Below are 144,179 nucleotides of genomic sequence, written 5' to 3'. Positions count from 1 at the left end.
TTGTAGAAACTTCAAGAGACCGCTCTGACTCATTCATTACATGTTCATTTGAAAAGTTCCACTTTTTATTTTACCAAGGATATCAGATGGGAAAGAATGCACCAAATTCAGTGAGGATAAATACAATAAACGTTGATTGATTTGATTTTTTTTTCGCCCAGCATTCTCGCTCCATTCTTTTGCTTACTAGATGGTTGCAATATGCTTAATATTGTGACGGATGCCTCAGCAACCCTAAATTTCACCCATACTTCTTCTAACGGGCCCCAATAAAAGTGTTCGGGCAGCTGTGGCCTAAAATGTACATGACGCGCTTGGTCGTGGAGTGTGTCATTGCCCCACAATTATCCCAATCGGGCTTTTGTTGCTCATCGCGACTGCAAGCGAGAAGGGCAGCCTTATTTTGAGAGCGAGAGAGAGGGCAGGAGAGTGAGCGAAAGAGAGAGGGAGATAGAGAGGGGTGCCATGTGTTCGCTGTCTACCCGCCATTCACCTCCCTGCTGGCCAACAGGATGGAGGCACCTTGCCTGCTGCAGCACGTGTGCGTATAAAGTCAAATAACGCACGCAGCATCTTTTATACCGTCTTAGCCCTAGCCGCTCTTTTGCTGTGCATTTTTATTTATTGATATATTTTTTTACCGCCGTTTTTTTTTTTTGGGGGGGGGGTCATCTTTTGGAACAAGAGGTAAGAATTATATGATTTATTCGTGTAATTATTATTTGTTTCTTGTTGCATGCCCAATCCCTATTTTTGGAGTATGATTTCTTATTTTTTTATCACACACTTTGAATGCCAATGCGTTGATTTCCAAGAACCCCGTAGGCCCGCGTAAAAGCGCGCAAAAGAATAAAAATGTGTGGGTGAAGGCGAGGTGCACCCGCTTCCTGCCCGTTTCAGGCTAATCCGTGCTGATGCTTTAATTATATATCGGGTTGGTCTTTTATTAACAATGCGAAGACGCACGGTTGGATCTGTGTAATTACCAACAAAGGAGCTTACGCTTGTTCTTTTCCTCATTGCTAAGCGCATTGGTGCAGCTCAGGCGGCATTTTCCTGCTGTCCTTATCTGCCTCTAAAGGTCTTATGTGGCTCTTTAAGTAGTTGGCTCCTAAGTGCTGAGCCGATTTGAAGATAAGATGAGCAGCGCGTCCACTCCTCAGCACACGAAGGACGTTTGCTGGGGGAGTGAAGCCAAATGTACAAGTTTTCTTTTCAGCCATTTAAGTAAATGCTTCCGTTGGCATAAATCGAGTTTTTTTTTCATTGACACCCCGGGGCGATTTTTTTTTTCGTTTTCGCGTTGTATTCATGACGTATATTGTTGTGTGTGCGCAGCGTCACTCCGGTTGAAGTCCACGTGAATGACAGGCTTCCAGGTATGGAGCCAATAGCCAGACCGCTCCGGGAGCCCGCAAGAGAAGCCAGCTCCACCCCGAGTCCCAAACGGGATGCGCCGGGCCTCTCCTCCGGCCCACTCAAACCGAACCAAGTGAGCGAGACCTCCTTGTACGGGGTGCCCATCGTCTCCCTCGTCATCGACGGGAGGGAACGACTATGCCTGGCCCAGATCTCCAACACCCTGCTGAAGAACTACAGCTACAATGAAATCCACAACCGCAGAGTGGCGCTGGGCATCACGTGCGTGCAGTGCACCCCCGTGCAGCTGGAGCTCCTGCGACGCGCCGGCGCCATGCCCATCTCGTCCAGACGTTGCGGCATGATCACCAAGCGGGAGGCCGAGCGGCTGTGCAAGTCCTTTCTGGGGGCGCACAGCCCCCCGAAGCTGCCCGAGAATTTCGCCTTCGACGTGTCCCACGAGTGCGCGTGGGGCTGCCGGGGCAGCTTCATCCCGGCCCGATACAACAGCTCCCGGGCCAAGTGCATCAAATGCACCTTTTGCAACATGTATTTCTCTCCGAATAAATTCATTTTCCACTCGCATCGCAGCCCGGAGTCCAAGTACCTGCAGCCGGACGCGGCCAACTTCAACTCGTGGAGGCGCCACCTGAAGCTGACGGAGAAGAAGCCCTCGGACGACATCAGCCACGCGTGGGAGGATGTCAAAGCCATGTTCAACGGGGGCAGCAGAAAGAGGACGCTTCCGATGGCGAGCTCGGGGGAGCGCTCGCCCGCGAAAGCGCAAACTTCCTCCGCGCTCGGCCGCACCGCGTCCCCGGAAGTCCCGCGCAAAAGTTTACGCCGCGACGACGAGCGGGGGAATGACCACGTCGCTTTGACGAGCGGCGCGAGGAGCTACCCGCTCATCCCGGTGCCCAGTAAAAACTTTGGCGTGCTCCAAAAAATCCCCCCGCCCCTCTTCCCAGCCCACCCGTACGGTTTTGCCAGCTACGGCTTGTGCCCGAAAAAAAGTGACGGCGCGCCAGATGTGACGAAGAGCAACGTCCCCGGCGTGTTTTGGCCCGCTACCAAGGACGCCCTTTACCCGGCTTTCCCCGTGTTTTGGCCCACGGCGAGCAGCCTCCACATGCCGCCCTACCCGGCCAAACCTCCAGAGCTGCCCGGGGTCCGCCAGGCCGACCTCGACTTATCAGACCAAAGCGAAAGGAGTGCGGCCACCCCCAAAGACGGCCGCCGATCTCCCACTTCGTCCGGCAACTGCAGGAACAACGACGACAGGTCCGAGGACGAGAGCACCTCACACCGGAAGATCAGCTACATCTCCGCCTTCAGACCCGTCGTCAAAGACGCGGAGACCATCGCCAAGTTGTACGGGACCCGAGAGGGCTTCGGCGCGAGGCCCGGCTACCTCTCCCCGGACTTTGTCAGCGAGACGTCCAGCTATAGGTCCATGTCCCCGGACAGAGATACCGTGGAAGACGACCGCGACGACGACGACGACGACGACGACGACCCCGACGTGGACGTGGACGTGGAATCCAACAGGGTTGGAGAGGATGAAGAGCCGATCCGGACATCGCCGAGAGGGAGCCGCCGTGAGTCTCCCGCGCCCGAGACCCTCGAAGAGAGCCGGGAGAAGATGACACCTCGCAGCCCCGCCGAGCAGGACTCGGCGCACACCGGATCGTCCGACGAGGGCAGGCTCACCCGGGACGCGTCGCCTATTCATCACGTAAGATGGCATTCAACTCGTACGTGATGCGAATTCCTATTATTTCTATATTTTAAAGAAATCCCCGTGGCAAAAAATGCGCTTTAAAAATCTTTCCAATGTATCCAGATAAACACACTTTCACCCTGTCGTTGAATTATAGTTGATTTGATCATTTGCGGACACAAGGCCTTCATTGCGTTAAACGTTGAAATCATATCATTCACCGCGCGTGTGCGCGTTTGCATCATTTTGCAGGTGCATGCGCACGAAAAGAACTGCCAAGTGCAAGTGGACGAGACGTTCGAGTCGCCGAGCAGCCCCGGCAGATCAAACGGTGATTATTTGGGTCGTTTACCTGACGTGCGTGCGCATGTGAAGCTTTTACGGCTTCCCTTTCAAAACCCGATTCGGTGTTTTAATAAATATTTTTTTTTTACATTTCCAGGAGTTCATCACTGTCAACCAAACCTAAGATCCAATCAGGGCCAAAAGGACAGACAAGGTATTATTCCATTTGTCAGAATGTTCATCTCTAGAACGTGTGCTCTGAAATGTTTACCTGCACAATTTACAATTTCTATATCGTCTGTTCTTTTTACATTTGACTCTTCCTCACTTTTTCCCCAGCTGAAGGAGCTCTACGCATTGACATTAGCGTGCATGAAAGAAATCTGGAGAACATGGCAAAAGGTAAAAGATTTTGAAAACACCTCATTTTGAAGTGAATAATGGTGGCAGCAAAAAAAAAAAACAACAACAACAACAACAGAGGCTCCGCTTGCCACTGTAGTTTCATATTTATATGCAGAAGGAATAATTGTTATTTGATATCCGTATTAAAATGCTCTATTCAATGCATTCGTTGTATTAATTCATACACAAAACGATCATTCCGTTGCTGACTCCTGATTTATGAATCCCTCCCCACACTTAAAATGCACGCATCTGCCCTGCTAAATATCATGTGGCACATTATGCGAATTTGCATCTTCTCAGGCTAAACCGTTCCCATAGGTGTTGCGCACTAAATCACAAGACACGGTCGTTTGGACTTATTATTGTAAGAGGAAATCGTTTAGAGGCTATTAATATTTTAACGAACAGAGCCATAACCCCGAGGCGTGGCAGCTAATTATTTTTGAACGCTTGGAAAACCCCCAAGACCCAAATATCATGGCCTCGTGTAGCCTGCGGCCGCTGTGCGACAATAATTGTCGCGCACACACACACACGCACACACATTCAAGAGACCGGGAGGCTTGTTGTAAATTCATCCCATGTCGCGGTTTGCTTTGCCTTCTATTCACGTGCATATATTCAGTACATATTGTTAATCAGTGATGGGAAAATTGAAACGATTACCTCATTATGCACGTATTCGTGCCTAGTCTGCCTTATCATTTCGATCGGCCTAGTCAGAAATATAAGAAACAATACTGTGTTTGTCGTAGCACCGCGTTACTTATCTTACTTTATTTCGCTACTCGGGACAGTTCGAAAATTTGACACGGATGCAGTGCATGAAATATGCCGCGAAATTAATTCCGCGTCAATGAAAATCAGGCGTTATGAATCCCGCGGTCGAGTGCGCGAGTGTCAAAAGCGCAGAGTGTATTTTTAGTTGAGATTGGTGTATTGTTTGGCTTGACAGAGGAGTTGCAGAAGCAGCTAGTGGAGCAGATGGAGTTGAGGAAAAAACTGGAGAGAGAATTTCAACATTTGAAAGGTAAAAAAAAACAACGCTGAGAGCAGAGGGAACACCTTGATATAGCTCGACATTTCCACACTCAATTAGATGTTCACTCATCGGCACTTCAAAGAGGAATTCGACTTAAAGTTCCACGATATCTGGTGTTCCTCAGATAATTTTCAGGATCAAATGAAGCGCGAGCTGTCCTACAGAGAGGAAATGGTCCAGCAGCTGCAGATTGTTCGAGGTTGGTGTCGCCCCGGCTTTTACGCGTCATACGACACAACCTTTGGCGCAGAAGTAGATGAGCGCTCTTTAATTCAATGGAAACGACTCGGAGCCATATTTTCAAACCGCTAGAACACAAATAAAAGGGGAAAATGGACACTTGCATCCCGGAGTATTTGGACATCTTGACGCCGTTTAAAAAAAAACATTTATCGACGACACGATGCAGTATTTTAATTGAAACAATGTGACACAAAGTGCAAACTGTAATTTAAGCGTTTTCACCGAAATATGCCATTTATTTAGGAATCCTACCGACCAGTAATCACCCCAAAAGAAATTTCACCCAAGTATTAAAAGTTCTGGTTATAGTTCCATATTGTACCAATTGTCTGCATACAATAATAGAAAAGCAAAATAAATCCTGTCTCCTCTGTCAGTGTCCCAATCTTTTTGGACCTAAGCGCACGCGCCCCTTATTTGTCTTTCCAACTGCAAGCATATCTTTCTGCTGGAGTTTGATTCGATGAATAGATAGATCCAAAACAAAAAGTGAAACCGAAACCAGATTGTTTTGTTTGCCGAGGTCATTCTCTCCTAAATCATCCCCTGGAAAATTGAATAGACAGCCCATTATGTGCTGCTGTATCGGTTACACGCACGAGACAGCAACTAAAGCCACCCGATAAAGGATTGGATTCGTGTTACACTTGCTTAAGTACACACAGGCGGGTCACTGTAAATATCACGAGGGCAAACAGCATGTTTGTACTCGATCCCTTATTTAGTTTTTCATTCGTTTTATGCTTAAGAGACGCTTTTGTGCGACGAGTTGGACCAATAGGGAAAGATAAAAAACTATTTAAATTGCTGTTTGTTTAATTTGATGTGCTACTTTTTTTGTCACTAGACTGAAAACAGCTTTCAAAAGGGGGCATGGTGGGGGCTGGAGGGGGGGGGGGGGCAATGTCAATATTTTGAGTGAAAATCGAGCGAGTAATTTGAATGAGAGCGGACATGTTTCTTACTGATGGACCCGTTCCTTCCTAGAAGCTCACGACGCCCTTCATCATTTCTCTTGCAAGATGTTGACCCCACGCCAGTGTACTGGAGCCTGCACCTTCAAACCCCCTCTGCTGCCACCCTAAATTCCAGCACCACCACTTTACCCTTACGCACAGTTACTCAGTTACACACACACACACGAACTAACACTAGAGACACACTGGTGATTCAAGCACACGAGTGAACACACTGACACTCAGAGAAAGCAGCATTTATTTCAACACTGTTTTTTTTTGTGGAAACTCCAGTGATTGGATAGGAACGCTCATATCAAGAATCCACCTGCTCTTATTTAGATCGTCTGAAAATGGAGGAGGTGGGGGAGGGGGAAGCACTAAATACACTATAAACCATGTGACAATGTGCAATTGCATGTCTAATTGAGGAAAAAAAAGTAAAACCTGGCATACTTTAGCTTTTTTGTTGCTTGTTTAAATAACTTCAGTTGTATATTCATCTTCTTTTCTTTTTCCAGATTATTTTTACCACTGTATGTGTCGTAAAGCACTTTAAATGGGCAACATCTCTGCTTTTGTCGTCCTTTATATACCAAATAGTCATATCATAAAAAACAAACAACAACAAAAAACCCGAAGGATGTTTATGTTGAAAAGGAAGCACTTACTTCAACAGTTGCTGAGATGATCATAATGTATGTTTGAGATCATGCAATAAAAGATTTTCTCTCGCAATGTGTCACGACGCTTTCGTACATTTTATACGCGCTGCCCGTTTTTGTCAAACGTCTTCGTCTGACACCTACTGGAGCCGGAGAGAATAAGATCCTCTTGCCTCTCAGTAAATTTGACTTCAACATGATCTCTTTCATTAGGCACCAACATCAGCAAGTCAATTTATAATGTTTGACACGGTGTCAAGGGAGCAGGGTGATCCAATAGTGAAATCTAATTCTTCTGAAGGGAGTCCTAATAGATATTGATTGTGCCGCTGCAAGTCCCTGGATGCTACATGCTGAGACATAATGTCACTAACGTGACACACAATGAATGTCAATGTTCTGTGATTGTGGATTGCGAATGCCTACCTTCGCAAAGCCTTTCCTTTATGCACGCTAAAATGTCCACAACTGATGAATTGATCATTTTATTGCATTATTTTTCATCACATAAGTTCCTCAAGGTCATTTGGAGGTCATTCAAAGAAAGCCCATGATAACCACTTAGGATCATTTATTGACTGATTATTTTATCGTAATAAACTTTGCACTGAAAGTTTTTTTTTTTATAACACCAGAGGAGGCTGTCCGTGATTACAAAGACGAAAAGTGTGATGACCATACAACATGACTGAGTGCAGACTTTTTTTTTTTTTTTAGTTTAAACATGCATGGTTGAGCCTATCCCCAGCCCACTGACTTCTGGTGAGAAGCAGGGTACACCCTGGACTGGTTTCAAACCCTTAAGATTACCGGTACACGTTTATACTCTATACACTTCCCGATTTCATGACTTTATATGTCAACCAATTTCAAATATAGTATATATCAGGGGTGGGCACTTCTTTTTGTAAAATGGCCACATGAGAAAGTGGAATGTATGCTGAGGGCTAAGCCAATATGCTCATCCCATCTTTGTTCTATTTTATTAATTTATGTGTTTAGGAAAAGCGCATTGTACACTGTTTCATGAAAATGCTATGCGTGTCGATATGGCATATATTGTTACAATATTATATTGTTACTCGAACATAGACTCTGTGCACCAACTACAACTCATATTCGCCGATCCTAATCAGGACTCCCAAATATACAGATAAGTAGGAAGTATTATAGTATTGACACTGATATACAGTATAGGTGATACCATGATGACATAATACATCCAATTCACACGTCAATAAAACTGTAGATTTGCGTACAATATGAGCAGGGCAAACCTTTTGGAAAGGTCACTCAATATAGAAAAAGACTTGCTAAGTTAGCAACACTGCAGACACAAGTCTTGTATACCAACATCCACACGGGTACATACGACAGAAGCAAAACTTTCAAAATAAAAGCATTGCATATTTTAGGTTTTATCTTACCTTCATGGTCACTGTGAGGGGGCAGGTCAGAGACAGCGAGTATAGACCTTGGATCCCCATCAACAATGTTTTATTTTACAATATTGTATTTTCAGTGCGGCCCGGTAGTCCAGTGGTTAGCACGTCGGCTTCACAGTGCAGAGGTACCGGGTTCGATTCCAGCTCCCGCCTCCCTGTGTGGAGTTTGCATGTTCTCCCCGGGCCTGCGTGGGTTTTCTCCGGGTGCTCCGGTTTCCTCCCACATTCCAAAAACATGCGTGGCAGGCTAATTGAACAGTCTAAATTGTCCCTAGGTGTGAGTGTGAATGATTGTTCGTTTCTGTGTGCCCTGCGATAGGCTGGCAACCGATTCAGGGTGTCCCCCGCCTACTGCCCGAACACAGCTGGGATAGTCTCCAGCACCCCCGCGACCCTAGTGAGGATCAAGCGGCTCAGAAGATGAATGAATGTATTTTCAGTTGTTTGGCCTTAATAACTTAAGGGCTTCATTTCCTGTGAGGGCTAAATGGTTTCTGGTCAATGTTATTGGGAAATGCTAATCAGTTTCATCATGCTTCCATGACACTTAGTTGCTGAGGTTGGTGATTACTTTTTCTAGCAAGATGGTGCACTGCCACACTGTCATCTCACTGTCAAGAAATTGCTCAATGAGCGCGTGCCAAACAGATTGATGGATGGGCCATGCCGGACCACGTGTTCTTCAAGTGGCATGCAATAACGCTTGATATAATTGTTTGTGACTTCTTTCCGTAGATCAAAGTACACGCATCCCCCCACTTCCTGCAAGCGCACCACATGAAACTGTATGAAATCACGCATCTCGAGCTAGTTTAAAATGAGCATCATTTTTGTGGCCTTGTTGTATGATACATTTTGAATGGGCAGCACAACATTAGTGGGTTGAATGTGTGCCTCACACTCCAGAGGTCCCGGATTTAAATCTTGACTCAGGCCTTCCCTGCTTGGAATTTGCATGTTCTCAAATTGTGTGGATTTTCTCGAGTTACTGTGGCTTCCTCCCAAAACATGCATGCTCGATTCATTGAAGACTAGAAATTGTCGGGATGAACCCGACCTTGACAAAGGTGAGTTTGGATAGACTCCAGCTCCCTCGTGACAACACTTAGGAAGGAATAGATGTTTAAAAAATTAACTATAACTTGTGTGACAATTAAACATTTTATAGTGTGTTGTGTGAACTTGGCATGGCTTCAGCAACGCTTCCTTTGTATGTTACATAAGATAGGGGTGGTCGCAGTACGTGATTGGCATACTTTTATACTTGTGTCACTTTTTCCGAACGCTTAATGCATTTGCACCGCCAATATTAAAACCTCATCAGTCTCAGCACTCATGTGTTAACCACTGGTGACATTGTTAGACCGTATGTGCCGGGGTTATTTATAAACCCGTATAAACATATGTGGTCACATAAACCTGTCCTAACAATGACTATTAACAATGTGACAGATGACAGAAATACTGTACATACTGTTAAAATAAAACCTCGTTCTATTGAATTGAAAGACTTGTTTCACTCAAGAGTCTTTTGTGGCTCAATCTTTATGTGAAAATAGATGAATGCTCCAAAGCAAATTATTTTTGATCTGCATGTGTGATGTAAAAGCATTACGTTGCAGGGCAGACGTGACAACTAATAATAATTACAATGGAAAGAGGTAATTGGAAAAAAAGAGCAAAGGCTGTTGTCCTAGCTACCATTTTTGGGGGGCTCTTCATTTGACGGACTTCGGCGCTCCCTACTGGCTCGTAAAGGAAACGCATTTATTGATCGCATTTACTGCTAAGTACGGCAATTATGTACAAAAATGTGCAGTCATTTATTCTGTTCTATGCATGGTTCTGGATGTGTATGTGCAAACTCGAATAACAATTATTGTGATAATAAAAACGACAAGACAATTGCATTCCCAAAGAAATTTGATGATGTTTTGATGTCCATGTCGTGTCTGAATGAATGAAATAATTTATTCTATGATCGCAGAAAGAATAATATAAAAACAGTGTTTAATTATTACCACTGGAATACACTCGCCTCTTTGATGGTTGAGATCTCACTGCATATAAATAAAGCAAAAAAAAAACAAACACAACAAAAAAACACAAAAACAATAGTCTCGTGGATTGAAATGAATTGAATTAAGATTAATAACACCAGCATCACAATGAACTGAATATATAATAACTTCGACGAAAAGGTATTTGGAAATAAAACTTTACACCTGCTCTTTTTGTCGATTATCGCCTTGTGTTGGTGAGCAAAACCTATGGGCTGGGTGCGCGTTCGCAAGCGCCGTGCGCGTCCCCATGGCCGGGCTTCCTAACCACGCCTGCGCAGAGAAATACAAGATGGCGGAGAGTGCGGAACTGAAGGTAAGGCGCAGCCTGAAATCGGGATCGTTTTCAGCGCTTGCCGAATGCTCACTTGTCAAGTCACTCGTGTCTCTGCCGGCTTAAGCGTCCGTGTGCTGAGATTGAATCCGATATGACGTTGACGGCCCAAATAGTCAGGCAACTTTTGGGTGCACGCGGAAGCGTGTTTATGTTGATATGGAGACTCGCGGGTTTGGTTGAACTGGACAGACCCTTTCGCCCCCCACGCCTTTCCCAAGTGAGCGGCTGCTGAATGGGCGGGCATCAATGTTTCACGTTTAAACAGCACGTTAGAAGCTCCCATCACTGCTGTTCGAATGTGCCTTTTGCAAGAAGCAGGCTTGCAGATGTCGGCGAGCGAGCGATTTGTCTCGCCGACTGACTGTCAAGACTGTCAGACGGGGCACGAACATGACAGCGGTTCATATGTGAGTGAGAGTGAGTGTCCGCGCTCTTCACGTTGAATAATCATCTCACACTCACTGTTTATTGCACACTTATTTACACAGCTCAAGCGACGAGTCCAAGCTCTTGAAGCCGAAGTTGATTACCTGTCCCGTTCATATGTGACGCTCACTTCACCTGTTGATGAAAAGAGAAATACTTTCGTGAACCGTTAAGCACGACATCGCACTTTTCGAGAACCATGTGCACGTATTTAACATTGGATACTTGACATCAGTATGTCATTTGCAGCAGTGAAAAGTGAATTGTGTGTCTATAATTATTTTGATAAATTCAATATTTTTCATGTAGGTTTCATAACTTTACAATTTAAAAAATAACATAGCTGGACACCATGTTCATTGAACTCATCACTTGGTAACGGTCACATGTGTATAAATACTGGACTTGACTGCACATTGATCTATTCACACAGCTAAGCCACATCTACCATATACTGCAGCATTAGTCCTGAAAGTATGAAGCCATATAATTATCAGCCCAAACTATGAAATAAGTCTACCAAGTGAGATTCCACTTTTTATGTGAAAGATGCAATGCCGGATGGTGTTTCATAGTGATGGGTCCATGAGGCCTCATGAAGCATGGTGACACAGTGACACACTGTGTTGATACGGTGTCGCTGACCACTGACACCTGCTGGACTTTCAAAATCCCTGCAGGCAACCCACTTGATAGACTGAACTGACTGATTTGATGATGAAGCATACATACAATATCGTTCACATCTATGCACTCATATTGTATTATTCACTGTGTTTGAATAAGGTGAAAATTATGTAACTGAGGATGCTTGTGGGCTTTGTCTTCACAAATTTTTATTCAGAAAAATAAGTTGCTCCAGTGTTTGAATTTCAGTCTGTTGCGTTTCTTGCATGCTATTACAAATAAAGGATATCTTATCTTATTTCCCCTGCTCGCATGGCACTGGTGATGCAGGCGTGCAGAGAAACTGCTTTGAAAGGTGGGAGAGGTCTGGAAAAGTAGTGTGTTGGTCCTTCGATTATAACAGCGGGTCTTGGCTGCGTGCAGTTTTCCCCTCTGCCAGGTATGGCTGGACCTCAGGTATAGCATCTGCTGTTGCACTTCTTCCCAGTCTCCCTACCTCATCATCCAAATGTTGCCACAGGTAATCTAAAAAAAAAAAAAAGAAGAAAACTAACAAATTTGGCATTTAGAACAGTTTTAAAAAAACTAACTTATAATGATGAGTAACATGCCAGATGTACCGTAGTTACAGAGGTGCTTTTGTTGGTATATGATATTTCTGTATGGCAAATTGGACATTTCACCTGCACTAAAATATGTGAATAGTAAACAAAGAGTTACCATGAAATGAAGTTGAATTAAAATGGAAAAAGACATGTCAAAGATCCGAGAGGCACTTGGTGAGACAAGGAGATTTAGAATTGAATAAATACCTTATTCTCCAAAAGGAGATTAAAATGGCTCTACACGGCGGACAATTTGCGTTTGCTCCATAATATGTACGTACTGTAGAACGCCACTCGAGTGAAGTATGCCTCAGCACTCGATAGTCCGCTACTCTGCTGTGCGCGCGCGAGCGCAAGCACGTACTCACGGTGCCGACACAACCCACGTCACATATTAAAGAATCTTTGAACTACAACAACAGCTAAGCTAGCCTAGCCGACACGACGCTCAAAGTCAGACGGGCACGTTTTTCTGATATTCTGTGTGTTTTCCTTTTTACCCAAATATATTTTTTAATTCGAGCAAGGGTGAGGTCTGGCTTGTTTCGGCAGGCGGCATCGCGTCGCTCGACGCACTTCCTGTTTGGCGGGCTTTTGCAGCATCGACGCAGTTCCTGTGTTGTCACGTGATAGTCACAAAGCAGCACACGCACAGACACGTGGATTGCTCTGTGAGCTCGGCGCATCACTAGTGTTTCAGCACAAAATACGCTTTGGGGAATGGGTTGGACCAGGAAGTGGAACAGACGTGGTGTTCATTTGACAGTTCCACACGCATGGACAATCCTGCAGTTAATACAGTATGTACTCCTTAATTTACAATGAAGAGAGTGCTGCTTTGGTCCGGTGTCTGAGGAGCTTAATTTACGAGCGCAGAATTTGTTGTCATGATGAACCTAATGCCCAAAACACCGCTGCCTGCGCCTGCTGGGAATTGCGATCCTCCCAGAGTCCGTTTAGATCACGTCACACTTCTTGCTCATTGAACTATACTCGGCACAGCATTTGTTTTTAATGCCACCTGCATGGCATGTCTCCTTTCTAACTGTCAATCACTCTCGGAAATGTTCACTGCACATGTACGCGTTCTTGCATTCATGATTCATGGGGGTTGGACACAACTTGCGTAGCTAAATTGTTCGGAAAAATGTGGAATAACAGGCCAGTGTGCATCTTGTTTGCTGTTTCTGGATGACCCCTTGCTGATATTTGCTGTGCATTATGCCATTGTTTATTATTTTTTTATCTTTCAATGCAAATACAGTTGTCGGGTACAAATTCATAATCTGCGTCCTCCAAAGGACCCTTCGCAGGCTGGGCCCTTCGAAGTGTCTTCCTCACAAAAATAGTGGTGAATTTGGACAGGCCTAGCGATTCTCACTCGTCTCACTTGTCTGTTCTGTACTGGCGCAAGATAGTGGCAATATGTTTGGCTGTTCAAACTGATGAAGTGTAGAAGAACCGCATCGAAGAAGGGAGTTAGCATGTACGCCACGAAAATGTGCTCCTAAGCAGCTTTCGCCGTCTCCAGGGAAACGAAGGCTAGATTTGAAGGCCGCTTGTATTTGGACACCAGCATGAGATTTGGGCGCACCGATGGTACGTAACTTTTAAATTCGTCCTTTGAAGGGCGCAGCCTAAAAACATAATCAGTTTTGAGTCTCATACAATTGTCTGTCTAATCTGTTAGAACAAATACTGATAACGTTTATTTAGTCATTTTTAGCACTTCTGGTTGGGCTTGTTGTCACAGCTGGGGGAATGCATTGTTTTGGGAGCATGAAAGTTGGGGCCAACACTTGCCAGCTGTTGAACAATGACATGCGTCTTGTTACATGATTTTTTTTCACCCTTGCACTCTCAGTTAATTAAAAAAAAGCAAGTGTCTTGTGCACAGAGACATTTTTTTTCTCCCCCATTGAGTGAAGTTATGAAAACGGGTGATCTATATAATTGGCAAATTATAGTTGGCAAAATGATTTTGTACACTTCAGAGTCTGCAGTTTTAAGTAGTAGTATATTTTCTATGGCAGAGATTGCACCTTTGTAGCAGGTATTGATCTGAGATTTTGTCTATAGACATTACCCTGATTGTATATTCAAATGTAAACGGTGCACATTCACCACATCGGCCACCAGCTTTGAAGCAACCTTCTTTGAAGTCGGTCGTGTTTTCCCAGTGCGTTGTGCTGTCATTTACCGTCCTCCTAAATACAAGACTTTTTAAGCGACTTTTCAACCTTTCTTGAGATATGATCATATCTTCCTAATGGGGGATTTTAACATCCATGTGTGCTGTCCGGAAAAAACACTAGGAAAAGACTTCTTAAGACTTATCGACTCTTTTAATTTCGTGCAGTATGTGACCAGCCCGACCATGAACAAGGACATATTTTAGACCTTGTCCTTGCTTATGGTCTACCGGTGTCAAATCTGGAAGTCCTTGAAAATGGGATTTCTGATCACATGGCAGTTTTATTTGACGTAGTCTTATCGCATGCTGCTGTGAAATCTGCCGCTCCTAGTTGTAAACGCCAAAATTTTAACCCTCGCACTGCTAGTCGTTTCTCTGATGCCTTTAATAACCTTTGCGTACGCTCGTCTAACACAGAGGAACTCACCTCTTGGTTCAACTCGTCATGCCGTGCCATCCTGGATTTGGTGGCTCCTTCAAAAACTGTGCTCCCAAAACCTAAACCCGAGCCATGGTTAAACGACATTACCCGCGCAGCCAGGCAGGGGTGTCGCAAAGCCGAACGCAAGTGGAAAAATGACAAATTGGATGTCTCTTATCAAATTTGGAAAGACTGCTGGCGTAACTACCAGCTCACAGTAAAAGAGGCCAAAAGAGAATATCTGTCGGACCTTATTCAAGCTAACCGTCACAACCCACGTGCACTATTTAAAACGATAGATTCTGTACTCAAGCCCCCTCTGCCTACTTGCTCGGATTCTTCAGCCGAGATGTGCAACAAATTCCTTCAGTATTTCATTGATAAGGTCTCTACAGCTAGGACTCCGGTCTCAAATACAGCATCTGACCCCTCTGTCCATGTTCCATGTTCAGCTGTGCTAAATTCTTTTGAAACTGTGTCCTTGGCGCTTTTGGAGGACGTAGTTCGCCAGACGAAGCCATCTGGCTCCCGTTGCGACTCTCTTCCCCCGCACTTCTTTCAGGAGGTTCTCCCGAGTGTTGGCGCATCGGTCTTGGATATCATTAACAGCAGCCTCTCCTCTGGTGTAGTTCCCCAACAGTTTAAACATGCTGTGGTCCAACCCTTGATCAAGAAACCTTGTCTTGATCCAGATGTGCTGTCAAGTTTCAGGCCCATTTCCAAACTGCCTTTCATTTCCAAAATTCTGGAAAAAGTGGTGCACACGCAGTTGAAACTTTTCTTGGATCAACATAATATCTTGGAGGTCTTCCAGTCAGGTTTCAAGACGATGCATAGCACGGAGTCAGCCCTGTTACGCGTTTCTAATGACATCCTCCTGGCAAATGACTGTGGAGACCCCATGTGTCTAGTTTTATTGGACTTTACTGCAGCATTTGATACAGTGGATCACTTCTGGGGGCCTCTGCTGTTCTCGCTGTATCTGCTCCCATTGGGTTCCATCTTAAGGAAACATGGTATTCCCTTCCACTGCTATGCACATGACTGCCAGATACATGTCCCACTGAGCAAGAAAGACGCCTTCTCATTAAGTCCACTCCTATCCTGTCTGGAAGAAATCAAAACGTGGATGGCACAAAATTTCTTGAAATTCAACGAAAAGAAGACAGAGGTGATATTGTTTGGTCCCAGTGGCCCTTGTACATTCCATCCTGTAGACTTGGGGCCCCCTGTCTCCTTATGTCTCCTGAGTCAACAGTCTCAAAAACTTGGTCCTTAAACTGGACACTGATTTCAAACTCAATCGGAAAATTGGTGCCGTTGTTAAATCCAGCTTCTTTCACCTTAGAGAGCTGGCCAAAATAAAACCTCTCCTCTCACATGAACACTTTGAGACAGTAATTCATGCCTTTGTCACATCCCTGCTCGATTACTGCAATGCCCTTTACTTTAGAGTCAGCCAGTCCTCCATTAAGCGCCTTGAGCTGGTCCAGAATGCCGCTGCGCGCCTCTTGACTGGTACTCGTAAGAGGGAGCACATAACTCCTACTCTGGCATCCCTTCACTGGCTCCCCATTCATTTTAGAGTTATTTACAAAACTAAATACCGTATTTTCACGACTATAAGGTGCCATTAAAAGTCTTAAATTTTCTCCAAAATGGACAGGACGCCTTATAATACAGAGCGTCTAGTGTATGAACTGAGTTCCAAAGCATGACTGAGAGCGCTTCTGGCCGACATGTTGTTTATATAGAGAAAAGGCGGAGTGAGTGACGACAGGCATGCGGAAGTCCGCCAATGAGTGAAGGGCGGGTGTGTAAGAGGACGCTAAAGGCACGTCCCGAGCAGGTACCAGTCGCCAATGAGTGAAGGGTGAGCGTGTAGGAGGTGAAGAGAGAAACGTGAGTACATTGTAAAATGGCTAAATAAAGTACAACCGAACTCAGTTTTGCTTCCGTTTCCTTTTTAAAAATGTGTTTTTAGCGTGTGTGCATGCATGCAGTATGTTTAAGCTGCCGTATGTTTTACCATGCCTGGCTGCGCCCAATAATACAGTGCGTTTTGTGTATGTGTCGAATACAGAAATAGCACCCCTTACTGAGACTGCGCCCAACAACACAGTGCGCCGAATGGTCGTGAAATTACGGTAATACTCATAGCCCTACATTTATCATTCTTTACCCCCCAAAAAAGCTCATATTACTGCAGCTTAATGAGTCACTTACAGTAGTGGTGCAACTCTTCTACGTTTGTATCTCAATGACACTACATTCTACTGCCCTGGTGTTCAAGATACGCACACCAGGGGGACCTGCAATGAATTCATCACAAGGCACAAACTGTTTTATGTTCTATTAATTTAATGAAGTTTGTACTTTGTGTTTTTATGAAGTACAATATTATAGAGTAACACTACTAAGGCTATCTTTCCAAAATCTTGAGACAATATAATCTTATGACTTACTCAGCCCGAAGAGCTGCTGTTTGACCTTGGAAGTTTCCTGTACTGAATGCGTTTCAATTTCCCCATGTTGGATGTTCAGCGACTGTATGAGGGCCAAATGTAGACAATACCGCAAAACGTTTGACAACTACTATCTCAGCTATAAATAAAGACTTTAAAAAAAAATATCCGATTAACACTGGAAGAAAGAAGAGTGACATCTTGATAGTCGCAGGACATTTCAATGCGCTTACGTCTGTGGTCTATCTGTTATTTTAATCCCAAAGAAGTTGCGACATATTCTAGGACTGGGCCAGAGATCATAATTATCAGCAGGCTACAAAACAAAATCTTCTTCTGACTTTCATAGATTAATTTAGATGCAAGAACCCCGTTATTTAGAGAGCCTCCGAATATAATACATAAAACGAGCATGGCCTCGAGCAGGGTGGAAACCAGTAACTAACTTATCAGGGCTTCAATCAAAACATTAAACTTTCAGTGAGATTCAAGTTCCGGCTCGTCACTCATCTTTGACTAGATTTACGCTGCTGGCTCAAGTTCTCATTTTATGAGATGTAGATATGTTTTTTATACAGCCAAGTCCATATTGTCCATATCTTTTCGGCCTTCCTCTTCAATGAAACCATAATGGGGGTAGAATACAAAAAAAGCAACAACCACATCATGGCTGGAGAACTTGTGACTTTTTTTCACCATGCAAAAATCAAACCTGAGGAACTGTGAAAACATTTCACCGCAAAGGCTCATAATATAAAATAACAGACGTTTGTTTGAGCCATCCATTTTCTGTCGAGCTGGTCCCCAAAGTAGCATGTGAGCTTCAGCCAATACCAGCTGACTTTGGGCGAGAGGCTGGGCACCCCCTGGACCGGCAACCGGCCAATCACAAAGCAGAGAAATAAAGGAAAACTAACAGTCACAACTTTGGGCGATTTAGGATATTCTGTTCAGCTAACATGCAAATCTTTGGAATGTGGGAGAAGTCAGAGTACCTGGAGAAATCGCCTACAGCCAAAGGGGAGAACATGCAAACTCCACACAGGAAGGCAGCTGAGATCGAAACCCAGAATCTCAGCTGCCTGTGAGGCAGATCCAGAGGCTGCCGCATTTGTTTGATTATTGAACAGTCATATACCTTTTTCACACCTATCTTAGTATTTCAATCAAAGTAAATGAAAAAGTTCTCTGCTTCTGTCCTGTACTGTAGATATAGTCAAGTCAAGTCAACAGTATTTATAGAGCACTTTCAAACAGCCATCGCTGCATACAAAGTGCTGTACATGGAGCAATTTAACATGCACAATAAACAGCTAGACAAATCGGTAATAAAGGCGGTAGAAAGCACCAAACAGTAAAACCAAGAACAAATCGAAGTCATGCTGAGTCGAATGCCAAAGAATACAAGTGAGTTTTGAGGAGTGCTTTGAAGATGGGCAGCGAGGAAGCTTGCCGAATGTTCAGTGGGAGGTCATTCCAGAGAGAGGGACCAGCAACAGAAAAGGCTTGATCCCCTCTGAGCCTCAGTTTAGTACTTGGTACTTCTAAAATTGTGTTTTAGAATATGTGAATATAAAGTATCTGGTTGTTGAAATCCACAAAGTGTAATTCTCTGTTTTATGTCAGGTTTGACAGCAAACTTCAACTGGTCAGTAGCATTAAACAAGCCTTCTTTGGGAAGAATCGCTCACGATTGATCTGTTCAATTGCTGCTGCTGGTGAAGTGAGCTGAGTTTACATTAACACGACAGCGCTCATATCAACTTTTTGCAAATGCAGTTTTTGACTCATAAATTGTGTTGCAAACCGGTTCTTTCGAGGCATGGTTTCCATTTATTATTGAAGATACTCCGAAACATTTGTGAACGGGAATCGTACTACACTTTTTGTGTCGTCTGGCTTCCTAAATGTTCAGATGCATTACAGATACATTTATGGGATTTAAGCGACACAGCCATACATTCACACTGATCATTCCCCATGTGAGGTCACACGGCGTCATCATTGAGGTGGATAATAGAAACAAAAAACCAAACATCAAATAATGTATACTTTCAGAGTCACTTATTCATTTGCGGTGATCAATTACCATCCCTCAGTGTTTCCGCCGTACGGTCGCGAGGTAATGCGGCGTCACAATGGAAGTGGAGGAAAAATTTCCTTTAGGAAGACCAGACTGTTGCCCTGCTGTGCCTCCTTCAGGGTGCTCTGTCACCAGGTACGATTCTGCCGACGGCCCGCTGTGTCACAGTCACTCATCCTGCGTCGTGTTTTTCGACACGGGATTGGGGGAATTCTTCATTGCGACTTGGGAGCAATGACGTTGGTTTTTTATCGGATTGGATTGAATTGGATAAACTTTATTGTCAAATGTACTGGATGTGTAATATATAGCACAGATAAAATTTCTTCCCTCTCAACATAAAACAAGAGTTGATACGAAGACCAACCATTCAAGGTTGCAAAAAAGAGCTAGCAAACTTGCTGACTCTTGCTACCATGCTATTCTTTTATTGAACAATGCATCCGTTTGATTTACAAGTGCTGTTTTTTTTTTAATCTTTAACCCTTTGAATTTGACAAGTAATGTTATGTTTATACTGTAAGCAATCGAATGCGTCATTGGCCGCATGGAGAATTGTGGGATTATTTGCATATGGATTTTGACGCGGGTTCCCCGGGGCGCTTTTGCCGGAAAAATGGAACCTTTGCAATGATGCGAAATGGTTATCATGCCACTCTTGATTCAACTTGTGATTGGTGATGTGGCGAAAGGGAAACGCGCACCCTGAAAGATAGTAAAGAAATTAAAAACATAAAAATAAAAGTAGACCTTTAAACTCAAAAACTAGTTTTTGAAAGTAGCAGTAGAGTGGTTGGAAAAGTTTCTAAATCAAGCAAATCACTAAGATTAAGCAGACACCCTCAGTAGGGACATGATTCGAACTACGAAAGCTGCTCAATTCATTGCTCAAACCTCATTTAAATATTACTGTAGTTTCTAACGTTGCATTATGATTTACATATTGTTTTCTGGTCGAAAAATAACATTGGGTCAACAAATGTTTACTTCCTTTTTTGAATCCTGTCAGTCAACTTTTCTTTTTCTGTATTTTGGGGGCTGATTCCGAATGTGGACTGGTTTTTTTTTGCACCCACATCAGGTTTTCATAAAAATTAGAATCCAATAATACAATACATCTTTATATAATAACAAGAACATAATATACATATAATATTGTAATGTATTTAGTAACATTTATAAATTAAGGATTAGATTCAGCAACAGGTGGAATTTTTTACTGAAATGTCCTAGCTATAAATCCCAACGTATGATAGAATCCATATTGCGCACGCCAATCTTAAAAGCCAAAAATTAAAATATAGTCAAACCTTGGTTTTCGAACGTCTCTGTTCGCGACTAAATCAGTTTTCGACCAAAAATGTAAAGTTTTTTTTATGCCTCGGATTACGACTAAAAATCGGTTCTCGACCAAACTGAGTGTAGTTGAATGCACCACTTGACTCCTCTCACCTTCTTTACACGAGGAAGTGACGCTTCCTAGTGTAGAGTTCCATTTTGAGCAGACGTGTTCAAGAAAGATTTTTTTTTTTTAAAAGAGCGTGGTTTTGGTTTTCTAACAAATCAGTTTTCGAACAGCCTTCTGAAACAGATTATGGTCGTAAACCGAGGTATGACTGTATGTCAAAAACCTGATGTGCTAGCGAAAAGAAAAAAAAAATTCCTCGAATCAGTGTCAATATTAGGTTTAGGGCACATAAAATGTGCTGTTGACCAGCGTCATCACATGGCTATGAAAAGTAAAACCACTCTTTACTCTCGTTTGCTAATAGTGAGTATAGTCACACCACAGTTCTTTGCATGTTGTGGTTAGTGGTTACCAAGCCAACAAGCCTGGTGTCATGATCACTTCAGAGGTTCTTGAAGCCACTTGGTGGTGGTTTAAATCAGAGTTGACGCTCGTACAGCCAGTTCGTGCCACAAGATGAACAGTCCGCTTAAAGGTTGAACGTTGTTCAAGCTGCTAAAGAGGTGCTTGTGTGTGTCCTCTGTTTACGTTCACTTGATGTATGGTTTGTACGTTACAATACAACACTTACCATTTTCCATGTTGGCTTTGAATTCACCTCCTCCAGTGGGCAGGGTCCCCGTCAAGCATTTGTTTGAAAGTTGGAAACTCCAATATCTTGACAACACGAGTCTGTGTGATCATGTCCTCCTTCCTCTTTCTCTTCTGTTATGACAGACAAAGAGATAAGTGTGATTTTTCCTTCTTAAAATCAAAAATGTTTTGACCTTTTCCCTTGAGAGAAACTGTAAATGCAGTGAAAATTGAACCAGTTTTTTTCACATGACATATAAACAAAAGAGCTGTTGTCAACCAGAGAAGAGCTTGATTTATTCTTTGGAGGCTACGGTGAGGATGGGGCACTCTCGTTCATGTTGCAAGTTCGGAGAATATCCTCTCAGAAAAGTGCTTTCTTTATCTGCCCATTTTTATGCATGAAATGAAATGTGCTTACTGTGTTTTACTATTGCCCAACTAACTATTTTGGATTGCTGGTGGGTATAGATACTGTTTATCAAGATAATGTACCTAAGATAGAAAATCAAGTCATACCAAGGAATATGAATCGGGACAATTGTCCCTTGTTGAAATTGAAACCTGCTCATTTTAGAATGCTTTGCTATAACATGATACAAAATAATTCAATTTCAAGTTAGGGAAAGAGGAAGTTACCTCCAATTTTGCATTAAGGGGTGGCTGATGTCCGGTATTTATCGCTGTTTGCTTTACAGAGACAAATCACATTTTTAGTTTAGTCTTTTTTATCTTCTTGGATTCGTTTTTATTTTTTTCCCTGATACCATCCAAGCTTTGAAACGTTGGTCGTGGTAATGTTTGGAGTGAATGATTCGTGATTCGGTGATTGCCTTTCACCAGGATCCTTTCTTGATACTTGGCAATCAACGGCAAAATGATTTCACGAACATTATGTTGTAGTTTTGTCATGAATCACAAATTTTGACTTTGATACTTGTCAGAGATTCTCACTTGGACAGTTGAACAGAGACTCGACCAGGAACAGATTGTCTTTCACTGCCAGTCAGAAGCTGCACTAACTCATGCTCGCTGTCACGTTGAGCCCGAGGCGATGAGAAATCGCCTCGTGCACAACAGAAAAAACGAGGTGGATCCCCGGAAAAAGCAGACAACGAAAAAATCTTGTAAGAAATAAAGGGTTTTAATAAAGAACAAAAGGAGCCCAAACAGGGAAAACGGTAACAGAAAACGCTGGTCAAATAAGGACCAGGAAAATAAGGAAGACAACCGAAAACGCTCGCGAAACGAATAAAGGGCGAGGAACTACCGAAAAAGGAGAACCGTAACGATGACAATTTGGTCACAACACGAAATACACGAAAGTAGTGGCCGTAAGGCAATAGGGCAGCGAGAAATAGTTAAGCGACGAGATTAGCGATAGAGAGCAATGGCACGGTAAGGAATTCTCCGGCAGTGGGAGGACTGCCGGAGTCTCATTAATATAGGAGGGCAATCAGTCCGAGATTGAGAACAGGTGCACCGAACAGGCGGAGGGAAAAATCCGCCACCTGTCGGCGAGCACGCGACGTGACAGTACCCCCCCCCCCCCCCCCAATGGACGCCTCCCGGCGGACTACCCGGTTTGGACGGATGAGCAGTGTGGAAGTCGCGCAGAAGGGACGGGTCAAGGATCCAGGAGCGAGGCACCCATTGCCGCTCCTCCGGCCCGTAGCCCTCCCAATCGACCAGGTACTGGAAGCCCTTGCCCCTGCGCCGAGAGTCCAGGATGGCACGAACCGTGTACACTGGGTCCCCGTCGACCACCCGCGGGGGCGGCGGCGGAGCGGGAGGGGGCGCCAAGGCGCTGGAAGACACAGGCTTGAGCAGGGAGACGTGGAACACGGGGTGGACCTTCATGGAGGCCGGCAGCCGGAGCCTGTCCGCGACGGGGCTGATGACGGCCTCGACCTCGAACGGGCCAGTGAATCGGGGCCCCAGTTTGGCAGACGAGCCGGCCAGGCGAAGATCCCTCGTTGCCAGCCACACCTTCTCTCCCACCACATATGAGGGCGCCGGGCGCCGACGACGATCAGCGATCTGCCGGTTCCGGGACGCAGTGCGGGACAACGCAGCCCGGGCCTCCCTCCACACGTGATGGGCCCGCTTAAGGTGGTGCTGCACGGAAGGGACCTCCACCTGCCCCTCCTGGGACGGGAACAGCGGTGGCTGGTATCCGTAGGCCGTCATGAACGGCGATCTGCCTGTAGCGGAGGAGACGAGAGTGTTGTGGGCATATTCCACCCAGGGCAAGTGGTCGGCCCAGGATGCCGGACGGTGGAGACAAACACAGCGGAGGGCCGCCCCCAGATCCTGGTTGGCGCGCTCAGCCTGTCCATTGGACTGGGGGTGGTATCCCGAGGTCAGGCTGGCCGTAGCTCCGAGGGACCGGCAGAACCACTTCCAGACGCGGGACACAAACTGGTGCCCCCGATCCGACACGATGTCCGCCGGAATGCCGTGGAGACGGAAGACGTGCCTGATGATGAGGTTGGCGGTCTCCAGCGCCGACGGCAACCTGGACAAGGGCACAAAGTGAGCGGCCTTGGAGAAGCGGTCCACGATCGTGAGCACGACCGTCCGGCCCCGGGAAGGCGGTAGCCCCGTGACGAAATCCACAGCGATGTGGGACCACGGGCGAGGAGGAATGGGCAGCGGCTGGAGCAGTCCCGCCGGAGGTTGATGTGACGACTTGCCGCAGGCGCAGGAGGTGCAGGCCTTGACGAACTCCGTCGCGTCGCGGCGGAGCTCCGGCCACCAGAAACGCTGGGCGACGAGCTGCACAGTCCGGTTCACCCCGGGATGACACGCCACCTTGGATCCGTGTCCCCACTGCAGGACCTCCGAACGAAGGGCAGGAGGCACGAACAGCCTCCCCGCTGGGCACCCTGCCGGCACCTGCACCCCCACCAGGGCGGACTGGATCCGCTGCTCAACCTCCCACTGGACGGCCCCCACTATGCACTGGGTCGGGAGGATGGTCTCCGGGGAACGGTCCCTCCCCGCAGGTTCGTGGAGCCGGGAAAGGGCGTCAGGCTTAGTGTTCTTAGACCCGGGGGAGTAGGTGAGGACGAAGTCGAACCTGGTGAGGAAGAGGGCCCACCGGGCCTGACGGGCGTTAAGTCTCTTTGCGGAGCGGAGATAGGCAAGGTTCTTATGATCTGTGTACACAGTAAAAGGTTCCTTAGCCCCCTCGAGCCAGTGCCGCCACTCCTGTAAGGCGGTCACCACAGCCAACAGTTCCCGGTTGCCCACGTCGTAGTTGGACTCGGCGGCACTGAGTCGACGGGAGAAGAAGGCGCAGGGGTGCAGCTTCTGGTCGACTGGGGAGCGTTGGGACAGCACCGCACCCACCCCTGAATCCGAGGCGTCCACCTCTACGACGAAAGGGTGGTCAGGGTCAGGATGTTGCAGTACCGGGGGACTAGTAAACGCCGCCTTAAGATGAGCAAACGCCGCATCCGCGGCAGGGTCCCACTTAAAAGGGATCTTGACCGAAGTAAGGCGGGTTAGGGGAAGCGCCATCTGGCTGTAACCACGGATAAAACGTCTATAGAAGTTGGCGAACCCCAAGAAGCGCTGCAGTTCCTTGCGGTTGGATGGGACCGGCCAGTTAGTGACCGCACGCGTCTTAATGGGGTCCGCCCGTAGCTTGCCCTGTTCTATAATGAACCCCAGGAAGGAGATGACGGGAACATGGAACTCACACTTTTCTGCCTTGACGAAGAGCCGGTTCTCGAGCAAACGTTGTAGCACCAGCCGAACATGTTGCCGGTGCTCATGCAGTGAACGAGAAAAAATTAAAATGTCGTCAAGATAAACGAAACAGAAGATGTTAATCATGTCCCGGAGCACGTCATTAATGAGGTTCTGGAAGACGGCAGGTGCGTTTGTGAGACCAAAAGGCATGACTAGATATTCGAAATGGCCCAGGGGGGTCTTAAACGCGGTTTTCCATTCGTCGCCCTCTCGGATGCGAACCAAATGGTAGGCGCTGCGCAAGTCAAGTTTTGAAAAGACCGTGGCAGATTACAGTGGGGCGAAGGCGGAGTCTATCAAGGGTAAGGGGTATTTGTTCTTTATAGTGATCTCGTTCAACCCCCGATAGTCCACGCAGGGTCGTAGGGACTTATCCTTCTTCCCCACGAAGACAAAACCCGCCCCTAACGGTGAGCGTGATGGTCTGATGAGACCTGCAGCGAGCGAGCTGTTTATGTATTCCGTTAACGCCTCACGCTCGGGATGGGATACCTGATACAGCCGCGAGGTCGGCAACGGGGCACCCGCCTGCAGGTCTATCGCGCAATCGTAGGGGCGGTGTGGGGGCAAGGAGCGCGCGCGATCCTCGCTAAAGACCTCCCTAAGATCCCGATAGCACTCCGGCACTCCGTCAAGGCAGATCTCCTCGGGGGGCGTGACGCGTTCGTGCCTCCCGACGGCTGACTGTAGGCAGTGCTGGTAGCAATAATGGCTCCAGCTATCGATAGCGGGGCGCGCCCATGAGATCACCGGGTTATGCGTCTGAAGCCAGGGTAATCCGAGGATGATCGGGGCGTTCCGGGACCGCATAACATAAAAACGGCGATGCTCAATATGATTACCGGATAACAAAAGCTTTAGCGGCTCCGTTCGATGCGTTACCACCGCCAGGAGACGCCCATCCAGATCACGCACCCGCTTAGCAACAACCAACTCCTCTAAGAAGCACCCCAGTTCGGACGCGAGATTAGTGTCCATCAAACAGTCATCTGCTCCTGAATCTACCAGGGCCCGAACCCGTCTTGACCGGGACCCGCCGAATACCTCCGCCTCGAGCTCGAGTCTATTGGGGTGTCCTGGTCGCTTGTCGACTCGCCTAGACTCGGAGGGTGACGCGCGAGGTCGTGACTCACAGTAATCGGGAGGAGCGTGGAAAGACGACCCCGGATAGCTGGTTGCGGCGCGGGAGGGTGGTTGGGCGCCGTCTGTTGTAGCATGGTCACGGCGACGGCGCCTTCCTTCCTCCGCACCACCGTCCTTGCCGCCCAACTGCATCGGCTCCTCCGTGGATGCTGTCTCCCGGCCCCGGGAGTGCTCGCCGTACCCCCGATATTCCTCACGGTACGGGAAACGTCGAGACGGGTACCGATCACCTCCTCGCTCCCGGCCTCGTTCCCTCAGGCGATTGTACATCAGGAGGGAGAGGTCGATCAGCTCCTCCAAGTCGGTGCTGTGGTCGCGAGTAGCCAGCTCGTCCTTGAGTTGAGTGTTGAGACCCCGGCGAAACAGTCCACACAGGGCCCGATCGTCGTACCCGCTCTGCGCGGCCAGGATCCGGAACTCGATGGAGTAGTCAGCGACCGAACGCCTTCCCTGCTGCAGGGCGAGCAGCCGACCCTCCGCCTCTCTGCCCCGCACGGGATGGTGGAACACCCGACGGAAGGCTGCCACGAAGTCAGGAAAGGAGGTGCGGAGATTCGGCTTAGCGTCACTGGTCGCGATAGCCCACGACGCCGCCGGACCTGTTAAGAGACTCATGATATAAGCCACCTTGGCGGCGTCAGTGGCGTAGGCGGACGGCTGTTGGTCAAATATGAGCGAGCAATTGTGTAGAAAGTGTCCACACTGCCCGTGCTCACCCCCGTAACGAGGGGGATGTGGAAGCGAGGGCTCCCTCAACATAGTGGGGTACGAGGAGGGCGCCTCCGGAGTGGTAGAACGAAGCCCGGAAGGTGGTCTTCGTTCCTCCACCCGATTTAAGCGAGGTTCGAAATCATCGAACCGGTGAGCCAGCATGGAGACCGCGCCGCGGAGTTCCGTAAAGGCTTGGCTGTGCTGGCTCATTTGCTGCTCTTGTCGAGCAAGAGCGGACAAGATTTTCTCGACGTCTGCGGGATCCATGGTGGCCGGAGAATTCTGTCACGTTGAGCCCGAGGCGATGAGAAATCGCCTCGTGCACAACAGAAAAAACGAGGTGGATCCCCGGAAAAAGCAGACAACGAAAAAATCTTGTAAGAAATAAAGGGTTTTAATAAAGAACAAAAGGAGCCCGAACAGGGAAAACGGTAACAGAAAACGCTGGTCAAATAAGGACCAGGAAAATAAGGAAGACAACCGAAAACGCTCGCGAAACGAATAAAGGGCGAGGAACTACCGAAAAAGGAGAACCGTAACGATGACAATTTGGTCACAACACGAAATACACGAAAGTAGTGGCCGTAAGGCAATAGGGCAGCGAGAAATAGTTAAGCGACGAGATTAGCGATAGAGAGCAATGGCACGGTAAGGAATTCTCCGGCAGTGGGAGGACTGCCGGAGTCTCATTAATATAGGAGGGCAATCAGTCCGAGATTGAGAACAGGTGCACCAAACAGGCGGAGGGAAAAATCCGCCACCTGTCGGCGAGCACGCGACGTGACACTCGCTTCTCAAACCGAAAAACCAGAGCTCTCGCAGCTCCTGCTTGCCTTTATTGACAGTTGATGCAAATTACAAGACACATATCTGAAAAACATTCTTCATTTACATACCACACCCCTCAGTGGACACCTGGAGGCCAAGACACTTCCCTGGTACAAGCACCAACATCTTTCCATGATCTGATACATCTGTAACTTTCAGCATTCTGTCCTCCCTATCCGCCCGAAGTTGAATCTTTATTCCTAATTTATCAGTTAACAAACGCCTTGGCTTCATTCACCTCAAACTGACCCCTGATTCTCTGTGCTCCATTGTGTACCAGCTGTATAAACACACGCGTTCTAGGCCAATCAAGCATGTAACAAAATGAAACTGTTAAACGTGATACCATTGTGTTTGTCTATTCACCATCAAAACTGTACTTGCATAAAATACCTCAATACTGCTAATGAAACGGTACCATGGCTAAACTGTTAAATATAACTTTAAAAGCAGTGCAAATATTAACTGACAGCTTAACCAACTGCAAATTTGTTTTATTTGTATTAATGATCAAAATTACTAATTAAAATACAGTACTTTTGATAAAATGAACACATTTATTTAGAACATTTGAAACGCTTTCAAACAATTAAATACGAAAAAAAACCATACGACTGATACAATATACAATGATCCCTCACTACTTTGCGGTTCGTTTATCGTGGGTTCAGTGCATGGTGGGTTTTTTTCAAACATTAAAAAAAAAATATATTTTTTTACATATACATGGAGTACAGTACTGTATATGTTGCTCTATGTGACTCGCTGTTGTTTTGCAGCTTCTCGCGGATCGTTTGCAGACTTAAAAAAAAAATTGTTATTGTTGAATGCAATGATAGTTTTTTCTGTATGGATTTAGAATGTCCCACTGCGTTTGAATGCATGTTGCGTCTGGTGCCGAACATGTTTACGAGAGTTATGATCTTCGTTTTATAGATGAACCATAAAGACGGATGATCAATAATCCAAATACCGTAAATTCCGGATTACAAGCCGCTACTTTTTTCCCACTTTCAACACTGCGGCGTGTAATATGAAGCGGCGTTTGAATTTTTTTTTTTCCATCGTCGGAAAAACATGGACCAATAAAATGAATGAGTCTTTCACTGAGGTCCAATGAGATTGTATGACTAATCACAACTTCCGCTCTTTTTGCTGTAGCGGGGGAAAAAATGTGTTACCCGGCAACAGTCGACCAATAAAAAGAATGAGTAGTACACAGGGGTCCAATGAAATTGTATGATTACCGGTAATCACAACTTCCTTATTTCAGTCTTTCTTCTAACCCTGATCATCATGGAGAATACCAGACAAAAAGCATATGATGCAGCTTTTAAACTAAAAGCGATCACTCTTGCAGTTAAAGAAGGAAATCAAGCTGCTGCCCGTAATCTTGGCATAGACGAGTCTATGGTGCGAAGGTGGAGGCTCCGGCAAGAAGAACTGAGCCAGTGTAAAAAGACAACCAAAGCTTTTAAAGGTTTTAAAGGTGGGCCGTCGTGGTGTTATAGATTCATGAAACGGAAAAGCCTGTCTATATAGGCACACACGACATTGTGGCAGCAGCTCCCTCCCAATTACGAGGACAAACTTGCTTCGTTCCATACCTTCACACAAACAAAGATATCGGGGAATTCCATCAGCCCAGATGAAATAATAAATATGGACAAAGACCCTCTGACATTTGATTTGCCTCTCACTCGGACTGTAATTAAAAAAGGTGACTCCCCGTCATACTGAAAACAAGCGGCCACGAGAAAACACATTTTATCTGTGTTTTGAGCCGCACAGCATCGGGCCTAAAGCTGCCAAAGATGATCATTTTTAAGCGTCTGTCTGTAGAAATAATTTCATATATCTTTTCCCATTTATATGATTTGCATTATTCCATTTAAAGTCTAGTGGGCTGCAGTATTTCTCCTCGTAATTACGCAAATGCACATCAAGATCTCTCTTTGTCTGGCCTCTTATTGTGTTTCAGCGTAATTTAATTGTGCAAATGCATTTATCATGCTCATAAACATATGGAGATTATTTTAACCTTAAGAAATCTTGCGGGTTTTTTTTCTGCGGGGTTTCAGCGGGGACCGCGTCGGCGGCCTCACCCGGAGGCGCCCCACGGCGGCAGGGATGCAGAAGCAAACCCCCACCTACTCATTGGCCAGCGGTTTATAGTACGGTGCGGCGCATGTAATGACAAAATTGATTTTTATTCATAAATCTGAGCATGCGGCTCTTAATCAGGTGTGGTCTATAGCCTGGAATTTACGGTATTTAAATACAAGTCAAATGGAACAAGGCATCCGAGTGATCCACTCGCTTTTATAAGCACAATAAATAAGTTTTTTCGTTTAACTCTAGCCATAGCTTGATGGAGACCCAACCAGCCGATTTCTGTTTTATAACAGCATACCATGGTATTTATAATCGAATCAATAGTTAAGCGCTCACTCTATATTACAAAAGGCACCGAGTGCGTACATAGCGCCAGGTGCTCCACTTCTTGTCGGCCCACAGACTCGCTGCTGTCTTTGATGAGGCAGATGACTGCCGTGTCGTCTGCGAACTGTATGAGTTTGATAGCTGGGTGCGTTGAGGTTCAGTCTCTCGTGTCGAGGGAGAAGAGCAGTGGAGAGAGGATGCATCCTTGGGGGGCCCCAGTGCTGATGGGGCATGTTGATGATGCCCTTCCGAACCTCGCAGGTTGTGTCCTGCCTGTTCGGAAGTTGAGGATCCACTGGCAGATCATAGGGGACACACTGAGCTGGAGAAGCTTGGACGTGAGGAGTTCCGGGACGATGGTGTTGACCGTAGAACTGAAGTCCACAAACAGGATCCTTGCGTAGGTCCCTGTGCTGTCGGGTGCTCGAGGATGTAGTGCAGACCTATGATGACTGCGTCTTCCACAGACCTGTTTGCCAGGTAGACAAACTGCAGGGGGTACAGCAACGGGCTGGTGATGTTCTTTAGGTTGTCCAGCACAAGGCGTTCGATGGACTTCATGACCACAGATGTCAGAGAGACAGGCCTATCTATAGTCGGTCAGTTCTGATGTTGCAGATTTCTTGGGTACTGGGAATATGGTGGACTGTTTGAAGCAGGATGGGACCTCACACAGCTCCAGGAATCTGTTGAAGATCTGTGTGAAAACCGGAGCAAGCTGGTCAGTGCAGGGCCCTGCAGCCTTCTTTGTCTTCTTCTGCTTGAAGAGCCATCTCGTGTCCTGTTCGTGGACCACCAGGGCAGGGAATGGGGTTTGCTGTGTGACGAAGGTAGTTTCTGATGGGGTGGACAGGTGTGGGAAGTGGAGATGTCCTTTTCGAATCTGCAGAAAAAACATGTTTAGAGTGTCTTATTGTTCATTACTTGAGGTTTATTGTGTCCTGTAGTTTTTAACTGCTTTCATTTGCGTTTTCCCCTGTAATTCCAGTGGCCTATTCGTCCGTTTAATATAATGTTTCACCCAATTAGCTGTAAGAGGACATCCGCCTCTCTCTAAAAATATTTTAATCAGGGAAACTGTCATGAATTTGGCCAATTATACCCAATTTGAGATGATCAGAGTGCTTACTGGACGAGTATTGTTATAACAGGTGAAGCGAACCCTTTGCCAGTGTTGAACCTTTTTAAATTATTGTATGAATTCATAATAACACAAAGTACATTTGTCTATCAGGCCCTCAAATCTGTCCTGTTGCGTTTAATTGAGTTTCAAAGGAGTCCCGGCCTGCCACAGCTTCCTTTGAACTGTCTTCTCTCTTCTCTGCAGCAGCAACATGGCAATACAAATAAGCATCTGTGCTTTGGCAGCTTATAGGAGGAGACAGTCTATTTGTAGAGCCTGTGGCTAGGTTAATCCCCAATGATACAGGCCCTCTGCTAGGCTCTCCTACCTGTTCTCTTGCCTCTGCCTTTGTGTGCATGCAAAGCATTCACACTCTTGGCACCTCACTATTAAATTTAATTATGATACGTTTACAGATTATGGAGGGATGTTCAATCAATATCTATCTATCTATCTATCTATCTATCTATCTATCTATCGATCTATCGATCTATCGATCTATCGATCTATCGATCGATCTATTTATCTAATCGAGCTACAGATATAGATAAATAAATAGATATATTTTTTCCTGTAATGGATAGATTTCCTTTTCCTTCCTTTTCAACCCATATTCGTGTTGACACATATTTTCATGATTAAAATAAATTAGACCCACTGATGTCCATTAGCTTTTATTCAAACAAAAGGAAGGCAGAGTCATTGGAATCTCATATTTGCCAACACACGTTTCGTCATCATTTAAAAAATCCACCAGTGATGTTTCAATTGTCTGCAGTCAAATTACTCATACCTGTCAACGTTTCGGAGCGCCAACCTGTATAAACTACCAAAATAAATCCTTATAAAGAGCAACAAAAAAAATCATTATAAAGAGCAAAAAATCCTTATAACATACCACAGCATTTTATATGTCAAAATAACGGCAGAAAAAAAACCCGCGAAATTTTCAATGATATTTATTGTAGATCTCCATAATACAATATCTGGTTAATGTCTAATCATCAATGCCATTCATATTTACTTTGGAAATGAAAGCATTCGAGTAGACTAGCACCATTCTGGGGAAAAACAAACGGAACTACCTGTTAGGGGGGGGGGGGGGGGGAATCGGAAATTTTCAGAATCCATATGATTTGTGCGAAACGGCCATATACGTAAGATTCACCACAGAATCCATATGAACTATGGCTAAACCGTATGAGTTGACAGGTATGATTACTGGCAAGAATCCTCACAATAGTGTTAGTGATGAAGGTTATGTTGTTGATATTTACGTTCAACTGGATAACTGTATTATTGCCCACAAAATACTTTACACATCTCCTACTTCAAAAACACACTCAGTCTACTGCGTCGCATTCACGTCACCTAAAGCTGACGCTCTTGCTCTGTGATGTCACTGATGTGTGATGTTGTCTCCTTCCTCAGTGACACAGACAAATCAAACTCGCAATAAATATTATTTTAAAAATGTTGCTTGTTCGGCCACATGTAAGGAAACATGCTTCTTCTGCCCAGTTTTTGGACGCAACTGTCGCTGTCGCTCGAGTATTGTGTATGGCATACCAAATACCGGCATAGACTGCAACATGCAGCGAAGTATTTGTTAGCGGCAAGTTACTGCGTGAACATTTAACAGATGTAGCAATGAATAATCAATCATGAAAGTTGCACCAATTTGGTGTAAGTGCTGTGTGCAAGTCGTCAGTTGATTATAAAAAATGCATTTCACATTGTTGGATGCATTTCTACGGAAGAGGGTTAGGTATATTTCTCAACAATCTCAGTACCGGTAATTGAATATATATAAAATATGTATATACCTGTATATATATATTTTTTTCTGCCATAAGTTATAAATAATGCTCACATTTTGCATAACAATGTTATGTTCCAGTCAGCCTAACTCAGGCTCAGGCACTGGCTTTCACTGTGCCTCAAATTTGTCAGCAGCCATTGATGTCTGGAACGATTTAGCAAGGGGGAGCTCTTGTTGACTTCTGTGGTGATTTTGTTAAGCCGTTCTGTTGCCATGGAAACCTGTCACATTTGAGACAGACATGGCTAGATAACAGTTTGGATGTAATTGTGTGCTTCCAACTGGAAGAGAAAGACATTTCACTGGCCACTCTCCTGTTGGGTTTGCTGACAGCTGAAAATGTGCTCTTCTCATTTAGGTCGCAATTGATCATGACAAACATTGTCCTAAAAAGTAACAATCAAAATAAAGATAATTTTGAGAACAATTATTGTGTAAATGTGAAAAGTCAAAATCAAAACCCGGGACTTTATTGTCAAATAACATTGCTGATACACATACTGTATGCTAAATTAATATCTTTTTAAGCTTTCTCGGCCACTATTCCTGGCTGACGTATGTCGTAACGCAGTTGAACTCATTTCCAGTTTCCAGTTCTGTTCAGCGAGTATGAATCCAGACACTTTTTAATTTGCCTGCTGTTCAAAGTTGGATGTTCTCCGCTTTAACGTAGTTGCAGCTATTTTAACAATTAGCATAGCTTCGCCATCCTTCCACGTCATCCCTTCATGAAAACTATACTTGTCAGGAATGTGGCTAATATGCTGCCACGGGGGCAATGATTTCTGTCTTCGTTATGACTTTACTGCGTGTTTGCCTGCACTATTAGCCAGCAGAAGCTTGTTGCTCGCTAGCTGGTGCGGATTAAGTAGCATCAAGCTTGCCATGACCTCCGACTGCCCGGAGGTGATGTGAGCAAGGCTTGTGTGTCAAGTGCGGTGAAGCATTCTGGGACGTTTCGACGCTTGATTCTAAATTTTAACATTAAGTGTGTTTTTTTGAGGTGCAAAATGCAAAGTTTGCCTTTTGAGACCGTTTATTTTGACTCTTGAAAAGTAAAAAAAAATTCTAAAGCTCTAATTGTATGTTTTGATGGCAAAATTAAGTATGTGAAATTTAGTAAATACTGTAACTGCGTTGTAAGTGCAAAATGCTTTCAACATGAGGGTAGGCTGATAAGTTACATTTTTTTCCATCTCTTGGTTATAAATGAATAAAGGTGTTGCACAACCAGGCTTAATAAGTTGCAACTTGAATAAACAAGAATCATGTGTTTGTGCTTTTCTTCTTCACTCCACCATCCAAAGTGGAAACATTACATTATGTAGTAAAAGTGACCATTTGACCTTTAAACATTAAGGGGAAAAAAATCCAGTCGACTCACTTGATTGGACGGGAACAACCCCATTTTGAAGAATCTCTCTTGTAAAATTAAATGTGGCGTAGCGAAAATCTGGCAATAATTTTCAAACCTTTTCAGGATGATGATGATGATGACGATGCTTTAAAAAAATGCCTGATTTATATTTATTTTCTTTGAATACAAATACATTTGCATCATAGCCAAAAACAACACAAGGTCCCGAAACAGTATTTAATGCACCCTTCCAGGCCAATTTTCAATCATGATTACACAAGCCACACTTTAAGATAATTCATCTTTCGGATAATATTTTTCTTGAGAGAAGGATTTTCAATACAAGATATGTAGTTGAGGTCAAATCAGTACAATACATTTTTAAGTGGCGTGTGTGATTTCAAATATGTAACCTGATGTTTCCATTGCAATGTTTATTGAGTTGGGCTCAAGAATTACAAGACAGCCTTACGTTAACTGTGTCAAACTGGGGTTAGCATGAAATCTTTGGTGGGTATGGTTGCTGAAGTCGATGACTTGACTCATCTGGGAGCACATTGTAACGTAGCAGTTTGTTACATCTGACTGATGCAGGGATGTCACAAATGAGTCTTTAGTATCGATTATCCTCTCGATTATTCCATAGAGTAATCGCTATCCGAGCATCCCCCTGTTCCATTTTTCCCTTCATTGTGAAAAAAAAATGCAGTGTGATTATATTGTCTCTTTGCCTCTTGGCCTGCTATTTCATTCCAAGTCGAACTGTGACATTGCACCTTAGTGTTACCATGTATTTTTGAGGACGGGTTTTATCTTGGCGACCTTCCTGTCACAATGTGAGACTTGCCTCAGGTTTGGTGGCGATATTCATTACATTTGTACTTTGTAGTTCAGTTGTGTTTGTTTTGGGTTGTGACTGTTTTGCGTTTCTATTCATTGAAACTTGAAAAGGGTGACAATTTAATGACCAATCACGGATTAGCTGTTTTCCGGGTTTGCTCAAGTGATGTTTGCACACTGATCCCTGAGGCGCTGTGATGTCATTTTCGTCGACAATGAGTGGAAATATGTCCACCCCGAGATGGATCAAAAAACACATTCCATTTTGCTGCCTAATTCATATTCCACAAACACAATATTAATCAGAATACCGTGTTTAGACTAGTGGGGCTGTATTGTATTTTATTGCCAAGAAAAATCTTGATTTGACTCCCCCTTTAAAGCACAAATACACACAGTGCCACATTAACCAATACAGTACAGACGGAGGAGTTGAAGTCAACCTGAATTATAGATGATAATATATACAGTTTAATATCAGAGGTTGAATGCCTGGCTGGCTGTGTGTAAGGAATAACAGGAAGCCGTGACCAAAATGTAAAGTTTAATGTTTGAGATTTCCTTCCCATGCCCTCAATGTGGAGTGAGTAATTGCCTCTCTTGTAGTTGTTGTTGCTGATGTGAAATGATCTGACCCTACGTGTGAATGCTCACTGCCGACACAGGATTGTCCCGTTTTCCTGAGTTCTGCCTGAGATGACAAATAAATGCTGGCTCTACTGTAATGCTTTGCCGCAAAGGGGCTAAAAATGCAGAGTTGGCTCATGGCACTATACTGTGTTGCATTCCTCTTTGTCACTTCTGGAATAATTTTCAGGTTTCACACAATCCAACGTACACACCCTGCGGTGTAAATCCAATCCAGATTGAGGTTTATCATTCCAAACTACTGTGGTGAACTCGAGTAAACCGTACAGCTTGGTGGAAGCATGTCTTCAATGTGTTTGCGTTATATCCTCTCAATTCCAGTCTCTGTTGAGCTGTGATATGAACTGTGATTTTGGATACTTCGGAGGCCGGAGGAAGATAAAACAACAGGCTGAGGCATTTCAGGGATACTGGAAGGCTACGAGGTGGGGGGATGGAAGCACAGAGGAGAGGAAGACAAGGAGGGATCTGAAACTCAGTGCAGAGGCCTTAAGATGAGAGTGGGAGCTTTATATAATGGCCAGATAGTGTGCGGTCATGCCTACGCCACCGTTAAACACCCGCAGACAGTCTGCACAAACACACACTCGACAAAACCTGCTTGACACTACATTATTAACCCCACCATCTTCCAGTCTGATGGGACCTGTAAGAACTGCATTATTGTGCAGCTTTTCTGAACCATGTGCAGCAAAGTTTCATGACTGTGCGAAAATATTGTGGAGCGCAGTCAGGGAAACGATGTTGAGAGCTTAACACTTAACTCACAGAAATTTCTGTCCCCACAATGTCTCGTTGTTTTCATTTGAAACGCATGTTTGTAGCTCCAGGATGTAAACGTATTAAAAAATCAGTTTAGCGCGTTTTTATTGGCATTCATTTAAATCAATTTTAACGGGATTCAATTTTTTCTCGCGAGATTAACGCGGCACACGTCACAAGCGGATGTTACTTGTTTGGAACTATTTTGTGTCGAAGGTTACAGTGTTCTGCGTCCATATAAATAGAGCGGGTGGAGCTTCTCTGTGTTTGTCTGACAGTGGTAGCGACCTAGCGAAAATAAAACGTCTCCAGTGTTGTCATTCGAAAAGAGGGGAGTTTCACTCCCCCTAACAAAGTCAGGCTATGTTTATTATGTTGGTCCTTCTTGCGCGGAAGTCTCTCTACGGTTTTTGTGTCTACCTCATTTCGGATGACTACACTTGGTTCAATGACAACACTGGAGACGTTTAATTTTCGCTAGGTCGCTACAACAGCAGCTCGCTGTCACTGACAGAACACAGAATAGCTCCACCTGCTCTATTTATATTGACACGGAACGGAACGCTGTAACCTTCCACACAAAATAGTTCCAAACAAGTAACAATCGCGTCAGTGGCATACATCGTATACCTGTATGATACAGAGAGCGAGAGAAGAACAGATAACTTTGGTCTTGTCAGTGGAGCAATATGGCAACTTTTAAACTTTCCATTTATAAACTCTTTAAGTATCCCTTTTCGGTGTCTCGCGCTGCCGTGGCTGGCAAAACAGACATGGGCGTGGACTTCTGCAGCGCGCTTGTTGTTTTGTTTCTGGTGTATTTATAGAGCAACGTAACATCCGCTTGTGACGTGTGCCGCGTTAATCTCGCGAGAAAAATTTTAATCCTGTTAAAATTTATTTAAATTAATGCCAATAAAAACGCGCTAAACTGACAGCTCTAATATATATATATATATATATATATATATATATATATATATATATATATATATATATATATATATACAGGTATATAATTAAAAAGATGGGAGGGAGAGCTGTCAAGTGCAAGTTTTTCAAAATGACACCTTTATTCTTTTTGTGGAAAACTGTTATCTGTGAAAATGAGACATCCGCATATGTGAGGACATGCACTAAAACCCAAATCGACAAAGAAGCACTGGGCTGTTTTCATCTTTTGCTGCTCAAGGTAATGAATTTGATAATGATTCTCCACACAGTGTATACATTTACTGCACAGGTGTTATTACCAGTGGAGACCTACAAAAGGTCAAATTCTAAACCCACATAAATATAATGACAAAGGCGACGGATACACTTTGATACCATTTTGGCTGCCATTATTTATATAATACTGCAGTCCATTAAAAAAAAAAATCAATGCAGATCATTAATTTCTCGCTCGCCAAAGGCAGAGGCTTTTGTCTTTGTCAGAGATTTGCGCTCATGCTGTGTAGCTCCTAAAAATAAAATAACATTTAAAAAAATAAAAGCACCATATGACTTTGTTTAAATGCCTGTCCAAGCACGTGTTTATTTAACAGCTTTTGTGATCCGCAACATGTTAATATCTTTTTTAGATCTTGTAAAACAGATAAAATAAAAAAAGTAAAACAAAATAGTTTTAAAATTCAAACAAAAAAAATGCAGGGATCTCCCAAGCTCAGCAGCATATCTTTTATAGATCAATGAAAACAAACAATATCTTTTTCAAGTTTACTCCAGTAAATAGTTTTGAAAAAAAATCAATACAACTGAAATGATCGTTTATACTTGTCTTTGTTTTAAAGTTCAAAAACCAATAAGCGCATCATCCACTCAGCTACTGGTCGGAGAAATAAATTAATCTCCATTGTTTTTTTGTGGGTGTTCCGTCATTCTTGTCTCCCACATGCAGCTGCTTTCTCCGCAATACTGCCTTTCTGTGACAGCAGAAAAAGTTAAATTTATAACTCAAAAAAAAAAAAAAGTTTTACCTGCCATGCCTGAACTTCAATTTTTGCACCAGCTTATCTATGATTTACACACAATAAATAGACAGTCCATACCACCCTCTCCCCACCATCCAGGAATGGTCCATACTTTCTTTTTTAAGCGATTTATTTACTGTATTTACTTTTGAGTAAATGTTTTTCGTGTTTATTTGTTTGTTTATTCATTTTATTTTCTGAACATAGGAACAATGCACATGCACATAATGCCCTCGTCGACAGCTGCTTGTCCCGCCTCCTCGACTGACCTGCTCCAACCCCACAGCGATTGGCCAGGGTCTAGTGTGAAATCTCCTCCAGTCCAAAACAACAATATTTATCTGGTAATCTGACAGCGCTACCGTCGTGGATGACAAAGAAGTCGTGTAGTTTGACAAGGCTATTCGCCTCAAGGAAAAGCAGCTTACTGCATTGAACAGAGTGGCCGCTTGTGTTTGGATGACATGAATGGCCTTATCGTAATGTTACAAGTAGTTGTGAGTTGGAGAAGGCAATTGCATTGAAGTCTCACGCCATACTTTTTTGTCTGCTCATTTCACCTCTCCTTGTGCGTGTGACACTCGAGAACAGAGCAAACATGCAGCTTTCACCTCTGATTGGTTGTTATAGCCACTACATGAGGAGCCCGTCAGATGCTGCTGCACAGATTCAGAGCAGAGAGAGAAGCATGCTTCTGCCTGAGAGCCAACATTAACCCGTTTTAATTCAGCAGCTGTCAAATGGAAAAAAAAATAACGATGCAGATTATCACCAAATATCAGCCCCGATAATTGTCTCTCAGTACCTTACAGTGTTAAAAAAAATAAACTCCAGCTACTGGTCTCAATGGTTGTCTCTGCTAGGCTAGGAGAGGGATTTGTTTTTTTAACAGCAATGAAAAGAAAGGCTAAGAGAGACGAAGATGATGAGACAAAAGAAAGTGACCCGAAAGCTCAAGTCAAGGAGATATGATGAGTCGCATGTAGCACTTGGCTTCACTGTGACTATAGTGGGAGACGGACGAGGATAGACCGGTGTGTTGACTGTGTCGAAAAATGCTGGCCGCGGACAGCAGGAAGCCAATCCATCAAGGCGGCACTTAGAAATTACACGTCAAACACGCTGGAAAAATTGTGCACTGCAAAACGTGCTCATCGTGGTCATCAATCCTGACTTCCCCATTTTGATATAAAATAAAAATAATCATAAATCAGGTTTTGGTTATGTTTTTTAGACTAATGTGCTTTATATATTCAGTTACTGAGTTAATGTTACTGAACTGAATTTGAATTTAGCATTTTATTTAATTTTAATTTTCAGAATGAAATGGTGCAGTAAGTTGGTCAAGTGTAAACCGTTTAAACAAGGCAAATTGATGCATTTAAAATCTTTTCTGTTTCAGACGAAAAACAATGTTAATAAAGTTTTTCTTAGCTGTAAATGAACCATTTTTCTATTCAATAATAATAATAATAATAATAATAGATTTTATTTGTGGGCGCCTTTCTAAGCACTCAAGGACACCTTACGACAAGCAGTTAAAAACACAAATACAATGTTAAAAACAACATCAAATAAAATAAGATAAAAGAAAACAAAATAGAGATCCTTAATATTGATAAGGATACAATGTGATATTTTTAGTGGCGGCAAAGAGTGGAGGGGTGGGGGGCGCAAACTGTTTTCTTCTTTTGGGGGTGGGGGGGCCTTAAAGAAAATTAATTGAGAAGCACGGCTTTAATAGAAGGGTACATTTTCCCTGTAAGTGTATATGGTTTATCCTATATTCTCTATTAAGAATTTAGGTGGTTTGCGTTTTTCAACAGAATTATTCATATCGAATATGCCTTAAGTGTGGTCACGAGACAGATGGATGCCTTGAGGCCGTGCGCACCAGCTGTGTGACAATCAGTGCGAGGCCGATAAGCTCTGGGTGGATTCGAATGCTTTGCGGGTGTCCCTCGCATGCCAACCTTTGATGTGCCAGATTTGCGGCACGCATGCACTCTGTCTTTGTGACTGCCCTCTGCGTGTGTACTTAGTTCAGCTGAAGCCTTGCATGATAACATTGCTTAATATTGTGTACATGTGCTTGTGCATGCTGGTGTGTGTGGTTTCTTGATTTTCCAGTTTGTGGTATCTTCTGTGTTCATGTGTCTTTACCATCATGAATTCTAATTGTAATGAGTCCATTTCACTGACAGCGCTTCGAGCAAACGCCAGTGGCTACTACTTTCATGAGATCTTTTTTCAACAATTAGTCGTTCGCTTTCCAGTTTTCGAGTACTTATCACTGTTGTCTCAGCGCAAATGAGGTCAGGGTTACAATTTCCAAAATAAAACACATAAGCTAGGGCTGGGCGATACGGCTGAAGAGTGTATCAAGATGTACGTTTTCCATACCGGTTGATCAAGTTACATTTGTTGTTCACACAATGTCTAATACGCTCTTGGAGTGCATAAATTACAGTTGACCAACCGCCTTCGTTCCACTTCAACTTTTGAACACGCTCATGATAGCCATAGTAACTGCTTGTGATTTTACCTGACTAACTTCATGGCAATGCTGAGTGTCTGGGCCAGCTGAAAAAACACGGGAGCCAGCACGTCGAAGACAGGGAACTCCTTCACTTCGATCTCCGTGTATCCTTCCAGAGGTGTGAGTTTGCACAGCATAATCTTATTGCAGGAGCTTGGTGCTCAAAATTTCCTCCGAGGGGCTTGTAATTGTGGCACAAATCTAACGGCACACTGTGGCCTCCGTCTTCAGGATGCAGAATGCAGGGGTTGGGGTTTTTGGCCAAATTTTTTTTTTTTTCATCGAACACATTTGCTATTGATCACATGTCCATCGCGATAGAAATTTACATTGAATTATCGCTCAACCCTAATATATGCTAATGTTAACTAGCGCTGAATGATTATGGAAAACAGAATTGCCTTTTTTTCCTCCTCAAAACTGTGATTGTGATTTGATTGGCATTTTTTTCCAAGGTCCTTTTCTCATGTGTTTTTCAACAATTAATCTTTATTACAACAAACAATATCAGATTATTCTGCATTATAGTCAAAGGAAGCATGAATTAATGTCAAAGTTGATTTACTACAATTACAGGTGTAAGCTTACTAAATAAGTCTTAAATTTACTTCAAAATGGAGGGGGCACCTAATAATTATTAATAATAATGTAGTGACCCTTGTGTATGCACCGAGTTCCAAAATCTGGGAATGCTGTTGAGTGACTTTGATGAGGGGTTCGCTTGACTTTCTGATGTTTTGCCAACATGCTGCAAATGTAGAGGAAAGGTGGATGTAACTGACGTTAAAGTGGGAAGAGGAAGCTCAAGTCAGGCCCCCATAGTATGTGCATTGCGCAAAACAACATCCCGAAAATGGCACCTATGAAGAGTCATGCTTACAAAGCACAGTTTAAACTACAAGATATCGGTTCCACAGGACCTTGAGAGCATTCAAGGTCAACTCATGCTTTGGTTTTGATGAAGCGGCGTCATATATCCATCCGGGCAAGGACGACCGTGGCGCAGCAACATCCGGTGGATTACAAAAACAAAAAGCTGGCCATCTTCCGCTGCTACTGCCGTAAAAAATGACATGTTCTGCGTTACATTAAATAAAGACTCTTTGTTGGATACTTAAATCCTTTATTCTACTGCTCTGCCGGCCTCACTTGGCTTCCATAGCTCACTGTTATCTCAACCAATCCCCACATTGGCTCTCCATGACGTCCCCAACATCATTGGGGGTTGTGGGGGATCATTTTTGCTCAATGCGAATTGACTTTCACCAGAGAACAGCACTGAGGTCCACTGCTCCCTCGTTCTGCGTAAATGCTCCCTGGCCCATGCAAAAGACGGTGATGCCTTTGCAGGCCACGCTGATGTAAACGTGCCCGGCAAGTTGAGTGACATTCACCGTCTGGGCTCTCAGGGCATTGTTCACAATCATTTAGATGATTTTGAACACTTTTATAGTGATTTGTTCAAATCATTTATTATTTATTCATTTTACATTAATGTTGTAGTTGCAAGAGAAGTAGCTCTGCAACTGGTCATTTGTTATGAAGTCTAATGTCTTATTTTCACTCTTAAGTTCATACCAGTGCTTCAACCAAGCAAAAATATATATTTTATCCGAATACTCGACTATTCAATTTGAATTTTCAGTCAGATACTTGAAGATACTTGAATATTTCTTAGCTGCAGCTTTACATTCAAATCCCCCATTGTCCCATTTTTATCGTTGCTTCAGGTGCCTAGGATTAAGTGGGAAAAAAATACTTCTCAAAATTTGAAAATAACAACTGCAAGTCATTGATCAGCAACACTGCTAGAAAAGTTATTTTGAGCGTTGGATTATGTTGTTTCTGTTTTATTTAAATGTCACCGTACAAAGTGAACATTGCCACGAAGCTTAATTGAGATAATTGATAATTGTGATTGTGAATTAAAAGAGCAACAATTTTTTTTCCAGAAACGACTCAATTGTGCTATTTTATCACGGTCTCAGACATTACAATGTTTTGTCTGCTCATATCTGATCTGATACTCTGATACTGCACGTCAGTACTTTGTGGCCCTATCGGTATAAATTCAGGCTTGCCAAGAAATAGCGCTCTGACAAGCCAGCGGAGCTATCGTTAAAACAAACATGAGAACAACTATTTTGTACCTTCTGACTTGTTTTGTGAGCTGTCGTGTCAAGGCTTAGACTGAAGTTCTTGAAAAATAATTTTGTGGTTATCCAATCAGATAGACACACTGATAATGTCACCGCAGTGTCCAGATTCCGGCGAAAAATTATGGAGCTTGGTAGCTTGCAGAAATGTTCCAGATAATGTGAAGCTGCAAGTGCATCTAGCAAACAGAGACACGTGGTAAACTTGCGGCCCGTTTTGGCTGTATTTTATCCATATCTTTCCCCTCCCTCTTGTTTTCCACTGAAAGTGTGGAGAATTCCATTTGGTCTGTAGGCTCAGCTGCTCTGTCGCACTCTCCCCATCCCCCTTTGCTTCATCCTCCCGTTCATTATTTTCACTCGCAATTATCATCCTACACACCGCTCTGTCTGCCCACCAGCAATCGGCTAATTTTGATTATTGGTTGGAGCTATGAATTAATGGTGCTCTGTCGGCGGAAATTTCTAAGCTACTCCTGATATGCTCTTCCCGTAAATCTGTACGACTCCCGACATGATGGACTTCTAATACATCATTTTCATTTCAATATAACGAGGAGAGATAGAGACCCTATCTCATTAATTAATATCACCCTCTGTGACGGCGCGGTCTTAATTCACAATTTCTAGTAGCACGGTAATGTACAGATATAATGGAAGGTACATTTTTATGTATTTATTTTAACCCGGAAGGCTCTATTAGGCATCCATTATGTCAGGAATTGAACAGATTTCTGCCTTGTGGATATTCTGAGAATTCGAGAGACTTGCCATCTCTGGACACTAACAGTTTTTTTGTCGACAAGTCAGCATCCACAGAGATTTTTCATGTGCAAAATGTTGGTTACGCTTTCCATATTTAGATCGTCAACGCTGTGTATTGATACTTGTGATATCAGTGTGAGGTAAAATAGTTTTCTTTCTTTGATTTGAATGTAGTTAGGACATTTTTGAAGATTTCAAAATGACCACTTGAGTTGTAAGCAACATGAGTATTTGGAGGATTTGTGTTGTGCAGCTTTGACTGTGTCAGTGCAATTAGCAAGGAAAAGTGCTCTTTCTTTTGTTTTAAATGTTGTGTTCCGTGAAAACACAATTTCACATCAATATTTGAAGTGCCATATGCTGAAATAGGAAGTAGAACACGTGATACTCTTGAAACCATTCCCAGTTTTTGTGGTCTGCACCAGTTCTGCAATGCTGCAATGTTTCTGGGGTGGTGCACTTCCTGCTTAAAATTGGCTTCGGTTGAAGCAAGTTATCAGCACTTTCTGGAAGTATAAAGATTAGAGTGTTGTTTTTTTTAACCACACATTTACAATCTGGAGCCAGGTTTTCCAACTTTGTCCCGTTTTTGATTTCAAAGAGCCTGCATGGATTGAATTTCAGACAGAAGATGAATTTGAATTTGGCAGCCACACAAACTCACAGCTGGAGATGAATGTAAATATCACTATTGTATAGGGATGTCCCGATCACACTTTTTTGTCATCCCGAGTCTTTGGTTTTAAGTGTCTACCGATTAAGATCATGATCGGTTACCTCGCCCATACATTAAGAAAAAAATTGCGCACATCCCAATCGTCTCAAATTCATGAATGCATAATCGACATATACTGTACCTATATTTTAGAGCTGTCAAACGATTAAAATATTTAATCTAATTAAAAATGCAATTGTCATAATTAACTCAAATGAACTAAAAAATTAATCGTGATTACTCACATATTTTTTATCGTTTCTGAATTTCCTTTTACATTTTTATTCCATATTCCTATACATATTCCTATTTTTCCCCATTTTAATGCTCTCATCAACGTGGAATCATGAATCAGTTTTCTATGTGCCAAATGCAAATATTTACTGAAATAATTTCCATTTTCAATTTTACATGAACATTTTTCACTTGGAGCAGTTGTTCACACATAATCTCTCACACAATATTACTGTCCATCAACAACAGTGAAAAAAAATATTTTGTCACACAACAGCTGCTTTAACAGCTTTTTTAATGAAATCAAAACAGAGCAAGTTTGCTTTGAACACAGCAGTCTGTTTCTGTATGTTTGTTGGAGAATAACGAGACCCCGGACACCAGTGTTCGTTATGTGCTGCTGTATTCAAAACTGCCGGCCGTACAAACAAGCGCAATCATTCCCCCGTGCTGCTGGGGCAAACCATTCTGAAAGAGGGGGGTTTCACTCCGACTAACGAAGTCAGGCTATGTTGATTATGTTGGTACTTCTTGCGCGGAAGTCTCTCTACGGTTTTTGTGTCTACCTCATTTCGGATGACTACACTTGGTTCGATGACAACACTGGAGACGTTTTATTTTCGCTCGGTCGCTACCAGTGCACCGCTGAACTTTCGTTGTCATGTCACCGCCTCTGCTCACCGTCACTGTCAGACGAACACAGAGAAGCTCCACCCGCTCTATTTAAAGGACACGGAACGCTGTAACCTTCCACACAAAATAGTTCCAAACAAGTAACAATCGCGTCAGTGGCATACATCGTATACCTGTATGATACACGGAGAGAGAAGAACAGGTAACTTTGATCTTGTCAGTAGAGCAATCTGGCAACTTTTTAAAAGTAAACTTTCCATTCATAAACTCTTTAAGTATCCGTTTTAGGTGTCTGGCTGCTTTTAGGTGTCTCGCGCAGCCATGGCTGGCAAAACAGACATGGGCGTGGACTTCTGCAGCGCGCTTGTTGCTTTGTTCTGGTGTATTTATAGAGCAACGTAACATCCGCTTGTGACGTGTGCCGCGTTAATCTCGCGAGAAAAAATTTAATCCCGTTAAAATTAATTTAAATTAATGCCAATAAAAACGCGCTAAACTGACAGCTCTACTATATTTACATAAATGTTTGTTTATATTTGTTCTTATTTGGCATGGGCGAGTAAGATATCTGGCCTTTTTTCAAGATATCACGACAGCAGCCCACCCTCTTGTGGCCTTTTGTGATCAGCAAGTATGTGTGTATTCATGTGATTTATATTTATGCTTTATATGAACTGTTTTACACATAACCTAAAGTCACGGTTTGTTTGAAAATAAAAGCGCACGAGCATTGCCTTTGAGGGAATGTTTCTGCCATTAATGTTACTATTACTGTGCCATATATAACGGCAGTGGACGGTATCATTCTTAGTTGTAGAAAAGAAGACATCTGCTTGTTTGCTTTAACCACATACTTGTGTAATGTTATATTCCAGTTGAAAAATATTATAGAAAAGGCTCATCCCGTAAAAACGTTCTCTGGCTGGAAAACATGCTAAGCACGGTTGAGAGGCAAGGGCTGACAAAGATCAAACAACCTGGAAAGCTGTGCTGATGTATTGTCGATTATGTTGTTCTTCTACCTCCATCCCTCCACGGTTTCTCCCCTGGATTGGTTCCCCCCCACCCCCTTTTTTTTTTTTTGGTCGCATGGTGGCTGGTGACAGTGTGTGCATTTTTGTGTCTGGTTTTCTGTGCATTTTATTATTTTTTTGTGTGTGTTTTCTTTGGAGTGAGAGTGGGTTGGCTTGCTTCGTATGTCTTTGTGTTGAGGTATAGAAACGTGTGTTTGAAATGGTGGCCAGCCTGTGACATCATTTGGGCAAACCGCCCTTGCCATCCTCATCTGTCCCATTCCACCACATACATATTTCATGGAACTGGTCATTTGTGTCACCAACAGGGCAGTTCCTTGGCAGTGCATGTGTATGTGGAAAGGAGATATGAAACAGACTAACACTCAATTTGCAAGTCATTCGAGTAAAATCCACAGATGGACAGTTGCTACTTGCGCGCTGCTGCTGTGATTGAAGCTCCTCGTCTTGCTCTCAGAGCCATCTGTGTTTGAATGATGTGTTTTTATAACTGCTCTGTTAGTCACATCCAGACCCTCAGAATTACATTTGCATAATGTGCGCTTCCAGTGAGGTCCATGTAGTGTGCATCTGTTGATACAAAGGAGAGAGCTAAGCCATAACTGCTGGTTGTGTTGAGATTTCATGCAGGTGCAGGTGTCTGTACATGGAAAATGCTAATCTAAGGATGCTCATACAGTGATAATTCTACAGTTTACCCCCAGCGAGTCCCAGGCACTCGCTGATCAGAAAAGAGTGAGAGTCCCAAATTTCAAATTCTGAAATGGTCTACTTATTCAATTGCATATGATAATAACACAAACAACAACATATACATACAATTATAAACAAATTCTGTAAAATTTTTAATAATACAGTAGTAGGCCCGAGGATTTCGGAAATTGACAGTAACCATTTTTCGGTTCCGTCGGATTACCCAATGGGAAACCATGGTAACCAATTTTGGGCTCTGTAAACATTCATCATGGGAACTCATTCTTCTATTTTGACTGATATTCATAATCAAGAATTAACACAATGAACATTACATCAGCAGCTGTGTACTCCAGGTTTATATAAAAAAAATGGATCAAAATATGGTGTAGTCATATGGCATCATGAATACAGCATACCACAAAATCAGAGTATTTTTTTTCCAATCTCACACGACAAAGATTAATTTACTGGTAAGTATTGATGTGGCTTGACATCTTCCCAAAACGATGCATGTGTAATACTATCAATTTGCCGAAAGAATCTAACACACGTCATCATTAGTTCTACCAACAGTTAACATGAACATTACTACACCTTGTGACGAATGTTTTATTCATAAAGTTACCATGCTACAACCAGTAAACTATAGAATAACCAAGACTGTTTCATAATATTTTTCATAGCGATTAGATCTAATGACCAATTTGCCTCGTAATCGGGCCTTTCGTCGTATCTCGCTCTCGTGTTCTGTGCATACGTCGCAGGTGAGTTTTGGGATACGCCCTTTGGACGATTCATATGAAAAATCAAACTGGCATTCCCATTTCTTAAATATCGTAATTAGACCTTTGTGAATTTTTTTCGCCGCCATCTCAAACTTTCATCCGTGCGGTTCCTCAGTTTTCAGACAACCCGCATGCGCACATAACGTTATCTGCTCCGTCCCCCCCTTCCACTGAAAACAAAACGAAAGTAAATTAGAAGAAACACACTCACACACCACACCACAAACACCCATACGGACACAGTGAAATCGCGTTGATCACAGGAGAGACTTGATCGCGTACAGTTAACTCGTGTGCGGTGACTTATGGTTAAACGATTTTTCGGTACCGTCAAAATGACTCCACGGAAACGACATGCTACCGGTAACGATCGTTATCGTGAAATCCTCAGGCCTGCCGTTGTTTTTGTTTTTGTTGTTGTTGTTGTTGTTTTGACTGAGAAATTTCCTTGCGTCCTGAAAAACGCACATTATTTGGAACTGTGCGTCCTGCGGGAAAATTGTGCATCTAGGACGCGGGACGCAGAGGTAATGAGACGGCTGTTCATATGGTTTATGCTTTTTTGTGATAGGCTCAAGCTTCCCATCCCTCTGAAGGAAAAACCGGTTGTAGAAAATGGGTGGCCGCATGGAGGATTGTGCTTCCCATAGTCTGCCATTGCGCTCTCTTGCTAGCCTTTTGAAGAGGTTACACGCTGCACAAACCATTATACTCAGCATAAGTTTAATGGTAACGATGAAATTACTTTTTTTTTCTCGATGTGACATTTTTAGGGCTAGTGTAAAATCGGCTCAACTGGTCGACAAACATCTTGGCCGTGTGTGGCACACGGACATTTGTTCACTGCCAACGGGCCTTATGAGCAATCATTAACGGTTGCGAGAGTCACTCGTGACAGAAAGAGAACGCAATGCCAGACCTTGGCTTATATGAAAATTAAGAGGAAAATGTTTCAGTTGAAGTGCATAGAGTGTTGATAATATGCATCAACTTAAGTGTTCTTTAAAAAAGTGTGCTTATAACAGTCGGAAATGTCCACCCCCCCCCCCCGAAAAAAAAACATTTGTCAACTTCAAGCAAGGCATGGCCTTGTCAAATACAGTGTATCAAAATCAAGCCCCACATTTTCATTCTGCTAACTACACATTTGTTGCCTTGCACATTGAAGCCTTGTGAATAAGCATTACCATTGTCTCATGATCATAATTCTTGTTTTGTATGATTTTCACAAGTCTTGGGACTTACTGGGCAACACTGTGACGTCGAGGAAGTGTCTTTCGTGCCAGGTCATGTGGAATTGTGTATTTGGATGACAGAAAAGTCCCGGGATCCTTGTATCTTTGAGTTTTGAGTAAAGTAAAATCTTTTGAAAAGTGTAAATATGACTTGAAAGGGCAACATGATAAATTAGTTTCAAGGTAAATGAAATTATACTACAATAATAACACTTGGAAAAAACAAGAATAAATACCAGATCTTCCTGCGCATCTTGGCCTCTCAAGGGCAGTGTAGTCCGGTGTGTGGATGGAGTTCACACTTAGGCCGTTATATATGGCACAGTAATGGTAACGTTAATGGCAGAAACATCCCCTCAAAGGCAATGCTCGTGCGCTTTTATTTTATTTTCAAACAAACCGTGACATTAGGTTGTGTGTAAAACAGTACCTAAAAAGCATAAATATAAATCACATGAATACACAGAAGGTTTCCAACTCGCAATAACAAATATATTTGTCTAAAAAACATTTTCTCAATAGGAGACGAGCCGTTGCGTTCCACTCCAGCGCCATGCACGAGAGGCACAGGAAGGAACACTTCCTGTACCAGTATAGTGCTGCATAATCGTATTACAATGTGATTCATAGTGTCATATAAATACGTCCATCGTGCGATATAACCTTATTGTTTTAATACGGTTATTTTGACATGTGGGTTCGGTGTTGTAACGGTGGTGACTCCTGTGCGGTCCGAGCCCCACCTACTTCGGCTTCGAAGCCGCACTTCCACTACGTCACTGGCTTAAGAGCTCGGACCGCCAGCGCCCTCTCTGAAGGCTCAGCGGAGTAAGGTTCTTACTTACTTCCCAGGGTGAAGGCTCCCCACTCGCCACCTTGACAATGATAACGTAGGATAGGGCATGGTGAGGTAAATATTTCCCACTCTGGATACACAAGCGACCGTCCAATTCTCTGAAAACAATTACCTAGGGGAACGATAAATATCCATATGCAAAAAATAATAATAATACTGTCATAAAAAGTCCATATGCAAATTGTATACAGTAGTCCCCAAGTCCTCCATACATCCAGTGACTCACATGATTGGTTACAGACTAATCATAACATAACTTCAAGCCAATGACATCTTGTTTACATTTGCCGTCACGTTTTTTATTTTTTATTTTTTTGGTCATTTGCGTGAAAAAGACGGATAATCAATAATAATAATAATAATACATTTTATTTGTGGGCGCCTTTCTAGAAACTCAAGGACACCTTACAACAAGCAGTTAAAATCACGAATACAATGCTAAAAACAACATCAAATGAAATAAAAAACAATACAAAAAAAATAAAAATTCAAAGGCATTTACGAGCAGGAATTCAAACAGGTTCGCGGAGGGCCTGCACCAAAATGCTTGAGACCACAGGTACATACGTTTTCAAACACATTTCACGTTTCTTATGTCGGCTGTATACATTTCCACCATATAAACTCATCCCTGATTTACGTTACCTAACCCCTCAATTCACATCGATTGTCGTCTTCGTGTGTGTATGTATGTGTGTGTGTGTGTGTGTGTGTGTGTGTGTGTGTGTGTGTGTGTGTGTGTGTGTGTGTGTGTGTGTGTGTGGTTGTGTGTGGCATACTGCAGTTGAACATAGTAATAGAATAATCATGCCATAGTGCCACTATTACAATACAATATATTGTAAAATGAGATGTATTGTAATTAATTGCATGTAGCCCATATAGGACCTGTGTACACCACATTACCAGTATGCTGTGCTATCACAATCTATAGTAATAGTATCATAAATATAATAAGTAACAATCATTCAACCTGGCAGTAGTTTTCCAACTTTTTACAGCATGTATCATGTAAAAAGGTCACGCTAACAAGTACCACCATCGGACCAACATTATAACACCAATGTTATAATACAATAACAAAGTTGGCCTCAGCGTTCTTAAGGTTTTATTCCTAAAATACACTTGTATCTATTATTGTAAGCTGCTGCAATGTTAAGCGCAGTTCAACCTTTAACACCGTTTGCTTAGTTTGCTGATCATATCTGTGTGTGTGGAGCTTCAAAGTTTAATGATCATTTCGAGGGCTCCATGAAACTTGTATCCCTGTAAAGTGAATAAATGTCTTGTAAATTTGAAAAAAGTGTGGTTAAAAGAAAAATCAACAAGTACACAGAGTCACAATTGTTTTCCTCTAGTGGAGTTGTAATTTAACATTTCGGAGTACAATTAATTGCCTCCCCTGGCTACCAGAGTGGGAGTAATTAATCACAGTGGATCTAAATCTCTTCACTCAATGAACATAAGGTTCATATCGGTCATTAACTTATGTTCTCATCAAATAAAAGTTGATTTTATTTGTTGGGAGTACAATTAATCCACTACTTTGAGTAATATGTACTCTAAATATTTTACTCTCTTCCAAGTGTAAATTTTACTCGGTTTAGAATGGGACAAAATATTGTCTTGTTAGAGTAAAGTGCACTCGATGAAATTTGCAGTGTAGGAAATTACTTTGCCAAGGGCCTGTTTGCTCTGAGAGGGAGGTTTGCACCTGGTCAACTTCTGATGTGCTACCCACAGGCCGGGTCTCTTCTAGGACTCTGCCTAGGCAGCTGCTTCCTTCCAAATATGGTGTATATGGTGCCTTGCTCACTGGCTCATCTGCCTCTACCTCTTCACTGGCAGTCCTGCTTTCCCCTCTCTTCACCACCTTCTTGATCAGAAATTTCCTAGCGAGCCACAGTTTGTCTGGAGTTGTGAAGTAGCTTTGAACAGATAAATGCAGTACAGGTATTTACACACTGTAAAAAAAAAAAGCTGTTGCCAGCACTTAATCTCAATGCTACAAATTGGCAACATGATTTATTGTGAACTAAAATATGTTATGACAGCATTCAGTGCATTTTACTTGCCTCTCTTTGTATCTTCGACACACCAAAGTGGCGATTCAGTGCAATGGCTCCTTTTTTACTCAATCAAAGCGGGTCTGCACGTCCTCGAGCAGCGTGCTTTTCATGGTTCTCACACCCTGGTTAATTATCTCCTCCCGAATCACTTTGGAGATCTGTTGAATGAAAGAAAGAATGGTTTTATATGAAAGGCAGGGCAAATTTATTTATGTAGCACATTTTATGTACCGGTACAAGACAATTCAAATTGCATTATATTAAAACAAACAAAACTAAGCATTAATCGACATACATTAAAAGCTAGCATGCAAAAAATTGATTCAAACACGAAAATAAAGGCTAGATTTACAAGAATGCTTAAGTAAATGATGTTTTCAGCATGGATTTAAATTTAAAGTATGTGGTAGTGCTTCACAATCGTAACATGGGACAGCATGTAGATATGAAATCAAAATGCTCCTAGAATGGACCCTTGTGGAACCCCACATATTATCTTTGTTCACTCAGGCTCACGGCCATCAACTGAGTACAAACGGAGACAAAGTAGTCCCAAACTTGCAAGTAAGATTTGAATCAAGTCAACTCAGTGCCAGCAAGTCCCACCCACTGTTTTAGTCAAATGTAGTATTGAGTTTGAGCAGTACCAAAATGGTAGATTTGAAGGCATCATTATTCAGGTGTGTATAATTTAAGACTTTGATAAGTGCATTCTCAGAACTGTGGTGTGGTCATTCATTAAAACAAACAAAACAAAACAAAGTCCCGGCCTGCCACAGCTTCCTTTGAACTGTCTTCTCTCTTCTCTGCAGCAGCAACATGGCAATACAAATAAGCATCTGTGCTTTGGCAGTTTATAGGAGGAGACAGTCTATTTGTAGAGCCTGTGGCTAGGTTAATCTCTACCTGTTCTCTTGCCTCTGCCTTTGTGTGCATGAAAAGCATTCACACTCTTGGCACCTCACTATTAAATTTAATTATGATGCGTTTACAGATTATGGAGGGATTATCTATCGATCTGTCTATCTAAAAATATCTCCTTGTTCTGATCCCATGTCACCTCTTCAAAGTAGCGGAGTAGCAGCACCTCAGCTGCTTTTTCCATCAGGGTCCAGTTATTTAGTGTCATTGTGGCTGGAAGGTTGTGGTCAGCTGCATAGAAGCTGAGAGTCTGTTTGTGCTCCAGGAGGCTTTGGAGCATGTAAATTAGGGTTGAACAATTTTTCTTTTTTATTTCTTTTTCTTCTCTAAGTGACTATTCCACGCCTTAGTGTCAGCAAACGAGCTACCAATAAGCAACGTTCTCATTAAAGGCAGACTAGGAGTAGATTAAGCATGGATAATGCTAATCGCATGATAAATTGGCGAAAACACCCAAAGAAGTGCTTTGGTGTACAGTACACTTTTCAGTTGTTTGTCTGGAACAGCATTAAATGGCAGAACAAACGGTTTTGTTTATGTCACCTGCTTATAGATTATATTTTCGATCTGTCTATCGAGCTATCTGTAATGTACCATATTTTTTCCCTTTTGACAGAGTCATGCACAAACACACCTGCAAATACACAAACGGATCACAAAAGAAATAATGCACACATTGATGTCAACAAAAACAGTGATTAACATTCAACATCAAAAAGTGGTCCGAGTCTATGAAGTATCTGAAAAAAATTCAAATCAATTTGATGTTTACTTGTTTTTTTTTTGTCTGTGGAGTGAAATTTCCCTCTTAGATCATAGCCATTTACTCTGATATGAGTGGGAATGCAAGTTATATATGTTTGCACAATTTTCATTCTTCCCCTTCTATCTATTTGTGTCTGCTGCAGCAAATGGTGATGAGCCTGCGGGTTTCGGAGCTTCAAGTGCTGCTGGGCTACGCTGGGCGTAACAAACACGGACGTAAGCACGAGCTTGTAACAAAAGCATTGCATCTGGTAAAGGCAGGCTCGAGCCCTGCCGTGCATATGAAGATCAAAGAGCTGTACCGCCGACGCTTCCCTGCAAAAATGGTGTCTCACTCCGAGCTCTCCTTGCCCGGACCACATCACCCAGCCACAGCAGGGCTGGTCGGAGGAGGTGGAGCTGCTTTGCCTGCTGGGCTGACACCGCTGGCATACGAGGGCCACGCGGGTCACAGTGGAACCCCGTCACCCGCTGCCTTACTACCCCTTTCGCTACTCGGCCCTGGGAAGCATGAGTTCACCGGGTTGACGCACCACCTGACCGCTGCGGTCCCACTACACCCCGTCCACCCAGATGTGACGCTTCAGAGGTTGCCATTTTATGACATGCTTGATGAGCTCATCAAGCCAACCAGTCTAGGTGAGAGCAGCATTTCATCGTTTTTCCTTTGTGAAATGGTTTAGTTCTGAGAGATGAAAGTCCTCCGGATTTTCCCGGAATTCCGGGTTTTTCAAATGTTTATGAAAATCTCTCCAGAGAATTGAGGAAAATGTGCCTAAAATTAATTCGGATATGAGTTGACAACATTGAACGAAGACGCGTTGGAGTACGTTGTTTTGCTTTGACGAGCGTAGCCATGTTGAGACACTAATACTAGTAACAATAAAGACATTTTCGACTCTTTATAAACACACTTGCTAAACCCCAGTGGAACGAATAAAAGACAACGTGAACAAGATAGTTGTCGAAAAAAAAATATTTGGACAAAAAGGGAAACACACAGATTGGCAGAAAAACGTGTCCGTCCTACTTCGAGTGTCGTCTCGGCTAGATTAGCTTAGCTGTTGTCGTGTGTGAGGTCGGGTGTGTGTCAAAAGACGCGCTTGCGTACATGTTCGCGCTAAAGCACGCACAACAGGGAGCAGCGGACTATCTACTGCCGAGGCTCGCCGAGCTTAAGTGGCGTCGCCACAAAAGAAATACCCTCGCCTCGCATTCTCATGGCCTCGCCATTTTTCGGAGATTTCGAAATTTCGTCGAGAACAGAAGCCACAAAGGGTGTACGTGTGCACACAAAAGGAAGATTAGTCATTGAATGTCGAGTATTTGAATAGCGTTTTGTGTAAACTGATTCATGCGTGATCGGCCAGGTATGCACGCGCGTGTGTGTGTGTGTGTGTGTGTGTTTATTTATTTATCTATTTTCCCGGGATTTTCAGAAAAGTCCACTTTCATCTGAGTTCTGTTTGTTATATATGTGGTTTTTGGGCAGTGATTGAGGTGACCAAACATCATGTAACCAAAAAATTAGCTCGAGATTTTCAGTTCATCCTTCAGTCACTCTTGCAAACATTTATTATGCCCGCCTGAACCTCAAAGAGGCTGGCGAACAGCACCAGATACCTGTTTTAAGTGCCTTTCATTTTACACCTAACACACCAGAAAACAGCGACACCGGCATATGCATAAAACACACCACCTATTCATCCGTTTTATGCATCAGAAATCTTGCATTGGAGAGCTTACAAATTGGTTGGAAATCGCTATGGTAATACAAAAATATCAGGGTGCATCATAAAAGTCGAATTTGACTTTTATTGAGGGGAGTAATGATTATACTGTATAACTTGTCCACTTTTATCATTGCATCAGCTGTTTTAGGCACATTAGCTGCTGTAAACATTCATGCAAATGTAAATTTTAAAAAACATGCATCCTTCAAAATATATTCATGCATGTATTTTCAGAGATTTATGTTATTTTTGTGTTCATTAAATCTTGATAGTTATAAATGTACATTTCTGTCTTGATCAGTGAAAAAATATTTTCTCCTCACTCCAATAGAGTATGTTGTGCTGATTAAGATTCATATAGACGTTGTAGTCACTTACACCCTGATACAGGACTGCACATATGGTTCCTTCCAAACAGACATACTTCCAAGTTAAGAATGTACGGTATACGTGTTCTCTCATTAGTGAGACAAAGGGCGAATAAGAAAAAAAAAAAAACGAGGAATATGGTGCAAATAATTTCACCAAGCTTGAATATTTGAGACTGCTCAGGCTCGTGTGATCACCATATTTAACCTAATTATGAGGAAGAGAGCTCTGTTACCTTGTAATCATGCACATATGCCTCCCTCAGATCCACTGATTGGTATTCATAGTACTCCCACAATTGTGTCTGCATCCCCTTTTGCCTCATCCACAGTATCATTTACAACAATCTCCCCCATGCCCCCGCACTCCTTCTGCTGCATTTATTCATGCCCTGACAGCCTATTGCCATGTATGTCAGAAAATGCTAAAATGATACTTTTCTGAATTCCAATTTATAATAGCTGAAAAGGTTGAAATTATGACAACAGTGCATTAATGTTAACAGTCTTGGATTATATGGCAAATACATTAGGTTCCAGGAGCACTCACCTCACCTCAAGAAGTATTACGACAGTGAGTCTGATTCATTTCCAACTCCAATGAAATTGAAACGTGTACGACAAAAATAAAAACAGATTTGCAAATTCCGTTCAACCTTTATTCAATCGTGTACACTTAAAAGGCAAGATGTTCAGTGATCAAAATGATATACCAATACCCAATCAACGTTTGGGAACAAAGGACAATATTTGTAGAAGCTTTGATGGTGGAATTCTTTCTCATTCTTGCTTGATGGTCAGCCTCAGCTGTTGAACAGTCACCGTCCATCCATTCATCTTCAACAGGGGTGCGCCTGAAGAGGGTTGCGGGGAGTTGTGGGCAATTATACCTGTTGACTTGGGGCAGGAGACAGACTATACCCTGAACTGGTCGCCCTCTAGTCACAGGGCACATATAGAGTGCATAAAAACTTGAAATAATTTAAGAGTTAATTTAAATTTGAATTAACTCTTAAATTTAAAATTGAATTAACCTTCCATATTGAAAGAAAAAAAATTAAAATGGCATACTGTATTTCCAAGTAGGGCTGGGTATCGATTCTGATTTACAAAATCAATTTGATTCGATTCACATGGGTCCAATTCGATTCCCTTTGATTGGTTTCGATTCGGTTAGCGAAGGATTTCAGGCAGTGCCAATTTTACTTTAATGTGGAAGACATTCTCCGAAGACGCAATACAGCAAATAGTACAAAGTTCTTGTTTTAATTTGGTGCATTCGTAAATATATGAATATTGACTTAAAAGAGTTACATGAATCATGTATGTTTGGGCGACCTGATCAAAATAAAAAAAGAGAATAATTATTTAAAGCTATTCTAACCACAGTGCAGGCTGTGTAAATAGAGTGGCAAAAGACACTACAAACTCATGACATTCACATTCCTGTGTTTGTCTCACAAAGTGTCAGCACAGTAATGTCTTTGTTTTAATTAAACACATTGTTCTGATAGGCTATTCTCGTGCAGTGACAAGATTTCACGTGATGCATGAAGCCATGTGAATTTATGGGAAAAGGATATTAAAAAGATGGATTGATAGTTTTATGAATCAACATCGGGCTATGAAAAGGAAAATCTACTTGCTTCGATGAATCTAAAATCAATTTTCAAACCCAGCCCTATTACCAAGTGATAGAGACTTCAATTTTTTAAATGCATTTATCCATTTGTTTTCTTTCTGCTAAACTAATAAAGCAAAGTAAAAACGACCCAGCCTTGATAAAACAAATGACCAGAACTCCAAGCTGTGCTGACCAAAACAGAGTGCCTCCTGACCACTAAAAATCTCCTTCAATGCGAGAGCGGCTGCCTTTACAGCAGCTCCTATAGTTTTTGTTCTTCTACTTTCTTCCTTTCATAACTTTACTGCTGTAAATTGGGAATGTTTCCATTGTGAGACGATTAAAGGTTTTCTTATTCTTATTCTTATTCTTATTATAATGTTCAGTGTTCCTATGCATTTTGTTTGCAGCTGCGTTGTCTCGGGCCTGGCCCGCCTAGCACAGACTCAGCCTGGAAAATGTGTACTATTTGTATTGAAGAGAATAGTGGGGCCAGCTGCCAGACTGCGAACACAGCCATCTAAGCATTTCTGTATGTGCACACTGGAATGCCTTAATGAGCTCGAGGACCATATAGCTGCAGTGCAACCCCATTCAGCGCTCAAACAATCCCTGTTCTCAGTCAGGAGGAAGTTACACAGGTTTGCCATTTAAATTCTAGATCTCACTTTTTATCACACACTGTTCGAACCATTTTGTCTTTTTTCATTTGTTTTTCTGAGAATGGAGCTGTCTTTTGTGTTTGTGTGCATATGGGTCTGCTTGCATGTGGCGCACTAAATAAATGAAAAAGTAGCAAAGGCCTGACCGAGCTAACGAACTCCAGCTGGGCTTTGTTGTGCTTATTAAGCAGATTGAGGAAAGTAAATTCTCTTGAGCTTAGCTCATACCTCAGACCAGACCTGAAGCAAAATGTTTTTGGGGGTTAGGGTTTTTTTCTTTTCTTTTTTCTTTTTTTGCCAAAATCAGCTCTATTAGCGTATTTCACCTTTTTAGAATCATCCCCGTATTTTATGCACGATCTGCCAGGTTATTTCAAAAGAAAGCAATACCTCATGTTATCTTTAAAAACAATCCAACGATTGGGATAACATTGAAATATATTACCTTAAATTGTGGTGAATAGCTCTCCACCATCTGAATAACCATACAGGTGTATTTGGTATTCACTTTAGGTGATTATAAATAGACACGTCAACACAATTGGTCTACCTACCTTTGTCCTTCAATCTGCTCCCCCAATCGTTACATTTTTTTATTTTAAAAAAAATGTATCATTTATTTTTGGGGGACACCCACGGTTTATGGTAGGTGACGGGAAAATGTCATCTGTACTGTATGTTGCATATTAAGCATATTTGACAATAAAGTTGACTTGACTTGAACAGTTGGACTATATATCGTATGGCATGTGGATCGATACAGGCTGGTTTTAATGACACAATGCAGAAGCTTTTTACTCGCAAGTCGAAAAGTCAGTTATGCATTGCCCAAGTTATAGACCAGAACAGATTTTCCCCTCACAATGAACGGTTTTCACTTTACCTTTACTGCATGCTGTCTGTGAATCGAATACATGGGGACACATGCTAAGCCAGCCAAAACACTTTCAAGAAACTGACGGTTTGCAAATACTGTACAACCTCTAGGCACCTATTGAGGTCCTAGCGTAGACTCACCATTAAGTGTCTCAATATGATACATTCAAGTATGATACATTCAAAGTGCGCAGACAGTTGGATAAAAACGATTGTAGACAATGGAGTAATGAATCCAGCCATAGGCAGAGATGATGTTATTAGATGTTATCAGTTTCATAATCCAAAACTACTGAATACTTTACTCAAAATAGCAAAAATAATTTGACAATCCATTTGTGGGCTAAAGAAGAATAATGTGTTCTGGTTTCGTTTGCTTTCAGATTCAGTGAATATATTGTGAGATTCTCTAAAACGTGTCAGCTTTTTGGGGCGCTGAAAATGAAACTATAACTTGGTTTGAACAGCTGAACCACAATAATAATAATTATAATCGTAATAAGCCATTTATCTCCACCACTGATTGGAGGTAGCAACCGAGTCCGTTCGCAAAGCAGGAGTATGCCTGGCATGCAGACAAACAGATGACAGTAACATGAAAAAAAAATACATTGAATGATAAAACTTTTTAAGTTGAGGTCTATGGTTAATGGACTTATTAGCTCGTGCGCGGTCTCTTTTTAACCATCAAATTTGAAGTCGGTTTCAATGAAAGTCATTCACTCAAACGTCATTGATGGTCGACTTTGACCTGATGGGTGATTGGATGATTGCCATAATTTCTGTCTTAGTTTGTCAATTTTATTCACGCACAGTTTTTCTTTCAGTTCCATGGTATCATAACCACCAATACGCAAGAATCTGATCAAAGTGAGTAACTGGAACGTTGTTTCTTCATGAGCTTTAGTCTTGTTTCTTCCAGGAAATTCATACAGTACACCTCTTGTACGTCAATAGAATACGATGTGTGATGCAGAATAACTTGGTGTTCTAGTCTCACTGCATTCATGCGTGTTGGTTTATCTTTGTCAATGACATATTTGCAGATGAAACATTTGCCCAAAGATAATCTGAGCATTTGATCAATAAACAAAGCCTAATCTGATATTACCACAAGAATTCCGATGTACGTCACAAGCCTTTTCTTTCGATTGTCTCATCAAAATACAATCATGTGAACCGCCTGTATTGGATGCTTTTGGAATGTATCACATAAGGGTTTAGGCTTTAATAAAACAACTCTGATTTAAAAAATTAATTGTTGAGGCGGTATCGGTATCGGTTGGTGCCTGTTATGGCGGCAACTCCAGAACCTGCTGGTGGACACCAGCAGTAAGGGATGCCATCGAGCTGAAGGAGTCCTATAAGGCCTTTATGGCTCGTGCGATTCTTGAGGCAGCTGATGGATACAAGAGGGCAAAGTGGAACGCAGCTTCAGTGGTCGCAAAGGCAAAAATGGAAAGAGTGAGGCCATAGAAGCTGACTTTGAATTGAGCTCCTCCTTCTCCATGTCGAGGGGAGCCAGATGAGGTAGCTTGGGCATCTGATTAGGATGCCTCCCTGACACTTCCCTGGTGAGATGTTCAGGGCATGTCACACCGGCATGAGGCCCCGGGGACGACCCAGGACACACTGTCTCTGGTTGGCCTGGCAATACCTTAGGATCCCCCGAGACGAGCTGGGAGAAGTGGCTGGGGAGAGGGAGGTCTGAGCTTCCTTTCTAAAGCTGTTGCCCCCGTGGCTTGACCCCGGATAAGCGGTAGAAGATGGATGGATAGATGGATGGGCGAAGATAAGTACGAGCGTCCCAAAAAATACTGTTGAAGCATATGGGAGGATTCCGACTTTGATCAGTGTTCTGTCTGTTTTTGTTATTTTTCGTCCCACTTATGGAGTGAACATGCACCTTTAAAAAAGAGGCAATTGCATGGCTGGAAATTGAAAGTGAACGCGGTTGTCACCTTTTTCATGTCTCTTTTAGCCACCACTCTGCAACATGAGAACAAATCCAGTTTTGTGGTGAGAGTGACTTCGAGTGCAATGGAAGAGTGGGGTGGGGGCGAGAGTGAGAAAAAGCAAGCAAGGACAGAGAGAGAGAGAGAGAGAAAGCGAGAGAGATTGCAAGAGAGACAGAGCGCGTGAGAGAGAGAGAGTGATTGCAAGAGAGACAGAGCGCGTGCAAGAGAGGCAGAGAGAGAGAGAGAGAGAGAGAGAGAGAGAGAGAGAGAGAGAGAGAGAGAGAGAGAGTGATCGAGATCTATTTTTAGCTTCAGTTGCCCCGAAGAAGAGAAGTCTGAAAGCACATCACATGTAATTTTGTTCTTTGGCACAGACAGGCACCAAAGTGCATCAAGAAAAGACACGTTCCATAGAATTTATTAAATGTCATTGAGGTAATCCATAGTGTGGCCGTTAATTACTAAGCAAAAGAAATATTCTGAATATTAATGGCCATGTAATTATCTTGAGTCGATATACAACGGTGAGTCACGTGCATAGTTTAATGTCTTTGCTTTTATTTTGAGACACAGCAAAGTTCCTTTGAATCATTTCTTGTATTCCTCTTCCTTCATGCCACATTCACAACCCACAGGATGAAAGACCGCTGTCGGAATAATTACCGGTACTCAATCTTATGATGATAGTGGATAGCCAATTTAAAATGGAACAATTGCGACATCTCTCTTCAGTAGGATTGTTTCACTGGCAAATCAAACCTTTTTTTTCCTTTTATAATTACCGACAGATTATCTGTATAGTGGAAGTGAACCAGCACAGTCCCACCAGTGTGGTGAAATGTTGATTAGGAAACCATTGCACATTCATTTTGAAGAGTCATCATACAAAATATTTTTTCAAAAGCTGATGTTTAGCTTTTTTTTATTACAGTCTATAGAATATATTTTTAGGCGAACAGAGCAAATGGTACTGAAGGAGATTTTGAACAACAGCATGATTAATGGAAGATGATCTGAAAAGTGTCCAACTGTTATCCAAAATACTGCAGCTCCAGGTGATCAAACCATTAGTGAAGAAGTTGGCTAGGCGGTTTTCGGTTTTAAACGTTGGCACGGTTGCCACAACAGGGGAGCAATCTGACCATCTGCTGCGTAAGTTGCACGGTGATTCTTGATTTGAAAGGCCCATCTTGCTCTTGAGAAGCGTTATTAGTTTTACAAAAAATCTGCTAGTAGTGTCAGTTGGTGGGAGTTGTGAATCCTGTCATGTTATGTTGTTTTCTGCAGCTTCGGACAACAGCCAGAGATTCCAAGAGACATGCTTTGCCTTTGCATTAACGCCACAGCAGGTCCAGCAGATCAGCAGTTCAATGTAAGATGAATGAAAATTTTGTCTGGCCAGACAGTGAATTATTCATCAACATCTGTCGGGTGAAAACAATTTTTTTGTGCTTTAAGGGACATCTCGGGGACCAAATGTGATTTCTCAGTTCAAGTCCAATTGCGGTTTTGCCTGTCAGAGACAAGCTGTCCTCAGGAAGATCATTTTCCACCCAGTTTGTGTGTGAAAGTCAACGGCAAGCCATGTAACCTGCCGGTGAGAAACACTGACATACGCATGCAGTAGCCAAATCCTGTGTTTTTCTTTGTATTTTAAAGCAGTACTTGTAATCTCACCATTTTTTTGCCATCCTATCTCACAGGGTTATCTTCCTCCAACCAAAAATGGTGTCGAGCCGAAGCGGCCCAGCCGACCCATCAATATTACCTCGTTGGTCAGATTGTCCACGACAGTCCCCAATACCATTGTGGTGTCCTGGACTGCTGAGATTGGGAGGGTGAGAGGCAAAGGGTCGGATTTACTAAGATCCCAAAGAGGGGGCATGAAAATGCATGCTGCCTCGAACAGACTTGTTTGCGCTGTTGGGGGCCAAGATTGCGATCTTTTCAAAAGAGGGCTGGAGACTGAAACTTTTGAAAAAGAGGGGTTTGAGCTTTAGGTAGCTCTGATGATTTTCATCCTGAGAAATTTTGGGAGCCACTACAAAGGGCAAAATCTAATTTGAACTTGAAATGACAAAATGGCCATCGTGGAAGACAAAGCAACATATGACTGAATTACATCAAAGATATTTACTGCTCCAGTCATTTAGGGGAGAGCAGCAACTGCGTTAGTCTTCTATTGTTTGTTTCACCTTGTTCCAGGTGTCACTCCAGCCTTACAGTGCCACCCTCCATTTTAAAAAAAAAACACTTTCAAATGGATAAATAACATTTAATAACATTTCATTATGAATAAGGTGTTTTTATGTAGTAAGTTAAGAGGTCAGAGCAAGGCTTTGAGGCTGTGCCCATGATGATTGTGCAAAAAAAGATTGACACCTTGTAAGGTCTGTCTGTTTTTTTTTTTTGGTCCGGAGAGTTTTTTTTTTTTTAACTCAAATTAGAGGCACAAGACGGCCGATTTTCACAGATCATACAGTGTTTACTATAGTAAGTCTTGATGACTGTTTTAACAAAATGAAAAATGTGCTGTTGTGGTTTTATTGCAAAGCCCCACTTCAAGTCAACTCTGTTGTTTTTGTTGTTGTTGTTTTTTTAATGTGCTTTATAAATACATTGAATTGGTTTGTAGTATTTAAGTGACCCAAAGACGTGGTTAATTTTGGTTGAGGTTTAAGAAAGCAATTTTACGTAAATTATTAATTGCAGCGGTCAACATAAAATGATATAGTGAGTCAAATGTGACCCCTAGGCCTGGAGTTTGACACCTGTTGCCCTACGTCATTCAGAAGCTCCAAAAAGAGCAATCCCAAAGAGACGATTTTAATTTTTGTTGATGCATTTTCAAATGTAAACGCGAGCAGAAAAGAGCTTTCCTCCCCATCGTCTCTCAGTTTGCCTTTGCCTGCCCATCATGGCTCCACACAGAGGTTCCTTTTTGCAGCTGCCTTTCAGATGTGCTCTTTCAAGATGCAAAATCAACCATTGGAATTCCTCTTCCGTTTGATCAATGTGCTAAATTCATGTAGTTGCATGTACTGGTACTACTCAGAATGGCCCAAATTACCAGTGCAGCAATTTAGCACGTTAGGCAGATGCGATCTCGGGTGCTCCGTGGATACAGGTTGGCGCGCACAATCAAGTTTGTGCCCGTTTTTGCACACGCAAACCTAAATTAGGCCCAAACTAAGGACCTGCCTTCATACACAACGGTCGGAGTTGGTTATTATTCCCCAGAAATACAATAGATGGCACTGTCATGCCTCTCATAAGCCTCAAAGTGTCTTTGACAAGCAGGTGTTTGTGTGATAGTCCTTTATATTTCCAGTTTTTGGTCCATTGAAGAGAAAAACTGAACATCATACCATGTTTTTTCACCTCCACAGAATTACTCTATGGCAGTGTACTTAGTGAAGCAGCAGTCATCCACAGTGCTTTTACAGAGGCTTCGGGCTAAAGGCATAAGGAATCCGGACCACTCCAGAGCACTCAGTAAGAACCCTCCGAACCTCTTTGTTGAGGAATGCACAGGGCCATTCATGTTGTAACAATTTGGAGATAGAAAGTTTGAACCTTGAGTTTACACATTAACAACAATAATTTAAAAAAATCCCTCAGCCACTGTGGAACATGGAGGAGGTTCCGTTTAGTGGATGCTTATCTTCAGCCAACACAAAGTGTCTTGAATCAATGTAATTGGCATTCTGCAGAGAAGTATGCTGCCCAGAGTGAGGAAGCTTGATTTCTATGAGGTCACGGGTCCCCCAAAAGGCTAAAGACACCAAACAGACGGCTAAAAATACCCAAGAATGGGTAAGAACGAAACATCGAGCTATTCAAAATCCTGTTTAATATTTGCGAAAGCATCTGAACCTGATACAGCTGGAGCGGTTTGCTCATGGGGAGTCCAAAATACCTGTGGACAGGTGCACAAGTCTCATCGAGGTTGTTGTGACCTCCTCAAAGGGTTGTGTAAAAAATATTATTTCATGCATTCTATCCTTCTCGTCCAGGTCAGCTTCTTTAGTTTGTTTTTCAAAGTAATATTGGCGGCCCACAAAGAAAAAGCTACATTTATTGTTATAGTACTTGTTTCTGAGTCAGGTTCAAATAATTTCTTGTGGGGTCTTCTTTCTATGACGGGATATGTATTTGTATTTATTTTGGCAATGTGGCAGGTAAGATAAGAAGAGGGTACGATAAGAGGACAGCCGTCTGCCAAATTCATGAAAGAAGAAAGTCTTTCCTACATTGACGCATTGAATTGACTTGTTTTAAATCATTTTTCCCATTTGCCTCCAGTCAAAGAGAAGCTAACAGCAGACCCAGACAGTGAAATAGCCACAACTAGCCTTCGTGTGTCTTTGCTCTGCCCGGTAAGCAAGTTTCTTTCATTTAAAGGCAGTTAACAGCATTAAGACGCATTATACCAAAACCAGAGTGCCGTATGCGTTCATTGCATGACCTTCCATCGTTATTCTACATTTCGCCCCCTAGTGTGCACCTTTTCCGGCTGCTTGATGTGATTTTTATTTATTTATTTTTTTACATTTATGGCACCCATACACACACTGTACAGTACCTCATGCCCCTGCTGTGTGAATGACCTCTTTTTTCCTGAAGACATATTCATGCACCCCTTGCAGCTCGGGAAGATGCGGCTGATGATTCCATGCCGGGCGCTGACATGCTCCCACCTGCAGTGCTTTGACGCCACACTGTATATTCAAATGAACGAGAAGAAGCCCACCTGGGTTTGTCCTGTTTGTGACAAGAAGGCGCCTTATGAACTCCTCATCATTGACGGGTAAATGACCCCACTTGGCTTTTCTCACCCGGTTAGAGGAGCAATGCAAAGTGTATTTAAACGGGATGATCTATTTCATTTGTATACGTGTTTGCAGATGTGAGTCTTAATGTCAAGCACGTTTTATTAATTTTTCAAAAAAATGGACTGTATTATATCTCAGCAGAGGTTGTCCGACGTGTCTTGTTTGTTTGTTAGATGGCTAATAAATATCAACACCTGTGCAGTGCTCTGTCCTTCTTTTTCATGCAAAGTGAACACTCGCACCGACTTGTGGATGTCTTGTCCATCTGAAATCCATCTATTGGTCTCCGTTTCAATCCAGCCGTGTTCTACAGTTTAGCTGTAATGTTCAGAATTTGGCGCTCTGTGGCACCGCTTCACTCTGACTACAGGATCTACTATTTTTCCATTGCCTGATGTGGTTCTCACTGTTAAATCACTCAGGCTTTTTGTGGAGATCCTGAACAGCTGTACGGATTGTGATGAGATCCAATTCAAGGAAGATGGAAACTGGGCCCCTATGAGGACAAAAAAGGAGTTGCAGGAAGTCTCCTGTGCTGCTTTAAATAGCAGCCTGAATGGTAAGAAATGTTTGGTGGTGGTGGGGAGTAAGTCAGCCAGTAAGACGAGCCTGTAATAAAGTACTGTAATCAATTACAGGAAGTGACAGGAAGAACATAATAGTCACTCTTTATGTCACTGTCATTATTAGGAAGGATCCAGCTAACCAAGGAAGCACATATGATAGCATATTAAATGTTTGCTTTTAGTGGACCATCGCATATTTGCAGCACAGCATTCACAAATACACAAATTCTCATTTTTTTGGGGGGGGGGGGCGGGGGCGTTCCTCTGGTATTCACAGGCAATTGGGATTCTCTGTAATGTGGTGGAGAAAGGTCTGAATTATTTTATTATGTTTTTCTTTTGATGACAAAATGCGGTCTGCTGTGTCATTTATTGTATTGGAGCGTGTAATTTTAATTGAGATGATCAGTTAGTGTCAGCCATCAACGTGCCAGAACTTCAAACGAGTTGTTTGCTCAACCAGACTTGTGTGTTGGCGGATGTTCTGCCTACAAGCACGTCCACTCGCTCCACTCACGCGCCCCGCCACGCTCACCTAATCACAATTCCAAAAGCAGAATTGTCATTGGGAGCGGAGAGATAAGATGGCAGCTGCTTTGGCTCATGAAAGTTGCATCAAACTATGACTTAACAGAGCGTCAAACGCAATGAACTCGGTGTTACAGCAGCTGACTGTACATCGTCGAGCCTATCTACCGACACCACCTTGTAAAGGTACAGAACTGTTTGTATGCATTTGAAATAACTGAAGTGTTATTGCACCTTCGTTTGTGGCGTATTGTTGGTTTAAACCGTTAATATTGACATTTATATTCACTTTTAGGGGCATCTGTCATTTGTGTAACTTTGTTATTCAGGGCCAGGTTTGGCCCCTACAGGACAGAGTTTTCGGTTGTGCCTTTGTGTTTGTGTGTCGTAGTTTTACAAGTGATCAAACAAAGACAAGCCGCAACACAACTCTGTCACTTTGGCCGATTGCTATCGACTATTTTTAGAATTGATTAGTCGATTCCATCAAATAATCTGATAAAGACCTTATTTTGCATGTTTGGTAAGTGTTGAATGCTTCAAAAAAACACAAGAGCTAAGCAAGCAATAATCACAAGAGAGGCCCGACTTTTTGAAACGGTGAGCTACTTCTTCAGTACTGATTAATACCAAGGCCTATGCTTCTGGGCTTCGGGTTCGACTATCGGTAAATGTCATTTCCAGGTTTTTACTACTATTACCTGAAAAAATGATTTTTGTACGATTAAAACCCCCTCCCCTACCTCCCATAAACTAATTATGACTCAGTTACTGCTCCGTAACTTGTCAGAAATTGGGAAAAGTATTGATGGATGTTCTCCAAAGTAAAAGGAGATGATTACAAATGTCTTTATTTGGATGAAATGCAAAAGATAATCGGTCTGCTTTCATGAAGAACTGCATAAATCTGAGAATGCTAACTTTTGAGGGGCTCATGCTAGAGGATTTGGACAATCTTAAAGATAAACAAATGAGTAGTAAACAAGTAAGTGATGGTGAAACGAGTTGTTGATTAATTTTATGATTGATTAACTGTCGATAAATTGAATCATTGTGACACCTCAACTCTCTCCAGGTCTTTGTGCGATGACTGCAGGCTCAGATCAGCAGAGCCCCTTGTCAGCCAATCACAATAACAGCGGCAACACCAATAAAATGGCGGTGATCGACTTGACATTAGACAGCTCCTCAGAGGACGAAGAGCAGGACACTCCGCCGCCGCTGCCACCGCCGCCACTGCCTCCGTTGCCTCCTCCCGCCAAACGATCCTGTCCCTCCATGTCCCCGACGTCTCCGCCTGTCCTCAACAAAGGGTCAGTAAGACGCGGAGCAGCGGTTGAGATTTTATCTGCTCTCATAGCTCAGAAAGCATCCGATGTGGGAAAAGGCTCAGATGGGAAATGAAGCATGTCGATAGTCGATGATTCATGAGGTGTTCACTTGAATGCATGAATAGGTTTTTACCATTTTGCTTGAACAGCCACGTAAAAGGTTGAGTGTGTAACATTTGTACTTCAAATCCCTTGTGACAGGTAGAATGCTGACTAGAGACTTTTCCTGAAGAAATAGACTCATTTAGTTGTTTGTTGTTTACTGTACTGCACAGTCACAATGACATTTGGATGAAACTAACTTGCTTTGGTAGTAGGAATGAGATTTTTTTTCCTTCATGTTGACCGCATCATCTGGATTCTCACAAAAATGCAATCGAAATATTCGTAATGATTTAAAGTACGCTATAGAACGGCATCAAAGCTAATCAATAATGGTATCGCATCCCAAAATGGGGTCATCTCCATGAGAGTATGCCATTTTTCACCGGTTGGTGTTTTTGACTGGTGAAAGTACAAGAACACTTTGACTTCACTGACAATGAAACATCAAGTATGTCCGACTACATACTTGTCCCCACATCTGCCTTCAGGGTGTTGAACCTGCACCACCAGGCTTCCCCGGTGAGTCGCACTCCCAGCATGCCAGCTGTGGACAGTAGCTACATGCCTCCTGTCCCGCCGCTGATCCAGGACTATAGACCCTACTACCACACCACCAACGACCTTCCAGGTAATGACAACAAGAGCAAGTCCGGTTCAAAGTGTTGAATGCAGCGGTAAGCCCCCCCCGCCCCCCCAAAAAAATAACTATTTTCTCACGACCAGTCGCCTGCATTCCCAATGTTTGTGCAAACTGGGCGACATGTATCACGGTTTTGAACATCTTTTTGAAATTGGGAACTCGGACATAACGAAGAAACAAATCACTGTTTCTGCTTACTGCTTTTGTACCGCAAGATGACCAACACGACACACGAAACACAAACGTGTGAGACGCAGCCTGCCGCGGGGCATTTGGACTGCCGGAAAGAAGAAGAAAGTATGTTAACTGATAGCTTGTCTGCTAACTAGATGACAGTGGCATACCAATTTCTGTAACGTAGACAATTTATAGAAAACACTCAACGCGACCAATTTCTCACTGGAGTGGACTGAGCACACGGGGCTCAGCCAAACTGCTCGAACGTATTCACAAATGTCACCCCTGACCATTTTCTGATGGGGGGGGGGGGGGAAAACACTCTTACTGAACCCACCTCAGATCACAGGATAATCAATCAGGGACATCAATATTTGGTCGGTGTGTCCCCTGCCTTACCAAGCTCTCTCATTTGACAGATTTGAACTTCTTCTCTTTCCTGCAAGGTGACAATCATCAGGTATGTGTCACAGTAAATCACACTGGCAGCAGTTTTGGAGGTTTTGTTTATGAATCAGTTCGTGAAACGCCACCCAATGTTCTAATTTGAAGACTCACTCCTTCGATTTACTCTTTAGGCGACCACGCACCGAGCGCTGGAGCTCAACAAACTATTTACAGTCTGCGACTGACCCTCGCACAATATCGCGACAATACGGTTCGCACCGCAACATAAAAATGCAACCCCTGAGGTTCAGAAAGCAACGGTTTGAAGCGCCACCTATATAATTAGAATTATGTTGAACCACAAACTGAATTTGATTGACAGATCGCCTTGGCAACTGGCGCGATTGCAAAGAGAGAATGCAAAGCGAGGGAAAGAGAGGCTGTGGACAAAGCCCCGTTATGACGATAGAGGGCTATTTTTATCTTGCCGCCAGCTTTCTAAGTGGTGATTATGCATTTTTTTTTGTCAATTTCACCAGGACGTGTGCAATATTTTTGATAGGCAACCGACAATCATAGGCTGCATGAATTTCAGCGGTAGAAAACTCTCCATAACGCTTGGCTTTTTACACGCAGGTACCGTGAATTCAGTATGAGGTTATAAATATAGTTTTTTTTAAAAATATGTGCTATCTTGTAACCTTTGACATTTGGAAGCACAGCCAAACTAGTCCCAGGCAGTCGGCAACAGAATCGCATACACTCCGCGACACGATCGGACAGTTCCGTCGCATTTGTTTGTATTGCTCCTCCTGCAGGGCACTCACTGTAATTGCTTTTTTGCGGAAGATGCTACGCCAAAGCAGTATCGTTGATCATTACATTAGACTTTATTCATTGTTCATACAATGGCAGTGTAGTGAAGCATTACCGATGACCAACTGTCGTAGGACTACCGGTACTTTATCTTTTTAGCCGGTTCATTCTTGCCATAGTCCATTGATTTTTAAACTTGCCTGATTGTGAGTGCGATGCCGAGGGTCTGACATGGCTAACACTGGCCCTAGAGTGTGTCGAAGACGTGGAACTCTTTTACTTTTACACTCCGTCTCCATCTGCAGCTGTTTAATCCGTTTAGGAAGCGCAATGTTATCTTATTTCGAGAGTTGTACTGAGTCGATTAGTTGCTTATTTGAACCAAGTTAAGCCACATGCTTACACGCACCTGCATGAACATCTTTTTCGTTGTTTTAGCTGGTTCTTCTTCGAGTCCGGTGTCGGCCAAGATCAAAACATGCTTTTGTTCTCAAAATCTTCTTAAAGCTTTTTGGAATGATTGGTGGCACAAATTTAACGCCACATTAGAGTCTCTGCCTTCAACAAACACGGTGCCGGGGTCAGGGTTTGCTTCCTGAGGTTGTTTTTTTTTTTTTTTTTTTTAATCAAACGCATTTATTGAATACATTTTGTGTCGGATATAATCATGTCGCGATCGGCAATAATTATCAGCCAGCCTCAACAACATATAATTCTTTTTGTTTGATGTTTATTTTGATATTAAACATCGATTGGGAGTGGCACTAAAGAGGTTAAAGCCACTGTACAGCGTTGGTTACTCAAGTGGGAGCTCACGTCAAAGAAAAAAAAAACACGTTGTCATGAAGGATTCACATTTCTTGAGATGCAAAACTTTCATTAGCTGACAGCTGTAATACATGATAAAAAGGGCTCCTTTAGCACTGTGTGTAATAGTCCAGTGGTACTTACCCTGGGTTCAATCAAATTTATATAAACACTTTGTTTTTCTTATTTCTTCTTTCTACCCACAATCTTGCTGCTGTAGACTGTAAATTTCCCCAGTGTGAGACAAATAAAGGTTATCTTATCTTAATCTTATTTATTTTTCACTCCTGAAGGGTTTGGTGAATGTGCATATTAACTGGTTGGGTTCGGTACCCCGAAAAAGGTTAAGAACCACTGAATCAGTCTGTAAATTGTATGCTTCTCTTTTTGAATTGAAAAACTGCAATCACTGAAGTTTTCCAGATGCGCCGTTAGCAAAGTATTGTTGACTGTGTGGTGGTAAATGTGCAAACTGACGGAGCATCACATCTTCTCTGTCAGCATTACAACATGGTGATGGCGGCGGCCGCCGCCGCCTCCGCCTCAGAGGACCACGAGCTTCTGCTCAACCGCTTCCTCCCATACAGCTCCTCCGGCTCCTCTGCATCTTTATTGACGCCGCCGACCAACGGGGCCGGCGGCTCCGGCAGCAGCAGTAGCAGTAGCAGCTTGGTGTCGTCTGGTAGCCTCCGGGACGCTCACTCCCTATCCTCACACTCTCATGGCGGGGTGCTGGCCGGCCGGGAGGCCGCGGAAGCGGCGGTGGCGGCTATTTACGGCGGAATTCCTGACGTTATATCATTGGACTGACTCACAAAAAGCCAGGCCGCTGAACTGAAATGCAGGGTAGAGAAGTGACTCACAAACTTGACAAGAATCAATCGACTTCATCGGTGGAGTCGGAGTGTAAGAGGAGCATCAGGAGGACTTGACGACAATGTTGGCTCAACCAGTCGTGAAGGTCAGCTGATCACATGGACTTTATCAGCTCCCAACCTGACACAGAGAGCGAAAAACACAAAGGAGGACAGTTTTCTTTTCTAAATATGACCACAAGTAGGGGCACCGTGTACAGAGAACAAAATCTATTTTCTCCTTTTACTTTTGTATGGTCAATGGGGACATCCAAGCTAATGAGCTGCTTCAACTGCTGTTTTTGACCACGTTATAGTTTGTAGTCCATACATCATGTGTGGTGGCCCCTGCCTTGTGTATCCTGGTTTAAAACTCCTCACTGCATCTATCCCCCTTAAATCTCCTACAGTCAGTTCTCCCTGAAGCTTATAAATACATACTGCTTTTTACGCAATATGCATTCCTTTACATGTTCAGGTCACCCTGTTTGTGTGATAGGGAGTGTGCAGGCGGTGCGGCCGTATGTGAATTATCATTTTCACTCCTGGTGAAGACTTCATCACAACACAGCATTTAGACTGTTTTTAAAGTTAGACACTATTTATATATGTAAATCTTGAGATGGAAGGAATCTTTTTTTTTTGCTAATGCCAAAAATAACAAAGGGCCTGGACAATGATTAGAGTGCAGTTCGAGCACTTAAAAGGTCGTCTAGTGTCTTTCTTTGGACACTTAAAGCACGTTCTTTGAGACTTTCTTGCCCCGCCATCCAGACAAAAAAAAAGAACAATGCAGTCAAACCGCAGCCTGTCTTGAGCAGTTGTTCCACGGCGGACTTGAGTTTCAGCTGCTGCTAGTTTGCTCGAATATGTCACTGCATGTTAGGGATGAAGGTGTCTCCTGATTCAGAAAAACAATGTCTTATTATGTCTCCTGGTTTTGAAAACAAGTGTCTCTCAATTGAAGCATTTTGGAGGAGTTGGACAAAAACACATACCGGTATTTGGAATTTTAGCTTAACTTTAGGAATGCAGTGGACCCATGGAGCTTGCAAGCTGTTCAGATTTTCAGTTAGGGATGGGCACTGGACTTTGAGGAAAATGACCATGCTCCAATAAATATTGCTGCATCAATTCTACTTGACCGTAAATACTTTCTGCAACTATTTTTAATAGGGATGGGCAAGTACCAATACCAGGTGTCGGTATTCGGCGGATATTGGGTTATTGTGAGAGTTGTCGATACCATCCACTGATACTTAAGGCAAAAAATAAAAATAAATCATGGGCATGGAATAAGTCTTCCTGACCAGTGGTTGGTGCTACACATCGGTGAATCATCATGTGTGTCAGAAAGAAAGAAAATTCTATGTTCAGAATTATCCGTCCTTGTTTCAATTAAATATAGTATGTATCATAAGTACTCGTGGTTTCAGGAATTGGTAAGGGTGAGTACTGGTTTCAGTCTAAAAAAAATTGACATTGAACGTGTGAGCACCAGTTGTTAGAGGCCCTGCAGAGGCTGCAAAATCAGGTGACAGTTTCTGAGCAATTTCCTCATTGAGGCTGATGACAGCCAGACCACTTCACCGCTCCTGGCAAATTGATGAGCGCAGGAATGTTTTAATGAGCTTCAGTTTTGAGAAACTGTGACAGGGATAGTCAGTGCAATCCACAGATGAGGATATACCTCTTGAAGCTGATTTTCATCAAGAAATTTCTGTAGTTCCAAGGCAGATAAGCTGTTGGTGGTGGTAGCTGAGGAGGGTTGATGATCTCCTGCATCCTCTCAGCTCCATTATCAGATGTTCTCTTATTATCAAGCGCCTTGTGTACTTCACGGCAGTGGTTTTTGAAGTCGACCTTGGACATTCTGTTCACTTTGCTGAAATCAAGCAGCACTCCATAGCTTTCTTTGACTTGATTCATGGCCTCAAACCTCTCCTGCAGTGAAAGTAAAGCAGAGTCCACAACACAGTTGATATATGTGACCTCAAGCTTTTAAGGTCGTCATCGAAGGGCTCATCAACAGCTTCGTATGCAAACTGCCTTTTTGAACTCCCGTGTCCCTTATCCTTAAGCGCTGGTTCGATATTCACGGTGTTTGCTATACCGGAGACAAATTCCCAGTGTGTTCTACATACTTGGCCAATAAAGATGATTGTGATTCTGATTCTGACAGAGTTTCTTTGCGATTGACACAGCCTCATCAAAACCAAATTGTGTCTGTCTTTGGGGAGGTTGATTTTGGTACTGTCAATAATAAACCCGAGTGGCAGCGATATGAAGTTGCATGGAACTGGAGTGAAGTAGCTTATTCACCTGGCTTGCAAATCAAAATCGGATTGAGGCTACTTCCTCAGCAAGAGCTTGAGGCTCCACTTTTGCCACTGGATCACTGACAGCTTCTCTGGCCACCAGGAGGGCATCTCTATATTCTTTTGTTTGATTCTGGGCAGCTGTTACTCTTTGGAGCCTTCTTTCCCATCTAACATCCCTCCCAGGATTTCAGTGTCAGTTTGACATGTTTTGTCAAAATGGCGCATCGCTGGGTTGCACCTGAGAAGAAATTAAATAGCTTCTTCAAATACCCAAAGTAGCCAGTGGCATCCTGAGAGGACTTGGCAGGATCAGCTATAACAAGATTCATCGTGTCAGCTTCACAGGGTACAAATGAAGCTCTTGGATTTACCTGTCGCTGTCTTGCCTGAACACCTTGCCTCTTTCCCTTGATGTTGGCCCCATTATCATAGGCGTGTCCTCAACATCTGTCAAATGGATATGCCAAGCTCCTTCAACTTGTCCGGTACAACAGTGGACAGGTTAAGGCCAGTAAATTCTTCCACATCCGTATATCCTAGAACATATTCTCTAACTTCTGGTTGTAGCAGTCAATGCGCACTACGACTGTGTTACAATGGTGCATAATGTTTCTGAACAGATTATCTGAATTTGTTTGTTTGGTGTGTTGGTGGTGGACTTTCATTTTTTATTTTGGCCATGTGCTTCTCCATAGCGGGGTCATATGTTGCCATAAATTGTACCTCCTTCAAGAAGTTCCCATCGTCTGGTTCTTACAAATGGTCAGAAGAGCCCCCCTATAAGACAAATTCATTGAAGCCCGTTAGAGAGTGATTGGGAGCAAGCGTTTGAGATGTCTTGCCACCTTTCCCTTGCCGGCTCAAATGATGCTAACTCCTGTTGATCTATTGCTTGCCCTTTTTTAAGACGTGTGTCCCGTTCTCTCCATTTCAGCAGGCTCTGTGTATGGTCTTGGCTACACTCATGAGCCCTCCAAATTGCTGCTGATGTCAGACCAAGCACTGTGGCCTTCTGGAGTCAGCTTTGTATCCTTTCTGCTAAAAAAAAACTGACATGCAACTCAGCATTGTTCTGTGGAGGTGGAGGGTACACTAGCCACAACTTCTGTTAACCTTCCTTCTCTCCATTTGAAAGAAATTTGAACTGATCTGAAATGCTCTTCCATCGGCCTCCTTTGGAAAATCAACATCGGGGCTGAATTTGAAGGAACTCCTGCGCACGATTTCCACATGCTCCGCATTTAAAATGTGTGCTGGCCATAGAGCTGGATCAGTTGGAGGGGGCACACATTTCTCTAAACTGTCACATGATGAGGCCTCTCAGTGACGGGACTCACTTTGTCCTCAGAAGCGGTGGTTTGCATGATGCGCTGAACTGGTAGATGGTTGTTGGTCAGGGCTGGGTGCTGCTGCAAAGTCTCTAGACCTGCTTCTGGATGACTCATCTTAACTACTTGTGGTGGATGGTTGATCATCTGAAACTTTCACTTGGCCTTGAGTTCCTCCTTGAACATAATGAGGGATCGATCCTCTATTCAGAAATACAAGACAAAATGTTCAGGGATTCTACAGTGAAATATAGTTTTGAACCATGGCACAAACATTTCTAAACTTAATTATGGTATTATGTCGGCCTATTTTCAAAGCACAGGTACCTGAAAATTTTAATATTCTACCTCTTTTCAGATAATCAGATTACTGAAGTGCATGTAAACACATCAAATTACGTTCTTGCTATTACCCAATTATTCCCAGTTATTGGATTATTGTGCTCATGTCAACATAGCTGTTACAAAGTAAACAAACACTTGCTATTTAAAACATGGTCTTACCTGTAAGTGACACGTGAGCATCATGTCGTGGGTTTTTGTCTTTTCCGCCCCGACTCTTGATGCCGTTTCGATGACATGTCCAGATATCTACGAATATACTTCTGCCAAACTTGCGATTGAAGCATAACGGAACAAAGGACTAGGGAAGGTAGACCGACGAGAGGGCCGCACAGGGGAGTCTTGTTATTTTTGTATTACATACTGTGTATTTATTAACATGCTTTACATATTTTAAACATGTACAGTTTTTTTTAATGCCCTCCGTGCAGTGCGTGATAAGTATAGGCAGAGCGCCGATTCTTCCATGAACTGGTTGCCAGCCGATCAAACGGCACACAGAGACGAAGAACCATTCGGGCTCAAAATCACACGAGGGACGATGTAGAGTGTAACCGTTAACCTGCCATGTGTATGTGTATATAAATAATATCACAAGGTCGCCAGTTGCCCATCCCTGTGCTGGGCTTTTCGTCTTCATGACACAAGCCCGTCGTAACTGAATCAACGGGTTCTCAGCTGTCTGCAGCTAAGTATAACACTGCATTTGCTCTCCTTTTTCCCCAAAACGTAGTTCATCAGAAATTAATCCGACACAACTATCAATTTCGTCAACCATCAGTAAATCCACTCATTTGTTTTAATGCCCATCCCTAAGTTAAAACTTGAAATGTGTGACCGTTTTCGATACGGCTTATCAGCATGAAGAGCCCAGGTGAGCTGGAGCCCCTCCTGGCTGTCTTTGGACGAGAGGCGGCCTACACCGAGCACAGGTTGCAAACCATTTGCAGAAATAGGAGACTTAAAGATCATATTTTCAGGACGTTTTTAGGCTGAAGTTGTTCAGAGGGTCCACTGCACAGAGAGAACTGGGAAACCTGCAAGCTTTGTCAATGTGTTAGGTTGCTGACCCTTGCACTTGAAATATCACTTTTCCTCATGAATGTAGAGCATGACATGACGTTACATTTCTGGGTGTTGGACACATTGCAGTCCTTTGCTCACATTCGCCTTTGTCGCCATCAAGCTCACCTCTTCCTTTCACCCGCATGTCTTGTAACTTCTATCTTGTAACAATCTTGGACTCCCAGACATCTGCATTCCAAGCGTCTTTCTCTCTCCAATCACTGCTGACAACAAAGGCCATCTTTTGGCGCGCGCGGTCCTGTAGACAGGTGACCCACTTTTATTTCACTCAGTTGGGAAGTCCGAATGAATTCAGCCAATTAGTCAGCATTTTTTCTACTTATGTCAGTGGTGTCCAAACTATGGGCCGGGGGCCATTTGGAGCCCGCCATCCTTTTTTTTTTTTTTTTGCGGCACGTGGCATGCACTAAAATTAACTTCTGACATGGAACTTGTCTTCATAGCACTGTGAAGAATAAAGATGGGCTTCGTAAAGATTGCGTTTGTTTTGTTTCTGAATGTGGAGATGGGATTCCGATGCTGCTCGGTGGAGGATTGGATGGATATATTCAAGAGGGATTAGAGGGCCCCAGGCCACGCCAAAAACAAAAACTAAACATCCTCAGCTATTTGCCTGACCACCTTTAGCAGAAAGCCTTCATGTAGCACTCTTTCAAAATAATTATATGAAGAATGTATATTTGATTGATTTTGTTGAACTGTGTTTATTAAGTTAAAGTCAAAAAACTTGAAAGTGTCTCTTGCATCTATTTCGGTGGAAAATGTTTGGACACCCCTGACTTATATAAATGTACCAAACAAGGGTGATCTCAAAGGATCTTCAAGTTTATAGAAGCGCTTTTGCAACAAAGTATTCAATTTACCTTCTCTCCATTGAACGGGACTTCCCAGGAAGTGAAGAGTATGTGGCATCCCAAAAGTCACTAACTGACATGCCATTAGATTTGAAGTGGGTCACAGGAACAACTGGGTCATTTATTATTATTATTTATTTTTTTATGAATGAACAACAATGAGACTCCCTTTTCTGTTGGTGAAGTTGGGTTGACAGAGACTATGTAAAAAAACATTGATCAAATTGATTTCCTCTTCTAACAAGAAGCTGCCCAGTGTATCAAACATACTCCTCGTTTTATGAAGTAAGCTCTTGTGTCTCTCCTGTGTTATGCGGTATTTTATTTATTTGCTCTGATTTCTAGTTTTTATTATTTACCAAGTGATTTCTGTGGGAGAATGTGTATGAATCACCGTCATTCCGGATCGGTTTTGTTTCATTTTGTATTTGACTTGCTTTGACAAAAGTGTTCTCTCTAACAAGCGACAAAGGTACAGTTAAGTTATGAACAAAACGTCCGTTCCTATTCTTGAGAGCTTTAATGCAGTAAGAATGCAAGCCCGCTCGTGCAAAAGTCATCAAGACTTAATGGATGTAGCATGCCTTCCCATCCTTAAGTCATTATCAGTTAACGTTATGGATCAATTCACAATTACGTCATGTGCAAAAAGAACATTGAATGGCAAATCATTGTAGCGTTAAATAACGATTTGACCTTCGCCCACCTTTTGAGCGTGACTAATAAAACGTTGAACCGTTTGGTAAGACGCTCGTAAATACTATAATGATTTCAAAGTATTGCAACATGTATCTGGGCTGTGTATCAGACGCCAATATGTGGGTGTCAAGGCTGCCACACCTCCCGTGTTGCGGGCTGTGTTGATTGTGCTTCTGCTCAAGTGCGCTACATTCGATGGATGGATGGACAAGAAGTCATTTTCAAAGGCTCCGGTTTGCCTACAGGGGGGGAGGCGCCCTTGTGGTTCACCGTTACAGATCTGAAACGACTGTATTTCTCTCTCCTTCCCAATGACTGACTTGTGTGAGAGGACAGCAGACAGCATGCAGGGATGGAGAGGCACGTGCCAGCTTGTCTGCACACGCGCACGCTGCGGTTTGTCTTGTTCATCTTCCTGTATGAGGTCAGTGTGAGCGTGCAGAGCCCAGCCCGTTCTCAAGCCGATGGATGAAATGAGGCCACTCCTCAAAAAACGGTCGCGGTGTGTCCCGGTGCTCAAAAGGGAAAATTGTGGATAGTCTGCCTGTATGGGAATCGTGACTCTCCCGACCCAAACGTGTTTGATGTCCGTTTGTATGCTTTTTGTGTCCATTCAGAGCTGCGCGAAGAAAGAAATTTATATATATTTTTCAAGAGAATGGACACCGTAGCTCACAATCGAAGACAGGACCGTGGCCAATAAACGGTGTCGTCCAGCTGTAATCATCAACACCCGCACTCACTGCCTTAAAACATGCACAGGTTTGGCTTCATGGCTCCAACTGCAATACCACACGAGGCTTTTAAAGAGGACTGTGTAAACTGCAGCAAACCCTTGTCAGTTTGTTCAAATGTACCAAGTGGAAGAAAATATTTATTACAAGCATTGAAATAAATTGTTTACTTCTTGAATGTTAACTGTTTATGTAGAAAAGTTTAGATGTATTAAAAGTGCAAAAAAAAAATGCATTTGTGTTTCCTCCTAACACTCCCCCACCCCCTTTTTTAGTTGCCATTCCATTTTCACGGCTCAGACGAATTTGGCCCTGACATACGTAAATACAACCACGATTTTGATGTATAAAAACTTGGATCTAAATGGCGCTTCCATGCTTGCCGCATGACGTTTCACGCTTTGGATCATCAACTATTCCTGACCTTTCCCATACATTTTTGTTTCCATAATTCTGATTCAAGTTGGTTTAGACAAAGTCCAAACGGATTTTTCGAATGTTACCAATGCAGTCATGACTGTTAACACATCCGCCTTACATTTTTGCGTTCAAAACTCAGCTCTGGCCTTTTATGTACGGTAGTCATCAAGTACAGTCATACACGTGAAAAAATGTTGCACTTTAACCCACAATAATCCGACATACAGTCGTCCGTTCTCCCCCGGGAAAAAAATTAATCTTTTTGGTCATGTCTGTGCTACTTGACTTCTATTTTGCAATTTGGATGCGGCAAAGAATCTGATTATGTTCTTCCAATAATCAGTATCAATATCGCCCTGACCTTTAGTTTCCACTTCATAATTACGTGTTGTTGGGACCCATATGTGGCACTCGAGACATATTTTGCCCACACGTGATCTTTAAAATATTACGAGTCAAGTGTCTAAATACTTTGGGTCAAGAAAAATTGTGTCAGTCTACATCAAACGTCTACATTTCCCAGTATGTTGGGGTAGCCTCGACGGGCAAAGTGTTTGATTGTGAGCTAATTGTCCAAAAACTACTTCTGGACCCAAAAGTTGCTTGGAATAAAGTTGACTTGAGTAAATTTCACAAAATTCATCCTCTTGCACTGAACTCTGGGTGACAACAGACAGTCGCTTGGCTCAATTGAAATCATGGTTGCCTGCTTAGCATGATTCCTTGAGACATTTTTAACTTACTGTCACAATCAATACAAAAATATGTGCAGCACAATTTGCTTGCTGAAAAAAACTGTGTGTGTGTGTGTGCGTGCGTGCATACCTGCGTGCGCGCGTGTGTATGTGTTTTCTTTGTCTTTGTAGATTCTCAATCGTCCAGTTCATAGTAATCCACAAAGGTCGACTGGGCTACCTGCTAAAAAATACGAAAACACAGACCAACATCGGGTGGCGGCCCGGTGGTTAGCGCGTCGACCTCAGAATGCAGAGGTACCGGGTTCAATTCCAGCTCCGGCTTCCATGTGTGGAGTTTGCATGGTCTGCCCGGGCCTGCGTGGGTTTTCTCCAGGTACTCCGGTTTCCTCCCACATTCCAAAAACATGCATGGCAGGCTGATTGAACACTCTAAATTGTCCCTAGGTGTGAGTGTGAGCGCGAGCGCAGATGTTGTTGTTTGTCTCTATGTGCCCTGCGATTGGCTGGCAACCGGTTCAGGGTGTCTCCGCCTCCTGCCCAAAGACAGCTGGGATAGGCTTCAACACCTCCCGCGACCCTTGTGAAGATAAGTGCATCGGTAAATGAATGAATGAAGGACCAGCATAGGTTTCCACCAGCATATTCTGGTTTTCTTATCTTTGAAAGACCAGCAGTGACAACACAACAAAACCAGCATTTTTGTATACTGGTAGGCACTTACACACACACACACACCAAAAAAGATTTTTTCATCTACCTAAGTGCTGTGTTATTTAATATTGTACCCATTTTGGGTTATTTTTGAGCTGGGCCAAAATCTCTCAGTCCATGATTCATTATATAAAGTCCACACACTCTGAGCTGGGAAGTAATTGACAAGATGCAGCTGCATAAGTGTGCACAACTCATACCCGAGATGTTGGGCTGTTTAGAATTGTCCAGTCACATTCAAACTCATGTTAATTAAATACGATTCAGCACACATTTGTCGCCATATTAAGCGTCCCTGTTTAACGCCAAATAAGACGTGGTGTTCTAACAGGCTTATCCTGACATTTTTGTAGTCACAAATGACAGCAAAATGCCCTTCCACAGCATCACTGCAATCTCCTTGTTCAAAGGTATCAGTCAGGAGCAGAGTACAAAAGTGTTTCCGAGCATGAAATACACCATGGAACACGGTGAAGACAATCATGAAATGGAGAAAATATGACTCTATAGTGAAATTATCAAGAACTGGACGTTCTGCTAAAATTGATCAAAAGACGAGAGGAAAAAGAGGTCAATGAGGCTGCCAAGAAGGTGACGGCAACATTGAAGAAGCTGTAGAAATTTCTGGCAAGTACTTACTGGCTGTTCATTACATGTAACAACAATCTCCTGTCTTCCTTGTGTCTGTATGTCTGGGCTGTTGGTTAGTATTGCAAAAAGCCTCATATTACGAAGGATTTTTTTCCCCCAAACATATGCGGGAAAAGTTGAACTACTTTTTTGAGTGCTGGACATTTTAGTTCATTTAGTTGGAAATGTGTTTAGGTGCCGCTCTCCAGTATCTCCATACTGTGAACTATGACGATGATGATGCTGATGATGTTTGGGGGTGGAAATAAAGGCTGCAGAGTGCGGACGGCTTAAAAGAACAGCCAGTGCGCGCGCTGGAGCCGCGATCGAGCCATGAGCGAGATCAACAACTACACCGTGTGGTCCAACAGCTCCAGTTTTATGAACCTGGACGACATCGACGTCTCCGCGGACGAAAGCCCCGTTCTCAGAGTCCTCATCTGTTCGGTTTATTCCCTGGTGTGCGCCGCGGGTCTCGCGGGCAACCTGCTGGTCTTCTTCCTCCTGGGGAGCAAGCACGAGCGCAAAACGTCCCGGATGAACGTTTTCGTGCTCAACTTGGCGCTGACGGACCTGCAGTTCGTGCTGACGCTGCCCTTCTGGGCCGTGGACACGGTGCTGGACTTCAGCTGGCCCTTCGGAGGCATCATGTGCAAAGTGGTGCTGTCCGTCACGGTGCTCAACATGTACGCCAGCGTCTTTTTCCTCACGGCCATGAGCATCACCAGATACCTGTCGCTCACGTCGGCCCTCAAGCGCACGGACGCGCAAAAACCCCGGACGGACAAATGGACCTGCGCCGCCATTTGGGTCCTCGCTACCGTGGCCACTTTACCCACGTCGATTTTCTCCACCGTGAGCAAGGTGAGCGGAGAAACCCTGTGTTTGCTCAAGTTCCCCGGCGGACAGGATTGGCTGGCGGCGTACCAAATCCACAAGATTCTCGTCGGATTCGTGGTGCCCATTTCGGTGGTGTCGGTCAGCTACGCGAAGCTTCTGCGCGTCATCCGCATCAGGAGCATGAAGACCAGCAACCCCGAAAGGAGATCGCGAGTCACCAAATCCGTCACCATAGTCGTGCTCTCCTTCTTCCTCTGCTGGATGCCCAACCACGCCGTCACTCTGTGGAGCGTTCTGGTCAAACTGAACGTGGCCAACTGGGATCGAAGCTATTACGTGGCGCACACGTACGTGTTCCCACTCACCGTGTGTTTGGCCCACGCCAACAGCTGCCTCAACCCCGTCCTATATTGCCTCATGAGACCCGATTTTAGGACCAAACTCAGGCTCCTTATCCGCAGGGGGCGCGCGTCAGACGTTTAGCATTTCTTTTTCAGCTTTGGGGCTGTGCGTATGTTACGCGCGGCTCTGGCGCGTTTATCACCCATCTATGAATGTTTTAGCAAGCTGTTGCGAGTGACTGGCTCCCGCTTTAATGGACTGACTCGGTGGTATAATTTTCCCTTGCCTCCGTTGCCAACTGCTTGCTCGTGTGAGGAACTTGAAATCACTTAATTTGCAGTAAATGTGTAATGAGCTGTGCCACAGGGTTTTTTGGGGGGGTATGAAATTCATGTTTTGTTGACTGTTCCTTCAATAAAACGAGTTAGAGTGCAACAGTGATATATTTTCATTTTAAGATGTTGTTTTCAATTTGAAAGGGTTTGGTGGATGCATGCACGAAAGTTACGGAGTTCAATTCTATGGGCTTACGAATAACTGAATTTGAATAATATGTATTTGAATTGGAATTGCTAAACTTCATTGAGTGCCTCGAAAAAGTGATTCAGAATGACTGAGATTTTTTTTCATTGTTTATTTCGAGTCTTTAAATTAAAAAAAAGAATCTGAATTGTACAATTTGAATTCCTCACTGAAAATTCTATTCTGTTTATTTTTTCGCATTGTGTTTTACAAATACAAATTCAAATCTTTTCCACACCGTTTCTGTTCGTACTTGGCTGAGCAATCAATTGCAGAACTAAGATCTCCTCTTTGTCCACTCAGCATCTTCGTTTTCAGCGCGTGATACAAGAAAGTGATCTTTGTGGTCCAAGCCATCGGATCAACGAGGGATCAAGAGGTGCCTCCTTTAAAATTTAGGAAAGGACAGTGTATATTTGGCAATGTATCAAAAGGAAGATCCGTAGTCTGTATGTCTCGATTTCAGTTTTTTTTCCTTCCCGAACCATAAGCGCCCAAGCAGCACTAAATTCCATTTCTAAGCGTTACTGACACCCAGCGGTAAAAACAACGCACAGCAGGTACCGACAGACAAATTGTTATTTAAACCGCGGTTTCACAACAGCTGCAGCTGTAACAACGCGCTTTATACAACAGTTAACATAATCATAAAATAACAAAATATAGTCATAGAACAAAACACATAAGACATGGACAGTCATGCAACCATAACCATATACCAGCATACAGCTTGTTGTTTGAAGCAGTTCTAGATGAAAGGGGAGAGAATCTAAGAGTCCTTTCACCAGTCAATCAGAGACGTCATTGTCACGTCGCGTGTCCGCCAGCAGGTGGCGGGTTTTCTCCCCCGCCATCCGCGCACCTGTCCGTAATTTCGGGCTGATTACCCTCTTTTATTAAGAGACTCCGACAGTCATCTCGCTGCCGGAGAATTCCACGCCGTGCCATTGCTCTCTCGTGCTAATTCCTCGATTATAGATTACTCGTTGCCTTCTTGCCTTGCGGCCTTTACTCTTGCCATTCGCGATTAGTCACTAAATTGTACTCTCTTATATTGCCTATTCAGTAGTTCCTCGCACTTTGTTTTTTCGGCGAGCGTTTTCGGTTGTTTCCTTATTTCTCCCCTGGTCCTTATTTGACCAGCGTGTTGTGTTACCGTTTTTTCCCTGTCGGGCTCTTTCTGTTTTTGTCATTAAAGACACTCTTTGTTTTGACAAGGTTCTTTCGTGTCTGTTTTCCGGGGATCCAACTCTTTATTTTCATTGTTCTGCACGAAGCGATAGTTATCGCTTCGGACAGAACGTGACAGTCATGTCTGTTACAAGCTAAGTTTGAAAGTAAACAAGAAGCTGTCGCGTTCATTGACGAAAAAAAAATCATACATTTGCTTTAAAATAAAACTGCAGGGAAAAAATGCATGGATGCAAGTGTATTGTTGATCATAAACAATACACTTGCATCCATGCAACAAGGCATAATTCAGCAAATTTGCCAAATTTTAGTGAAATAAAGTCCAGCTCTCTTAAGGCTTTATATTTAGATATTTCTTTATATTGCTTCAAAGTGAGAGTCAATGGAAGGATGTTTCCAAGTAGGTCAAAGAAGTAGTATTGTTTGGACAGGCAACAGGTGTTGGCAAATTATTTCCTTTTTTTTATGTCCTCAAATTGATACTTTTGGAAGCAGCAGGGAGTGAGCCATTTTCTTCCAAAGTGGCAGGGGAAAAATTGTTCCAGAGTAAGACAACATTTATAAGCAAGTAATCGTGCTTTCACATTCAGCTGCTCCTCTCTGCAGTAGGCAAAGAACTAAATAACTAAACTGTAAAACTCCAGTTGAGATAAAACACAATAATAGTGGAGCATAAATAGCATCCACCCATTTTCCGAACCGCTTAATCCTCACTAGAGTCGCAGGGTGCTGGAGCCTATCCCAGCAGTCTACGGGCAATAGGCGGGGGACACCCTGAACCGGTTGCCAGCCAATCGCAGGCATAAATAGCAATAATAGTAAATGCCCAAGAGGATCACAGAACACACAAAAAAATTAGTCTAACCTCGTTCTTGGTGGCAAGTTTATTGCACACAAATGTGGAAAGGTTTTGAGCCATTTTTGAAATAAAAAGATCCATCCATTTTCTGATCAGCTTATCCTCACACGGGGTGCGTTGGGTGCTTGACCCTATCCCAGCTGTCTTTGGGCAATAGGCGGGGTACACCCTGAGCTAATAATCCTATTAATCTAATTTTCACAAAAAGTATAAAAAAAATAAAATGAAATAAAGCAGGTAAATCTTTAACTTACGGTGGCGTGTAAACTGCATCACCGGAAGTTGTTAGCGCTCAGCAGTTTGCAATTGCAGCTTGTGATCAGAGCTGTTGCGCAATATCTTTTATCGTTATGATTATTCTCATTTTGAGTTTGTTTCGTGCACGATTCACTGAGGGCATGGGCAAAGAATAGGAATCTAGAGGGCCGAGGGAAGCACTTTAAAATGGTACGGGTGAGCTACGATAGCTAACAGGCTACAAAAGTGCGTCGCATGTCTCCATGTCAGGATGTTGCTCATCATGGCGTGCATGTGTATGTGCTTCTGCATGCATGTGCGTGGTAACGGGTTGATCGCGGAAGGTTGGTTGATCGAAAAGCCGATCTTCGGTTCAAAAAGTTTGGGCACCCCTGACATAGACAAACAACTATCCTTATAACATCACATTAACCTGCCATGCATGTTTTTGGAATGATGGGGGCATGGGGCGGGATAGGCGTACTCTGAGAAAACCCACTAATTGTTAATTCGGCTTTGCTTCTGAATCCTCACTGCTTCTCAGCGCTCTGCTTGATTTTTAATAACGACATGTCCAATTGTTACTTCTGACTCTGTCTTTGGCTGAAGGATACAGTTGACATGAGCCTGCGCCATGTGGTCTTTATTTACCTAATTTAGACAAAGGATGCAGCCAAACCTTTAAGTTAAACTGGGGGGAAAGTATGTAGTCAGCCATCAATTGTGCCAGTTTTCCCACTTACAAAGTGGATTTTTCATCATATGCGTACCTCAACTATGAGAGATAAAATGAGGGGGAAAATCTAGAAAATGACATTGTCTGATTTTTAAATAATTTATTTACAAATGATGGTGGGCAATAAGTATTCGGTCACCTACCTCCAAGCAAGATTTCAGGCTCTCCCAGTCTCGTAACTTCTTGAAGAGGCTCCTCTGTCCTCTTGTTACCTGTATTCGTGACACTTGTTTGAACTTGTTTATCAGTATAAAAGATGCCTGTCCACAACCTCAAACAGTCACACTCTAAACTTCACTATGGCCAAAACTAGCGAGCTATAAAAAATTATAGACCTGCGCCAGGCATATATATATAGACCAAACCTGCAAAAATAGGTTAGCAGCTTGGTGTGAAGAAATCAACTGTGGGAGCAATTATTCAAAAATGGAAGACATACCAGATTATCTGATCGTCTCCCTGAATATTTTTTGTGGATTTGGAATGATATGCAGGACAAACATAGTTTGCTAAATTGTCTGTGCTTATTCTGAGTGGTTATTCCTGGTTAAATGTGTGCCCTATGATTGGAGTTTAGGAAAATTTGACTTCAGTGTTCAGGTTGTCCAAAGCATTGTTCAAACCTAGAAGGATAGAGGTGAGCCATCATCAATGCAAAATAAACTCTAATCATCATCATAGACTTTTGTTTTAAATAGTTGCCAATGCGGCAAGAATTAGGACTGGGCTCTGGAGTAATGAAAAAGGGTCATGCGGTTCAGATTGAGGCCAGATTGACCCATAATCATACGTGCTCCAAAAATGAGGTCAACATAGCAACTGAATACAGCAAATTTGTTTTCTGCTCAATGGCACAGATGATGATCAGATGGGTTCAGATAGGGAAAGACTGATTGTGTGGGCATGCTACATCATTTTCACACATGGATTGGCCAACATAGAGCCTGCAGCGACTATCTCCATGGTGAATCTTCTTGGCTTTGTATATCTTCCCAGTCAAATGGTTTCCACACAGCTTCCATCACACTAACTCAAAACTGTCACTTTGGCAAGTCATTTACTCATAGATTCCAAACTACATATATTTGCATCTGCAGATCTCAAAATGTCATATAAAATGTTCGCTCTGTGTGTTCTTTCGTCCTTGCTAATTTGAAATGTGCGCCATGTTAGTTTATACACCACTAGATGAGAAAAGTCTGTCTTTGCTGCTTTGTCATGTCCACAATTTTCTCAAGTAAGGTTTGACACCCATTACATCAGCAGAAACTCTTTAATGGTGGGGGACTATCTGCTGTCGTGTTCTACTCTCCACACTAGTGCAAGTTTCTTTTGCAGGAGGACATTCATTTTCAGGATGAAAAAAACATAATTTGACTGTCGATTTCATAGAATACATGTATCTACTGAAGAATGCATCCTCTGTTTGATGCAAGCTACTATGAGGTGGTGCCTCCAGTTTGGCGCCGCAAGGCTGTGTGAGTGCACACTGGACACATTCCCCCGTCTCCCAGACCACCTGCATTATTATTACCATTACCACCTTCCTGAATGCACACTTGGATGACATTTTCACTTGGACTATGGCTTGAAGTGCGCAGTACTGTTAAGAGATAAATTTTCAGGGACCCTTTTAAAGCTAAAAGGTTCTCTTTTGTCCTGGGTTTCAGTTTTTTCCCCTTCTATTAAAACAGCACATGAAATAATATTTTACAAACTGCCTTTAACGTAATGAACTGCCACTCACTGTTTGTTGTCCAGTTTATGCTGTTCCATGTACTGTAATATTTATCTTGAGTTCGTAGTCTCATTACTACCACTTAAATGCAATTCACCCGCACTATTTTTTTTTCAAATTGCAAAAAAGAAAAAAAGTTAACATTTCCACAGGATGTTTGATGTAATAAACAAATAAATCAATCTTATATTGGCATCAAGGGCTGCACTGACCAAAAGTTTCAGATTTTTCTGCACATTGTGGTTATTCTGTGAACGTTTGAGACAAGGGACAACGCAATATAGGCAACGTGGGTGTTAAGGCTCTGGCCGGAATCACAGTCCATTACTCAGTCCAAAAACGAGGGCCAGGTCATTGTTACTCTGCATCACAAATCCTTCGCTTCTAGCTTTATTTCCATGGTAACACTGTTGCCATGGACTCACTGACACATTTCACAGCTGGCAGCATGTGGTGGCACAAAAAAAAAATCAAAATTCAGCTGGACACAACAACTGATTAAAGTCAGTATGCACGCATTGCCTGCACATTACATTGGATACGCTTGATTGTGTTAAGTACTGTGCTTGACAATACGACAATTGGTTACCAGCATAAACTAATCATGGATATTGATCACAAAGGCAGCAAGATAGAATATCCGCTATGTCTGCTAAATCGGATGATCTGTATTTGAATCAGCAGTGGTGTCATGATTCGGTTTAGGGACCAACAGGTGGCACTGTAGGGCTCCCCCGGCAGCTGCACACCTGTTGGTCATTTGGTAATTAGTTGTATAAAAGGACTCCTGCCCGAACACTCGCTGTCGGGTCATTGTTTGCTCTTGCTACTGTCATGCTTGTTTGTTTGCCGTAATAATCAGGTTTGTTTCAGTCATGTTTTGGTTGCTGTTATGTTTTATCTTCAGTCATGATTTTTGTTTGCTACTTTGTTTGCTTAGGTTTTAGTTTTCTGTGTTTTATCAATACACTTCTTCAAATACACCCTGCTCTGCTCCTTCCTCCTGCCTGCTTTTTGGGGTCCACTACCACCTCGCAACGTGACAAGTGGAGTTTATATGTGCTTCCAGTCCATGTGTGAATTTTCCTCCGACATCACTAAAATTATTTTAGTGTTATTTATTTTTATTTAATAATATTTCAATGAACCAAAGCAGCATATTTTTGTAAAATATGCTGCTTTGGTTCATTGATTTTGACAGTTTTACTTGACCATTATTATGAAGAAGACATGCTACATTTTCTCCTGCACATTGAACTAAATTCTCCATGTGACTTCTATTTTTATCTACAGGAATTTATTATTCCTTGCAAATGTTATTTTGGTTCATCACAGAGACGTTTGTCACAAGTCTGTTTCACCGATCCAATGCAACTACCAGGAATGTTTGACTGCATTTGACCAATCAGACGGAGCCAGGTAGTCACATGAGCACACACAAAGAAGCACAATGAAACATGGCGGGAAACTATTTCTACGTGACAGATAATCTGCTGATCAACCATGACCCAAGTGAGGAGAAGGCAGCAAATGGATAGAAAATGATAAAGAATGCCCAGCCTATATTTTCAAAATGTAATGCTCTGTGGACTAAAACTAGCAGATCAACTACAGCACGTGAATGCAAACTGGGATTTATGCACATTTAAAAGGAGCACAGTGAGAGAGCTAGCAGCAATATATGTATGCACAGCACTGAAGATCAAGTTTGCAGAACTCAATGTTTTTTGGTAATCAACCAGTTAACAGTATTGTTGACCGATGTGGGTGAATCCACTTGTCAATCTGAAATATAATAAAATGTATGTAACAATCTGTGGTTCCCCTATTTTGCTATTTTATGTGAGTAAACGAGTTAATTCAAGACTCTTTTATTATGGCTGAAATTGCTCTAGTTCGTGTTATTTAATAAAAAAGATTACATTTTTAGTTATGTTTTGTCTATTTGACATTCATGCAACAAGAAATAAGTAATTTTGTAGTTTTGTTGTCTTGCTAAAGTAATTATTTAGAGGACTCCTTGTTCTTTTCATCTGAGTCACTCGAAATGAACAAAACTCTTGAGGAAATTTTTGGGCTACTCTGCCCACCTCCTCTCAACCTGACATCATGTTGTCTGTTGTGACACCATACAAATCGTAAAATAACAAATTCATTCATTATATTCAATTCGTGCTGATATATTTAGAAATGTTTTATTGTGTTTTTTTTCAGGTGTTTCGGTTTCAGGTAAAATAAACGTCACCCCTCCTTGTCCCAGGATGTCTCCAACTTCTCCGTCGATACTACAAGGAAGTCCCGCCTTATAACGCCGTCGATTGGATAAAAGATAAACCATCGCGCTAATACTTGCTTCTGATTGGCTACAGCGGCTCCTTCTCCTTTGTGATCAGGCTTTGCGGTTAGGAGTCAGGTGGAACTCACCCCGTAGAACAACAGGACTAAAACTTCATATTAGTCCACGGGAAGTTGTTTTTCTTCTACTCATGAACTGTTTATGCTTTTATCAGAGAAAGAAGGAAATTGACAAACCAGCAATTCGAAATGAAGAGTCTGAAATACCGGCTGAAAAAGCACGAAGTTAACATCACTGTAAGTGGATTTATGTTGTTTCTGACGACTGCGACTGCGTTTGTGATAGCTGATTTAGCTTTAGCTGTGTGGTCGTGAACGACGTTCATCACAAGTGTAGTTTGACCTCTTCTCAGCCATCACGTCTTGTTCCTACTTTGTTCTCCGATTGGAAACTATAGTAAACCTGCGGAGCACCTGTGGATGTTTGGAGCCTCGCTGTGTGCGTTCCCAACTGCCAGCTCAAAATATACACCCAAACATGACTGACCGGTGCTTTCTATTTCTAAGTGCCTGTTTTGTTTTGTTTTGTTTTCACCGGGAACACGCTAGCCCGATTTATATGCGCGTTTTGAAGCTTTAATTCTCACAATGTCCTGCTGTGCGGGCCAGATCCAAGGTATTTTCCGACAGGAGCGTGCGTCTGTCCGATACTACAGTAATACAGTACATTAGAAATGACTTGCATTCTAAATCGTATGTTGAATAAATCATGACCTGACAACAATGTTGTTGAACAATGTAGCCAAGATGACATCATACAATTATTTGTTGGTCTTTGTAGTTCAAAACTCAAAGCAGCCTTTCATTAAATTTTCCATGCTCTACACATGATAGAAAACCATGTTGCATTTGTATTGTATGCGTTTTTTATTTATTAAAAAACAAACAAACGAGGGATCGACATTGAAACCTCCAACACAGAAGTCAAACTTGCCCCAGAAGTGGTTTGTAGAAAAATCAAAGAAAACAAAACATGGGTTGTGTTACATTTAAAAACAAATATTGTCAGACTTCACGTCAATGAGCAAGACTGTAGACCGGGATGTCAAATATTGGGTCAATATTTTAGGCCTCAGCGGACTGTTTATAACAATGAAACCGCACGTGTATAGTCGTTTTGGTATATATTTTTCTTTTCTTTTAGATTTTTCACTTCACCTTAATATAAGTAAAGTCAGAAAATGTAAAACCAGCTGCTATGTTTTGTGTAGACAAGAACACATTCATTAACATTTTAAATAAAACATCAGCAGACTAAATATATTCTTTTTCGGAAGGTGCGACATGAATACCTACATTTTATTAAATAAAGGATAAGATAAGATAAGACATCCTTTATTTGTCCCACACTGGGGAAATTTACAGCCTCCAGCAACAAGAATTTGGGTAGAAAGAAGAAAGAAGAAAAAAGACACACAGTAACCATCTGATCAGTGAGAAATATGCGTCAAAAACAATAACAGCAGTTAATAATGGAATTCATGATTGCTTTGCTGCCATATGAAAACCTGAAAGAGGCTGTTTGTATGTCACTACAAGTTGACGTTATGCCATTATGATATTGATAACCATAAAATATGCTAGCTAGGAGCTAAGCTGCATTGCGTTCATTTCCAAACTAGGTGAGTGGCTCGAGCAGGTTTGGACAAATGGCAGTAGCCCTTATATTATATGTTTACAAAATTTGCTTGGAGATGTTATCAGCTCACGACCCTTGTGAAGAAAAGCAGTTCAGATGATGGAGGGATGGACAGACGTTATCAGCCTTGAAAGAGTTCAACCGAAGTCGCCACAAGAGCTTTAATCTAAAATACACAAACAGGGATTTTCTTTTTTTCCACAACAACCCTTGACAGTTTGTAGTGAATGAGGAGTTACAAAATTTGTTGAGTGGATTTTACTAAATGGCGGCCAGGCCTTCCTGTGCCTTTACTGTTTGGTGCTTTCTACCACCTTTATTACCGATTTGTCTTACTGTTTATTGTGCATGTTAAATTGCTCCATGTACAGCACTGTGTATGCCGCGATGGCTGTTTGAAAGTGCTCTATAAATACAGTTGACTTGACTTGATTTGACTTGACTTGGAGTTTGCATGTTCTGTGTGGGTTTTCTCCGGGTAGTCTGGTTTCCTCTCACATTCCAAAAACATGCATGGCAGGCTGATTGAACACTCTAAATTGTCCCTCAGTGTGAGTGTGAGCGTGGATGTTTGTTTGTCTGTGTGCTCTGCGATTGGCTGGCAACCGGTTCAGGGTGTCCCCCGCCTACTGCCGAAGACAGCTGGTATAGGCTCCAGCACCCACCGCGACTCTTGTGAGGATAAGCGGATCAGTAAATGAATGGATTGATTTGACTAAATTTAATGGTGTTACAAACGCATATGAAGACTTAATTGGTTAATCAACTATGACAGATGCCAGCTATATGGTGTTGACTGAAATTTTTGGTCATAGTGCTCCGGGGTTGAGTTTGCAAATATCACCTTGGATCATTCTGCTTCATTCTTATTCCATACATCCAGTACTAATCAGAATACCATGTTTAGGCTAGTGGGGCTACATAGAATTTACTGAAAATATATATTTTTGTTTGACTTAACCTTTAAAACCGAACAACCTATTAGTTTCCTTTTTAATACAATCAACAGTTTTCATTTCTCGAATTCACATGATACATACTGCATAACAGCAAACTGTTTTATTGTCCACAGTAAGGGTGGACAATATACAGGTATATCGTCATCATTATTGTCGTCACTGTTGCTTTCACAATGTGCAAAATTATATCATCGAGTATTCATTCTGCATTGAAAAGGAAAGATGAATGAGTCCATTGATGGCTGCAAAGTTTGAGGAAGTATTGAAATCCTCAATCAGTGTGCATATACTGCAAAAGACGAGGTAGTGATAAACTTTTATTCTGTGAATCAGCGGGAAGGATCCAGTCACATGACTCTGATACGAGCAGAGCAAACGTGTTTCAAATGCGACAAAGGCTATGCAGCTCTTTTATTTTTATTTTTTTAATGCGATGTGAACAAGGCGGCCCGGTAGTCCAGTGGTTAGCACGTCGGCTTCACAGTGCAGAGGTACCGGGTTCGATTCCAGCTCCAGCCTCCCTGTGTGGAGTTTGCATGTTCTTCCCCGGCCTGCGTGGGTTTTCTCCGGGTGCTCCGGTTTCCTCCCACATTCCAAAAACATGCGTGGCAGGCTGATTGAACACTCTAAATTGTCCCTAGGTGTGAGTGTGAGTTCGAATGGTTGTTCGTTTCTGTGTGCCCTGCGATAGGCTGGCAACCGATTCAGGGTGTCCCCCGCCTACTGCCCGAAGACAGCTGGGATAGGCTCCAGCACCCCCCGCGACCCTAGTGAGCATCAAGCGGCTCGGAAGATGAATGAATGAATGAATGAATGAATGAATGAATGAATGAATAATACGATGTGAACAGTAACATTCAATTTTTTTCCAAATCCGACCTTTTGCCCTGGCCACTGAGGAATGATGGACTGGCAACATTTTGTAAATTGCCTACCTCTGCAAATAAAGCTGTCTTAGCGATGGGCCCCTTGGAAGTAATCTACCAGCCTTCCTTTTGGATCAGGGTTAAAAAATTCATCAATCTAAATTACAATAATGTTTTCAAACAATGTCTGAAACAGTGAATGTTTAGCTTTCAAAGTTTTTTGGAAAAGGTTAACATACAGGAATGCCTTGAAATAGCATTTCTAAAGCACTGCATGATATTGCATTGAAATTTGTTGAGACAAGAATTTATGTTCATAGTGCAGTGAATGGATGGATGAATGGATGTTAGAAGATCTTGGCCTTAATGTGAGGTGCAGGTTGTTTTCATGCCAGAGTGGAAAAACAAATCCCAAGTGTTCTAAAGCTGATAAAAGCCAGCCAAATTCAAGATGTATGACTTCATTAGGCTTTATTTAATTTGAAACAAGTGGTTTCATTTATTGATGATTGTTTTTTTCTTTGTCAGTCTTTTTTTTTTAACTAAATAGTGACTGTAACATAAGTGTTCACTCGTGATAATTCATTTGCAGCTTTGCTTAAATTTAAATTTGACACTATGATAAATTCTCGTGCAACATCCGAGGTGTAAAGAATGTTGTGTTGGCTATAAAATGTGTAGTTGGGTGACAGTCTGTGTTTTTAGGATTATTGTCTGGCTCCACGGGGGCCAACCATGAGGTCATCTCCGGGTTTACCCCTCTGTTTTCCCATGGTGTGTAGGCCGTGTTGGAGCTTTTTTTTTTTTTTTTTTTTTTTTTTTTTTTTACACCAGCCATTTAGACCTGCGTTTTAACATTCTACTCTTGAATCTTGTCATGTCCGGATTCTTGTACGCACTAAAGAAGACTTGAGCGTACACCACTGCTCATGGTTGTCGGAATGTGAGAGGGCCTAAGCTTATTGACCCACTGCAGATAATATCAGCGTTGCCAATATGAACGCACACACTGATGCCCATATACCGTATGTAGAGCATTAGGCATGCTCAGCAACAGCAGCAGGAACAGTGCACCCATTTTCTGCTGATGAGCAGCAAACTTATCTCAGACTAAGCCTTGTCAAGCTGTGCTCTGGGTGTTGTTTTTCTGTCTTGGTGGATTAAATATACAGGAAAAGGGTGTTTGCTTTATTTCCACCCGACATTTGTGACAGGTTTGGGCCCTGCCCATACTTGACACGGGCAAATCTTTGTTGCGCTGCGTGAAGGCATGAGAAAGAAAGTGGTGTTCAATTTTCGATACTTTCTCATCGATTGTGTTCTGCCATTGTAGTCTACAACATGTTATTTGGCATCGGGATCTAGTGTGTTGTGCAAACTTAACATGTATAAAACTGTGCATGTTAGGAGAAAACAAAGTAATGGCATCCTATCCTTGTGTGTACATAAGGCCTCTCTCTTTTCAGAAAAAAAACCCAAAACGTTTTTGCTCCCACTGTCTCAAAATGGAAATGTATAAATAGCAAATCAATTATTTACAGGCCCTATTGTGCATCTTTGCCCACTAATAAAATGAAACACTGATCTTTGTATTCCTTGTGGAGTTGAGTTTTATTGCCGGAATACTTACTGTACCAGATAGCTTCTCTAATAACTTGACAGTGTTCGTATCTTATTATGTTTCTTAAAAACTGGGTGGAGACTTCTCTTAAATGTTAGTTGTTCGTCACAGGTCCCTTGTTTTGAGTTAGACGGGTTTGTACATGCTTGTTCTCAACTGACTTTTTATCTGGTGTCACAGGAATGTTGTAACATAAGTTGTAACCTCCTCATCTCCAATGTCTTCCTATGCTGTTTATTTTTTATAAATGCTTATTCCTCCTGTATGAGCATCTTCATAAATTTGGTATCGATTTATGTTTGGGTCTCTTGGCATACTTAAATGTTCTTTTTTTTGTCCAATAAGAAAAGCTCAAATGCGAGTGCCTTTTCTTTACCTGAAATTTAAAGAGGAATCATTATTATGGTTTCCCTGAGAAGCCTGGCTGAGACTAGGTCATTACATGTTAATTTAACCATGCCCAGTATGCGACGAGTGGCTCTTGATTTAGCGCTTCATATATTTTCTGATGTATTATGTTGCCAGATTACCGGAGGACGTCACAGTTGTAGTTGCATCAAAAAATATTGTGCTATCCACAAAATACCCCAGGTTTTGTGTATCTTCCATGCACTTTATATTTATTGTGTGGTGTCTGTTGCATGTTGAAGCGCCACCATAGTGACCAAATGCTCCTCCTAAAGAGAGTAGATGAGCGTTGTTTTTCAGCATTTTATTAATCTACTAATTTCGATGAATCGTCTGGCCCTATTTTATAGTCTTATGAATGAATGGTGGTGGACTTGGGACGTAACCGTTGCACACACACACACACACACACACACACACACACACACACACATATATATATATATATATATATATATATATATATATTCTTCACATAGATAACTTACATGCCCTTTTTGACTGGTGCGACTTGTATACCCAGAGCAAGGTATAGTCAGAAAAATATGGGACTAATAATCAGTCGTGGTTTGGCCCTAAAAAAAGAAATCCTATTGGTCTATCACTATTGAAGATTTATGTGGATTTTAGGTCATTGCTATTTTTCCATAATCTTTTAAGGCCTAAAAGGTGTTAGTTGTATAATCCATTCGGGATAAAGGCAGCTAATAGCTATTCTTTTAGTATTACAGTAGCTTTTGTACAGGTTTAACAATAGTATTTTATTCTTCTCACAGCAGCTGTTCATGAGCAAGATTTATGGCCATCTTGACAGACTGAACAGTTCTCTCCACCTTTGCCCAACACCATTATTATGGTTTTATTGCATCTTTAGCGTCTCTTTTTGGACACTGGGCGAAGTTCACACGGCTCGGCCAAATGAAAACCTGATATTCCCCCGGCTGTGTGAACAATTATTCATTGATTTTGAAAACTCTGTCTTTATTCATCTGCTAAAGTCAACTACAGTACTCAAACACAGTGTGTGATGTGTGTGCAGATACAGTCAAACTTCTGGTTTTCGAACGTCTCTGTTCTCGACCAAATCGGTTTCCGACCAAAAATTTTGAGTTTTTTATGCCTCGAATGATGACCGAATTTCGGTTCTCGAACAAACTGAGCGCACTTGAATGCGTCACTTGACTCCTCTCGCCTTCCTTACACGAGGAAGTGACGCTTCCTCGGGTAGACGAGGGAGTGACACTTCCTTGTGTAGCGTTCCATTGTGCACAGACGTGTTCAATCAAGATTTTTTTTTTTTAAAAGAGCGTGGTTTCAGTTTTAGAACAGCCTTCTGGAACGGATTATGGTCGAAAACCGAGTGTATGTATACAGGGACTTTTTCAACTTGGGCTTTTGCGTAGGAACGTGTAAATACAAGCACAATTATCTCATGCCGATATACATTCCTGCTCATTAAACACTTTATTCTTAAACACTGTTCTTTTTGTCAAGTACCAAATGACCATGTAAATATGTGAAATTCAAGCTTCTTGCATTTTCTTCCCCACTTTGATGCCTTGCAGCTTTGCACACATTGAAGCTTTGAATACGCATTACTCGATACTAGAACTATATGATGGTATATATCACGATGACGACGTATCGTGTCACCTTTCGACCATCATATTGATCGTCATTTTTCACTTGCAGCAAACAATAACATCAGAGGCAGCTTGATTTGCTGGGCCAAAGCGGTCACTTCACACAATATTACACCACACAGCTGACACCAGGTGGCAGACTGAACAACAGTATAGGAGAGTGAATCATATACATGGTCTTCCTAAATTACAAACGTATGGTGCAAAATTAAATCAAACAGTCAATGACAATAAATAACAAGATGGATGAATGCACATATCGAATACTCCGACTTTCGGAAAAAAAAAACTAAAAACAACAAACCAGTAATTATTACGATACAGTACATTGTTATTTACTGTATATCGCACTTTCACAACAGCTGCAGGTCAAACAAAGCACTTTCCAGAGCATTAACATAAATAAAATGTGGTAATGTAAGACACAGACAGTCATGCAATCGTAACCACTTTTTATTACTATTTACAAAAAACAAACAAACAAACAAAAAAAAACCCTCATGGCACATCTGCCACTGAGTGGGAACCAATCCCAGCCTGCCCGCACTCAATTCAGGAAAGTGTACCACTGCAGCATTAATGATAGATTTGGAAGTTTTTCCCATAATTGAACGGCAGAGACCGTCCCAAAAAGCTTCACTGGGTTACTTATGTCACTCGGAGAGGTTAGTCGGCAGTTCGAGCTGAGACGCGGAAGAAGCCAGCTACAGCAAGTTTAGCAATGAACTTCGGCTGGCTGTGAGTGCCTGCTAAACTTAATGTTGTTGTTGTGTTCCGAAGTGAGTAATAACAGGCTCAATGTTGGCAAATAAACTTTACTTCTTTCTTCTGCATGCTGTGTGGCGATGCAATATTCCACAGCAAGCCTGGAAACTGACAGCTTGCCCCAGACACGGAGAGTGGATTGTGGCCTGTTTTGGGATGTTTATCGGACCTGTAATTATTGGCTCGATGTTGGAATAAATATGCAAAGTGCTATGCTTCATTCATTCATATATATACCTGTATATACACACACACAAACACACACAAGGCTCTTTGCAATTCTGAGTAGTGATTATCTTTGTGATTAATCCGTATAGGACCTTTGCAAACAGCTGCTTTTATTTGAGGAAAATAACATTAACCCCTACTCGCAACAGGGAGTCGCCGCTTAGAATTGAAGTGGATTTATATGGGACAGGAGATGTGAGCCATTCTTTCATTCATTCAGTTTCCCATCCGCTTATCATCACAAGGGTCGCTTGAGCCTATCCCAGCCGTCTTCGGGCAGTAGGTGGGGAACACCCTGAACCGGTTGCCAACCAATCGCAGGGCACACAGAGATGAACAACCATCCACGCTCACACTAGATGTGAGCTAATCCCTCTTTTTTGTCAATGGACGCTACAGCTTCTTGATTGCTTTCAAACTTAGCTTGTAGCAGGCGCGTGCACAGTTTGAGCATAATGTCTCTGATTCATGGTGAAAGGACACTTTGACATTCTCCTCTTTCATCTATAACTGCTTTATGTATGCAGGAAAAGTGGTTAAGAGTGCATGAATGTCTGTGTCTTATGTTATTTATGTGTTGTGTTATATTATTCCGTTATTCTATGTTAACTATTCTGTTAGCGCTATATAAAGAAATATATTTTGTATTGTATGTCACAGACCAACATAGTAACTGAATCATAATTTGTGCATTTTCTTCAATCTCGCTTTGAAGCAATGCCCTTTCTTTGAATGAATTTTTTAAAATTTAAAATCTGATGACTGTATTAAATGATAAAAACACTGATTAACTGATTATTTAAGTAAAATCGTTGTAGCTCTAAAATTGAACATTTTACACCGAATCTACTTGATCGTGCTATGCTTATGGATGATCGAATTGGCAGCATAAACCCCTGATTAGAACATTCCTTGTTATTGCGCTTGTTTTATTGTCCATTTAGCTCATACAATCATCCCTGTTGGGCCTCACATTCTCCAGCCCTGATGCATTTCATTTGCACTCTACATGCCCAGGCAGCTGCATGGTTCTAACTGCTTAGGTATATGTCACTGCTCATGGATTGAATAGTGTCTGCCTAAAATACTTTGCATGGCAACTCTGAAATGAAAATGTATTTCACATTAGCACTAAACCACTAAGGACTTAGGGAATTGGAGTTCAGCCAGCCAGCAGTCACCATTATTCTCAACAGTTTGATTGATTTGTTCTTGTAGGAACAAGTACATACATACTGATGCAGGACCAGCACAATACTTGAAGAAAAGTCGTCACCCCCCCCCCTCCCAATCAACTGCATGAAAAGAAACCAGCTCTCACTGTCTTACTGAAAATATTTCATGGAACCAAATCGTTTCAGTTTTTGAACGTTATTTTCAAGTCTCCGATATAGCCAGAGAATTGGGATCTCACCGCCAAAATATATTGCACCAATAAATTAGCATGTCACAGTGATTTTCAACAGCATGCAGCTATGTTAATGCAATACATCATTGGTTTCAGTGATGATAGAATGTACCAACTGGTGATTGCAGTCTAATTTGGGTCTCGTTACAAACCAAATATCATATGTGCTTAGAGCAGTGGTTCTCAATTATTTTCTGTCCTGCCCCTCCAAGGAAGAGGAAAACATCTCTTGCCCCCCGCACGGCTATAAATAGTATCATTTGTCTATAAAATTGTACACCTTTGCATAACGCTGTATCCTTATTAACGTATAAGAGAATTAAAAAGAAATATGGACCAAAGAATAGCTTTAGTAATGAACAGAAAAGATTTAAAGTGCATCTGAAATTCAAAAATAACATTGAATCCTTAATTTAACAATAAATATTTTTTGACTGACCATGTCAAACCATACGATACTGAAAAATAAAATGTCATAAACTCAATAACTAATAATGCATTCAATCTAATCACCAACATTATCCCAGGAGCACAATATAAAAAAAACTTTAACCAGCAAAACAAAATGTATAAAATAATTTGTGTTTAAAAAAAAAAAATCAAAGATGATGTCTGGATTAATGCTACAATGAGCACATTTTGCAATGCACAGCTTTTCGAAGCGAGGTTTGAAGCAGGACACAGCAACTCTCGGCTCCTGCTCAATGTGTAGCCAGGACCTGTATTACAGTATTGGTTTACTGTAGTAGTAGTCACAAAGCGGCATGATTGGTGGCAATATTCTGCACTTTTTCTCTGAAAAAAAACTCAAGCAGCTTATCAGCGTGATTGGGGTGTAATGTCTTTAAGTGACGCCTTAATGTATTTGGCTTCCTGCTGTCCGCTACCAGCATTTTTAGACAAAGTAAGCACCTCGATCTTCCCTCGTCTGCCACCGCAGGCATATTGAAGCGAAGCTCTACCTCTGTCACATTTCCTCCATGAGAATGCTCCCTGCGCAAACTCTGCCAATGAGAGCGCCACTGCCCCCCTAATTTAGTGCAGGTGCAACTGCAAGTTATTATAGGACAGATAAAAAATAAAAAATCATGTTCCCCCAGGTCAAACGCGCCACCCACTGATGGAGCCTCTCGTCCACCTGGGAGGGTGCATCCCACTATTTGAGAAACACTGTCTTACAGTAATTTGAAACCTTATTGTCATCCTGACTAATCCAAAAATTGGTAGGCATTTTTTTTTTCATTTCCCTAAATCGTCAATGCAATTTAGTGTTAACTGGATACTTTTTTTTCAATGAGCAAAAACTGCATACCCGCCTCTAAATGCCCATTATTTTATTGAGGAAATACATTTCTTCAATAAAATAGAATAGTGTTCTGAATTGTTGCAATAGTAATATAAACACCACTTTAATATCACGAGTAATAGCACTCCTCATTTATTATAAGACTAACTGAATCCCACATGAGCAAGTACTAGGCCAGGGGTGGCCAACCAGTCGGAGACGAAGAGACAATTTTTTTACTGTGTTACTGCAAAGAGCCACATCATACCCTTCCTCACACACACACACACACACACACACACACACACACACACACACACACACACACACACACTTTTTTGGCGAAAGATCGTCTTTTGTAGCGACCAACTTCTCACGAATGCTCCCGATCGCGCACGTGCAAGCATACGCACACACACGCGCACGTGCACACATGCACACACACTACGATGAGCAACAGTCAGAACAGGCCGAAAATGAATGAAAGCTAAAGATACAAACAGACAAATTTACCCCTCCCTCCATTTTCTCCTCCCACCCTTGTGGTCAACTTGGGACCAGTTCGCTGGCTCCCGGTCGATTCTGATCGATGTATTGTGCACCCCTGCCTTAAAAAAAAAATCTGAGGTTATTTGCTGACTAGCTTAGCACCGTTGTTTGCACATGAGCGGTGATGCAGTCATCTGATTGGTTGCCCTCTATGTCAATCAAGTAACGGTGCGATGATAGGCTGACGTCGTATGTTCTGTGTAGTTAGGACCTTTTTTTGCATGGCATCGCCACTGCCGAGGCGTTTTCGACGCTTGTTGTGTGAAAGCCCACGATCCGCATTGAAACTGCCAAAGAGCCGCGGGTTGGCCACCCCTGTACACGGCGATTGAGGCAAGCCAAAAATCCTGCTTCGGAAGAAACATCAAGCTGACCCCAAGGCTCAATGTGGGGCGTCTGATGTTAAATTATTATTTTTTTCTCAAAGATAATTTGCACAGCTTTAAACTGTAGAATTGTGGAGAATTCAGTTAACTGAGTTATGTTCTCGAAAATATGTAAGTGGTGGCGGGGCTCGCTGTAGCCATGGTCTCTTTGCTCCCCGAATCTTTTAGCAGCATAATCCAAAACTCAGAAGACACTGACAAATGTACGCAGGCTCTGCCTCACACAGAGTGGTGTTTCCAAGCCAAAACACACAAGACGACAACAAAAACAGGACCGAGTCTGTCGTCAAAAGTCACAAGCGGGCCATTGTTCCTGTTGGAGTGGTGAAGGGGATCAATACTGTTTGAGCTGAAACCACCCAAATTTTACACACGGATATGTTTCATACTTCAGTCATTTGAGTTGCTGTATTAACAGTATTGTATCACAAAGGAAGGCAGTACAGTAATAGTATCAGACTCACACAAGAACCACACAAGCAGCAGAGTGGCTTGTTTTTGTGGTGACCAAAGTTTTTTTGGTGGAGGCCTGCTACAGGTAAATGTCTATGTGGAGAAACACTACACCTATAAAGTATTATTTCACGGAAACGATCAATAACATCATTGATCAGTCAGCGAATATTTGTTTTGACTGCAAAGTTAATCTGAGTGAAACAGCAGCCTCTTGCTGGTTACAGATAAGAGTTTACTTATCCATGCATCCATTTTTCTGGGCTTGCGGGTTTCTGGAGCCTGTCCCACCTGACTCTGAGTGAGAGGCAGGGTACACACATGTACCCTGAACTGGTCACCCACCACCCTATCGTAGGGCATGTAGACACAAACAACCATTCACAATCACATTCTTCCCGATGGGCAATTTGGAGTATTTAATTAACCTACCATGAATGTTTTTGGAATGTACCCGCAGAAAACCCATGCAGGCATGGGGAAAGGATGTAAACACCATACAGGAAGGCCGTAGCCCGGATTTGAACCCACTCCCTCTGAACTGTGACGTGGATGTTAGTGCCCATATTTTGCATGATTTCCTTCATTTGACCTAGATACCGTAGCACAGGGGTGCCCAAACTTTTTGGATCGAAGATCTACTTTTCGATCAACTAACCTCCCGGGATCTACCCTTACCGGCACGCGCGCACACGCGCGCACACACACGCACACATGCACGCCATTATGAGAAACAGCCTGAAACTGAGGCACTCGATGCACTTTTGCAGCCTGTTAACTATCGTAGCTCACACATACAGTTTTAAAGTGCATCTCTGGGCCCTCCTAGATTCCTATTCTTTGCCCGTGCCCTCGGTGAATTGTACACGAAGCAAACTCTGAATGAGAATCATGACGATAAAAGATAGAGTGCAACAGCTCTGATCAATTGCAGACTGCTTAGCGCAAACATCTCCCGGTGACGTAATCACGCGCCACCGTAAAATCAAAATGTACCTGCTTTATTTTATTTTTTAATTTATTTATTTTTGTGAAAATGAGACTGATAGGATGATTAGGGTGCAGCGTACATTAACACAAAAAATATATATTACTAACATGTACAAAGACACACAAATGGCTGTTTTTTTTTTCTCCTCGACACTCCTCGGATCTACTTAGGACCTTTCTTAGATCTACCGTTAGATCAAGATCTACCTAATGGGCACCCCTGCCGTAGCACTACTATATTGAGTGGAGTTCAAATTGACTTTTAACGTTGCATTTTCTTCAGTGTAAGATAGATTTTTGGTCTTTTTCATGGAATCAACAAACAAAAAAACTGTTGCTTGCACTGTGCATCACCAAATCTTGTTCACTGACCCATTTTTGACTCTTAACTGTTTTGATATATTCCCAAATCTTACTACCAAAACAAATGTGATATAGTTGATATTGATTGATAAAATATAACCTATATCAGTTTGAAAAGGCATGATTACTAAAACTACTAATACATTCAAGAAGCTACCAAGCTCTTCCCCATCTAACTTTGACATTTCATAATGTATGTCATAGATCATAAATAGATAGATGCAGTGGACGTCTACTATGACCGTTTTCACCACCATCGTCATAACCTTGTGAAACCACATCTTTAACATCAGTAGTTTGGCAGTTTCAGTTGACATATTAGCCTCCAGCTTGATGCTTCTGTCCTGACAGTAGGTTGTAATTAGACGACTGACTTTCTATTTGCTGCCAGTGATTTCATCCATCAGGACATTAGAGACCCGTAAGTCCAACTGGGCGAGAGGCAGGAAACCGAGGTGTTGTGAAGAGTTACAGCCTGTGCTGAGGGGTTGATAGCAGCCACACGCTGTAATAATTCCAGGCAAAAGGAATGTGTGAATAGTTAAACACCTTGGACGTGTCAGGTGATGTTGCCAAGGTCACTGTGTTTAAATAGCAACTTGATATGATGGCATGCTACCTTTAGATGCATGCAAACAAGACAAGTTTAAAGCCGTCTTTTCAACGTAGTAAACATGTGCAACAGTATTACTCGTCCCCTCCCAACAAAGGTTTCCTTTTTTCAAATTATTTGGGAGCTCCCCCTAAAGGTCTGAATAGAGTGATTTTACAAGATCGTTCATACAACAAATTCTTCTTGATGGTCAAGGTACCGCAGTGTACTGTATATTGTTTTTAATGCACCAGTAAAAGTACATTGGCATTTTGTAATGTTCAACAAATTCATTTTTTATATGTTACATCTTATTTTTGGTCCATACTACAACCTCTTATGTTTTCTGATAATGCCTCATAACCCCTTGTCCACTTCGCTGGACCTTCTCCGCTTGCCATGACGGCACTTGGCTCTGCTCATCCTCTATTGCGGTGGTTGACTTTCCACTACAAAATAGGATGTGGTCGTGACAAACTGCTCTGACATCACTAGTTCGTGTGTCCGTGATGAATGGATATGATATGGAAGAAGATCTCTGAAAAAGTGTGTATTTTTTTTTTAGCTCTCCTCAAAAGTAGTTTGCTCAGTTGTGTTTTGCTTGCTAACAGCCCCATTCTTGACTGGTACATAAACAGACTGACAAACAAATACGCACACAATCAAGCCATGTGAGATATTTACGTAAAGTGTTCTACTGTATGCCGTTGTAAGCTAGGTGCCATTTTGGCACCTTTGTCTCCATGCTAGGGTGAGCAGCTTTCGTAAATTGACACCCAATCCTTCATATGACATGTCACGTGGAGGCGGATTGCGCATGTTTGTGGATCTCAGAGCTGCTCTGTTGACACCACGCCCTGAGCAGAGGCCAGGAACACGAGCCCACTCTGACCTGAAAATTGTGTCAGTTAAATACCCTCCTCATCCCTTTCACTCTTATTTTTTACGTGTGACTTTTCCCTCAATCAAGTGAACTTTGAACTCTTCTTCTGTGGCGGTATTAGTATGCCACTGGGCTGCAGTCTCAGACAGCTGGTTGTAAAAAGGCTGACTTTTAACCTTGCTACCGTGGAACTCGGATCACGGGGCTTTGTGAAAGCACCTCTCTCTCTCTCTCGAGATGGACGGGTCAACAGCAACACTTGCCCAACTAATGTGCTATGAGTGTCAATGCCAGGACCCTTTCAAATGTGCAAACCACAATCCCCCTCTGACATTAATATATTCCGATGGAAACAAGTAAGGGGCACAGTGGGGGGTGGTCATATAAGCAATGTCTTTTGGATGGCCTTCTTTCGTGCTGGGAGTGGAGACTCTATAGCCATTACTCATGGTGCAGTAATGCTCAGAATGTATTCTTGGCTCCTGTCTTCATATCAGTCACTATAGAGAGGTTTGCAAGTCAAAAAAAGAGGTAGCCAGTCTGCAGGCTGTCTGCACCGCTGCTATTTACCAGGGAGGGAGTGATATTTTAAACCGGGGAGCCCACATATTTACCCCATAAAGCTTGACTGACCTTGCCATTTGTTGGGGGTTAAGGCGTATGAGACCACTGCCGGTGAAAAGAAGCTGGGAAAGAGAGAGGCTCTCTTAATAAGCAGCCTGCTACCAGTGTCTGCAGGCAGACTGAAAGCAGTCCAGAGAGAGGGAGGAAGACTGTCCAAAAGAAAACGGAGCAAGGCAACTTGTGGAAGATTTTGACGAGTGTAGTGGAAGACATTCGGTGGAGTTGAGAAGTAGCCAAGCTGAGCTGACTTTCCCCCCTGAGGAGGAGTTGCAGTTGCCGGCCAGGGCAGGTCCCAAGGCTGGCAGGGGCTGGCCCTACTGCTTCTCCACCTCTGTTTCTTTCCTCCTTTTCCACTCTTCCTTATCCTCCCTTGAAGAATCGACTGCTGTGCAGTGGTGAACTTACAGGTAGAGCCTGTAAGAAGCGCAGGAATGCTTGAATATTCGTCAAACGAAGACCACTCCAGAGGATGAGCCTTTTCATAAGAGGACCTCTGCTGCCGTTTTGATCTTTGTTTTTTGCACTCACTGGTTGAGTGCATATTGGAGAATTTTATACTTTTTTTTCTTCTCCATTTTTGTTTTTCAAAACCGGAACGCTGGCAACCTTTTCGGTAGCACGGTGCAAGGACCAGTTCCACTCACCCAAGATGAGCCGCTGGCTGAAATGCACCTCCAATCACTTTGTAGGTATTCCTTTCTAAAAACAAGTCGTAATTGCTGTTCTAGGTTTCATTTCGTCCCTGTTCAAAAGTAAAAAAATGTTTACTTTTGGTGGTTTGTTGGTGGCCAAATCCAGCAAACATTCTCAGTTTCTATAATTCAGCGAATGTACAAAGAGCATGCCAGTATTTTCAGATTTAAACTGGTTTTGTATGTGTTGGTGCTTCATGTAGCACTGTTCCCTTACATAGTAACGATGTCGTAAAAGAAAAAAAAAAGAACTGTAGCTCTTAATCGCTAATTATATTTGCACTGTTAATTAAACTACTCTGCCATTAATTTCTGTCCAATACTAGATCACTGATGGTCTTATGCTGTTATTCTCAGAACACAGACTGGAACAAGTACGATGATCGGTTGATGAAGGCAGTCGAGCGAGGGGAAGTGGATAAGGCGGCTGCTGTTCTGAGCAAGAAGGGTATCATCCCAACCAAGCTTGATGTGGAGGGACGCTCTGCGTAAGTAAACAGACACCCACATTTCCATACTCAGACAAGCTCACGCCCAGTCACAGTCTGTTGACAAACGAAAATAGACCCTTGACAAAACACTTCAAGTTCAATGCCAACACACTAAGAGCAACTTTTTCTTGTTCCTTCGCTTACAAAGATAGGATCTTTTACAATGGTGAGCTCAGCTCTTAACAGCTTACTCAGAAATAGTTTGACACCTTTCTTTATGACCACAAGGCTTCATCTCCCTATCTAACCCTCTAAAAATTGATATAATATCCTCACAGCTATGGATAAGGTTTTACATTTCATCTTTAAACCTTCTTCTCGCGGCCTAAAATATTTCTATCACAGTTGAACACGAGTACAGCGCTTTATATATAAAAAATATAATCTATACATCTCCCCAACACGCCCCTTTAAATGGTCATCTGCCTCTGGAGGTCAGTGGAGGAGTCGGTCTTAAGAATTTTTGTGGCCTCTCGAGGCTTGACCACACTGGCCATGAGGCTGTTTGGATAGTTCTCACAGGAAATGACAGCCCAAAAATTCAGCTTAGAAAAGTTGTGGCGTTCACAACATCAAGTCAGACAGATGTTTTGCCTCAGAAGGAATCTATTATTGGAATCAGTTGACATTGTTTAAGCCCATATTTTACATGGTTGCATTTTTTTGTCAAGGAGCCTCCCAGTTTTCTGCAAAGAAAGCTAGGAACACTGAACTCCCTGTTTCATGAAATGGATTCAGTTTAATCCCCAATATATTGCGATCTCTGGTCTCTTCCAGGGTCAGTGTGAAAAAGATTTTAATAGCTTATCGCCGTTGAATCTCTCCTCCTTCAAACGTTTCCAGCCATCTGTGTAAGTTGTTTTTTCAGCACTGTTGCACAAAACAACAAATCATCCAGCATTCTGTTCTCAAATCTGTCGTAATAATGCACTAAAATTCATCAGAACTAAATGCAGTAACCTTAATGCAGAGTTCTGGATTTAAATTTAATACGAAAACCTTTATTAGTCTCGCAATGGAGAAAGTCCCAATTCACAGCAGCAAAGTTATGAAAGGAAGAAGTAGAACATCAAAAATATAGGAGCTGCTGGAAAGGCAGCCACTTTCGCAGCGCTATTTTGAAGTGAAAATAACAAAAATAACACAACAGAAGACATAGGACACAGACAGTCGTGCAATTAATTAAGAGAATAGATCACCCCTTTGCTTGGTCTGCCCAAAACAAAATTAACCACAACTGCTATTCAGCAGGTCTACACTTAGTTCAGTGTGCCACCCACAGACCAACACGTCTATGGCATTCTGGCTACTGCCAAAGCCGGGAAAGAATGTAAAATGGTGACCGGTGGTTATTAAAGACTTCTCTGTGGGGGAAGCCAATTACAAACTGCTAAACCATTAATTAAATTTGTTGTATTTGTTTGTCCATCTGTACTAGTTAATAATAGGGCTGTCTGCAAGATGGATTAGCATTTTGTTGAAGTAATTAATTTAGGCGTCCAGCTGAGTAAACACAGCTAATGCCTGCCGTGGCATTAGTTGCCTGATTCGCCACACCTGCTTCAAAAGAACAGATGTGATCGAACGCTCACAATGAGTCAGCTGCTAAAATCACTTTGGTAGCACTTCAGACGTTCACTGGTTCAACTTTATACATACGTCACTGTGATCCCCTTTGTTATTCAGGATTAATAGTTATTTCTTATTTTGACAACAATAAATGTCTGTGTAGTCATCAAGGTCAAGATTGAATTTGAAGACTTGCGGTCATGCTGTATTCTGTTGTGTTGCTAAAACAGAAAAGATGCACGCCTTTCCTGACTGAGCGCATTCCCCCGTCCACTCAAATCTATTATTTTTGCACTCTCATGCCAGACTTGAACTGTGGGTGGAGCAACCCCAAAATGTGAGCATTCCCTACCAAATCTGGCCCCGCGCACATGCTGCGCGCATTTTGATTCAGATTCAGACACTTAGCTGATCCCTAAAAGGGCAAATCCTTTGCAGTCTACCGGAACACATTCAATCACACAAGAACATGCAACATGTTATCTGACATAACACATACCTGTATTAAAAAAAAAAAAAACAAAGTCAAAGAGGTCTTGATGGTCAATAAGCAATGATAAGAACAATTTTTACAATATATAATTGAAAATGATTCGATAGCCTGACAGCAAAAGGAATAAAAAAATTGGGAGCATCTTTTAGTTCTCTTTAGAGGTGCATAATAACTGTGCGGACAGCACATGGTCATGTTGGCTGAGGATGCGCTTTACCTTATTTTTCACCTGGTTCTCCCAGAGGGAACACAGATCTCTTGACTGCTTGACCCCAGTGCTTTTAGAGCAAACGTGGACAATGCTTTTCAGGTTCTTCTTGTCCTTGATAGACAATCCACTGAATCAACAGACAGCAGAAAATGTTAACAGACTTTCATTATATGAACAGTAAAAATTTGGATTCAGTTGCCTGCCCACATATGGCCCGACACCGCCCTGTGTAACTACTTGCTTCACGGCCGACTAGGAATTAGCATTCATGCTTTTATTCGTTTGTTGCTTTTAGCACTCAGAAGCCACTCCGCCAGCACATCTCCTATTGGATGTCACAGTGCGGCCGCTCCTGAATTGAGCATATTTCAATTCGAGGCACGGCACTTCGACAACATGGCTACTCGGTTGTCGTAGAATAAAGAAGTCTTTAAATAATAAATAAATAATTAACATTGTATTTTACAGCTAAGCCACTGATTTTTTTCCAGTTCAAGTTACTGAAGTTGTTCCAGTGGAAGTATCCGGTACATTACTGGAGTAAATCGTCTGGGCCAACCCGTGGACTCAACATGTAATAAACGGATTATTTTGGACAGTGTAGGTCTCAAGTAAACGGTATTGTGTTGCATTCACATTCTTACTGTTTATTGGGAACAAATGTTTTTGAAAGTGATGTATTTTAAGTGTGTAGAGGTCTCTTAACTATGTGGGTGTGTTGGCATGTCACAAAGAAGAAGAGGCTGCAACAGCTATTTTTCACCACTCAAAAAATACATTCCCACACAAACGACAAATCTCAGTCACGTTGTTTATTATCTGGTTCTCTTATTAGTTTTGCTTTGGTCTCTGAGAGGGGAAAAATGTCAGCTTTGCGAGGGTCATGTGAAAGTAATATGGGAGTTACCAAATCTAATTTAATACACGCATTTTCGAGTCTGTGACGTGGTGTACGACTCTGTTATTGAAGGAACCACCTCATCCTCAAGAGGTTCAGGCACAGTATTTAACTCCGATTAACTGGTCTCCGTCAATCTAAAAATAGCCACCTGTGCACTGCCTACCTTGAAGCTGCCCAAATAACTCGTGGGATGACAACATGACATCACTGAATGTGCAGTCTTGAAGCCCAGAATTATGTTTAGCCGTTTTATGAAGCAGACATGTTGGGCAGCTGCATGTATCTCTTTTCAGCTTTTATGGATATCTTTATGTTCAGTTATTAACATTCCTGGCAACACTGTGGTGTCTTAACATTCTTTGTGTGGAGTCAAATGACTTATAGCTCCCCCAAACTAGTTTCTGCTTTTGAGGTGTTAGTGAGGTGGGGACCCTCCAGTGCTACCCCAAAAATCAACGTCTCTGGGCCATTATCACTGCTTTTAATACTCATATGGGTGTTGAGGCGACAGCTTGGCTGTCGCCTTGGCAGAATCCTTGGGGTTAGTGTATAAACAGATTCATGTGACTTGATGTGATATGGACTAAGGTCAGTTTACACAGTACATAATGCTTTGCAGAGTCACAAATCTTTCCTGTACAAAAGTGGTGATGAAAGACATTTAAGACTGTTATTTATTTGATTTAATCTTTTTAGCATGCTGATCCCTGTTTTCCTCCAAAGCAATTTCGTACCACAAAAAAAGGACGAATGAAGGGTTCAAAGGCCTGACAAAGTACAGGAGACTATACAAAGTGTACACATATTGAAAGTGACAGCTGAACAAGGAGGACTATCTGACAGTTTTCCTTGTAGCCACGGCTTCATGGCGGATTGTATCTTTCTGTATCTTGTATCAAGGTTTCATCTGGCTGCAACACGAGGACACTTGGACTGTCTCATTCTCATCCTTTCACACGGTGCTGATGTCACTGCGACTGATGCCACTGGTGAGTCCCTGCTGAGTGGCGCCAGTATACTACCGTACTTCTGTACAGTGTTTCGACCCTGATGAACAGCTAGAGAATCTTATTTGACTGCAACTTTGAGATGTGCAGCAATGCACTATTAAGTTCAAAGGTCGATCTGATTATACTATATACAGTGGTACCTTGTTACTGCGTCGCAATTTTTGCGAGCTCAGTATTGTTGTCCCCCCCAACATTAACAAAAATATCCATTTAAAACATACAACCAAATCGGCACCCATTTTACGGAAAGACTTGTTTCTTGTTGATGCGGGGAGAGAAGTTTCCCTACATGCCGAAGAAAGAGCTGACGTGACGCAGAGGATTTTTTTACATGCTCACTCAAACAAGGCACATGATTGGTTCCCGGCACGACATCAACCAATGAGAGCACGAGTGGCTCATTGTCAGTCTGTTGACCGTCTCGCATACTGTATCTTAGAGTAGCGTTCGATAACTTTTTTTTTTTTCAAGCGCTAACTTTTTTTAAATTAGTGAACCTCTGCTCCAACCTCTTGCTGCCCTCTGGATGCAGGCATCCTAGCCGTTTGAGAATGTGTTAGTCTGCTTGTCAGAGATAGCACCATCAATTAGGGACACACTGCTTTGACGTTGGCAGCAGTAGGAGGGAGGGGGTAGTTTGCAGCCTTTACACTGACAGCTCAGGCGATAACAGCCAAAACTGTCAACTTGGCAAGAGTTTTTTCCCCCCTTCTTCACTAAACAAAGACCGCTGTCTGATTAAAAAAAAGAAACCGTAAACCAATTTCATCAAATCATAAGACAAGATGAACATCATAGTGCTACCCATCACTATGATTTTCTCCAAATTACAAATCTCACCGACACTGCCAGTACTTCCAGCCTACCAGTCAAGAGTTGCCTTTTACGCCACTAACGCAAGAAGGCATTATCGTTTAATTTTATTGTCAAAGATTTAAGTAAATACATGTACTCTTGTAATCTTGGTCTCAAATATGTAAAGTACAAATACACATTTTAAACACGCTGGTACCTGTGATGTTTCCTTCTTGCAATAAGATCATTGATCAGGCGGACAACGACATAACTGGTCTGTTGTCACCTGCCTGTAGTCTCACACCTCCACCAACAGAGGGTGCAAACATACTTTGGAACAGCCGTGAAATTGCGGTTTACATTTAACTGTATGAATGAATGAATGTATGCAAACAGTACATACACAAACACGAAAACACAGAGAGGGGGATGGGGCAAATCCTACGTCGTAATTTTTCACCTTTCGCGGAGGCGATGGTTGGCGGTGCCGGAGGGTTTGGAACCCAATTATTCACGAAAAATGAGGTATTACTGTCTACTGTAATTAACGAGGGCAATTATACCTGGGTGTATCCAGAAGGGTCTGTGCATCTTTGGCTAAGTATGTCAGCATTCCAGAGGAAATATTATTTGCCTCTTGATTTTGTGCTGCCTCCTTATAGGCCTTTATGACTCCAGTGCATACTAAAATTATTTTCTACTCGCAACCTAGTCCATAGTTACCTGCTATGACAGTCAACAATATAATAAACATATGTAAATATACCCTCACACAGGTTCCTCCATATAACACATCATGCAACCTCGAACTAATGAGGGGATCGTTTGCTCTTATTTTCAATCTTAGTTTGCCTTTAAACATATCATTGCAAATCAAAGCGTTGACTGCTGCCCCGGAGTGAAAATATTTTTATAATAAGGGTATTTTTATTTCTAAACAATTCCTAATGTTGGTTCTTTCCTATTTGTAATTTGACACTTAAGGTAAAAATGCTCTTCATCTCGCTTCAAGAAATGGCCATTCGCTGTGTGTGCAAAAACTCCTTCAGGTATGGTGAATTTGCTGTTATTTTAAGGTTATCATTTGTATGATGGGTTGCCAAATGTTTTTTGTCAGTCCATTCCTTTCCCTTTTGATGTATACTCCCTGGACACTTAACCGGGTACAGATGCACGATCCAATACAATCTAACACAAGAGTCTTAAAGAGGAAGTTAACCCAAAAATGTATTTCTAAGAACAATATTCCTTGAAAATATGATCTTTTATGCAGCCCGACGAGTCCGTCCAGCCATCCATCCATCCATTATCAACACGTAGCCTAAACAGGGTCAAGGGGTTGAGGGCGGGGGGGCTGTAGCCTATCCCAGCTGACTTTGGAAGGCACACTACACCCTGAACTGGTCGCCAGTCAGTTACAGTGCTCATATAGAGACAAACAACCACTCACAAGGGGAACCGATCCCATGCTGCCCGCTCACAAGTGTGTACCACTTCACCATCAGCGACTCGAGTCTATGCACGGCATTGTGATTAGTATCGTGCTTCTCTGGAATCTGAGTTAAGCAGTAAAAGTCCAGCCATTTTTGTTCATCACAGGGGTTGGCCAATTTGCCATTTTCTGTCGTCTGAAAATGACATCACAGTTGCAAACAATCATGGTTTGGCATCAGAAAACAGTTGAGCCATGATTGGTCGTTACCTGAGCCCTGAGCAACTGTGATGTCATTTTCGGCCCACAGAAACTGGCATTATAGCTGCCCCGGAGATGGTGAAACATATTTCATGAATACAATATTAATCATAATGCCCTCTTGTGACTAGTGAAGGCGCATATAACATATTATTGAAAAGAAAATTGGGGGTTGACTTCCCCTTGAATATTTTGAATGGCAGTTTATGAACCTAAGGGTATTGCAAATACTGGTAATTAAATACATTGTGTCCATCATTGTGTGCAATGCAGTGCAAATATATAGCATTCTTAACTCACAATAATAAATTAATACCTTTCAAAAAGTGTCCAAATAATGGTTTTTAGTTTGTGATACAACTTTTTCACTGGATTGATCACTTTGTGTAAATATATAGTAGGACGCCCCATTTTAATGTGGCTGCTAACATCATTGTGCATATTATAATGTTTATTATTGACAGTGAGGCCTTTCAACTCCTTTGAATAATTCTTGAAAAAATAACTGTTGCTGTGGCCACTGCTTGCTGAATGCATTTACTTTGTGTTTACAAAGAGCTGCAGTATTTTTCCCTCATAGAAATGTCCCCCTGCCCCCTCCTAAACCCACCTTTCCCACGTGGCAGTGATTTGCCTGTTGATTTCGAAAGTGTTGACAAGCCTTACAGCTCTGCTGTCCATTCTGGGTGCCGTCATTGCCCCAGACATACCAGCGCGATGCCAGTGTGCTCAGTCTCAACTACCACAGTCTAACTTCATCATTGTCATGTAGGATATCCCCCCGAGATGCTCGAACATCATCTCCCCCTGCTAAACCCATTCCCACCTCCCCCATGGTCATTTGATCATGATGCTCAATTTTGGCCCTTGTTGCCAGTGCGAAGAAGATTTTTATAGTGCGTATGGGATAGGAGGGTGTCTGTGCTCACGAGCAAACTACCCAGCAACATTAGGGCTTCTTCTGACCTGATGGCTGTCATAAGCAGGTCCTCTTCATGACAGTGGAATAGTATGTCTTGTGGTGACTAAATTTGCTGGCTGAAATGCGCATGCATAGTATTATAGCCCCACTTGACCTAACTTGACATGCAAGGTGCCTCACATTTCACTGCCAACCAGCAAAAATAGATGCTTTTGGCAAGTTTTCTGTAAGAGCTACAAAATTGGAATACACTTTACAATGTCAGCAGTTTAGGAGCGCTTGCATGTTTGTGAATGTGTTTTTTTTTTTTGCATGGTACATTTGGTCAAGAGACAGTCACGAGTGCTAATGGCATGACGAGCTTATTATCTTGATACTATTTTGCCAACAACACATTGTGAAAGAAAGAACAATTAAATGCACTTCCATTATAATGCAAAAGGGACAGTATACCTGTCTGTCTATCCATTGCCATTCATGCAACAGAATAAGTCCTGGCTTCCTGTGAGTGTGTGAGCTCGTCGACATTGTAATTTCCTGTGAATATTTGTCAATTTTAGGGATGCAATGATTAATCAATAATTGTTTTTAGAATTCATCCACCCATCCATTTTCAACACCGCTTATCCTGAACAGGGTCATGGGGAGTTAGTTGCTGGCCAGCTGACTTTGGGTGGAAGGCACACTACACCCTGAACTGTTCATCGCAGGGCACATATAGAGATAAATAACCATTCACACCCACATCCACACCGTCACTGAGTGACTTATTTTTAAAATTGATTCATCATTTAGGGACCGTGTATAAGTTACAGTTGTCCAAAATGCTTAGAATTTAAAGCCTCTCAACAGTAAATTTAAGCTCAGATATTTGTACACCTCTCTGAAAACAGAACCCAAATAAAGTGTTGGCTAACATCACCTTATACATTGGAAGGCAGTAATGGGCATTTTTTTCTTGACTATTTTCTGAAATGTTACCGACCCACCTGGTAACTGATTCATAATTTGTGTGATTTCTGCACTTCACTTTGAAATATGTCCTGTTTTCCAACAAAGGCAGGTACCCAGTTCAGGGTGTACACCACCTACTGCCCCAAGACAGCTGAGGTAGACTCCAGCATGCCCACGGCCCTCTTGAGGATACGCGGATCAGATAATGAATGGATGGATGAATATATTTGTTTCCTAACCCATTAAGTCATTGCTGATCATTATGGTCAAAAACACTAACATGATCGGCGTCTTCACATAGATGACTACAATTATTATTAATAACAACCGCATGGTGGATGATTAATTGCACATCTGCCTTACAGGTCTGAGGTTGTAGATTCCAATCTGTCCTCAGGCTTTGAGTGCAGAGTTTGCATGTTCTCTCTGCGCCTATGTGGGTTTTCTCTGCACATTCTTCTTTCCTCCCTCAAAAACACCAACGGCAGTTTAATTGAAGACTCTTTAATTGTCCCAAGGTGTGACTGTGAGTGTCAATGGTTGCTTGTCTTTACGACCCTTTGATTGGCTGACGACCAGTGTAGGGTGTACCTCATCTCTCTACCACAGTTGGCTGGGGTAGGCTCCAGCACACCTGTGCCCCTAGTGAGGATAAGATGTATAGAAAATGGATCGATCAATGGATCAATTAATTTTAATAACATAATTGCAGGTATTTTGAGCCATTCCTTTCTAAAGTGTATGTCAAACTTGTTGTACCACTCTGTGACAGATTTCGTTGCTTATGCAATTTATGTTTCACATACATGTATAATAATATGAAACAGGACTCTACACCAACCTTTGCATTAGAGGGACTTTTTCTCTTTGAGTTTGAAATTTTGGACTCGATTTGAATGCACCCCACCTCGCCGAACGCAATAGGTGTCGATGTTTAATGCCATGTTCCCATTATGATGCTTTCCTTTTGAACCACAAAGGTTGAGTGTATTATAAACGATAATACAAATATTCAATCACAAGCATCTGCCTGTTTTATGAAAAGACTGATCCAAGTGATTAGCCTGCAACAAATACATCCGTTTCCGCGTTTTAAACGAGTGGTCACTTGATATTTGGAGACCCAGCTGACCATATGCGTAATGTGTTTTACAACAGTAATAGTACCTAACAGCATTAACAATTCCACATGTACCACTGAAAATAGATAAGCGTGCAATCCCCGTTGCCAAAATGCGCAGCAGGCCGTAAACACCTCAGTGATTGGGAGCAAGTTGAATCGAAAGCCGTTCTTGATAAACAAAATAGAGCTGTTTCAGTTAGACGGCAGTTAAGATGGCAAAGTACTCATCCAGACTTCGATATTTATTTAATTTCTACAGGAAGCCAGGAAGTATTTAACCTGACGCTTATGTGTGCAGACTGACAGGGTACACAGTTGAAGCGCCTTCACTTTTTGTTCTGGTAGGAGCATTTAAACACACTTTCGTGCTATGTGACTGGATGAAATTTTAACAGGCATACATTGAAAAAAATTGGGAGCATTTGTGAGCATATTGGGCGCGTTGTCGAGCCCTGATAAATAGGTTAGAGTTCATGTAATATTTCAATTATAATTACTGGAATGTGAATATACGGTATTTTGAAAGTCAAAAGTCACATGACCCTGGTTTGATTTGAGATTGAGCTGTGGAATTGTGGGTCAAAAGTGGGACGGCAGACATAAATGTAGAAAGACATGGTTTTAGTCACGTTCACTTTATTTGGGAGGCGCACTCTGTAATTTTGCTCTTGTTTTGTCTGTTTTATTCGACCACTGTAGCTTTATTGCTAACCCATCCATCCATCCATCTTTTCGGAGTCGGGTCGCGGGGGCAACAGCTTTAGCAGGGTAGCCCAGATGTCCCTCTCCCCAGCTCTTCCCGGGGATCCTAAGGCGTTCCCAGGCCAGCTGGGAGACACAGTCTCTCCAGCGTCCTGGGTCATCCCCGGGGCCTTCCAACAGTGGCACATGCCCGGAACACCTCACCAGGGTGGCATCTAGGAGACATCCTAATCAGATTCCCGAGCCACCTCATCTGGCTCCTCTCGATGTGGAGGAGAAGCAGCTCAATTTTGAGCCCCTCCAGAGTGGAAGAGAGTCCATCCCATCTCGAGGGAGCTCGTACCAGAGGCCAGGCTGTGTGTGGGGCAAGTCTGACTATATCCAGTCGGAACTTCTCTGCTTCACACACCAGCTCGGGTTCCTTCCCTGCAAGAGAGGTGACGTCCACATCCCTAGACCTAGCTTTTGTAGCCGAGGATCGGACCACCAAGTTCCTTGCCTTTGGCATCCGCCCAGCTCGTATTGCACCCGACCTCTTTGGCCCCTCCCATAGGAGGTGAGTCCATGGGAAGGGGCACCTGCTTTTTCGGGCTGAGCCTGGCCGGGCGCCATGGGTGTAGGGCCGGCCACCAGGTGCTCGCCAACTAGCCCCACCTCCAGGCCTAGCTCCAGAAGGGGACTCGGGTGAGCCGCATCCGGGCAATGGAAACTCAGGTCCTTATATTTTTTTTTTATCATAAGGGGTCTTTGGAGCCGTGCTTTGTCTGGTCCCTCACCTAGGATCTGTTTTCCATGGGTTACCCTGCCAGGGGCATGAAGCCCCAGACAACTTAACTCCTAGGATCATTGGGACACACAAACCCCTCCACCACAGTAAGGTGACGGTTCACGGAGGGGTTTGCATTAATCATATGTAGCTCACAGTCACAAGGTTACTTGCCTGTTCTGTCAAGACCGATGCTGTTGTGATGGCAGTTTTAATCTGTGAGGACCCAGACTTTAGTCGAGGCCCGCAGGCCACACCCGGCCCGCCACTTCATTTTATGTGGCTCATGGGAGCAAATCACGTGTGTCAACTTTCATGGTCATTGCTGAAATCTGAACCGAAATGTCAAATTATCATGGGCAAGAAACCATGTTGATATTTTACATTGGCCCTGCGAAGCCCTAACTCCAAAGTGGCCCGTGACAAAAAAATGAGTTTGACACCCCTGCTGTCCAAGATGGTAATTAATGCCAGTTCACCACTGTTTTTAAGTGCAAGATGAAGTTGAGATCAATTGTTGTTGTAGTGTTTTATTGGCTCTAGTAAGCTTGCGTTCTCCTTTTTTAGCATAACTGTCCAGTTGGAAATGTGGACCTTCAAGGAAGAACAGCTCTACATGATGCTGGTAAGGTTCTGCGTCATTGTCTGTTCATACCCTGCAAACTGCATTAACTCACTTCTAGCAGACAATGCTAATTGTTCAGAACAAAGCACATCTCATTAAAGGACTAACTTAACAATGATAAGCATAAAGATAGTATTTTTGTTGAGCATTTTAGCTATTACTCAAGGATGTGCGTTTCTTCGTAGTTAATATAGTTGACTGACTGGATGACTTTTGTTTTCTCCACAGTCATGGCAGGCTGCTCATCCAGTGTGAAACTTCTCTGCGACAGTGGCGCTTCTGTTAATGCCAGTGATTTTGTAAGAATTTTGTTTGTTTGTTTGTTTATTGAACATAAAACATATACAGTAATAATTTGACTTTCCACTTCACTTGACACTATAAACTGTGGGCTCAATCACAATTCTTCCCCATACAGTGCTGTGAAATAAGATTTGCCCCCTTCCTGATTTCTGTGTTCTGCGTTATGATATACAAAGGTTTCAGTTCATCAAACCAATTTTAATATCACACAGACACTAGCCAAGGAAATACAAAATTCGGTTTCTAAATGTGAATTTAATTTATGGCACAAACAAAAATCCAACTCCCTAAGTGAGAAAGTAATTGACCCCCCCCCCTTTTTTTTAAATCACAAACAAACTGTTTGTGACTGACGACAGAATGTGGGAAAGATGAGTTCACTTTCACAGGTATAGCCCCCACATTTGTTGAATCAGGTAATCACATGTATATAATCTGTCAGACAAAGTGAAGTAGCCTACAAGTCCTCAAGAAACAAACCCATCATACCACGATCTGAAGAATTTTAAATTAGAAAAAGTTATTGAAATTTATAAGCCTGGAAAATGTTACAAAGCCATTTGCAAGACTCTGAGGTTTCAGCAAACCACTGTCACAGCCATTATCCACAAAAGGAGAAAACTGGGAACAGTGGTAACCGGAGTGACCGACCAGCTAAAATTACTCCAAGAGTGCGATGACGACTCATCCAGGAGGTTGCAAAAGAACCTAGAACACCACCCAAAGAACTCCAGAACTTGCTGGCATTAGTTCAGGCCAGCGTTCACGACTCTAACATAAGAAAGACACTCACCAAATATGGCATCCATGAGCGTTTCCAGGAGAAAACCACTGCTGTCCAAAAAGAGCACATTTGCCTCAAGACATCTGAATGAGCCTCAAGACTTGGAAAAACATTCTGTGGACTGATGTGTCAAAACATTTTGGAAGATGTGCAGACCGTTACGTCTGGGATAAAAATGGCACAGCATTTGATAAAAAGAACATTATGCCAACATTTGAAGGGCGGCAATGGCAGTGTGATGGTCTGTGGCTGCTTTGCTACCTCAGGACAGGGACAACATGCTGTGATTGATGGGCCAATTAATTCTGCTGTCTCCCAGGAGAACGTCCGACAATCAGGTTACGCCATTAACCTCAAGCTCTCTTGGATCATGCAGCAGGGCACCGATTCGAAACACACCAGCAAGTCCACTTCTGGGTGGCAACCCTCCGCCCCCCAAATTAAGGTTTTGAAGTGGCCAAGTCAAAGTTCGGATTGAATCCAAGTGAGATGCCGTGGTGTGACCTTAAGTGGGCAGTTCATGCTTGAAAACCCTCCAATTCGAAGAAGAGTCGGCCAAAAACCCTCCACAGCATTGTGAATGACTCACCAGAAATGATCACAAATGCTTGATTTTAGTTATTGCTGCCAAGGGCGGCACGACCCATTATTAGGTTCAGGGAGCAATTATTTTTTCACATAAGGACGGGTAGGTTTGGGTTTTTCTTTGTGTCCAAATAGATTAAATGTCATTTTCTGTTTCCCTGCGGTGTCCCTTTATGATGTAAAAATTGGGTTTATGAACTGAAGTCTTTGTGTGATAAATATCTACACACAGAAATCAGGAAGGGGGCAAATTCTTTTTCACGGCACTGTAGCCCTTCCCTGGTTTTACCCCTCTCCATGAGTCCTCTGTTTCAAGGACTGCTAAGATTAGAGAGGGTTAGAAAAATGCCATGACGTCATGATCATCTTTTTTATTATATAATATATTTATTATTTCAAGTTTATTTTCAAGAACACATTTTTACAAACGGAATGCATTTTGACAAATTGCCATATATTGCCTGACCGAGACCACTGAATACCCCCAAGAACCAGCACAAAACACATACAACTTGAGCATTTGTAAAAACAAAAATTAAAATATATAAATAATATATTCAATATAATCAAATATACAAAGAAAAGCTAACTTATTCAAAAATAGGAATTGCACCAAACACATAAAATATAAATAACAGCATAACATTAAGAACACACAAATCATTGTCTTCAAATGTACGTTGCATGTTTATCACTGACACCAGCACAAAGCACTGGAAAAAATGTACTCTTGAAAAAGCATACTCAAATTGATGGGCTATTGTGTTTTGAAGTGAAAGCCTGTTTTGTCGCTGTGCATTTACGTAACGCTTGTTGGATGTGTGTGTGTGTGTGTGAATGTGTGTCATGTCTGTATTCTTTAGGATGGCAGGACACCTCTGGTACTTGCAACACAAATGTGTCATCCACGCATCTGCCAGCTACTTGTTGAGCGAGGGGCTGATATCTCTGTGCGGGACAAACAAAAAAAGTAGGAGTCAGAGTTGCCTGCATGAAATGTCCTTCCATACATATTTGTCATTTCCTTGTTTACGATGATACTAATGCAGCGTGTTATACCAGAGACAAATTCCTTGTGTGTTCTACATACTTGGCCAATAAAGATGATTCTGATGAATAGACATTTTGTGAAATCCTGAGCTCATACTGAAATGTGAAATGCTTGTCAAGAATAATGACACCAGGCAAAATGTCTTGATTCGTGGTTTCAGGCAAAAATTTATCAAGACAAGTATTCAGGTTACTGTTACTGTTGATAGTCTGGAGTACAACAAGGCAAATATCATTTAGGAGTTTGGTTGGGAGGGGGCGGATAACATGTCATACTTCTCACTAAAATGTTATTGCTGAAGCTCTTTTTTTTCCTCCCCCCCATCACCTTTAGAACAGCACTCATTCTCGGTTGCGAGTACAGCTGCAAAGATGCAGTGGAGGTGTTGTTAAAGAGCGGTGCTGATGTGAAGGACGTGGACAGCTCGGGTCATGATGCGTTCCACTATGCTCGTCTCAGCAAGAATCCAGAGCTTGTTAATTTGGTCAAAGGCTACCTCGAGAAAGCCAGCAAAGGTGAGATTTCTTGAAGGTATGTAGTTTGTAGAAGCAGAGCATTGGATTCCAACAAGACTTATAATGAATATAAGAAGTTAATACACCCATGTTTGGTTTGGTTGTTTTTTTTTTTACTGTGATAAAAGAAAAGAAAAAAAAGAGAACGACATACATCATTTAAAAACTTTCCATTGTGACTAGAAAACTGTAAAATTTAATTATTATCTATGTACTGTGCAAATACATGGGATTGCATCTCTCCAATAAAAGATTATTCATTACGTTTCTAAATAAATTGGAAAATGCAACGATTCGGTTTGATTCTGTGCACTCACATCTTTTAAATCAAAATCAATTTTCTGATTTAAACAATTTTTTTGTTACACGGCCTTAGCTTTAGCCATTGTTAAATGAACAGAAATAGACAAGCAAACCAAAACAGAATTATGCTTGTGTATGAAAATAAACTGTAAAAAGGTAGAAGTTTATGAATGAATGTTGAAATCATTTCTATTAATGCAGCATAAAATTTGTTATGGTAAGTAAGATTTTCATCTTTTGTGTCTTTCTTGGACACAGCTGTGCCATTGTTTAATAATGATGAGATATTGTGTTCAAACTGATATTTTTTCATGTTTAGCAGTTAGTTTATTTTTCTTCTTGGCTTTGCAAAAAATAATTCTGAAATTTGTTTTACTCCTTACAGAAAAAGAGGCAACAAAAATAGAACAGTGGAGGAGACAGGTAATGTGGTCTTCAAAAATCGAACTCATTACTCTCACAATTGTTTTATGCTACTGATAGTTCAAGGCTTTTTTTCAGATATTTCAGGCTATTGGCATTTTATGGTCGCACCCAATATTCGCACATTTTTCCCACAAAATTATTCTGCGTGAAACCATTTTACTATATTAAGCCCCCTTCATTTTAGGAGCCTCTAGTTCTGCATTAAAAACAGGAAATTTAGTTTTTTATGTGTTTTTGCACATTTGCAATCGTGTCACATTTCAAATCATTTCAGAAATTTACATTTTTTCAAATGTCCTTTCCTCAGCAGTCGGTGGAGCGCTCGGACACCAAGGAGGTTAACAGAAGGGATCATATGATACATGTAAATACAGTCTTTTCTCATTCATGTTACATTACCAGATCGGGCAGCTAATGAATATATCTCATGTTAGTCTTTTCGATAATATGAGTAATTCGACTTTACTTTCTGAATGACCGATATTTAAGATAAGATAAGAAAACTTTTATTAGTCTCGCAATGGAGAAATTCCCAAAGCAGCAAAGTTATGAAAGGAAGAAGTAGAACAACAAAATATAAGAGCTGCTGGAAAGGTAGCCACTCTCGCGGCGCCATTTTGAAGTCAAAATAACAAAAATAACACAACACAACACATAGGACAAAAAAATAAATAAATTGATTTGGTTGAAGTTGTAGTGAGTGCTTTTTATTTCTGGCTTTGTGTTTCAGGACCTAGAGAGGCAGAACGAGTCCTTGCAGGAAAGTCTCAGGAAGTACCAATTGGAACAGAGGGCCCTGTTAGATAAAGTCATCCTGTTGCAACAACAGCTCACACAGGTAAATGCTTGTCAGAACATGTACATGTTGGGCTTGTAGGACTGGTAAAAACCAAACTATGTGAATGAATGAATGTACAAATCTCAGTTCAAGTGAAGTTGGGATGTTGAGTAAAACATAAAAATGGAATACAATTATTCGAAATCCTTTTTAACCCTCAAGTGAATACACTACAAAGACAAGATATTTAAAAGTTCAAACTGGCAAACTTAATTGGATTTGTTTTGAATTTAATGCCTGTAACACGTTCCAAAGAGCTGGGACAGGTGCATGGTTACCACTGTTTTGCATCACCTTTTCTTACAATCATTAAGTGCGTGGGAACTGGGGACTCATCATATCTTACTCTGGGAGTAAGAAAATTCTAGGTTAGCATACTAGCTATCAGTTTTAGACATTTTGGGAGAGCAATCATCTTTCATTGGCTCTGGCATTTTTGTTTTTTATTTACAGGAAAAGAAGACAGTAGACGACGCTCACAAAGAGGTACGGTGTGAACAAAAATAACCATTTTGAAATAAAGATTCTGTTCAACATGGTGAAACATGTCATGCCACAATGACATTTAAAAAAGATAAGATTCATAAAAGGATGGAGTACTTTTTTCATGATTATTTCCTCGCTGCAAGAGTTGATATTTTTGTAATGATCTTGAAAATGTTGAATACTCATGCACATTTCATCATAAATGTCACGTGCCGCTCCTATATTAATCAAAACATGTGACAGGATAACCCAGATAGAGACGTCACATGTGTGACACACGCACATCCAAATAGGCCTTCAGAGAGATATCTTCCTTCCGATGATAAAAAATGCGATGCCACTTGAGCTGTTTCCAGACATGAAACAAATCGAAGACGAGCCACAGCGATTTTCATTCTATGGATTACGGAAACTAGTTGCCAACATGATATGGGGCAATGTAAAAATAATAGCTTCACCATTAATGACATGGACATTGACGCTTTGTAAGGCTTTTACTTTGAAGTGGGCCCTGCAGTGCATTTGAGGCATGTTAACGTAATTAATAGAATGACCAATTGCTGTATCAGCTGGCTTGACTTTCATCTTTTGGACTGGAATTGTCAAGTTGAATAAATCAACAAATACAGTCGGTGGGTGTTGGGTACCCAATATGCAATAAAACATTTTGCTCTAAAAATGCAATAAATCAATATAGAGGTGTATTTTTCCATATTTTTGTGCTTTTCCAATCTAAAATAATTACCAATCAAGTTGTTATTTGGCCAGTGTCCCCTTAAAGTCAATGCAGAACATTTTATTGGTAACCATAAAAGCAGCTACTGTACTTGCATATGTACTTGCATGTACATAATAAAGATTGATGTAGATCTAATTTTGATGCCCCTCCGTGCGTCCATTTTATTAACAGCCTAAAAGAAGTATTTTAAATGGACGGGTGCCGAAACAAAGATGAAGAATTGGAGCAGTACAAACATCCTGCCTATTTCATCCATCACAGGCCAATCAAATCAACCATCCATTCATTTTCCGATCCGCTTTTATCTTCACAAGCGTCGCGAGCGTGCTGGAGCCTATCACAGCTGTCCTTGGGCAGTAGGCGGGGTACACCCCAAACTGGTTGCCAGCCAATCACAGGGCACACAGAAACGAACGACCATTCACTCTCACAATCGCATCTAGGGCCAATCTGGAGTACTCAATCAACCTGCCATGCATGTTTTTGGAATGTGGGAGGAAACCGGAGTCCCTGGAAAAAACCCACACAAGCACGGGAGAACATGCAAACTCCACACAGGAAGCCGGAATCGAACCCTCCACCTCTGCACTGTGAGGCCGACGTGCTAACAAGTTGCCCGACGTGTTAACCAGTCGTCCACCGTGCCGCAAATCAACCACCAGGCATAAAACATACGCCTAGCATGACAGTTTCATGGTCCAAGCCAGAAGGGAAAGAATACGAATATTCTTGCTATCAAGTGCCGTGTTTTGCTCTTCCTTTAATTATGACCTGTGCACTTCTGATAAAACTGCAGCAAGTACTATTTGGGTTATTCGAGTTTCTGATTCAGCATTTTTAAATGATGCTGATGATGGTAACCTTAATTTGCATGTACTCATGCAAAAATCAGTGGTAATCTGAATATGGTTGCTTGTTAAACTTGTTTGTTCTTTTTTTTGTTGTTCTTTTCATTGTATCAGAAGGAGCAATTAAAGGTGTTACTTAGTGCCAACGAACGGGAAGGGTCACGAGGCTTGGAGACTGTCAAGGTCCAGCTCAAAAGCACGATGGTCTGTGGATGTATACAGATCATTTTGATCCTTGTCGGAAATTGTTGAAGAGTATTTATCTCAGATAGATGTTATATATTTGTGTCATTTTTTTTTACATATTGGTCACATATTCAAAATGTGTTGTTCTTTGTATTTGCAGGGGGACTACTCCGGACAGTCAGTGATCAAAGGTTGTATGATCTTTCATGAAAATAAGCTATGATGACAATCGAAAAATGATCACCAAATTGATTTTCATTTGCTTTGTGTTGTATTAATTACATTTTCACTGTTTCACAGGAAAAGAGAACATATTAGTCAAGCAAGCATATAGCCTGGATTCGGATCAGGTAAGCTAAGCTGATTTAAACAACTGCCAATGTGGTCACCATTAGCATGTAGTGATGAGACTTTATTGTCAGAAGATCATTTTGAAAAATGAATCGGCCTGAAAACAAATCTAAATCTGTTACTTGCAATTGATATGTTATTTCTGTGACATGCCCTAAAACCAGCAAGTGCCTTGTTACTTTGTCTTGTGATTCTCACTTTTCCCGTCAGAAACTCCAGAATCCAGCAACGTCTCGCTCACTGTCCAGACCATTAGAGAAGGGTCTCTCTGGTGATCTTGAAATTCTTCGGCATGAGCTTGAGATGCTCAGAAGAAAACAACAAGTAACCGAGGAGGAGAGGGTGCGGCTTCACTCAGCTCTGAGCAGAAAAAATCGAGAGTGCCAAGAACTGGTTCAGAACAGAGATCTCATCCAGAAACAGGCTGACCAGCAAGTTCAAGAACTCGAGGATGCCTTGGGGGACGTCCAGAAGAGGATGCTTGAGTCAGAATGCAAAGTTAAACAGCTGCAGGCCCATGTGGTTGCGGTGAAGGAACACTTGGGAGGCCAGGCCACGGAAGAGCTTCGTGCTCAGCTTCAGGATATCAAAGCCAAGTATGAAGGGGCTTCAGCTGAAGTGGGTCGGGTTCGCAATCGTCTTAAACAGAGTGAGAAGGCATTGGAGGAGTACAAGAACAGTGAGAGCCAGTTGGCAACTGAAGCGGAACGGTTAAATCAAGAGCTCGGTGCTGTGACTGCAGAGAGAGATGAACTTTCGGAAACTGTCCTCGCAATGGAGACACAGCTGAAGGGAGCTCAATCTAAGCAGGGCAGCATGGTACCGGCCGAGAAATTTGACAACATGAAAAACTTACTGACGAATGCAGTAGATGAAAAGGAACGTCAGCTTACTGAGCTCCGAGACGACTACGATCGTGTCCTGGAAGAGGTGGCGGAACTCCATCGGAAGCTAGATAATCCGACTCAGGGAGGAGCAGGAACAGGGACCGTGCCCACTGAGGAACAACAAAAGATTCAGGATGCCCTTGAAGAGCAAAACATCTCGTTGAAGAAAAAACTACATGATGTCACTGCAAAAAGCCAGGCACTTATTCATGAGATGGAGGAGAGTGAGGAGGAGCGGGAGATACTGCAGGAGAAGCTGGAGGAGCTGAATAGCAGGCTTGAGGTCGACTTCATCCCAATCCAGGAACATGAGGAAGCTCGAATGAGAATGCTATCGGCTGTGGAGGAGCTGGAGGACAAACTCGTGGAAGCCAGCGAACGTTGTGGCAAAGCAGAGGCACAAGTCCAACTGCTTAACACCGAGAAAGTGACGCTTCAGGAGAATATTAACAATCTGCAAGGTGCCGCAGAGAAACAGCAGAGTGAAATGAAAGCCTTGAAAACTCAGAATGCTGACGTGATGAAGACATTTGAACTTTTACAGAGTAAGTGTGACGACAGAGAAAAGTGGTGTGCCCAGCTGACAGCGCAGAGTCAGACCTTGAAACTGAACCTGGAGGGAGACTATGTACCGAGACAAGAGCATGAGCAACTGAAGATAGACTTAACCTCCACGTTAGAGAGTGTCAAGTCTGAGAATTTGAATTTGGAGTCCACGGAGAAGGAAGTTCGAGAGGAATTAAAGAACGTGAAGGAAGGAAACGCCGAGTTACGTGAAAAGTTGGAAAAGGTTATGTTAGAGATGAAAAATGACTATATGAGCGTGAAGGATCACAAATGTATGACAGAAAAGATGGGCGCCGCCGTGGTGCAGGCAGAGAATAGAGCAAACCAACTGTCGGCGATGCATGCGTTGGCCCAGGAGGAAAATGTGAAGCTGACACAAGAACTGCAAGCTCAAAAGAAAGAGCTCGATACCATCATGGAGGCTATTCAGTCCAAATTTGTCCCACTCACAGCCGTTGAGGAAAAAGAAAACTCCTACAATACCCAAGTCAAGGAGTTGAAGGTTAAACTGTTGGAAATGGAAGAGAAGTATAACAGGGAGAAGTCTGAAAGAGAGAATAACAAACTGGAGAAAGAGAAACTGAAAGTTGAGATCAATTCTGTTCAACAAAGACTTGACACTGCTCTTGTCACGGGTGAGAAGCGCAAGGGATATGAGGAAGAGTTCAAGGGCCGATATGAAGCGATGGCTCTCAAGTTAACCGATCTGGAGCAGAAGCACAAGGAGGTCAATCTTCGGAAAGCTGAGCTTGAAGACCAGAATGCCCTGTGCAACACTCAAATCCAGAATCTCCAGGACCGTCTAAAATCAGAGCTGACACGCATTGCAACCTATGACACAGAGCTCAAGGCCCTTCACGACGCCATGCAGCAAGCCCAGACGGATTGCAAGAAAGCACGAGAGACTGAGCAGGTGGAGGCCCAGAAGGTTTGTGCTCTGCAAAATGAAGTTCAGGAACTCCACAGAGAACAGGCATCTCTGTTGCAGAAGCACACCAAGGCCAGTGAAGCCCTTGAGAAGGAAGTCGCTGAGCTTCGAATGGGGCTCAGAGAAGAGCAGGAGAATAGCGGTCAGAGGGCCGAGGACGTTGCAGCCCTCCAATCTGAACTTGTTCAAGCCACTCAAGCGCTCGAAGAGCTTCGCTTCAAGGAAGGTCATATGGCCCAAATGAAGAAGGAGAAGCAGCATCTGGAGGAGGAAGCTACCAACTTGACCAACAAGCTGTTGAGTTTAACAGAGGAATGCAAAGCGGTACACCGTGAGGCGACTCAGGCGAGGGAGGGGGAGAGAAAGGCCAGGACGGAGATGGAAGCTGTTCATGAGAAGGGACAGGCCATCGAACAAGAAATTCGGGAGCTGAAAGAACGCTATGATGAGTCACTCAGCACCATTGGTGATCTTCAGAGAAGGATTCAGACATCATCTCAGCTGACTGAAGCCAAAGACAAGAAGGTAACGATGAAATCAGTCATCAGTGATCGCGGAGCCTTCCTCGACTTCCCCATTTGCACGCCGTCATTTTAAAACAATCATTGCACTGACTCGCATACGCGTTGTCCTTTTTTTTTGTGTGTGTGCTGTGAGGTCATGTGGTCAATACATTTTCCTCATGCTTCTGCTTGGGTCAGATCACGGAGTTGCTGACGGACGTGGAGCGGCTGAAGCAAGCACTGAATGGTTTGTCCCAGCTGGCGTACACCAGCAACTCCCCGAACAAAAGGCAGATGCAGCACATCGACACCCTCCAAGCCCAGATCAAAAACCTACAGCAGCAGCTGGCTGTGAGTGGATTCATGTCGCACACAAGACCACATACCGGATTTTCCCCACTAAAAGGCGCACCTGAAAGTCTTCCATTTTCTTAAAAGCTCACAGCGTGCCTTAAAATCCTTCAATTGGTTTGGTCATTACGGTAAAACCGTATTGGCCTGAATATAAGACAGTGTTTTTTGAATTGGAATAAGACTGAAAACGTGGAGGTCGTCTTATATTCGTCGCCTGGACATTATACCAATTCACGACACTAGATGGCGCCAGATATTAAAGCGAATGCTGAACATGACTCGCCAGGCCAAAGTGAACCCCTGTCACGAAGAATAAAAATAGCGGTAGCACGAAGAAGAAAAATAAAAACATAGCGATAAGAAAGAAAAGAGAATAAAATAATAGAAGAGATAACAGAAAATGGAGAAACGTAGCGACAATCTGGAGAAAAGTGGGTCGAAGATCGGCCGGGTTAACCGGCAGCTGAGGAGAAGTTATGATGTCATTTACATTTGAAAAACCAGAAGCCATTCATTTATGAATGTGATTGCACTTTAAGTTGAGGCAAAATCACATGCTTTTTCTCTCAAATATATTGTTATAATCATTTGTTTCAGATGTACTGTAATTATTTTCTGTATAAAAATTAATTTGGTTTTCAAAACGTCTTTTTTCAAACTTGAGTCTTGAAAAAGAGTCTTATTGATAGATAATATATTTATAAATAAGATTGATCATAAAAAGGAATGTGGACTTCTCATAACTGATATAAGTGACCATCTACCGGTCTTTGTAGTCCTACACAATTACTTTGGTAGAAAAACTAAACCAATAACCCACACATCAGAAATAAGACTCAGAACCCAACATTCCATTGGAGCTTTCAAGCTCGACCTAGACAAGCAAAATTGGTCTGAGGTCTACACAAATGATGATCCAAATCAGTCAACCATAACCTCCTAATACGATAAACATTTCCCAGTAATTAAAGTCACCAGAAAGTTCAATGAAAAAGTAAGCCATGGATTACAAAAGGCATAAAAAATGCATGTAAAAAGAAAAACAATCTAAAAACGTCTTTTGTTTGCGTTCATGACTGCCTCTGAAAAACGTAAATTAACGATTACTTCAATGAAATTATGAAAATTGAAAATAATGCATCAAAACAGAAAATCAAGTGAGGAAATAACAAAATTAATTCTGTAGCCCCCCTACAGGATTAATTTTGTGATTTCTTCATTTGTGAATACACAACAAAGGAATAAATAAACATTTCTGAGACAGTCCAGTCTCTTACATTTTACTGACGTCTGATCCTTCTGTTTGCATTTCTTTGAGCGTAGCTCCATCTAGTGCAGGGGTGTCCAAACTTTTTGCCAAGGGGGCCAGATTTTATGTGGTAAAATGTCGGGGGGGCCGACCGTGGCTGACATTCTTTACATTGAACAACAATATTGTTCAACAAATTTTAGTAAGCCAGTCTGTTTCACATTTCCATTTTTATTTTAATTTCAACAATCTTAAGAATTTCTTTTGGTTCATTTGAAACAGGAATTTGAAATATGACATATCAGTCAATATAAACACGGAGTGATGTCTTGTTAACTCGTGAGTGATGCCCTCTAGTGTCTAAATGCTATTACCTGTACTCATTTAGTGAATGCTATTACTCATTTAGCCACTAGAGGGAAGCAGTACTCTATGAAACATCACTCACCAGTCTACGAGACCTCAGTCAATGCAACACGTGTTCCATTACGCCCAACCTGCGGGCCAGACGGCACTGATTTTATGACGGGGGCCGAGGGCCGGATGAAATTCGACCGCGGGCCGGATCTGGCCCGCGGGCCGGACTTTGGACATGCCTGATCTAGTGGAAGCATTGTAGATGACGTTTTATAAACTGGTGCGTCCAATATCTGAAAAGGCCATTCATTGAAGGTGCGCCTTATAATCCAGTGCACCTTTTGTGTGGAAAATACGGTATTTGAATAAGGTTATCTTTTACCTTGAGAGACGAGTCATGGAAAACAACAGTAACTTGTGTGCATCATTGTCGACTTATTATCTAATACATTAGGCCAGTGTTTTTCAAACTTTTTTGAGCCAAGGCAGACTTTTCATTGAAAAAAATCTCGTGGCACACCACCAGCTGAAAATGTAAAAAAAAAAAAAGCACCGCTTACATTACAATTAATGTGTTATATTGTTACCATAATCGTTTTTAACACTGAAGGATGTAGTTATAACAGCTTGAATTGGAATCAAATGAACACAAAGAAAAAAGTATTTCATCATCTTTCATATTTATTCTTTCACCGTCGTCCTGCATTCATGCGTCACAAATTCGTTTGTCTCTCGTCTAAACACGCGGCAATTGGCTAGCTGTTCCTCTCCCTAGCGGTATGGGAGGGTAATACACGATTACTTTCTGGGCGATAGACCGCACAGGAATACAAATTTTCCCGTGGCACACCTGACAATGTCTCACGGCACACTAGTGTGTCACGGCGCAGGGTTTGAAAAACACTGCATTAGGCAACATGTTTTGGCTAAAGTTTAAACTGGGTGATGTGACTCCCTGTCTATGGTGAAGCAATAATCTTATGTTTTTTCTCTGTCTGTTCATGTAGGATGCTGAGAGGCAACACAGAGAAGTAGTTTCCATTTATCGAACACACCTCCTCAGTGCAGCGCAGGTTGGTTGTCTTGACGTAAACTGTACTTTATTAAACATTTGAGGGTGGCAAACCAAAACAATATGTAATTACGTGGAATATGGTTTGTATGGTTTTGGTATAAATTTAGCTTTGTGTTTTGACCGAGTGCGCCTTTTTGATAATGCCAGTATGCGTCAAGCGAAACAGTCTTGTACAAATGTGGTGCATTATTTAGCGAATGGTTCAAATTCATAACTATGCAATGTATAAGACTAAGTTCGTAGCTGTCCATAATCCTTCTCAAAGTGTTTTATTTCTTTATTTGTAGGGCCACATGGATGAGGACGTCCAAGCTGCCTTGCTACAGATCATCCGCATGAGACAAGAATTTGTGTGTTAAAACTTTCTTCAGCATCATGTGATGCTACTACCTGCAGACTCAAATTTACCATTCTCACACTTCCACAACACTGCCACGCTTCACACTGTATTATGTCATCCAGATCATCGCTCTTCAAATGGACTGTTATTAAATCCTCTGTCATCAGAAGCATTGCTGCACATTATCTCCCAAGTAAACCTAAATATTAATCGGAGGTACTTCTACTGACAGCTAAGAGCGATGCACATACTCATTGTTAGCATCTTGAAGGATTTTTTAAAAAATGTGACAGCGATATATATAAAAATATATACTGCTCACATAATGTATGGTGTACTGAAGATGACCGGCACATCACACAACACGCACAACAACATCGTGACTGACAATCGCAAGTTTTCGGCGCTAAATCCTGATGCTGTTGTAGTACCAAGGATGACCTATAGAGACAGCATAGCAGTGCATCTAGACTGCCAGAAATGTCAAAGTGTAAGAACAGTAGAAGATGAAATAGAAGAAGCAAGGCTAACTTATCAGATAGTTGTGTGCAGTCCCTTCTCAGTCATCTTTGTTTTGGTGGATGACATGTTATAAAAACACCCAATACAAGCAGTTGCTTATCTATTTGTGTTGGGCAACTGTGTAAGATTCAAGTTGCTTGCTAATGTCACAATCTTGGAATCAGTGCGATTGTAAATATTGAACACGTTTTAAGGTTTATGATTGTTGGCCCTGACCATTGCTGTCTCGACCATTGTTTGGAGATCGGTCAATTGGAGCGTTGCCCACTTTTTTTCCCAGTAAAAAGGGGGGAAAAAGTTTAAATTAGGCTTGATTGTCATTATGTGTGTAGGGCGGGGCTAGTTTCAGCTGGTGACCATATAAATGAGCTAAAAGTGACATAATTTGATAGATGATTACTGTTCTCAAACGGCGATCACTTCTACATTCCTACTGAACAATCAGCCCTCAGGCAGGATGTTTGCTTTGTGCTCTCAGCTGACATTTGAAGGATTACAGCAAATGCAGATATAATCAAATTGTATTATCTCAACGTAAGCTTGTTTCTCTGTGACCATCCGTGCTTAAGGAGAAGCCTCAGTGACAGTGTTGTATACAAACAATTGTGGTTTTGAATTTAAACGTGTGGCGAGTTTCAATTTTCAGTGGTCTTGCGTGCAGCAAATACAAAACGTGGAACAGACAGAACAAGTGAAACTGGACTTTTTATGCGTAACAACACCCAACAATGTCACTCCAAACCCGAAAATGACTTAGCATTCGTTCAGATAAACTACTGGCCTCATTTAGCAATCACAGTGGTGCGTTGTTGTGGGTAATGTTGAATTTGAGTCATGGAGGTGAGCGTGTGAGAGAAAGGAGCTCTCTTGCTGTGTAGTTATTGCGGTGGCTGGTCATCTCCTCGTTGAAACCTGAGTGTCCTCTAGTGGTCAGACTTGGCAGGCCAAGTTCATAGAATGTTAATGCCAGTGTGTGGGAAGAGGCACTTGTTGTCCTCGGAAGCTGCTGATTGGAGAAATCTCGAAAATGTATCAATAAAATGACAAATGAAAAAACTCTTTCAGCTCCCCAGGACAACAGCTGCAGCGCCTTCCTCGCCCCGAAGATGCTGCATGTGCCCCCTCTGGGTGTTGTGTGTTTTGATTGTTGAGCCAGTCTCTCGTGCCTTTTCACTGACTTTTCCAATACTTTGTACTACTTTGATGACTGTACGAAAGTGGGACAGTTGCAACGTTCAGCTGGTCTGGAAGTAGAAAGGCACAACACAAATGTTGAGCAATATTTACTGTATAGGACGACATTCTAATCATCGAACAAAATACATTAAAAGATACTATTGCTGGTAGTTAACCTCCGATAAATGTGTTCTTTGAAGCACTCCTGTCTTTTCCTGTGAGTTTAACACCCTTAAACTCTGTTTCTTTTTTTTTTTTACCTTGGTCTGATTTCTTCTGGTTTTTAGGATGGACTTGTCCCTCAATCATCAAGACTGTTAAATCTGTTCATACAAATATTTGTGTTTGTGAGTCAATAAGACAAAATCAATAAAGTGCCTAACAGAAACTATATATTTGTTTGGTCTATTTTACCGTTGTAGTTCCTTTGTGCTCCATGGACAGCACTTTGTATACAGCGGGGGTTGTTTCAAAGCGCTCTTAGCAATACAGTTATGTTCAAATATTTTCATCCATCCATTAATCACAACCGCTGATCCTTACGAGGGCAAGGATTGCGAGGGTCCTTGAGAGCTGGTCGCAGCTCAAGTTATTACAGTATTTTTTATCAGTTGTTTTTGTACCATTTCGCTTGTTACACTATTCATTCAGCAAAAAAACTGACATATATAATATATCTATCGGAAGTACATCCGATATATATATATATATATATATATATATATATATATATATATATTAGCGGCTGGGTAGCTCAGTTGGTAAGGCATCGGATTGGCATACGGGAGACGGTGGTTCGAATCCCGCTTGGGGCAAATATGAGCACATAACACCATCCAGTGTGGGTCCTTGGGCAAGATCCTTCACGCTAATGCCTACCTCATACAATGATGAGAGACAATAAAACGAATGGCATGCCGGCTCAGACGTCGCCCGGCCAAACAAGGTCTGCGTCAGGTACTGGGGAACCAGAGCACCTTGATGAAAAATGGGCTACTGGAACAAAGCGGAGATGGGCGAGATGCGATAACATGGCTCTGTTGGAATGCTACTACTCAAGCAACCCTAGTCAGAGGGGTTACATGCAGAGAATGTGGGCTAAATGGTTACTTCGAAACCCACAGTCACGGTTGACCGCGAAACAACTAGTAGCTCAGTGTTCCAACATCCACAAACGGCAACTGCTGTCACAACTTGAGATTGATGAGGTACAACGCAGGTTCCATGGTGAAGGGCCCCAGGCTGCCAGATCAGAGGAGGAGGTCATACAAGAGAGTGGGAGGCAAGCCCCAATGAATGCAGATGATGAGATTGGGTGGCCAGCCCCAATGAATGAAATGCTGAGCGAGGCAGCAACTGACCTGAAAGCTAAGATCATGGCGCGAATGAAAACTGGGCAACCTAGAAACCGATTATAACGGCTATGTGAAGTACCATCTGAAAGTCTCATAGAAAGTGTTAATGCAGCACTGAGGGCGATCCCTACCGTAACGATCACAGAAACCAATGAGCTGATATACGCTTCAGCATCAGTGATCCTGGAGACTCTGGGCTATAAGAGCAACCATGGAAGCCATGAGATACGTTACCCACCATGGAAAAGACGGTTGGAGGCTAAGATCAAGGCGGCCCGGAAAGATGTGAGTCAATTGACGGAGGCCCAGAGAGGTGTGATGAAAAGGCCGATACCCGAGAGGTACATCCAGATGACCATACCTGAAGCACTCGAAACTGCCAAACAAAGGCTCCAAGCCTTGTCCAGTCGCCTAAAGCGGTACACGAAAGAGAATGAGGCCAGACGAATAAACAGGCTGTTCGCAACACAACCTGCGAAAGTATACGCTCAGTGGCAGGGTCCTAACAACAGAGCCGACCCACCAAGACTGGAAACTGAAAGGTACTGGAAAGGCATATGGGAGAAGGAGGTTGCACATAACAGCAGTGCACAATGGCTGGTGACCCTGAGAGAGGAGCACAGCAACCTCCCTGAACAGAACCCAGTTACCATAACAGTGGCAGACATACAGGAAAGTGTCTCAGATATGAAGAACTGGACAGCACCAGGCCCGGACATGGTCCACACCTACTGGCTAAAGAAACTCACAGCACTCCATGAGCGCCTAGCAGTACAAATGAACCAGCTGCTGAGGGATGGGACTCACCCAGAATGGCTAACCGAAGGGCGAACGATCCTGATCATGAAGGATCCCTCTAAGGGTGCAGCCCCATCCAACTATCGGCCAATAACCTGTCTCTCCACAACATGGAAGCTCATGTCAGGCATCATTGCGGCTAAGATAAGTGGACACATGGATCAATACATGAGCGAAGCACAGAAGGGCATTGGTAGAGATACCAGAGGAGCCAAACATCAGCTGCTGGTTGACAGAACAGTCGCACAAGACTGCAGGTCCCGACGTACCAACCTGTGCACAGCTTGGATTGATTACAAGAAAGCCTATGACTCGATGCCACATACATGGATCACTGAATGCTTGGAGTTGTATAAGGTGAACAGGACCCTAAGAGCCTTCGTTGCGAACTCGATGAGGATGTGGAAAACCACACTTGAAGCCAATGGCAAGCCACTTACCCAAGTGTCCATCAAATGTGGCATATACCAAGGTGATGCACTCTCCCCACTGCTGTTCTGCATAGGACTGAACCCCCTAAGCCAAGTAATCACCAAGACAGGCTATGGATACCGCCTCAGAAATGGAGCTACAATCAGTCACCTCCTCTACATGGATGACATAAAGCTGTATGCTAAGAGCGAAAGGGACATAGATTCCCTGATCCACACAACCAGGATCTACAGCAGCGACATCGCGATGTCATTCGGGCTTGAGAAATGTAGTCGGATGGTGACTCAGAGAGGAAAGGTAGTCCGCACTGAAGGGGTCTCACTCCCAGAAGGAACAATAGCAGACATTGAGGACAGCTACAAGTACCTTGGTATACCACAAGCCAATGGCAACCTCGAACTGGCAACAAGGAAAGCGGCTACGGCCAAATACCTCCAGCGAGTGAGGCAAGTCCTAAGAAGCCAGCTCAATGGCAAGAATAAGACCCGGGCAATAAACAGCTATGCCCTGCCAGTGATCAGATACCCTGCAGGAATAATAAGGTGGCCAAAGGAAGAGATTCAGACCACGGACGTTAAGACCCGAAAGCTCCTAACCATGCATGGAGGGTTCCATCCCAAATCAGCACCCTGAGACTGTACGCAAGCCGAAAGGAAGGAGGCCGGGGACTAGTGAGTGTGAGAGCCACTGTCCAGGATGAAACATCCAAGCTCCATGAATACATCAAGGAGAAGGCTCCAACGGATGACGTACTCAGAGAATGTCTCAGACAATGGGGAACAGAAGATGAGGCGCTGGAAGAGGGACCATCATGGGAGGACAAGCCCCTACACGGGATGTACCACCGGACCATAACTGAAGTGGCTGATCTCAAGAAGTCCTATCAGTGGCTAGAGAGGGCTGGCCTGAAGGACGGCACAGAGGCACTCATCCTGGCTGCTCAGGAACAGGCCTTGAGCACCAGAGCCATCGAGGCCCAGATATACCACAGCAGACAAGACCCAAGGTGTAGGTTGTGCAAAGAGGCACCTGAGACGATCCAACACATAACTGCAGGGTGTAAGATGCTGGCAGGGAAAGCCTACATGGAACGCCATAACCAGGTGGCTGGCATAGTCTACCGAAACATCTGTGCGGAGTATGGACTGGAAACCCCAAGGTCAAAATGGGAAACACCTCCAAAGGTGGTGGAGAATGACAGAGCGAAGATCCTGTGGGACTTCCAGATCCAGACTGACAAGATGGTAATGGCGAACCAACCAGATATCGTGATCATAGATAAAGGGCAGAGGAAAGCCGTTGTAGTGGATGTAGCGGTCCCAAGTGATGGAAACATCAGGAAGAAGGAACATGAGAAACTCGAGAAATACCAAGGGCTCAGAGAGGAGCTGGAGAGAGCCTGGAAGGTAAAGGTGACAGTCGTGCCTGTGATGGTCGGAGCACTCGGGGCAGTGACCCCCAAACTAGATGAGTGGTTGCAACAGATCCCTGGAACAACGTCGGACATCTCAGTCCAGAAATGTGCAGTGCTGGGAACAGCAAGGATACTGCGCAGAACCCTCAAGCTTCCTGGCCTCTGGTAGAGGACCCGAGCTGAATGAGGGACGGACACCACCCGAGGGGTGAGATGAGGATTTTTTTTTTTTATATATATATTCCAGCTAATATATATATCAGTTTTTTGCTAAATGAATAGTGTAAGAAGCGAAATGGTACAAAAACAACTAATATATATATATATACATACACACACAGTATATAATGTATACTAGCTGGTTCGCCGCCCTCCGGGCGGCTCATCAGCTAGTTCCTGTGGAAGGCTGGTAAGGTGGGCCTTCGGCCCACAAAAGTGTTGTTGCTTGGTTCAACTTTTTGTTCATCTTCATTGCTTATCGCGAAAATAAAGAGATGTTTAGCTCTACTAAATAACTAACAATTTCATTGCAATGCTTGTGGGTAGACAACATTTTTTCGCTAAGATGCCCGCGCGATCGTAATGAGCCACTGCCTGAGCGGCGCAGTGGCGGCGCGGTGAAGTAGGTACGTTTTGAAAAGGGACAGACGGAAGGACAGACCGCGTGCGGGACGACGCGCAATATATATATAGATTAGGCGGCCCGGTAGTCCGGTTGTTAGCACGCCGGCTTCACAGTGCGGAGGTGCCGGGTTCGATTCCAGCTCCGGCCTCCCTGTGAGGAGTTTGCATGTTCTCCCCGGGTCTGCGTGGGTTTTCCGGTTTCCTCCCACATTCCAAAAATATGCATGGCAGGCTGATTGAACACTCTAAAATTGTCCCTAGGTGTGAGTGGAGGCGTGGATGGTTGTTCATCTCTGTGTGCCCTGCGATAGGCTGGCAACCGATTCAGGGTGTCTCCCGCCTACTGCCCGGAGACAGCTGGGATAGGCTCCAGCACCCCTCCCGACCCTAGTGAGGATCAGGCGGTTCGGAGGATGAATGAATATAATGTATATTGTTGCTAACAATATTTTGATGTAGTCGCTGATGGAGTCGTGGTACACCCGCCTGACTTGTGAGCGGGCAGCGTGGTATCGGTTCCCACTCAGAGACGGTGTGGATGTTGATGCCAATGATTGTTTGTCTCTACATGTGCCCTGCGGCTGACTGGCGACCAGTTCGGGGTGTTGTTTGCCTTCCGTCAGAAGTCAGCTGGAACCGGCTCCAGCAACTCTTCATGACCCTGTTCAGGATAAGCGGTGTTGAAAATGGATAGATGGATAAATAGTTTGATGTGGAGAAAGGCCAGTGATTCAATTCAAGTCTCAATTACTTTTACCATACTTTCAGATACATGCTGGCACAGACACACACAAGGAAGATAGTTTCATGTGGTTTCACTTTAAATATAATCAGCCCAGGAATCAGCGCATGCGGCGCTTACCGGTACTTTTTCTCTTTCAGCCTGTGTTTTTATTGATTTGTCTCCTGTATGCTCTCATCTCATCTCAAGGTTTATTTTCATCAAAGTGCTCCCCTACAGGATGCTTATGCATTCCTTCCTCAACGGAGGTCAAAGCCATTTCAACAAATTCCCATCATGCATACACACTAAGCCAGGTTTTGTAAACAATCACAATTGCTGACAGCCACAGTACATGTTCATCAAGTGAAGAATCATAACTCAAGCATCTGTCCACTCAACCTGTGCAAAATGTCTATTTAATGCAATACTTTGCCTGACTTTGACTTACTGACTGACACCAATTTTGGCTCACAACACAAAGTTAAGACTCAACCAAACGATGGCTCATACGGAGCCCCTAAGGCACCTGTGTCAAAGTCAAGGCCCGGGGGCCAGATCTGGCCCGCCACATCCTTTTATGTGGCCCGCGAAAACAAATCAAACATGTCCATGATGCTTGCTAAAGTCTGAAACAAAGTTTCTAATTATCATATGGAATCCGCAATAACAGTCATTATTCTTGACTTCTGATTTAAAAACTAGTTATCCATCAATTTTTTGTACACAGTGTATGTAATATGTGGAGGTGTTTAAAGATTTATATGGTTTCCCAAAATTCATAACTGCCCTCTCAGGGAAACTGTAACTACAAAGTGGCCCGCGACAAAAATGAGTTTGACACCCCTGCCCTAAGGGGGCGTGGAAGAAAAAAAATTGCATTTCCTTGCAAAGATTGCAAGATACTGTAGAGCAAACATTTTTTCTGTTTTTTTTTTTTTTTTTTGTAAGGCGTGTGCTTTTTTTTTCACCCTTTGATGCGCAACATATGCACACATCTTCTAATGCGCGTTGATGTATTTCCGGGTTACCGAAAACAACAAACATGGATGGCATGTTTAATGGAATTTTACTTTGAAACTTGCTTGGAATACAAAGACATTAAATCTGTTCTTGAGCTTAAATACAGTTTGCAAGTCCCCCTGGACAATTCTCTCCTTCTCGCGAAGTAGTGTCGTCTCTCAATCAGCCGCACACGAGAGCCTCTATTGGCCAAGCTGACCCATAAGTACAAAAACTCGCATTAAAATAAAAAGCGTCCTCTTCCAAAAAAAAAAAGTTTGCGTTATCTTGTAATCTTTGCAAGGGAATGCAAAACTTTGTGAGGGAACACATGTTTTTTTGGGGGGGGTTTCTTCCATGTCCCTTGAGGGGCTCCGTAGAATCATAACGCGCAAGTAGGGACACTTGTAAGGTGATGCGTCTCTGTATTTGTTTTTCGTGGTTATAATTGGTACCTCCTAAGCCTGCCACAAAGACCCAAATTCACCACATGTATTGTGAGGTAAAATGGCTGAGGAAGCAAGCAGGGGGTTAGTGACACATTACAGGAAACACCCACCTTAAAATTATCGTCTGTCAGAACTGTCACGTACATGTCTCATGTGGCGGTCTCAAATAGTTATGGCTGCTTGTCTGTCATCTTTAGAGCGACTCCATGGAAGAAATGTGCTGCGCTATTGTTAGCACTCTTTTTTGGGCTCTCGAGAACACTTTGACAATCTTCAGTAGTCATTTTCATTCCCACCTTGACATGTATACTTAAGTACAGGGAACCACTATGAGGAAAAGCCTGAATCAAAGGGAAGGCAAACCGACAGTACCCGCTTTTATTTTCCCGTGGACTTAGATTTACATTTTCCATCCAGTGGTAATGTTAGTTTCACACAACTAAATTTGTGTGTGATTCATGACGACATTTGGCCATTCTTAGTCATGTGACACGTGGGGCGGCCAGTGGACAGTGACTGTAACTAGTGGAAAGAAGTAGCACGAAAGCCAGCATGACAAGGAAGTCAACAAATTGCTTCAAAAACAGAATCGTGGGGTTTATGGGAAAAGTATGCTTAGGCACAATTTTGACGTTGAATCACGATGCAAAATTGAGTAACCATTCGGTCCTTGCAGACCATCCTTCCATCCCAGTGAATTTGGATGGTCAGCTCAGTGTGCCTCATTTGTTTTTCTTGTGTAATTGGAAGTTGTTCTTTGTTTTTTCCATCATTAATAGTTGATTACTCAGGCAGCACTAGTGGGGGCAAAACTCATCCCCTTATTTTCATCAGTCCCAAAAGGAAGTACTCTCGACCAATTCTGGATTGGGGCCGAGACAAGCAAGGCCCCTTTATTGTTTTTGCACAGTTCCAAAAGTTCTTTGTTGCTTCAATAAAGTTTGTTTATGGGATAATAAGGCTCAGGAGGACACATGGTGCTGATTTGAAGTGAATATCTTCAAAATGGTTCCCATTTCCACAATCAGCTCCCTTGGCTTCCCTTCATCTCTTTGACATCTGAGCTCATCTGGTTCTTTTTTCTTCCTCCACTTCCTCACCTTTTCTTTTGTCTCTACATCTCCCGTCATTTATTGTCATTTCCAACACGCTGGTGCTGTTATTGGCTGCTCTTGCTTTGACCTGGGATTTGCAGTGGGAGTGGGTGCTGCAGGGGGGGGGGGGGGGGGGCGAGGTGGAGAGCCTCTTTTCTCAGGCCTTTGCTTGTGATGATGGTGGTGGTGAAGAAAAAGAACAATAAAACCCCTCAGGATGCACCAAATGATTAATAGCAAAATGATTGCACTCAACTCATGCACTCATGCAACAAATCTATTTTAGATCATGAAAAATCGAGATGGTAATAAAAATGAACCCCTCTGACCATTTTTTTAAAGTCATAATGCCACCAAAGGTTCTTAAAGTTAATAAAAATCCATAATAAAGAAGTTGTAAAACTATGTTCTGAACTGTCCTTAATTTTCAGGGAAAGCTTCTAAAATCAATAAAAATCCTTTCTATTTTCTATATTGAATTTCTTCTTAGTGTACTTTATCTGAGAATAAATTCAAGTTTTTTTTCCTCCCTGTAAAACAGGTAAGAAAATGAAAATTTGACACACCGTATGTCAAATAAAGGGTTAGCTGATTGCTCCTAAAATAAAGATGTGCCATTCTTTTGGCAGCAATGATTTGAACACCAGCTCAGTGATATGTGGCTTTCTGTTCAGCCTGCATATTGCTGAGCGGGCATTAAATCCACTGTGAATCCCTTGCTGAATGGAGAAAAAAAATCCATAAAAATGGCTAAATTAGCCCTCAAAAGTCCTCAAGAGGTCCATAAATAAAAAGCAAGTGGAAGAGTGGGAACCCTGTTCTGGTTTTGTTGCATGTCTTGTTGGCTGATTGGAATTTCAATGATGAACATGAGGCGGTGGCACTTATGAGCAGTCGCGTGTAAACAAGCAATGTTGTCCCTACCACTAATTACATACATTCGACACAAAACTGGGATCTCAGTTGCACACATCTGTAAAACATCTGTGTTCCATTCCTCTCCATAGAGGCGCTCACGACATAAACTTACATGGCTTCATGAGGAAAACATTTCACCGTAAAATCCCAAATATTTGGGCGATCGTCCAAATATTTTCAGAGGTTGCTGTGGGGAAAGGTAGAGATGTCTACATCCCATTTGATGACAATTGATTGCAATTTTGTGACACTGCCAACATTGACGTAATTGTCACATGTAGGCCCGC

At 42.6% G+C, this 144,179-nt stretch overlaps 4 protein-coding genes across 13 annotated transcripts; all 4 read left to right on the top strand.

Moving 5' to 3' along the window:
* Window positions 1-1,184: 1,184 nt before the first annotated feature.
* On the top strand, window positions 1,185-6,852 carry LOC127599277 (SKI family transcriptional corepressor 1 homolog-B-like). 3 transcript variants are annotated; one of them, XM_052063121.1, is made up of 7 exons: window positions 1,185-3,094; window positions 3,332-3,410; window positions 3,522-3,578; window positions 3,704-3,766; window positions 4,728-4,802; window positions 4,939-5,013; window positions 6,048-6,847. In XM_052063121.1, the coding sequence occupies exons 1-7, from the start codon at window positions 1,382-1,384 to the stop codon at window positions 6,140-6,142; spliced, it is 2,157 nt and encodes a 718-aa protein (XP_051919081.1). In that variant the 5' UTR covers window positions 1,185-1,381; the 3' UTR covers window positions 6,143-6,847. The 3 variants fall into 3 exon arrangements, with proteins under 3 accessions (XP_051919081.1, XP_051919080.1, XP_051919082.1); XM_052063120.1 differs by having other exon boundaries at window positions 6,045-6,846; XM_052063122.1 differs by lacking the exons at window positions 4,728-4,802; window positions 4,939-5,013 and having other exon boundaries at window positions 6,045-6,852.
* Window positions 6,853-10,432: 3,580 nt separating this feature from the next.
* On the top strand, window positions 10,433-73,742 carry LOC127599278 (E3 SUMO-protein ligase PIAS1-like). 2 transcript variants are annotated; one of them, XM_052063123.1, is made up of 13 exons: window positions 10,433-10,499; window positions 54,337-54,832; window positions 62,702-62,786; window positions 62,873-63,011; window positions 63,118-63,252; window positions 64,804-64,909; window positions 65,720-65,793; window positions 66,064-66,224; window positions 66,672-66,808; window positions 68,419-68,656; window positions 69,268-69,407; window positions 70,016-70,056; window positions 72,108-73,742. In XM_052063123.1, the coding sequence occupies exons 1-13, from the start codon at window positions 10,434-10,436 to the stop codon at window positions 72,414-72,416; spliced, it is 2,127 nt and encodes a 708-aa protein (XP_051919083.1). In that variant the 5' UTR covers window position 10,433; the 3' UTR covers window positions 72,417-73,742. The 2 variants fall into 2 exon arrangements, with proteins under 2 accessions (XP_051919083.1, XP_051919085.1); XM_052063125.1 differs by lacking the exon at window positions 10,433-10,499 and adding an exon at window positions 46,374-46,463.
* An 8,694-nt stretch (window positions 73,743-82,436) lies between these two features.
* LOC127599369 (relaxin-3 receptor 1-like) lies at window positions 82,437-83,908 on the top strand. The gene has a single exon (XM_052063299.1). The coding sequence runs from the start codon at window positions 82,617-82,619 to the stop codon at window positions 83,604-83,606; it is 990 nt and encodes a 329-aa protein (XP_051919259.1). The 5' UTR covers window positions 82,437-82,616; the 3' UTR covers window positions 83,607-83,908.
* Window positions 83,909-91,127: 7,219 nt separating this feature from the next.
* Window positions 91,128-135,469, top strand: uacab (uveal autoantigen with coiled-coil domains and ankyrin repeats b). Of its 7 annotated transcripts, XM_052063040.1 has the most exons (20): window positions 91,129-91,340; window positions 107,383-107,450; window positions 107,815-107,945; window positions 112,023-112,111; window positions 113,912-113,976; window positions 119,655-119,712; window positions 119,941-120,011; window positions 122,248-122,354; window positions 122,769-122,950; window positions 123,639-123,676; window positions 123,987-124,043; window positions 124,410-124,517; window positions 124,971-125,003; window positions 126,705-126,794; window positions 126,937-126,967; window positions 127,077-127,126; window positions 127,338-130,034; window positions 130,211-130,363; window positions 132,980-133,045; window positions 133,335-135,469. In XM_052063040.1, exons 2-20 carry the CDS (start codon window positions 107,415-107,417, stop codon window positions 133,404-133,406), a joined length of 4,134 nt encoding a protein of 1,377 aa, XP_051919000.1. In that variant the 5' UTR covers window positions 91,129-91,340; window positions 107,383-107,414; the 3' UTR covers window positions 133,407-135,469. The 7 variants fall into 7 exon arrangements, with proteins under 7 accessions (XP_051918998.1, XP_051918997.1, XP_051919001.1 ...); XM_052063038.1 differs by lacking the exon at window positions 107,383-107,450 and having other exon boundaries at window positions 91,128-91,340; window positions 123,990-124,043; XM_052063037.1 differs by lacking the exon at window positions 107,383-107,450 and having other exon boundaries at window positions 91,128-91,340.
* The last annotated feature ends 8,710 nt before the right edge of the window (window positions 135,470-144,179 follow it).

This window comes from Hippocampus zosterae, chromosome 4 (genome assembly GCF_025434085.1).
Source record: "Hippocampus zosterae strain Florida chromosome 4, ASM2543408v3, whole genome shotgun sequence".
Lineage (NCBI taxonomy): Eukaryota > Metazoa > Chordata > Actinopteri > Syngnathiformes > Syngnathidae > Hippocampus > Hippocampus zosterae.
The sequence above is the reverse complement of the archived record's forward strand: the minus strand, read 5'-3'. Positions and strand labels throughout refer to the sequence as shown.

Bases quoted from the DNA above. Each gene is read 5' to 3' on its own strand.
- LOC127599369 (XM_052063299.1), top strand. From the start codon at position 82,617: ATGAGCGAGATCAACAACTACACCGTGTGGTCCAACAGCTCCAGTTTT.
- LOC127599277 (XM_052063120.1), top strand. From the start codon at position 1,382: ATGGAGCCAATAGCCAGACCGCTCCGGGAGCCCGCAAGAGAAGCCAGC. The intron at 3,095-3,331 runs GTAAGATGGCAT...ATCATTTTGCAG, and splicing joins ACGCGTCGCCTATTCATCAC to GTGCATGCGCACGAAAAGAA. The intron at 3,411-3,521 runs GTGATTATTTGG...TTACATTTCCAG, and splicing joins CAGCCCCGGCAGATCAAACG to GAGTTCATCACTGTCAACCA.
- uacab (XM_052063037.1), top strand. From the start codon at position 91,293: ATGAAGAGTCTGAAATACCGGCTGAAAAAGCACGAAGTTAACATCACT. The intron at 119,713-119,940 runs GTAAGGTTCTGC...TTTTCTCCACAG, and splicing joins AACAGCTCTACATGATGCTG to TCATGGCAGGCTGCTCATCC. The intron at 122,951-123,638 runs GTGAGATTTCTT...TACTCCTTACAG, and splicing joins CCTCGAGAAAGCCAGCAAAG to AAAAAGAGGCAACAAAAATA.
- LOC127599278 (XM_052063123.1), top strand. From the start codon at position 10,434: ATGGCCGGGCTTCCTAACCACGCCTGCGCAGAGAAATACAAGATGGCG. The intron at 63,253-64,803 runs GTGAGAGGCAAA...TCACCTCCACAG, and splicing joins GGACTGCTGAGATTGGGAGG to AATTACTCTATGGCAGTGTA. The intron at 70,057-72,107 runs GTATGTGTCACA...CTTCTCTGTCAG, and splicing joins TGCAAGGTGACAATCATCAG to CATTACAACATGGTGATGGC.